Genomic DNA, 144,179 nt, shown 5'->3' on the forward strand with positions numbered 1-144,179 from the left:
GCTATCGAAATGGAAAGTTACCCGTTAACTAAACCAATAAAAACAGCTTTCGCTGAAATTAGCGTTCACTTTCTGCCACAGTTTCTGACATCACATTTTTCTTCTTGGGGCTCTAGTTACTGGTAACTTTTACATCCTGAAGCCGCGGCCGATTTAAATTACATTTTCTTGTAACTGTAATTGATCATGCAGTAAATATTGCCACAACTGCATAATCATTAATGACGCTCAGAAAATAAATTTAGTCCAAAAACTAATTTTATTATTTTGCTAAATTATAACTTACACCTTGTTGTTTACGAAAAATCTATCAAATAAAATTTAATAACATGTATTCTTGAAGAATCATATCAAACTTAGATAATCCATGAGCTTTTATTATAAATTCCAGTTATTAAAACATTACCATGCATTGTATATTGGTGTCGAAGGCTATTAGGCATAATCGACCACTAATAGTACGTTAGGACTAACTTCCAGCATAATATTATATCAGGTACTTTTTATTTCGACTAGGACTCCCAATAGCTCACCCGAATTCGGCTATGTCGTTTGTTGATTATTAAGCTATTCCTTCAAGCAGGTTTTAAATTATTCAGGTATGCTTTACGAATAGTTTAGCAATTTTAATAAAAAAAGCTCGTTTAATGGTCAATTATGAATGACCCCGTACCATTATTTAGTTGTATTTTATATAATATATATTTTCTAAACCCTGTTAATCGTTACTGGTTAATATAAGTTACATCCGATGTTCTTGGAACTAAACTCTTGGCGGATTAATAACCTAATTTATATTTTCGTATTATAAATTAGCCCTTTCACTTGAGACATCTAATTTTGAATGTAATATAAATTAAAGTTGTAGATAGTAAAGTGACTTACCTCGGTTGATGTTTTATTTCGTAGATTAATATGGATAATAGTTTGGTGATGTCCTTCTGACGAGACCACGTTGTCATGAAACTTAAGTTGTCTCGATAAATGGATAATACCGTCGTGATTTTGTTTTAGGCGGGTTTACCTTCGAGTCTCTGAGTTTCATTTTAACTATGAATACAACTTCGAGTGCTTCCAGCATTGATGTATTAGACTTTTACTAATCTTCACTTATTCCGACTACAGCTGCAATGCCAAGCCAAGATGCTGACGCCCGCGCTTGTGAGTAATAAGTTCGTATGCAAAATTCCCATAGAACACTGGAACCACTAGGCCACCCCCATGGTATTATTTTTAGTTCATCATCAATCTATTTGGCAGCAACGTGGCAATACATTATTTTATTTTTCCAACTGGAAGCGGCGTTTTTATGTTTATTTTTTACGATTAAACATATTACTTACTTTACAAATCGAGTATTCATTACTACAACGTTAGCGGTATCCAATATCATGTGTTTCATCTATTCAGTACAATCCTTTATAAATCTTGTTAGAATTCACATTTGCAGTTTTGAAAGCATAATTTATGAACAGAAAACAATTTAATGCTAGAAACATTAACATAAAATACATTTTTCAATTTTATTTTATTCATAAACACACTATGTTCTTATGCTTATGGCAGTAAGATTTCATTTTATTGATGGAATAAACTCACTTGTTATGCAGTAAATCGTCAAACATGAGCAGTAAGGTTCCATTTCGTGGCTCGAACCACTCTGAAACAATACAAAAACATTACAGTTATGTAAAAAGAAGAATTTAATGTTGCTTACATCGGCATGGTGTTTTTAAAGAGGCAGCTTAATTTTAGTTTCAATGTGAAACATTTGAATAATTATATTATGTTTATTTTGTCAGTAATGAGTAATAATATTGATACTCCACTTAAATACTATGTAAAATTATAAAAATATGAATGGAGTCCTGGTTGCTGAGGAGAGGTCAAGGCTGCGATGGTCCCCCCCCCCCCGAACTAAACTCCCACCCACCTCAACCATCCCGGTACACAAAGCATCGGCCTGGCTCACTCCGGCACTCAGCACTCGCGCCGCGACTAGCCGACGTAACGGGTGTATAGTGTCGGGTCCGCGGGTGTACTTGTACTGTACCGGGTCCCTGGATAACACCGCCACTGCACTCATGTAAGTACCGCCATCTTACTGTTTATATTAATCACCAACACATGATTGCAACAAACAATGCGGCGGCCAACAATGCAAATCAATGCCGGCATCGAGTTGAATAATTACGCTCTTGTTCTTTCCTGTTGCGTCAGTGATCACAATCAATTTTAAATTATAAAATATTTAATTTTATACAGATTACATTTTAACTGTTTACATTAGTTTTTTTTTTTTATATTATTTCCAATAAAGAGTACGTAATTGAATGTTAAATCAGAACGATTATAGACGATAATTTTTTAATAACTTACGTAATAATTAAATGTAAAAAAATTAAAATTAGAACATAACAAAATTAATCGGAATTATCTTAATATTCTAGACATTTTTTAACAATCATTATTTTCCTGAAGCTATTCGTCTTTACAGCTTTTGTATCCATTCCAATTTTAAACTTATTCCAAATAGCTTGTATATTTTTTTATTATTAGACTAAAGGCAAAATATTTGGTTCAAAGATTGTTTTCGACCACTTTTTACTGTTTGTGGAATTGGGAAGTAAATGTATGGAATACCCAATAAAGTTGGTTATTACAAAATGGATCTGCGGATTTTAAAGCAGAACCAATCTCACTATCTAAGATGTAGGCCTAACGACGAATTTAAAAATTACGAACCATCTTATATGGATACAGAAATACGAGTGTGTTATTTCTAAAGGTTAGATAAAAACTTCGAGAAATGGTTAAATGAAATAACCTCTGCGTGCGTTGGCACTATACATAATCTACTCGCTTTGTTTAGAATATTTTATCAATCATAATCAACAATTGTTACGTAGACGCAAACAGATTGGAATGGAATTTTATCGCTATGACAAATTACAAATACGTATATTCAACAACCATCACAAATTTGAGTCTTTTTCAGAACACAATTGTATCAATTTCGTTCAGTCCCTTTTTCAAATTATTTAATTTTGTATTGAATCTAATTTATTGTATTCTTCTCATCAATAATAGCTATACAAGGAATATTTAAGGGTTTTAACATTATCTAAAAGCTAACTTTAAAACCTCGTTTACTATCGGTAGAAAACACAACAGTTTGGTAAAACAGTCATTCTATCGTTTGTTTATTTTGTTCCTGCATACACACAATAAATGTCGAGTGGATTGAGCATTTTAAGACAGGTAAATGCTAATCAAATCTGCTGGATGTCGCTTGAAACGAATATTCTAATATTAAGGGCATAAAGGTTCCCTGTAAAGTACACGATATGTCTTTACGAACATTATTTGAAATCAATGATTGTTTGAAGATACAGTGTCTATTATGATAGTATCACTAATATTGTCTACCTATTTCAGAGTGTAAGTACACATCGTCATTGATAATAAATCTGAGATTCCTATACATGCCGAGTTATTCTCAAAAATATTAATATTGAATTAGTTTCGAGTCCTATTTTACTGCATTTAAATAATAGCATGTGGTGTGTTTTTTATCCCCCAATTTCAAATATGTTAGTCTCATGTAACAAGCGATCGCAACAAGACAATGGATATGAATGTCCAACTGAAATAAAATCTAAAAGAATTTACGCAACTGCGTATGTGAAATTCCAGAAAAGAACTTTCATAAACTTCAGAAAGACCTAAAGTGAATTTTGTACTGTTCTGGTTTCATAATGAGATTTGTTTTCATAATAATTTTTAACATTTCTAAAACTGTAATAAAAGATCCAAACAAATGAAATTCGGAAACTGCATAATGTGCTGACACATATAGCCTATGTCTTAGTTTACACATTTCGATATGTAACTCCAGAAAGCATCCAATGTTTTCCAAATTTATATTGTTGTAAGGAAAATGGTGTAATTTATTTTCGACATATTTTACATTTCATACTGTATGCACTCTTCTGTACGAGACAATGCCTAAGTCATCAGATGATTTATCCGACTACTGCTATTGCCACACGTCACTGGTAATAGTTTCCAGTGCAATCAATCTTAACTACGTTTGTTACGCTTACACAATGTCTGGAGACTGTCTTAAATGTAATATTTTAAACTCAGATACCATATTTGTTTTTTTAAGAATTTAAAAATTATAACAAATGTCAAATTGTATATATTTCTTAGTGTTCTCTGCCAGATTCTGTGAAACAGAAGCGTGCAGTAGATACCATCCACACGTCTAGTGTAGACAAACTCGACAGTATAATAGAGAGTGGTCATAAAAGAACGTGACATTGTTCAACGACAAGGATCAAAAGCAAATCAATAAACTAAAATAGATTATAAAACAATAATTATTTCTTTGTTTGTATTGACAACTACTGTTCTATAAAACACTGCATAATAAATAATAAATGTTATCAAAACACAGTAATGGGCCTTGAAACATACACTAATTGAGAAGGGTATGAGGTAACTTGAACACCCAAATGCATTCTTATTACACTTTCTGAACATCTTAGCGTGAGATAAATATGCTGATTGCCAGTTGTTCTGAAGGAAATCCCCCGCCGAATTCCAACAAACGTTTCAGTCTAACTGAACCCTTTTGATAAATGCGGCAAGTATTAACAAAAATTACGGAAGATTGTCTTAAGAAATAGGTGTTGTACAGTGCTGTAATTGCCCCGGTCTTTGTTACCGTATGGCTTCTTCTTGGAGTGAAGCCGATTATATCTAATACGGTATCATTCACCATGATAATTGGCTCATGGTTCTCTATTACAGATAGAACCACAAATTATTAAAAATATTATTTATTCTTTGTATATTGATTATATAATCGGCATAATAAACGTCTTTGAATCAGCCATGATCCAGTATCACCAACGTACTGTTTTAATGGGACCGAGAACTAATCTCTGCTGTTAACCGTACCTCATTTCAATAATTTTTCACAAGTGTTTTGAAATATTGGCGCTTTTGTTATGTTAGGATTATCTAACATTAAGTTTAATCATTTTTTAAATCAAATGTCTTACAGTGCGTATGCTGAAAGAATCTTTTCATTAACCACATTGATTTTATATTTCTTGAATTTATTATAAGTGTTATTTCTCAAATTCTTTAGTATTTATCCCTTCTTTCACCCGACTTAAGTACTGACTGTTCCTCATATCTATGCTGCCGATGTAAGTCACAAGTATTACATTATATCATGTGTTCCTAGTAGAAAATTACCATAACAGAAAGAAGGAAAAGAACGTGAGCTGACAAAAACATAACATAGACTCACGTTTTGTCCAAAAATAGACTTATTACGATTTCCCAATGTCATAACTGAAACGTTGCTATCCATTACTTCTGAAGATCATTAAGTTGAACATAAAGATCTAACTGTAATGGCCGGTGCATATTAATAGAGATGATATCGTAGGTTTATAGCCCTATTGTTTGTTCCCCACAGCCGACTCAGTAACTGCTCTTTATACATTCAGTCTCTGTAAATTTGGTAACGTAGTTAAAATTGATCATCTTAATGTTGACTAAATCTTAAGATGAAGCTTGAATTGTATGCTTTATTTTATTATTTTCTTTAGAGTGTTTTGACAGCACAAATTCTAATGTTATGGGAATTCTAAACATATTTCTTTACAGGTAGGTTCTTCTATTGAACTATTAATCTTACATATTTCCATTACGATATACACTCGTAGTGGTAAAATATTGTTGTGACAAACGGTTTGAAACTCTTGTTTTTTAGAATTGTTATGAATTAGGTTTGATAAGTGCCTTTAGAGATAGTTGTGTTGATTAGTTGGTAAAAGCCCCAGCGTCACGATGGAGAGAAGACAGTACCAATAGTGATGGGTTTGCAGTCTGTGTTTTGGTTTTTTGGGCTTTTAAGTTCACCCAGCCTTTAACACAGTATATTACGTGAGTTTATACGGACCAACCATGTATCAACTTGCCATAGTAAAATTCTTGTAAGTTAGTGGTAGAAATCTTTATTTTTATAAGTACGGAATTTTGTATCAAGTATACAAGGTTAAGATAAAATAGTAAGTCTTAAATGTTATTTTATAACGGTTCTAAATAAGTCAAATATTTCTTATGAATGTTTTTAAGAACTATTTTATATTTTAGTGAACGCCCTCAGATTTTTATAACAGTATTTAATGTTACTACTATTCAGAATAATTTGGTTCAGATTTGATCTAAATCCAAAAAAAGATAACAATTTCGGATTTTAAACAAAGAATGGGGCGTGATATTTCAAAGAAGACTAGTTACGGTAGTAACCAACTTTTTATTTTGAAAATATGATAAATCTTCTGGCACCTAAAACAATTCTTAAAAGAGTCGAATTTTTAAAATGGTATTTTGCAAAGCTAATTGGTGTGTAGGTGTAGTTACTCTGTATACATAAATACGGTTTGACGTTGACCACTATTCGCCTCACTAATACATCGTTCAACGCCATTTTAAAGTAACCCACTACTAGGAGAGAACGAAATGATCTTCTAAATATCGGTGGCCTGGTTAGCTGGCAAGAGTGTGAGATATATGGCAATTAGCCTACAGTAACAGTAACAATAGGTAACAGAGCATGACTGGGTGGGAGTAGACCTGCCTGTAGATGACCAGACAGGCCCCATCAAGATAGCAGTTCTACACTACATGCAGCGAAGCTAGCTACCGGTGGTACCATAATCTGTTCCTACTTACCTAATAGCGACTAGCAGTGGGATTGATGTTACCATTACGTTGATACGCTTCTATTACTAATTTTGCAAAATTAAAAATGGAAGTTCCCAGGTAATTTTTAATTCCAACCTCTATCTGTAACATTGAAATACCGAGAGGGACCCAGTATAAAATAATGGTCTCAAAACAAATAAGTAATATTATGGATAAATAACCCTGCTTTAAAATTATTGTAAAAAAACTGGCCCAGTTACACTATTCAACAGTTTTTCTACAAAAGAAAAACCAGCGTATGTACTTCATTACGTACACCGTAGAATTGGTAAATGGTTGAATTATAAAATAAACCAGGTAACGAGGATTTATTGAACATTCCAAAATTTGTATTCATAAGCTGTAAAAATGTATATTTATTTGTATTGTTTAAGAACTCAAAACTGATTATGGGTTTTAATTAGAGGTTATAAACAACTTTAAAATAACACGTGCAAAAACAAAATAGCAGAAACGTAATTTTAAGGTATTACAGTGTTGCTTGCTGCAATGCTGTATATTTAATTCAATTTGAATTATTTGTTTGAATTTAGGATTAGTGATCTTATCTAACTAGAGCAGTCTGCACTCACTTAGCCCGGTGATATTTGAGGTAGTGTTGCCATATCGTTGCTGACCACCATATGTTCCCGCTATGACGGACTTGGTTGCTGTCTGCATAATTTACTTGTTGTCTGCAAACCAAAAGAATGAAATAAAATGTATATATCATTCGTTCACGTTAACAACCTTATTGCTAAGAGGTATTGAAACGGATCAGTTATTTTCCGTAAACGTAAAACTGGCAACAGTATTAGGCGCGTAGAAGGGTGATTCAAATGCATCAACCATCATTAGACTATTTTAGTACGGGCTCTCCTAATGGCTTGTTCTTTCATTATATGGGTTATAATAGTACTGTATTTTCATAACGTTACAGAACACGTCATCTCGCATCTAACGTGGTAGGTTATTTTCGTCTGCGTACGCCGTGCATGCTTGAAAGAGCCATAGAATACTTGTCAGCCACGGTAGCTAGCTCTGAGTCATCATCGTCATCAGATACTGCTTGTTCCCGTATACGTCGAATTATTTCCTCGTCTGCGAGGATTTGATGGCGTCTTTCTTATTTCTCTTCAAAAGGCACTCCGTTATGGAAAAATCGGTAATGTTGTGATCATAAAGTAAAGTGTCCTAATATGGAATCAAAACTTTCTGACACTGCATATGTAACTGTAACACTCTCATTACTGTTTATAAATAAGTCGCCGTCAGAGCGTTAACTAGCAAAAACTTTAATCTTATTCTGGTCCCTAGAGGGACCAAAAAACGACAGGCTCGTAACTTTTTCAAATTTCAGAATGCTGTAGGTCTACAGATAATTTTTTAGCTCAGATAGTACAAATATATTCTGTTTTTAGGTTGTTCCAAAGAAGTTGTATTTCTTTTAAATACAACTAATAAGAAATAGCTGAGTGTGCGTGGATCTGCTTGTCATCACATATAAATGCATGAACTGAATGTTATACAGGATAGTTATCAAAAATCAAATTTTCTGTTGTAGGAAAATGTACGTTGTGAATCACTTTTTATAACTCGTACATAATTATCAGTTTATATTGTTAAATTGTTTGTAAACTTTTACACACTTCCCTTTCTTCCCTTACTTAAGAATCATTCAACTCCAACTAAAATCGCCATTAAATGGAGTCTTTACCGGCGAAACGCGTCTAAAATATCAGTCAAAACATCTTACTCTCTTAAACAAAAGGCTACTTAAAATAAGTTTCAAATGTGAAAGTTTAGTATTTTTTTCGCCTATATCGCCCTTTTTGATGAAAACTAATAATTTTAGCATACATGAATTGTTATAGTTTAAGTTCATGAAAGTTTTTAACCGTGTTCAATATTCAAGAATATACATAAAAACTGTGTTATATCGGCCAGGAAAATTCTCAACAGGTGACTTCCCAAGTAGCTGTATAAATTACAGAACTATAAACAATGTTTCAGTAAAATTACGTGGCCCTCCCTGATTATTCTCTTGAATTTGTTCCTAATTCATTTCAGGTTTAATAGTCGTTTGGCACTGCTCACGTCATGTGCATCATACTGCAAAGTATACGTATTTTCCAAATAAACAAAAACTAGAATGTGAACAAAATTAATATAATGGTAATTATATTATGTTAAGTTGTCACCCATTCAAACATTCCACACATTTATACTCTTTTGCTGAAATATATAACGGGTTAAATGCCAAAAATAAACAATTATTATGGACGATATCTGAGGTACATCAAATGCAAATGCAGAAATATTAGATCTATTAAAAGTCAATTGTGTTTTAAAATACACATATAAGTACACGGACAAATAGCCCACGATAAAGGTTTATGACATACTTTATATTACACTTTAAATACTTTGTTAATTTCTTGTGGTTCGAGATACATTACCATGTTTTACAATTTTTTCAACTGGTAGTTTTGTGTAGATAATAAATCTGTTTATATATTTAATAACTTTGTTTAACAGCAAAAAATGTTATTTTCCCAAAAGTTTGTTTTTGTCTCTTAGCCAATATACATTTGAAGTCTTTAAATAAATAAACTCTTCTTATGGAATTATAAAAAAATATACCAATAACTATATTTATTGACGTCCATTACGACCGGATATGAACTGTAATTAGGGATAATTCGTGAAATAAGTGTACTCTAGACAGTTGGGCAGCCAATAGCAATCATCTGACAAGCGACAGGCGGAAACACATTGTTAGCTGAGAATTCGTGATACAAGTGTACTCTACAGTTGGGTGGCCAGTAGCAATCATCTGACAAGCGACAGGCGGAAACACATTGTCAGTTGAGAATTCGTGATACAAGTGTACTCTAGACAGTTGGGTGGCCAATAGCAATCATCTGACAATCGACAGGCGGAAACACATTGTCAGCTGAGAATTCGTGATACAAGTGCAGTCTCTGAGAATTCGTGATACAAGTGTACTCTAGACAGTTGGGTGGCCAATAGCAATCATCTGACAATCGACAGGCGGAAACACATGTCAGCTGAGAATTCGTGATACAAGTGTACTCTAGACAGTTGGATGGCCAATAGCAATCATCTGACAATCGACAGGCGGAAACACATTGTCAGCTGAGAATTCGTGAAACAAGTGTACTCTAGACAGTTGGGTGGCCAATAGCAATCATCTGACAAGCGACAGGCGGAAACACATTGTCAGCTGATCGCGAGAGACGCAACATTTGGGCGTTGGCCAACCTCCACATAATCCGATACTCAGTCATTAACAAACCAGCAAACACGGGATGGAACCGGTCGTCTTGGGTGGCATCTGACAACTCGGCCAAGCAGGGCGTTATATATAAATGTCCCTTCGTCGTACCTATCGCGATTTAGGCGACAGTCAAATTAATTATCCGATTACGTACGCTAGAGATGGTTAAGGATGATAAATCGGAATTTGTACCTAATGTACCTCAGGATCTGACCTACTTGGAGTTCACAATCACTACATCTTGCTACACGGTAAAATATTTGAGTAGGGACCATTTCGATTGAAAGTATTGTAATGTTTGACAATTAATTAACAAGATTCGCTGAAAACTTTTACATTTCCATAAATACACTACCATTTACGTAATGTTCTTTAATTGGTTATAGCTAGTCGATTGTATCAACTTTGGAGAAACAGTATTTTTGATATTTATAGAAACTTTTCAATAAATTATAATGCTTCACTTATATTGTGAGCTCATTTATTGCTCTGAGGCACTCTCGTACAAAATTCACAAGTGGATTTTATATGCAGTGACCATGATAGACGATCACTTAATGGAATAATAGTAAATTTCCATATTCTATCAAACAATTTAGCTGCATCAAACCTTAAAGTCTACAAAGAGTCCTTGGAAACCCTTACCGGTGTAACAAGATAAGTTTTGTAGGTACACATAACGTATGTTTAGAAGGGTAAATTTAATGCGAACGTTGAGTACAGCTCCATTTCACCTTCCACCCTTAATTAATAAGAGAACATGATGGTTCCACGTACTTTTCAAACCCATGATACGTGGTGAATGATAGTCAATGTGACACGTCGCACCCCAAATCGCCTACCCGGGAACAGGCTTTAAATGCCCCCAAGAGAGTCATCCCTAAATACCTCATCCTGTTTCGATACGTTGAACTAGGAAAGGGCGATATCGGAATCCCCTTTCTGGACCCCATTTCCAACATTCTCTCGGATCAGTGGTTGGAGAGACTACTGTCTCCTTACCCAATAGTCTTAGCAGCTCTTAGCTAAACTACTAACTAACTGACATGTATACATTATAAGATGATGAGACAAAAGTGTAGAACTATATCATTCCTACCGGTGAAGGCTGTAACAATACTATAACACTGACACTTTTCTATATCAGTATCATTAAACCGTCAAACGAAAATTTAAAAATCAGTTTTAGTAGTTAATATTTTTTTTACTAAATGTTAGTTATATAAATAGTTCATTCTTTCTCAAATGCAGAAACAAAAATGTTGTTCCTTTCAGAAAAGGAATGAACACATGTAGTTAACAGAAAGAAAGGTGAGGCTTATGCAATTACACAATTTCTCTCTGCCAACGTACGGAAGATGTACAACTGGCTGACCATTTCTAATCGGATTACAGGACACAGAGATCGATTACAACGAGTATTCGGTCATAGAAGCCTTACTTCTTTATTAGCATTAGTTGAAAATTGTGTATAACCTTGACACATCATTCGCCATTTCCTAACAAAAGTTAGTACTGAATGTTTTATCCTATATATTATTTTTGATGTGAACCGCTTCTCATAAAAGAGTTGATTTGTTATCCATAAACTACATTATATATATATATATATATATATATATATATATATATATATATATATATAATTAATTTTAACTCGATAAAATTGCTAAAATAACTTTAAAAATACTTATAAAATATAATTAACACAAGACTTTGATTTGTAAGGTTTGTCAAGAAGGGTGATATCTGGAGAGGAGAAGACTGTTTATGAATAACAAAAAACTTCTGTCGCACATTGGAAATTTGTGTTTTACAATGCAGATGAATAATGAAATTGGTTGAATTACTATTGTATGAAAGAAAGAAATTGTGCTATGTTTCATATATAGTTATTACCATGCACTCCCGTGCTCTGTCCGGAGACCATGCAAGGCCACGGCCGCCCATGTGGCAGCATGAGTCACAAAGTGTAGCGGCCGGTGCCAATATTGGCAAGAGAAATAATGGGCGCTAAACACAGCTTTATCACTACAGACCGACCACCTGCAACCGTACCGCCTGTTATCATAGCACCCTCAGCTGACACGCCTTATCATTACAGTCTCGGACCGCTCCTCCTTCCTCAGCGCATGACGCACTCCTTGTCGGGTGTAAAAATATTCTTCTTGGTAATAGACAAGAAAAGTGTCAGGCATTTTCCGACTTCCGGTAGGGTTCTCTTTGGACAATATTTCGTGAGGTCTACCTACTAAAACCTTTGTAACTGCACCTTTGAAAAATGCACTATCGCAAATATACAATTCAGTCCTCCCTTTTATTCAAATCGTAGATGCACCATTGGAGATGACATTTCTGGGGCAGCAGTAAGGTATGACATATATGATATGCCAACCCGTAGCTGTGCTCGTCGAAAGAATAAAATGGATTTGGCTTTAACCACGTTATTAGCTGAGCGTATCAAAACCAAGGAGCCAACATTTGTTTGTTCGGAGGAAACATTTGTTCGCAGTATCTGTCCAAACCTTCATTTCTACATAGGCTAAGTCGAGTTCTGTGATACTGTATTTCATGTCATGGGTATCCCACATACTATCCTTATTGAAGCTTATCACGCGACTTGTGGTTGACTTCTACTACTTTGTGTTCTAAGTATTTATTGATCGTCAGTTTCTTCGTTGTAATAGGCAAGATATTAAACACCCGTAGGGAAAGGATAAAGTAATGGAGGTAGGGTATTACCTCTCTTCTGTTAAGCCTATAATACAAGATATCAATAGTTTTTCCCAAACATTATATCTGGTATTAACGTATTAACAAACTTCTCCTTTCTCGCAGTTCAGTTTTAGGCCTAGTCAGACTTAGGCCTATGTTATGTTATGGCGTGACATTCACAATGTCTGTATGTATAATCCCGTGTAGGATACGTAACAGCATGTTGAATGCTATTATTGCAATATTTCACTGTTGGATAAATATTGTAAAGGCACAAACCCCAAGGTGAGAGGCGTCCAGTCACTGAACCATTGTCCGACTGTGGTGAATCGATGTTCTTAGCTCGCCGTGAAGAATCACACCATTGGCTCACCACTCACCCGCTCTCCGCCTCGCCTCACGGCCGTGCCGCACTGCCGGCGTACGCTGCCTTGCCTTGCTTTGCTTGATTAATCGATATTATACAGTGGAAACATTTTATTGTGTGCAAAACAGATAATACAACACCTGCCACTGGACGGTCGTATGTTGACTCAACTCATGTTCGGTTGTTCATGACGCTAACGTTCGTTACTGTTAGTAATGATTAACAACCGACAATTATTGTTTTGTTGTTCTTGTAAATCTTTATTTGAGATAAAAGAATTACGCTTTGTTTTCTATCTCGATGTTGGTAGATGTCCTCAAATACCAAGATATTGGTCAGATGTTCACAAAGTAAGTTTTATGTAATGTAAATGTATGTGTATTGTTGTTTAGTCCAGAACAATGGACACACATAAACAACAAAGTAATTATAAAAATATGTTAAATCAATTTATCTACACTTATGTGAGATGTAACCTGAGTGCATTGACATAGCGGGAATGTTACAACAATACTACACAACATATTAGGTGTGTAGTAAGATGATGAACGTAACCATGTCAGAGCAAGTTCCCATTCATCCTATGTCATTAAAGGCGTTCGGTCACTGTTTTTCTATTAAATAAAACTAGTGGGTCTGCTGCTCGAATGTGAGAAAACGGGCTTTACACCAAGTAATATTTAGTATTAATCTCATCAGTAAACATTTTAATTTTGTAACTTTAAAAAAACCATTAGAGAAGAAGAAAACTTTGAAATCGATCTATTAGTTTTGTTCAAAATTACCCGCCGCTACGCACGCAATTTTTAAACTAAGCCCGCGACCTATTTAGTAAAAGTACTTATGATGTACGATGATGGAGCCCTATGATGTTTTTCAAACTTAAGCAGGCATACATCAGGAAAATACTATTTCAGTATTCTTGGTTGAGGACCAGAGGTTAAGGGGCTGTGTTTTACATCAGGATTTGCCGTGTAGGAGCATTTCTGGTTCTAATGAATTGTATATCCGACGTCACAGCTTAGTTTGCCTTGATGTACCCCGATGAGGGAAATATAAATATAGGTCTTAGTAACCTAATTCTGTAAAAATTCCTTTTTTTAGCCCTTGTATAAGAATTCCAGTATAAAATAGAAATGTAGAAATATATACGATGTAGAAAATGTACATACATATATAGGACTAAGAAGCTAAATCCTTACTGAGGTAATGAAAAATGTCCAAATAATCGTTTACAATAAGTAGGTTTTGTGCTGTAGAAGTTTGTTCTGGAATAAAAGTTAGATGGTAGCTTTGCCTTTGTTATATGCATTATACTACTCAAGCATTGTGTACTTATGTAAAGAAATGTTTCAGCTTCTTTGACGAACTTCAGCTGAAACGTCACATAAAGTTTGAAAGGGTCAAAAAATGTCTACTGTTTAAATTTGGAATATTAAACATAAATATTATTGTTACAATCAATCTTTTTTATTGTTCTGGGAAACTTCACCCTTTTTCTCCACATAAACCTTCCTTGGACATCAAGAAATTTTTTTTCAGAATTAACCAAATTGATTAAGCCACTTTTGAGATTAGTACTGTTTTGAAACTTTCGGCAGTTCAAATATGATTTTGATGAGTACAGGACAATATTGTACTGCATAAAATGAGATTTTCTATAATAAAGCCATTCTACGGGTTTTCTAACATGTTCTTTCTCATGCGCGCTGCGCTCTCTGTACCAACTAGCCATTATTGGTCGAGTGATGCAATTGACCTCAATCCCATCAGGTGGTTTCCATAACGCAGACAACCGCTGTTAATTAATTAACTCCCCACTGGCCCTCGAGGTGATTAGTGGCCGTACTGTCTTGGCAGCAGCGGGTCCAGGCCGAACAACTCATATCGCTCGCCGACCATTCGGCTGTTTGCTCACCTCGGTTCGCCGATTTCGGGTCAGACTCGTGGCGGTCCCGGTGCGGTTCTGTCGCAGTCACACTGATCCTGACTGGTGGCGACACCGGTTTTTGTCTCCGCCTATTTACTTTTTATGGCAAGCATTCGGTGGAGCGGTTCGACGGTTATGGTTCTTTAACTCCTCGGCAGAAGAAATTAATTTATAAATAATCTTATTAATGGTGCATGAATACAGTTTTAATTGTAAAATACTCAGAACTGTTACATCCGTGTCCAAAGGGTCAATGTTCCTGAACATAGTGAGATATATATATATATATATATATATATATATATATATATATATATATATATATATATATATATATATATATATATATATATATAATTGTTGTTAACGCAGAATTTAAGAGGGAAATGATATGACGGAGTGCAAATATATCCTTTCAGCACATTCGTTTTAGTAACTCGTGGTAATTGCTTCGACAAAAAAATAATCAAATTATATATTTTAATTGTCACAAATGCACATGATTCTGTTCTTCTTTAATGACATGTTTTTATTAGTTTTTTGTCATTATCATGAAAGATTGTGTTTTTTCAACAAGAATACCAATTTTAACCAACGGTGAACTTTTTGTGCGAAGCTAAAGATTTCTTATAGTTTCATTGTGGTTACATGTTTTAAAATTATGTTCATGACATTTTCTGAATTTAAGTATTTTTGTAAACTTTTCTATACATAAGAAATGAGTAATATGACGACTAAAATAACTACCGTACATTTAGTATGTTATCAAATGTCAACCATTGGGAAATTTATTAATAGCAGTTAACTTCCTATGAATACAAGTTATGATGAACAATCGAAAGCAGGTATTTTGGGTAGTTTTGTAGCACCACCAATACCTTTAAATTTGTCGACGTATTTTAAAATTAAAAACACTTTTATACACTGAACACATCAAATTAAAAATATGCAGCGTATGTAAATTTCTTCGGTCCTATTTATTTTTTTCTTTGTTATGATATTTAAGACAAAGTGTTTTAATGTTATATGATGTGGTAGAATAGTATTGTATATTTCATTATGACTTTTAGATTTTAAAAATTTATCACTTTAAAACGGCTTTTGAGAAATAGAAGTTATTTAACAAGACTATATAAAATACATACCTCTGTGAATTTTAACGTAATTTTTGCTCCATAAGACCAATGCAAGGACACGATCATCCCTCCGCCTATTGATGGGTCCACCCTTAACTTCACAATAGGATCTTATGACTTGATAACCTTCTATACTCAACGAACAAAATATTTAAGAATTTTGTCCAGAGATAATGTGCAGTAGAAGATTTGAAGTCTGAAGTTTATTAAATTTGTGCTCTAAGCGACTTGCTAAGACGACCACGAGACTCGTGGATCACGGATTAAACTGATAGTCGAGAGTTAAACTGAGTGAGGGAGAAAGTGGAAAATTGAAATAACGAGAACAAACAACCTTGTAAAACCGACCCCACGAGTCTGGGGGCCTCTCGTCTCTGCGGTGTCGTCTACTTGTAGCTTGTAGTTGAAACTGGCGGGGAATCGGTCCTCCTAAACTACGTTTTATTGTTAGAAAACAGGCTCTCAGAAGACGTTTCACTACAAGTCTAGATTTACGATTATAAAAGATTCCAGTATTCAGAGTTTTCACTGAAGAAATCCAAGGACCTTCTAGAAACTTTCTCATTTATTAGGGTTTATAGGAAATAGATTTAATACTGGTTAAAAGGCTTAACGTTTATCAATCAAAGAATACAAATACTCCTGGATATAGTGGGATAACCGCACTACATTTTGGTTGAACGTAGTAAACCACGTAATTAAATACAATTGTTTTAAGTCAAAATTTCACGCTGTATACGTTTTTTTTAATTATATGTAGGGAATAACAGATAAGTTACGATAACAAACTTTAATTGTAAAAAAATATGCCTTCTGGCTCAGTCGGATATTATAAATTTTCGGATTATGCTGGTTTTGAATTCTAGAGGCCATGATCGAAGAAAATCCAAAATACCACGAGGGCGATTGCAGTAGGTATTATGGTCTTTGATTTTTGTACTGCTTCACAGCATGAACTAATCAGGCCAAACTGATAAAAAAGATTATTACCTTATTAACAATTCTTTGCGTTTATAATAACTAGTATTTAATGTTTACAAGTGAATATAAGTAATGTGGATAAAAACTAAACAAAATTAACTTAATTTCAATAAACATCCTATATGCTTAAAATGATTTATGATTTATTAATTAATTGTTGAGAATCATCATTTGTAATTACTTATTATGTTTAAAGTTAATTTTCAGATCATGGCTTTGTGATATTACTCTTCTGATGTTGTTTGATTGCCCAAATTAACGGCTAAGTTGATAGGTAAAGAGCCAATGAACCGGCAGTTCACACATAAATACGGTCATATTTGTACATTCAATATCATTAATATGGGATCATAATCCAACTGTAAGACTGTGATTTAATCTAAGATACACAGGAATAGGTTCCAACGAGAATTTAAAGACTCAACATTTAAACCTATAGTTGATACTTTTCGCACGAATAGTAAGATTTCTAGAGGAAAACAACCAGTTCACTACTGACAAGTTTAGTTTCTGAAAGGGTAATTCGACAGTTGACGCTGTAGTAAAACTGATCAAGACGCTTGTACTAGATGATCGAAGATCCACCCACCTTTAGAGTGTTTCTCGATGTGTCTAATGAATTTTACTGTATTGTTCACAAAACATTGTTTAACAGGTTGAAGTCTCACCAGGGGAAATCGACCAAGCTACGATTGAGAGTCCCACAGGGATTCATACTGAGGCCAATTTTTTTGAGTCAGTGAAAATGTTTTATATTTATTGGAACTTACCTTGGCAGATTTGAATGATTGTGTACAACAGTTTTGTCAGATTAATGAAAACCAACATGGCAAAAACAAACTTTATAAATTTTTCTGTGCAGTCTATAGACCTTAAATATGGTCCAGCTGTCATGAAACCGTGGTTGAGGAGCTTAATTCAACTAAACTCCTAGGAGTATTCCTTGATCAAGGTTTGACCTGGGATGTTCATATCAATTCTGTGTATTCCAAATTATCCTCAGGTATTTTTATTTTTTGAGAATGTTGGCTAAATACCTTTTACTCAAGTACTGATGACAGCGTATTAAGAACTGACGTATGACGGCGTTTTAAGGAGTGATGTATTATGATTTGTCCTTCGGAGGGACACTGTGGGGTGCTGATGTAGGAACTTCGTTCTTAGAGCGTTTCGGCATAAAAGAATAATCAGTTCGAGCAATTACTAATGTGGTATACAGTGATGTCATACAAACAAACATTCAAAAACCTACATCTGTTCAACTTTACTTTGCCGTTATGTTTTGGAAACAACACTTTTGTGTATCTCTAAATGTGCTTTCACAAAGGGTATGATGTGCAGGGGAACAAAGGGACTAGAGGCAGGAACAACACCACCATACTGGGAGGTACAGGCGGTTTATAAACACCTGCTGTTGCAGGTGGGTTCATTTCCTGAAGAGTTTGCCTAATGTCATCAAACCATCGATCGAAGCGGTCAAAACCTAATTGAAATTATTAGGCATTTTGTAGTGCTGACGAGTTTTTTGCATTTAACTAGGAGACCGCTGAATTGAAAACATCGGGATCACTGGAATGGGATTAATTAGGATTATGAATGAGTTTATATGAATGGTTATCTCTTTGTAGGTTTGATTGTGATAATCTGAATGATCGGCTAAATTCTTACATAACCGGACGGGGTCATTAACAAACGTTTTTGTTTTGTTAATAAATTAAATATATTTAATTTCATGATTCTAAATTACACCCTTATACCCTCTCTTCGTGTACGAAATTGGCCTTAATCCTTCCAACACCGTTTCCAATACAGTCTGCAGTATTGCCCAAACATATATTGGAAAAATTTATGGGTACAGTGGACGGATGAGTGATCTCGTAGAGATTTGGTGGTTCCACTTATTACAAATTTCTTAAGATGCCCAATAAAATCTCATAATTTCCGGCGCGAGGCGCAAACTTTCCTTGAACTCAGTAGTGATATGAGGAGTTGTCATAATGCATGGCCTCAATATTAAAACAGATCTATCCTCAGAACATCCTACATCAAGCCCTTCGATCACACTCAGAGCATAAATGACATTTAGGTCTTTCCACCTCTTTTATTGACGATGTTACAGCTTTGACCAGATCAGATAACCTTCAAAACACACCTTTGTGTGAGCTACACTAATATGGTCTTTAGCCATTCTTCCACACTCTAGAATCGTCGATCGGTCACACTTCTCACACGTCTTCGCTTCGGCGGCTGTTTTTGTCCCTTCGTGTCTGTGCGGCGCGGCGACGATCCCATGTCCTCGGACACTCCTCGGTGATGCCCGGTACCGGTAATCACCTGTCGATTGGTCACACGGCCGTAGGTTGCCCAGCGTAGTAATCCTAGCCGTCACTTCCGATTGGACACGCCGGGCCATCCGCCATCTGCCGAGTATGTAGACCATCCATACCACCACAATACGATCACTTGCCAGTGCTCATGCCCGAGGTTTATTTCGAATCAAGCTATACCATCGTAGATTACTTCAATATAAATACACAGACAGTTTCTTCCACCCACTAATATACTGATGGCGGCAACTGTAAAAGAGTAAACATCAGACCACGTTCGATATGCCCTAAAGTCACGATATTTATGTTTCAGGTAAACAAAGTTAAATACAATTAGGAAATTGCTTGTTTTCTAAGTATACAACCTTGTGGAGTCATTTTCCGCAGGTTGGTAAGAATAAATAAACTCTGTTTTCGAAGAAAGAATGAAATCGTTAGTATCACACAACTCATCTCCACCTAGGAAGTTCTATAATCACCTCTTAAGTCAAGCATCTTTTCGCATAGTCCCCAACGAAACTACTTTACTTCCAATATAACTGGCTATTCCTCATTTTTTATTATAGTTTTATTTGTTTTAAATTCACAAATATGCAAGAACAATACTTAGAAGATATAATTAAAATATGGTCAGAAATGATGATGTATTCTATGAGATAATCAACCACTATGAATGTCTCCTAATTTTAGCTGTGGATATTTATTTACATTTAATAATAAAGGACTACTTGATCTTCACACATTTAGTTTCAGATTTTAATTATAGTTGTACTTGGTCGTTTATAAGATACATTTTTTATTTTTAAATTAACACGTACAGTCATTTATATTTTATCTACACTACCAGCTGTAAAATTCTCGATACTATGCGATTACCGCACCGATTTTAAAAAGTTAACCTGTACAATAGCACATATGATGTAACATGATGGATAATAATTTTGTTTTAATTTTATGTGAGGTGCATTTTATTTTGTTGTTCTTGTAAAATGTCAACGTGGTTGCTCATAAATGTCATGTAATAGTAACAGAAACATCTAAACCATCACATGTATAATACTTACGATTATGTTAGTTCTGAGAGGGAATATCTACCTGCCTGCGAGCTACTTGACTCGTCTTAAGTTCTTGCTTTCCGATTTCTGTTTGCTGTATTATTGCATTTTCTTAGTTTATTCTAGGAATTATATCAACTTTTATATATCTAGCAATTATCCTTGATTATTATCATATATCCTCATTAGATCAAAATGGACTTATTGCTCCCAGGACTGTTTAAAAGGCAGTTTAATACTGCATTGGTAGTTTTTTTCATTGCTTTGTGATTCCATTGCATTGGTCTTAGGTTCGCTGCGCTTGCTTGTTTCCTCAAACCTATTGTGGCCACGGAAGGAATGTCGTTTAATCACGTTAGTGCCCTCTGTTTTATTCCTTCAGCTACTGTAAATATTTTGTGGCAAAATATGAAAGGAACCCAATATCAGATACCTTACGTGCACAGATTCACAACTTAGTTAGTTAAATTAAATTTTTTAGCAATGATACTATCCGGAATATACTAGATGGTTTGAATTCATCACTGGCGGCTTACCGTTTATAGGAACAGTCAGATAATACTATTGTATTGTAGGTGTTTGCAGTAAACTACTACCTTAGGAAAGAATTCCCTTGATTTCTCTTTCAGATCAAATGAAGCCAAATCGAGCTACACGCTCTGGGCTCATCAACAAACAGCATCTAATTTGTAGCCTATTAATATAGATACTGTAAAACGCCTTAGGACAAAAGAATATGTGTGTGTGATTCGCTGAAATCTGTATAGTTGTAGTTATAGTTGTAGTAAATATTCGTAAGGAATAGTATAGTGACTAATATAATAACTAATATCTTGTAATATCATATAGTTTTCTTCATAGGTTGAAAATGCCGTTGGTTAAATATTGTTACTGTTAATTCATTACGTGACAATAGTAATTATATAAATATTCAATAAACAATTAAAATAACAACTAATAAAATTACTGGCTGCATTTTGCAACCTCACTCAATCTGCTAGCCCGGCGGCTTTCTTCTACTGGTGAGTTTACACCCATAGTGGTCTCACAATAAAGCGGCGCGGGTGTCGGCACTACCAGCCGTGAAATCAATCAGTTGTGGATGAGAATGGCGAATCGGCAAACAAAAACAGGTCTGGTCATGACATGACACGACACGTCACGTCACGTCGTTGTGTAACCCCGGGTCGGGAATTGAACCCTCGACCTCACGTTGCGAGTCGTTGGCCTCGTTAACACTATCAGGTGTCGGCTCGCGGCGGCTTGCCGGGGTTCGTCCCGCTCATCCCGTGATATGGCCGTGGGATAATGACGCCTTATGATCTGCTTACTGAGTTCTTGTAGTGACGGGGTGACGCAGGACTCTTACGATACCTTCGCTCCTTCAGAATCGTATTACCTGATTACAGTTGGTAACACTACGATGTTTCGATATTTTCTGACATCTGTTCTGTACTTCAATTAGAGACTTTTGTTCGTGTATAATTAAAACGGGGGCGTGAACTTAAAGTCAGGACCAAACAAGGTTGGTAGAGTGAGTGATACAGTATAACTAATATTTATATACGATAAAAACCCCATTTTCAAATACCAGAAGCTCTTGAAAGACGCTGGGAAAATTAAGATGGCTTGACTATCCTGTTCGTGCTTCTATTCGGCGATAGCTGTGGTTACCCAAGAACTCTTTCCACTCTAGCTGATCATTTCTTTAGCGTTCAACTTCACGGCTTGGAGATTTGGGAAGCATTTATAAATCATCAACATAACATTATTACATCAGTTTCAGTCTCAAATTGTCTGTGAATTGACTTGCATGATTCTAACAGGCTTCACCTGATTTGTGAAGAAGATCTGCTCAATAAGTGCTTGAGAAAGAAATTGTGGGCTAAATCACTTTATATTTTAAACCAAGAAGGATATACCTCAACGATATAGTTGGCCTCTCAAAGCTCGGGAATGAGATCAGGTCATCCACGTTGGTTGATCAGTAACATTCGCTGACCATGTTGGCAAAGGCAAATCAGCTGCCTCCTGGTAAACCACGAGAACAAATGGTTGTAGTCCTAAGCTCTTCAAAAGAGCTGTAATCATCTCATCATATTAGACCTTCAATTTCATAAACAAGCAGGTACAAACGTTATTGAAGACATATGTTATAATGATCGGCGCACTAGCCCTTTCATCCTTGAGTTGTACCGTAGCTTGATCCTGCTCTTGCAAGCTGCAATTTTCCTGTTTATCCTGTGCTGTGTGATTAACGAAGCCATCTTTGAAGTCATTTTTGTCGAGGATGTGTATCAGAAAAACATTTAAGTGGTATCGAGCACTTATTAATGATATACAGTTTCACGCCCAATTAATACCCTGTGCTTCTAATATTAAGTGCAATCGTAACTAACCCTGCTAGAAAGTGACATTTCTTATTTTATTTTTATTTTCTTACATTTTAAAGCAAGTGTCTACATAATGTAAAGAACCGTTTTTTTAATACCTACCTTTGAGGACACACTAGATCGTCGATTGCCACCACAATCAGTCTAGATTCTTGGCATAATTAAACTGCTAGCATTAATCACACGTGTGAACGACTAAATCTAATTTCATGCCCAATCAGCATAATCGACCTCTAGATAAAGTAAGGAACTATTAGCTTATGAATTCTTCTATCCTTGAGGACAGACTAGATCGTCGACTGCCACTACAATCAGTCCTGACTCTTGGCCTAATTAAACTGCTGGCATTAATCATACGTGAAAACGACGAAATCTAATTTCATGCCCAATCAGCATACTTGACTTCTAGATAATGTAAGGAACTATTCGCTTATGAATTCTTCTATCCTTGAGGACAGACTAGATATTCGACTGCCACTACAATCAGTGTAGACTCTTGCCCTAATTAAACTGCTAACTGTAATCACACGTGTAAACGACTAAATCAAGCGGCACGCCCAATCAGCATAGTCGAGCTCTACGCTTGTTCAACCCGGCCACGGCTGTTACATCACCATACGGGAGAGTGTGCAATTTCATTCTAGCGGAGAGCTTTATGACTAGTCGTGTCTTTTAACATCGTGTCTCCCATTAAACCTCCTCTTCTCTCTGCTATTGTTTCATTATTCCAAGTCCATCAAGTTAATTAATGTCAGTGGCATAGTTTGATGTTATTGTGCACAATAGTTATATTTTTTCTAAAAAATGTAACTTATTCTACTATATTTTCTTATTACTAAAATAATGCGCTATCATGCGTGACATTCCACCTACAGTATATTCGGGATTACTTTATTACACATATTTGGTTTTATAAGCTACAATATCGGACACACTAAGACTAGGTGTTTTACAGTAACGCTTCCCCAGCATTACGAAATAAACCATAGTGGGTGCCCATTAAGAAAGAAGACGTAATGCTTTTGTTTACGTGTTCGTTACCAGAATCTGAAATAATAATCGTTAAGCTGTTTGTTATGCTGATTGGGATAATAAGAGATGTTCTGAACGGAATAATGAGTGTGATTACTTTGCTGTTCTTCGTACCAAAACGACCATCATCTTCCACTGTAGCTGCTCTCGGCCTAGTCGTCGCAATTAAACAACCACACCAGGAATCTCATAATACTGAGAGAGTAGTTTGCTTCATTCCACGGTCTGCGAAATGCCACATGTGGCCGGGACAATTAGACCTAATGGCCCGTGACTGCGACAGTATGCAGTCTGCGGTTGTCTGCAACAGGCCGAGTTGTGCAAGGTGCAAGTGCAGGACCTTGAGGGCCGGTCACGACGGAGGAGGGGGAGGGCGGTGCAAGAAAGGGTTCAGGCAGGACAGTCGAGCCTACTACAGTGCGTGGGAATAACATGTGATCTCGCTAACTCAGGACTGTGCTAGGATGTTTCTATTCTGGTAAGTCACTATTCACGGACAATGGGTTTGCTAGTTCTACTGGTATAGTGTTTCGTAGATTTCAATGTCCATAAAGATCAATCAAAGTGCAAGTGCCAATAAAGTCCAGAAAAGGTTAACAGCTGTTGTATGAGCCGATCAACGAGTTCCACAGATAGATAGGGAGTAATAATCCCATGTCCCTGTAATCATCACGATCACCGCCGCAGATCCCCAGCATATCCTGAACTTGAACGTGATCTACTGCAAGCCTGCTTATCCTGTTACCCATCATCGTCACGTTATGCAGCTGGAGCTTACCTTCGTCTTATCTTCCTTCATTTTATTCTCTTTGAAATTCAAGTAACTGGATGCGAATAGTTAACGTAACAAACTGAAAATATGGAGACACCTAAAAAATCTTAAATTCACTGTTTCGAAAATTGTTACAAAGGAAATGTGCCGTGATACACAAAAACACAGCCTGAATGTTGTCGTAGATAAGAAACTCCTTAGTTTTATGTGGTGTTTTAGAACAGGACACGACAATTAATTTACAGAAATCGTTTATGGTTCTCGTGTGCTATCTGTATATTATCCATATATTCCCCGCTCTGTAAGCGTATATACCATATAAATCATTTCCATAACATACAACACTGTAAGCGTAGGACAAGTAGAGTTCGAGTAGAAGTTTCCAGCCATATTTTTTTTAAGATCTCGAGACAATACCAGATATTTAAGGATAATGGAATTTGGATGTTTTTGAAGTATTTGAACGCTTTTAAACGTTTTCTTTCTAGTACCAAACAAATCGTATAGATTTGTAAAATATTTTTTAAATCTAACACAAGAATTTAATTTGGGCTCACAAATAGATTTTCTTCAACAATCCGTTTCACTTTTGTGTTATACAATTACTAATAAAATATTCTTCCAAACGTTCTTTAGTTTACGCAAAATTATTATTTTTATTCAGTTTTGTTTCTGATTAGTTTATATAATATAAATTAACTTGACTTGTTCAGAATCCAAGAGATACAAAATTAAATTAAAAAATTATAATTTTTCAGAATTGTTCAATGTTGCATTATTACTGCTGTATTATATCTTGTGGCCTAATAAGATATCTTATAACTTATAGTCCAGATTTTTACTGACCATCAAGGCAGTGAAAAATTTGCAAATAACGTTGGCAACTAAGATTTTGGCTCATTTTCAAAGTTAATGTAGTGTCGAGTAACTAACAGTGATTATACTGTTTCTAATGTTTTATAGTTATTATATGTGTATATTAATACATAACTTATTAAAATTGATATTTTATCTTTATATTATTTTCTTAGAAAATTCCGGCAAATGCCTTAACAGTAGATATGAAACCTTTATCTAATCTGGCACTCACATTCATACCACTACGCAGCACATGGGAGTTTTATAACTTGAAATTCAAACTTCTCTTACTAATCTTTATTGAAAACGGGAATAAAAAAGTAAGTGATTAAAATCAGCATGCATCCAAAAATTATAAGATTAACAAAATATTGGCCTCTTAAGTAAAATGTGATATTATAATTAGATTAACGCTAACTTCAAACCTCAAGGGTAGTTTATGAAACTGTAGTATCCATAGAGTAAGTAGTACTTGGTATTTTCTTAAGCGTGCTTCTCATAGTAAACCGATGTCTTCTGCATGATATCAACAATAGAAGGTAGATAATGAAAGTGTTCATCTCACTTCTTACAATTACAATCCCACTGCACGGCAACAATTGCAACAACTCCCCACTACATGCATTTGAGACAAAGTCTGCTTGATATTCCGCCCGCTTCATTGTATCGCCAGGCGGCTCAAAGTAGTATATAAGTGCAGTTTGTCAGCCTAAGCTCGCTTCGCTCACCAGGCGTGGGCAGAGCTCCTCCCTCTCCTTATATATCACGGGACACCACCCTCCACCCACTGTTTCCTGTGGGATGACCATCGCCGTACGCCTGGTCAAGGTTGATCGCTCTTTGTATTACGAAGTATATCAACGTTTCTCTACGTTATATTCCACTACAAAATATGTCTGTATTATTATGGCTTCATTATGAATTGAAACTGACTTCTTGACCGACATTGTTCATTATGGGTTTGGAAGAAAATTATCCTTAATCAAAGAACAATCTGATTGTCACAAAAGGTAAGAGGAAAAGTTACTAGGATCTTTTCGATTATGCCAAACTTCTAAACGTGTCACTGCTTCATTATGCCATAGGAATAAGATGGTCGAAGTCACACAGACAGCTCGATCAAAACAGCTTCCAAAACACGTTTTTAATACTCATCTCTCAACCATATTGTGCCCAAGGAACCAAGATGTTCTAGCTTTAGACCACTATCCTGGACCTCGCATTGTAGTTAAGTAATTTATGGTAGAAACACAGTCAATATTATGCATCTACTACACCGTGTGAGATAAAAGTATGGATACCATCTTTATCCATCAAAAACTAGAGTGATCCATACTTTTAACTAACACTTTATACGTCCGGCAAGTGAAAGTCCATGGAAAACACTAATATTTTTAAAAGAGTACGTGGTTAATGCATCATTAGAGTTTCATTAATGCTTATTGTCGCATTAGAAGAACGTGTATAAAACGCTGTCAGAAAAAAGCTGCAGGTGTTGCTAACAAGAAAGTATACTTTCAAAAGATCTGGAAAGTCTTATAGCGTCAACTTTTATTCATAGTAATTTACTTTTATTATAATTATTTGTGCATATATCGTTTAACTAAGATTATCTTTATATTCTTATATGCGTTAATGGCATAATTAGCCATTTCTATTTCTTGTATCTGATGAAACTAATTCAGAATTTATATTAAAAATATTTGTTGTCTAAATTATTGTGATTGACTTGAGATTTATAACTGCTTTAATCCACCGCGACTAACATCTACAGCTTCCCATAAAACGCTAGGATACTGAACTTGAGATGGATTTGACAGTTTTTTTCCGATTTATTGAGTTTTTACTCGCATATTCAATATTCTATGTGTATTAAGTTTGGTTAATTAGTTTTACAAAACTACAAAACAGATTTGGTTTTGATAATCATTACTTACTTTGACATTTGATTAAATATATTACTGTATTCAAATATCTATATTTTAATATGTTTGAACTGTACAGTCATTACCATTATTTATATTGCAAGTTAAATATTAGTTGTTATTCATTGTACATGTCCAATGATATTATTTAAATAATTCAGTGTTTAAGTTTCCGCTATTGGAAAGTAGTGAGCGTGGCTAACTTCCGTGAAGTAACAGCGCCAAGACCAGATGAACACTAACAATGGGGATTGAAGCATTAAGAAGCACTAACGAAGCACTACCTGATGGCAACAAATGAAGATTGTACCTCATCTGGAAGTACAGTGTACGGGGCTAATTTTAACAGAAGTTATCTCCGCCGTCAAAATTTTTCCTGATAGCGCAAAGACCAGATGAGCACTAACAATGGGGATTGAAGCATTAAGAAGCACTAACGAAGCACTACCTGATGGTAACAAATGAAGATTATAGCTCATCTGGAAGTAGTGGACGGGGCTAATTTTAACAGAAGTTATCTCCGCCGTCAGATTTTTCCTGATAGCGCCAAGACCAGATGAGCACTAACTAGATGATTGAAGCACTAACGAAGCACTACCTGATGGTAACAAATGAAGATTATAGCTCATCTGGAAGTAGTGGACGGGGCTATCTTAACAGAAGTTATCTCCGCCGTCAGATTTGTCCTGATGGCGCCAAGACCAGATGAGCACTAACTAGATGATTGAAGCAGTAACGAAGCACTACCTGATGGTAACAAATGAAGATTGTAGCTCATCTGGAAGTAGTGGACGGGGCTATCTTAATAGAAGTTATCTACGCCGTCAGATTTGTCCTGATAGCGCCAAGAGACCAGATGAGCACTAACTAGAGGATTGAAGCAGTAACGAAGCTTTGAGTATTGGCACCAATTTGAAAACTGTAGCTCATCGGGATGTAGTGGGCGAGGCTAATAGACAAGATGAGCACTAACGATGGTAATTGAAGCACTAACGAAACAATAATCGCATACCCTTTTTACAATAGTAGTGCTTTATGGACGGGGTAGTTTATTGATATCAGTTGTTTGTTACATTAATTAATTTGTTCAGTTTTCACTTATGATAATGATTAATCTCAAATTCAAATTTAGTTTTTGCCTTAGATGTATAAACATATTGTGAATTCAATAATGGAACTTTGAAGAGAACGGATATAGATCGTCAGTGGCGGCAGGTGTGGTGAGGGCAAGTGAGAGTTTTCATGGGTTATAATTTTTTAGCTTTACAATCTAATTAACAAACGTCAGACATTTCAATAATATTCACTTCACCGTCAGCCAACTTAATTAAGGGGACTTAAAATATTACTTTCATGTATACCTACCAATACATATCTTATAATAATGTTAAAAAAAGTATCGTTTAAGGTTTTTACCTTTTTGAGACTCTCCCATTTTAACCCATTCCTAAACTCCGTGGTGCATTTTGGTGCGCGACTGTACAATGCAAATTTGCTCTCGAGTCCCAGACTGTACGATTGAGTATATCAGCTGTTGTGGACTGAGACTTTTTCATCTACAACTACAAACTGTCTCAATTTGTCGCAGTCAATTTACCCGACTCGGACTTTTTCATGCGCTCAAAAATTGTTCCTGACTCCTGTCTTGAACCACGAACGAATCTGAGCGCGCATAATACAGCCGCAACAAACTGGCATCAGTACCCTCAAGCAGAATTGCAGCCACGGGAGATCATATTGGAGAAACTACCGAATGCGCCTGGCAACAATAACAGCTGTTGCTGCAGATAATGACGCCACTTCATTGTGTGATTGTATCGCGTGTTGTCACAGTCGTGAGGCTGAGCCGATTGTATCAGGGTAATTTGTTTGGTGATAAACAAGCAGCGACTGGCGAGTAGTCCGCCCCGTAACATAGCATACTCGTAGTTCTTCCTGTCGTGCTGCCATGCAGGATTGTGGTCGTCATCCACCAATGTCTCTGCCTTGCTCGGCAGTGTTAATTTCTTTTAAAGTACGAGAAGAAATTTAAATTATTTCTTATTTGTTTTAGAAATGGAATGTTTAATCGTTACTAACTTTTCAGAAAGGAAAATAATTCGCCGTTGTACGTTAAGGGATATCAGAAATACTGCGATTAGTTTTGTTCAGTTACAACCGTAAATAAAATCACAGTCGAGTATTATTTAAGGCAGGTGTTAATATAGTTAATAATCTGAAAACTACCAACTAAATAATAATATCATACCATGATATGGTACAATTATATTAGATATTAGATTTACAACGTGAAGGACATTAGATTTATTAAGAACTCAGCTTCAGACTTTTCGAAAATAAATTGTTTTTTTTTCTATCAGAGGATCTTTTATTGATCATATTTTAATTCATCTATACAAGCTCCCCTGACTCAAGATTACAAAGTATAAGTCTAAGTAAAGTATTTAGCCTATAAAATTAAATATTCCTTGGTTTCCATCGGTTGATTCAATACCGGCGTAGAATGTGATTAAAATACTGCAATTCGTACTCAAATAAAGATTATATGTGCTCCTTTCCAAAATAATTCTCGATAAAGCCATTAGAAATCCCTATTTCAGGAGAAACAATCTCGAGTTCTAGTATGGTCAGTGGTACTGTTAGCCTCTTTTGCATTTCCTGAAGGTGACCTTGAACTCGTGCAGGTCAGACCTGAGGACTGGTCGTGCCATGCCTGCGGGCGACATTATTTATATCCTGGGATGAATAAATCCAGGACCGGTTGACTCTGTCTGCGGCCCGCTAGGTAAGGTCAGCTGAGATAATAGAGTTCGTGACCTTCAGCCACTTACGGCACCAACGTTATCAGCGTTATCTTTCATCGTCAGCTAATTCGACTTGGACGAGCTTAAAATTTCATCTAACGGCATTGCCTAATTGTTTGCTGGATGTCTGCTTTTTAACCTTCGAAAGATGTGCCGAGTTGTGGGGGTTTTAAATCACCAAAAATTATTTATATAAGCGTGAATATCATTTTTAAGAATAACTTTCATTTATCTAGTGAAAATAGTTTTCATATCTCTTAATATTTGAAATGGTCTCAACAACCTGAAGTTTCAGTATCTACTTCGTATTAAAGAAAATTTAGGCTTTTGGAATATGTAAACATAGTTAAAAGAACAGTAGTTTCCTAAATTGTAAAAGGTTCTAACAAGGCAATTATTGATTTATTCTTCATTTATTTGATGAACCTTCCATTCCTTTCTCTACATTTGACCAAATAATAAATTCATATCTCTTCAATCTTTATAAATCCATCATTAATGATACCGGTTACAAGTTTTTACATATACATCCGGTTAAACCAAAATAATGGACTATTAGTAATGAGCTTAAATGACTATTAATTCACATTACGATGTGAATATATATTAATTCAGTTTTCTACGCTTGCAATGTACGGAATTGTAATTATACAATAACACTGATACACTGACATCGAAATACTATAGTACACCTATAAGTTCTAACATCTTCAGTCATACGATTTAGCTATTGTATGAAAGAAAGTCTTGCAGTCAGATCCAGTCTTCATAACATATTAATTTTCTTGCCTAATCGATGTGAAATTAGTTCGTCATACTTTTTCGGAGAAATCTTGAGTTGCAACCTTTCTCTCCCTCTCTCCCGTTAACTATACGTTGACATGACTAAACTTGTTTTAGAGCAAACTGGTAATGGATTTCCATTGCAAGTAAGTAGGTTCTCCTGTCCCTGTCACCAAACTCAGTAGCCATTGTCATATGGACTTGAGTGATCTCATCACGCAATCCCGGCGTTGTTACGTGAGACAATGTCTTGTCATGACAACCACTACATGTCTGCTGAGCTATAACTGCCAAGAAGATCTCAGGGAGTAACCTGAGACCACAGCTCCCAGTGACTGGTTAATGACGTACAACCATTACCGACGTCAGTACCTCTTTTCAGCTTCGAGTGAGATACTGTGGATCTCACAATCGTGGTGTGGTGTACGTGTGTCAATGTCTTGTCACGACGACCACCACGTCTCTGCTGAGATACAACTGCCAGTGTCAGTGTCTGGCAGTAGGCTGAGACCACGTCTGGTACTACTTACGATACTACTCTCTCAGAAACCACTAGATTTTGTCAGGTGGACGTGAGTTACCGTGGATTTACCCCACAATCGTGGTGTGGTGTACGTGTGTCAATGTCTTGTCACGACGACCACCACGTCTCTGCTGAGATACAACTGCCAGTGTCAGTGTCTGGCAGTAGGCTGAGACCACGACTGGTACTACTTACGGTACTACTCTCTCAGAAACCACTAGATTCTTGTCAGGTGGACGTGAGTTACCGTGGATTTACCCCACAATCGTGGTGTGGTGTACGTGTGTCAATGTCTTGTCACGACGACCACCACGTCTCTGCTGAGATACAACTGCCCAGTGTCAGTGTCTGGCAGTAGGCTGGGAACACGACTGGTTCTACTTACGGTACTACTCTCTCAGAAACCACTAGATCTTGTCAGGTGGACGTGAGTTCCGTGGATTTACCCCACAATCGTGGTGTGGTGTACGTGTGTCAATGTCTTGTCACGACGACCACCACGTCTCTGCTGAGATACAACTGCCCAGTGTCAGTGTCTGGCAGTAGGCTGGGAACACGACTGGTTCTACTTACGGTACTACTCTCTCAGAAACCACTAGATCTTGTCAGGTGGACGTGAGTTCCGTGGATTTACCCCACAATCGTGGTGTGGTGTACGTGTGTCAATGTCTTGTCACGACGACCACCACGTCTCTGCTGAGATACAACTGCCCACAGTGTCTGGCAGTAGGCTGGGAACACGACTGGTTCTACTTACGGTACTACTCTCTCAGAAACCACTAGATCTTGTCAGGTGGACGTGAGTTCCGTGGATTTACCCCACAATCGTGGTGTGGTGTACGTGTGTCAATGTCTTGTCACGACGACCACCACGTCTCTGCTGAGATACAACTGCCCAGTGTCAGAGAGTAGGCTGGGACAACAGCTCCCATCCCACTGTATATAGACATCGCGTCGTTCCAATCACTCACTCACTAGCACCTGGCGTCTGTCCATCTTTCTGTCTAGGCACTCTATCTCAGACCTTCTGTTTGTACCAGTAATTTTAATACCGTGAATTAACCACTTGGACGGTCATTAACCCTAACAATATCCCCGTTCTTCAGGATATGAAATGGTGTTACAGTTCAGAGATTTTTAAGAATTACCTTCGTCATACTGTGATCATACTTTGTCATGCTATGCATTTTTCTCATACATGCCATAAAAAACTCAAACGAGTAGCTTATAACATTTATTTCATCCACTTCTATAATATATCAGATGGGTAAAAAACTTTAACAATATGTAATAATCTAATTAATTAAAATCGCTTAAATAATTTCGTAGGGACTATTGTATTCCTTATATATAAATTCATTTAATTTACAGACCAAGGGACAATTTATTGCAAAGGAAACAATTTTTGATTAATACATTGATTAGGAGAATAAATCATATGTGGTTGGATGGATCTTCGATTTTTACTCTAGAATTGTACGCTTGATTAGCGAGTCACAAACTTGAACCGCACTAAAGATATTGAATTTCTCAGAACCCTTAATAGAATTCGTTGGATTGGCTGTAGTCCCTAGAGTACCAAGTGATTTAGTTGTAGCGTGAGTTCAAATCCTGTTTAAATATGATCATCTATTTTCGATATCTGTTTTCTACGTGTTGTAGCTACTCACCTATCACTGTTAGATAAGATAATTAGACATGGAACGAAAATACATAATTGACTTCCAAGAAAAAAAATCCTATTTCTTAACTAGCATAGCAAAAAAATAAAGCCTCTACTGCCTCGAGATAGCAAGCAAATGCGTGCGCAAGTTCCTATTCTAATTCTGCTGGAATTCACTGGAGTGAATGTGTATCACTTGTCAAGAATTTGTCCGAGAGCCAACAACGTCCCACATTCCCTGGAGACCTGCAGAGTAGTGTTCAACTATACACACTGCCAATGTTATCTTCATCTTACATTCTGCAATGGTATTGAGATTATCTAAGAATATAAATAAACTGATGACGTCCAGTCATAACAATAATAACCATTGTTGCTTACCCGTCGCTTGTAGATACTGCATTGCTTTAGATATGTAGGTTAAACGTCAAATGTCTTTATGGGGTGTGATTAACACTCATGTGAATGAATGGATTTAATTCAATTCAATTGATGACAACTTTGTCCAGCTCTTGTTGCATGTTTCCACATTGTCAAGTATATTTATACCAAATTCAGGCATAATAATTACCCATCTAATGATGATTTTCCATCTTTAATAGGGGGTTTTCTCATGTAGTTTAAGCTTAATACTAAGATTTGTATCAAACTTATTCAAGGGAGAATGTCTGATATTAGTCATAATACAGGTACGTTTCATGACGAGTTTCCAACACTGCAGTATTACCAAAACGGACTGCGAAAGGTGTCGTAAATGTAGAAAGCGACCACGTTATGTAAATGACCCCCCCAAATATGTCCGCGGATCGAGTGGGTTGTTGTTTGGGCCCCCTGACAAATATGTGGACATATATATTTTATGTATCACCCGCTTGCAAACCCACGTCTCCACGTGTCCTTGAGACGTCGGTGTGCATTTGTTCTGCTCTATCAACACTCGATTAAATCCCCGAGCCTAATACAAGTAGTCGCCCACTAATCGTTGTATAACAAGCTCTTTTCATGTGCCGCTCCTCTAGCAATCCCACAACTTGGTTTCGCCATGACAAAAAACTGGTGTTCTCACCTTAGTGTTTATTCTATCCTTTTTGTTTCAGTTTTTTACTCATAGAACACTAAAGTGATTCAGACGTATCGTTATTTGAACGTTGATTTTATTTTTATTTAATAATAGTAAACCTCAAAGACCTTTTTTTGAAGTTCTGAAACAAGTGAGATCAAGCCTATGCTGTTGTAAATTAATGACCTGAGCATTTATGAAATTTAGAACGGGTCGACTTAAAATGCTTCAATGCAAACACAATACGCGAAAAGCTTTTGAAACCGTAACATACTGACTCAAAGAAAAATAATAACACATTAAGTCCAAATTACTAAGTTTCAATTAAAAGAAGCTTGCATTCATGTAAAATGTTTAAGGAAGTTATCCAAATATCTTTAGATCTGACGTTAAATAAAAATGAATTCAACAAAATTCAGTTCCATCTTGTACAGGTTATTTTGAGTACAAAACTGAGAGGTTGCAGTAATTTTGATTACTTGAGAGGCCTAAACATCAATCAAACTAACTAAACTGTACAAAGCCGGGGTTCGATCCGGATATTACATTTAAACTACGGACTGAAAACGTCAAAGGACGTAGAAAGCCAGGAATTTTGGGAGATACGAAAATATTACCCGAAAACTGGAAAGAGTTTTAGTTCCTTTGATACGGAATATATAATCCATTATCCAGCGGTAGGAAATTCAACTACATAAAATGAATGTTTGAGACCTTTTAATTGCTATGGTCTTCTTTGGAATAAACATGAACACAGTCGATTCAAAAGCAGACACATTTACAAAAATATAATTATCTTATACATAGAGCACAGTCCAAAATTAAGAAGTACATCAGTGTTGGACATAACTTATCTTTTAAACTGATTTTAGTTATTGAAATTAAAATTTACAGTGAGTTTTAATATTATTTTGCAATTATAATTTATTGTTAGAAACAACAAATAAGATTTAAAGTATTCTAAAATCTATCTGCATATCTAGAATGTGCACTTGTTTAATATATGGACATCCTTGACACCCGAGACTTTTGACTCGATGGGAAGGGTATTCTTGAGGTTCATTATTGACGTTTTACTGTCATCAAAAGGTCACATTGTATACATTCAATGTTATATACAATTTTAATGTAAAAAGTTTAGCTAATGTAAAAAAGTACAACCATTTTTCCACATAAATAGCTCACATTGTGTCCAAAGAAAAAAGATTATAATGTATCTCGCACACAACAATATTCCCACAGTCTGAAGCCGATGCATACAACGATCATAGTGTTCACAGCGTACAAGGCTGTCCGAATGTCAACAGTCAGGGACTAACGTAATGTATTATAGTCGCCGGGGCATTTTGATACATGTAATCTGTTTGTTTTGTTGTGACCAATTTTCGTTGCGGTGATCTAAAGCATACATTTCCAATATACATGAGATCACCTTCTATTTCAGTGCCGGTCAACCAAGTAGACAAATTGGAGGTCAGCTGGCGGACTCTCTCTAGTAAAAGTAAATCTACATTCGTTGTGGTCGCTCTACTTCTCCATGAGCGAAGCGAATTAGGGCTAGCCATATTAGTATACATGTAGACTTTCTTGTCTTTTAATCTGTGATTCTGTTGAAATTTTCCTGTTAGCACCAAAAAAGTATTGTCCTACTAAAGTACCAGGAGGTGGTTAGGTACAGTCTCTCTACATATTAGTATACATGTAGACTTTCTTGTCTTTTAATCTGTGATTCTGTTGAAATTTTCCTGTTAGCATTAAAAAAGTATTGTCCTACTAAAGTACCAGGAGGTGGTTAGGCACAGTGTCTGCATATCCTCTGTCATTGTAATTAATACTTTTAGGCGCTCTCCTAAAATGACTTCTTACCTTATTTTATTTTAACAAGGTATTTTTCTAACATTAAAACCTATATATTAATGTAGTGTATCACTCATCAAATTAATCGTTCGGCATATTTTCGATCTAAATATGTAATTGAGGCATTTATATTTCCTAATTTTGTAATTACAGATTTACTTAGTCTTTGTAAATTGTACTATACTGTATGCATTTCGAAATGTGAACGCGTCTGATACTTGCTAGAGTAGTGAGTTTAAAATCTGAGTTAAAAGTTTTAGACTCTTAGAAGTTCCGGATTTGTGTCTGAGCCTGAGTGAAGAACACTATTGAGAGTTTTAATATCTGAGAAGGATTAATGAGTAGTCTTGAAACATTTAAAAGTCTAATAATAGAGTCTATAATAGAGTCTAATAATAAGTCTAAAAGTCTAGAAGTGTTGGAGCTTAACAGTACTTCGTTACAAAATCGACCTAATACTTTTGGTTTGAATCTCTTTCTTTTGCTTTAAAAGTATTGTAATAGAAATTTCCTTTCTAAAATCCAAAACATATATTTATGGATTTTAGACGTACTGTATGTAAGATGTTTATTTTATGCATACTTGTAGGTAGTTAGTTTGAAAACTTTTCAAAATTGATATTACCAGAAATTTTTTATTGAGTTAACGCATAACGTAGGGCATATTTTAAATTTTAAACTATAAAAAAAGTATATTCATATTAAATATTGTCACATTATTAGTTGTATTGTTTCATGACGAATTTTGCCTATCCATGAGCAAATAAAAACGTTCGTTACCTAAATATGCTAAATATGTAACCACTCAAATTTAGTTCTGATATTGTTCACGGTTTAAATTTCACAGGTCACATTTGCCAGTTTATTACAGTTTTCAATTTTCTTCTCAGAAATATTCAAAATTTACTAAAAAGTTTTGTGAAATTCCAAATATATCTCATGAACTTAGATAAACGTTTCAACGTTTTCTGAAAGCTTTAATGATATAATTGATACAGTCTTTAATCTAGATGCCTAAAAGAATGCACAAAGTCGACACTTAAATAGCATGCAAAAATTATTGAATTATTTACACTATATTCATAGAATAAGAGGGACAAAAAATACATTTTTATGAAACATAAAAGGCATGTTTAATACATGTAACAATTGTGCAAAGGGAGCAGAAAACAGTTGCTTTTTTCTTGTCAATAAATCACAACAGGAATCTTAGGTAGCTCAGTTCATATTATCTAAACCTATAAGAATTGTAGTAAATAAAAGTATTAAACTAAGAAACACCTCTATTCCTTATCTTGGAAATCTTACCTTAAGGGTTAGCTTCTAGCACTCGTTGATGGGTTTTGGTATAAATTGGATCACTCATTAGTCAGTCCTTGAAGGAGTGACCTCGCTTATTCTCGATTTATATACAATATCGTATATAGTAACTTTTTGTACACTCCAGAAAATTGGACATTTTATCTTGTGGCTGGAAGCAATTAGGTGTTGTATTACTGTATCAATCAGAGATTTAGCTAAATTCTTTGTCAGACATTTCTACATGTGATTAACTAACACTTTAAAACTACTTAACCTGTGAACATTCAAGGAAATAAAAAACTAAAATTTGTATCTTGTACAAATATTAGAGTCCTCCTTTACTAGTAATGTTTAACCTTGTTAGATGTGTTAGTGGCCGTTGAATAGTTATGAATGCGCTTTGTCTCTGCAGGGTAAAACTTTTTGTACACTCCAGAAAATTGGACATTTTATCTTGTGGCTGGAAGCAATTAGGTGTTGTATTACCGTATCAATCAGAGATTTAGCTAAATTCTTTGTTAGACATTTCTACATGTGATTAACTAACACTTTAAAACTACTTAACCTGTGAACATTCAAGGAAATAAAAAACTAAAATTTGTATCTTGTACAAATATTAGAGTCCTCCTTTACTAGTAATGTTTAACCTTGTTAGATGTGTTAGTGGCCGTTGAATAGTTATGAATGCGCTTTGTCTCTGCAGGGTAATCTTACACGCTCTTTGTCCGAATCTATCAACAGTCTGGCGGGAACAAATGACGTAAGGTGTGATGCACCATCTATCAGAACAGCTGTCACATCGTGTACATGGGGGCTGATTATACGTCCTTCCCTCTCCCACACGTGTTGGACGTTGACAACCTCTTTTTCAGTACCTAATCTTGCTCGACAAAGACCCCATCTGTCTCTTACTGTGGACCGTGGCCCTGGAACTCAGTGTGTTCCAGAAATCTGTTTCATATTTCTAAATTAATTGTAGTAATGATTTTGAGTGACAGTAAAATTTCTCGTCCATTGTCATAGATCAAAGTGTTACAGTGACCTCAAGGAGTGGATGCTGGGTAGTGAGTTATAGTTAACTGTAAGTATTATAAACAAGCGCTCACAGTATGTCTCTTACAGTCAAAGCATGCAGCCTTTCAAAATGCCTAATAATGATGAAGTGGCCAGTTTATATTTAAATTAATAAGGCTATTATTTATTATATGTGGCTGAATTAAATTTTATTTAGCCACTGATTAAAGAAACTGATATAACAATGTTAATTGAGAACAAACCAGTGCAACCCTAACCATTGAATCTCTTGTCGGTGTAAACAAAACATTTTATTTGTATCATAACATATTCTTTAAACATTCTATTATTGCAATAGAATTAATTATTCGAAAGGGCCTCTCATAATGTTTTTAAGGGTCCATTTAACATTGTGGTACTGATTTTACTTGTTTTACATTTTGAGTGATCACCGATTTAATTGAAAGACTATCTCCAGCGTATAGTATACAATCGTCAAACAAATTCAATCAGTTTATGAATTACGTTTGTTGGGACGGCAAAAGATAGAATCAAACTCATAAAATCTTTGCTTTATTTGTGAGCTATCCAATGTTTATGTGTATGGTCTACTTTACTATCTTTTCTGTACATTTCAAACTGTTTGTGTTAACTGTTTTACTTTCTCGGTGGTAGTAAAGTGAGTTGTCAAACATTCAGCAACTCACCATCCTCTACCAGAACTTTATCTCTTTAAAGGTTAACATTTTAAAGTGTCTCAAAAGTTGTCTGTCGAGAAGACAAAAGATGGAATCAAACTCACAAGATCTTTGCTTAATTTATGAGCTATCCAACACAGCTGTATGGTTGACTTTTCTACTCAATATAATATGTCCTTTCTATACATTTCAAACGGTCTGTGTAACTGTGTTAACTCTTTCACTTTCTCGATTTGTAGTAGTCTACAATGCGTTGCTCTGACATTCACTAAGTCCCCCTCCCTTCCCAGAACTTTAACTCTCTAAGAGTCAAAATTAAGTGAAAGAGCCTGAAAAAGACGAATGCCACAAAATTTTCGTTAATATTAACGTGACAGTCGGTGTTTTTGGGATTATTTTTTATCTTTTTAAGTCATTTTCCTTAAAATTACTTTTCTCAAGACAGAATAATAGGCACAGTTTCTTGATTACTCCATGATACATTACAAGTATTTCAAGTAGGAAATTCAGACAGCATTGGTATTAATACTAAATAATATTGATTATAGGTACAATTTTGATTCATTTGCAACGGAATTAAATTGGGTAAATTACGTTTTTAATAGAATATTACTTAAAAAAAATAAAATGTAGTCATCTTTCAAACACAGTAGAGCCTCAGTATATCGAAACTGAAGGGGAAATACAAATCTTCAATGTATCGAGAATTTCGATATAATAAGGTTCGATATATGAAGGCTGTTTCGAGCAGACTTCGATGCATAGAGATCAAAACAACTATAGTAATTTTACAGTTAAATATGAATACTTTATCGAGAAATGTGTAGTAATAAATCGTTGAGAGAGTATTTGCTGGTATACCAAACTCCTAAGTCAAGTAGCAAACATTTCTAATGGTGCTTTTTGGAATCCGGATGTTTAATACTACATCATGATTGTCTGTAAGCTCATTTTATTAAACACATACGTCCGTGGTCTACAAGTTTTCCACTTTTTTAAAGGGGATTCTATGTACGCCAGTGACATTTAATAAATTGTAGTAAACGTTTTTAATGGAATATGGTCCAAACCCATTTAAAAATTTATCTCGACCACCTCGGATATCGAACCCGCGAACTCTCAGCAACAGAGCCCCAGATTTACCTCCTGGTGAAGGTCAAAGGTTACTGTTAATGTTAAGTACATATAATAATAATTTCGGAGAAGTCCGTTTCGAACATAATAGCGCGAACCACAAGAAGTAGAGTTGACGTGTTAATGTGACCAAAAGCAGCACTAGCTGGATGGGAAACCCGTGTAGTTTTATCGAAATTATCACAAAAACTATAAAACAGACGTATAACTACCACGTAGAGTGTGTGGGCTCCGAGTGGGAGGCGAGGTTTCCGACGCGTGGTTGCCTCCTATACATATAATAACGTGTTTTTGCAAACTTAATTAAACTCTGATTGAAATCTTACTCTGGAAGTCTCAAGGTTAGGCCGGTGTGGGAGCGGCCGGAAGTCGATCTACTCTGGCACTAAAACGTTTGACGACCGCTTGCATCACGGCACAGTGGAGTAACGGATCTCGATTTAGCATTTATTCTGTATCAGGTCACACGATTGTCCGATTCTTTTGTTTTTTGAACAAATACCATAACTGGTGAAAGTTAAGCCAAACCATAATTTAACAACTTTTTCAGCCATGTTCTTCTTTAATAAATTATTGTAGTAATATTAATACGATATATTGGTCTGCGATATACACGTTCTTTTATTACGTGCGTTCAAAACGTATAAGCGTAATACACTATTTTAGAGTTCCTGTTGGTTTAAACTACACTCCGCACAGAAAGTTTAGAGGTTAATAATAGATATTTTTTGTAGAACTCATTGTCAAGCTGTTTAAATCGTAATTATTTGAGCTAATAAACTGTATTTGTCTGTAATACAGAAGCATTCATATTGTCAGATAAACATGATCTATAATACTAATAATTTCAGTCATTATTTGAAGTTTGTTTCTTACATCGCTTCATATAGTTCTTTTATAATTGGATTTCAGTGAATATGCAGCTTATTGCACTTTTAAATTGTGTATTTTTAAGAGATCTTATTATTAAACGATTATAATTATTCAATGCTTGGAAGTGATACTCTTTTTCATTCTATGTGTAATATTTTATTACAAGTTTCAGTATGTACCTATAACATATCTGCTTCTAGTCAAAAAATCTCCAAAGTCAAAGATACAGCAACTCTATCTTTTAGAAGGGACTCTCCCCTTACAGTTGAATATCACTTCTAAAACTATAAATGTGGAAATTCGAAACTATATATATTCCAAATGAAGAACGATGTAGAGTAGTAAGGAAATATTTCTTGTTAAATTCCTTACTTCTTTACGTTATGGTTAACATTAAGGTAATCCTTATGGTTAACATCTTCACTGCGACAATGAGTGAACTGAAATAATCTAACATCAAAGCACTCGCACTATCGCGTCTGCCGCAGTCACCGTGCTACTATATTACAGATCGTCTTCCTGCTGTTAGTTCTTATAGCCTGTTCATTTTCATTATACTACAGCAAGTTTAAATTTAAATACAACCACAGTAGGATAGCAATCAAAGACCCTCCAGTGTACATCAGACCAACGCGGTGCGTCAAAACCACAGAACCTCCTGGAAGTGATTATGCTCGCCGAACCGCAAAGCCCCGATTAATTCCCGCCAATATCTGATATAATGTGAGGAAGCCACAGCCTCCTGATTGGCATCGATCTCTGGTATTTCCGGTGACTGGCATGTCCGGTAATCAACTGACCGCAAGGCGGCAAGCGCTAGACGGCTCACCTGTTCTGTCTGTGGTGACCGCGAACAGCTGCTTCACGGAAACTATAAAAATGACTTGTGTCTCAGCCCTCACTTACCGTGTTTCTAATTTTCCCTGCAGTCACGAGACCAACGGCTATATTTTGTTTCATTTCCTGTTTCTTTCTATTTCCTTCGTGGTGTGTTAAGCGTTGCTTATAAGACACGTAATGTGTGTTTTTGTATAACAATACTGTTATACTACCCTCTGAAGACCATACGACGATGTCAACACTGAATTGAGATGTATACACTACACACACGCACCTACTAGACAATGTTAGTGATCATTTAAACAACATATCCATTCAGACAAATCTTCAACGAGTGTAAAAAAATTAATTTTCCAGGCCCTCGAGTTTATTCAATTACAAATTATTCATCTTTATGTCACGTTTAAACTTATACAGTTTTAAAGAAAACTAAGAGTGATTTGTATACCTTGAAATGCTTTTTAACTATTGAAGACTTCTTTAACCAATAAATGTGTTTGACGTTTTGTTATATCCTCATACCTTATTATAGACCAAAACCACAATCAAAGTAAATGTCATAGGATCCCAGACTACTTCTCATTGACGATAATAATAATCTTACTCATGGTGACGTTCGCTTTCGCCGTCTGACAGACCCCTCCCTGGCTGGCATTTCCTTGTCCGGGCTACGGGTGAGAACGCTACGCTGATCTGACTTGTCATTGTTGAAGCAACAGTGGCACTAAATGCTATGTAACAAAACCATTAGAAAGCGAAACTACATTGTTGAACGGAATGTTATCTGAACAATAGGCATTGACTGACATCCTCAACAAGGAAACATGGAATGGGTTGTGAGTATATAGGAACATCGTGCAACAAGACAGTTACCCCATCGGTTCAATAGATATGTCAAGAATTGATGTTAGTAAAACATGATACATTATTTTTAAACATAGTTATATTTGTAGAAAGAAATCACGACTATATATTTATACGAATTTAATATTTGAATACAATATAATACATCCATCGTTAAATATAGTATGGTATGTCAAAGTTTGAGATGTGTGTAGGCAACTAAATTAATTCTTGTTATAACAAACAAGGTAAGAGTCAATTACCACCTTAATTTGATATAATATAATTAGCTGAGCTTTAGAGAAGCCTATCACTGAAAGGGCAGGAAAATTCCATTTCTGTGTCCGCACTATACCTTTAAAACAAATTTATGTATAGACTATTTTGCAGGAAACAATTTCTAAGTCACTTGCTCCTCCGGGACTCGAACCCGGATCTCTCAATTGCCGGGTAAATGTGCTACCATTACACCACAGAGGGCTTACTTTTTACGATTCAATTATTTTGTATTTGGCCGTATCTGTCAGATATGCGTTTAAATAACCAAAATAACATATGATTGGAAGACCAAATACCGTCAAACAACTTTTATTTGTTAAAGGTTAATAAACATGTATTATTACATATGTTAAAAAAGCGTTTGATCCATTTCTAATTTTTTTTTAATTTCACTAGTTTTGAGATTTCCTCGCAATAGGAAGTTTCATAGAATGCATCACTCTGGGTTTTCAGAATCTGCAGGAGTGAGTGAGGCAGCCTGGCTCGATAAAGCTGCTGACAAACCGGTTTCACGGAACATGCGGCTCGTTTCATTTGCATCGTGCTGCTGGAACTTGCGTCACTTCGCTTGATTTATCACAAAATGTCCTTACTAGAATCAGTTGTAATTCTCCAAGATGTGTTACGTCTCGAAAGCGGTTTTATTAGTTCTTACAAGTAGTGTATTTTAAATTTTACTCGAGAAATATAAAAACACATTTTATATTATGCCATACAGCTAAATTATCCTTAAGGATATTAATTAAAACACATCCCAGTGACTAAGAAACTACAAGAGATACATAGATTAGCATAAGTACTGAACAAAGGATGTATTACAGGTCCTATTTTGTTTCTATTATATGCAAATTATCTTTTGATCCAGTACGCTGATGATACAAGTGTTGTGCGAGCAAAGTCTACTCAATTACTTGGTATTTCTCTACAGTCAGTGTTACTGAATCTTCGTGTGTGGTTCGAAAGACACAGTGAGTATCTAAACGTAGATAAAACAAACTGAAATTCTAAATTTTGCCACTGGATATAATGGTACAGCAGGTTTTGAATCTAATTCCATTCGTATCTTAGGGATGCACGTAAATCCTGACTTTAACTGGAAAAATCGCATTGATGAGCTATGTAGAAAATTAAACAGCAACATTTTTTCTCATGGATATTTATCTGTATTCTATCATATATATATATATATATATATATATATATATATATATATATATATAAATAAATAATATGGTATACTCTTCTGGGGAACTTCGTCGTCATCCTCTTTCAACCGGGTTTTAAACTGCAGAAAATGTTTATTACGACGATGTGAGGTCTCAGGAGCTAGGAGAGTTTCCGAGAAGTACTCCCTCGTGAAAATATTCTTAACCTTCCATCCTTATTCATTTATTCAATGTGTGTGTTCACATTTAAATACATGTTATCTCTTTTAGTACATATACATCCTTAATCCATATAATTTGTAGAATTATCCTGGTGCCAACGCACCTCCTGTCCTATGGTGCCAATGCACCGTCATTAATTCTTAAAAAAACACACATACTTTAGGCTAAAATATTTTAATGCTCTACCAGACTACCTCAAAACTAGTGAAATCTTTTCAATATATACAAAATACTAGATAATTATCTTACGAACAGAGCCTGTTATACCTTGGAGGAATTCCGGAGAGGCCTGTTTCTGACGGTGAAGGTTTATTAAATTGTATTTCTCAATAACTATGTCATTTTTTAAAGATCTGATTTAAAACGGCATATATAAATAATATTATATTTAGTAGTATCGTTTGTATAAACATTATACGATCATGAGAATGCTCCATGCAATTTTGTATTTTTAATAAACAATATCAAATTTGGTTTGATGTGTTGTAACTATTGGACAATAACTGATTCACATACTAAGCAATCCTCAAATTCTACCTGAAGAGAAGCTCGCACATAAATGATCGCACACAAAATTTAAAGTGACGACCATGAGGATTGAATTACCAAGCCAAATTATCTGCTTATTCGGGAAATTGCAAGTATGAGCCGTAAATGCCCATTCTGCAACACTTTTTTCAAAGTTACAAGAAAGATGTGTTTTGAAAACTTCATTTGGATTTTTTATATATAATGTATGGTGTTTGAACTGTTTTTAACCTCGTAACTTAAATTATGTCTTACTCGTAATAACACGTGGTTTATTAAATTAGTTTAGTACTAGAATATAAAAGCTCAGATTGTGTGGTCACCACTGGCCAGAAGGTGTTTACAAAAATGATGTTTACAAACTTTTTATATTTTGTTCAAGCATTTTTACCATCAAGCTAGAATTTTACGTAAATTCTCTTAAAACCCTACACACCATCTTTAAAAATTAATATTTTAGTTATTGCTCCTTACTTTACTAAATGACGCACTAAACGTTTTTTTTCCCCTTTATGAGCTAGCTTCTATGAGCCTATTATACCAAATTTGATATTTTTACCACTATTTGTGGATACCACGTTCTAGCTTGTAATCTACTACCATTATGAAACTAATGAAAATATGTTTGTACAGTTGTTTTTAAGTAAAATGAGATAAGTATTCGAAGAGTTTTACAATTATGAGAGTAAATAAAAAAACATAAATTAACAAACAAACTGTAGGAATAATAATTTCCAAGACTTAAGTTTATATTATAATACATTTGAGTTAGGAAAACTTCTTTGAAATGTTTTCAAACATTTTTAGAAAATTACAAAACAACCTTTGAAAAGAATATACATATATTCCTTACATGTAGACAGTACCATTGCTTACAAAGGATCAAGTATCTGGATTTTCCGGGAGGGGGAAAGTTCAAAAATAAATTTACGTTTATCAACTGTATTTTTGTACATAATATTACTCACATTAAAACCCCGTGTAATGTTTAGTACCCGTTATATCACAAGGGTTTATGGAAGTGTAAGCACATACTCATCTAAATTATTATCCAGAAATTATTGGAGAATTGTGAGTTTTCTTTAATAAACTAATAGAAAAAAACATACTCATCTAGTTTCATCGCATATCGCAAGCATATTTATATCAATTATTTTCTGGTTGTATTTATGATTAATGCAATCCTCTTTAATATATCGGTGCCACAAGCAATAATAGTTATAATTGTGTCTGCAGTTTGTAAAATATTAATTTCTGTCACAGCAGGAGGGTCGGTAGTAGAAACCGATCTGTAATCTTTAATACCACAAACTATGAACGATGTCACGGTCAGTAGAACCGTAAGGTGTAACGATAATACAACTCGTATAAACCCGATACCCCTGTAACGGTAACTCAGGAAGCTGAAAGCCGTGCAGTTGCAGCCAACTATGTGTACAACGCTGGTGGTCGAGTTACGCTTGGAAGCAAGTGCAGGCTGCAGGGTTCTTGTTGATATTGCTCAAGTGCGTGCGTACACTGCCCATGATTCCATCAAGGAATGGAGCCGTGACATCCTGATGTTCCAGCGAGATTTACTCACTTTTGGAATATTTTTACCTCTATGTTTTAAAACAAATTCAAAGTAAACAGACAATATGAAATGTATATGAAGGAAACTGCTTTCTGTATGTGCTTGGGTAGACTGTACATTTATAAAAGTCATGGTTGTATGTGACGTAGATTACGTGTAAAACAGATGTCAATTCTCAGTGTAGTCGCATTGCACAAGTAAGGTGTAGGGGTCGATTTATCTTAGGTAGAGCTATTAATATTAGCCCACCAGTGGTCAAAAACAACTGTGGACTTGCGGTTCAACGTGGGCACCAAACAATATAGGCGTTGTTCCGATTGTATTGACTGATCTACGACTCCAATTCAAAATCGTCAGGTTCGCTGTGGTTCGGATACGCTGCATACCAAGTTCCTTATCAACAAAACAGCTGGGTGGTCTGGTAGAATTTCAAGTGTATCAGAAGACTACAAATATTTTGCGAATTTTAATGAGGCTTTATTTTATTCGGTGACGTGTTTCTCCTTACATCAGACGAATCGTTGTTCAGAGAACCCGTTAATCCAATTTGGAGATCAATAAATCTTTGCTTGAAAGTGCTGCTATTTCGTGCCCAAGGATAAAACCTAAAATTTATTCAACATTATGTTTGTAAATGTGAGTACTGTTAACTAGACGAAGCGGCCCTTAAGGTGGTGCATTCAAGTTTGAGCTAGAAAAGTATTTTTTATGTTAAATTCGTAGTTCTTATAACGTTTTTGAATACAGAAAAACAATCTGTATTTATCTCTTTAAGTGAAATTACACGTATTTACATAGGACATTTATTCAGTTTTGTAATCAAACTTAAATAAAAAGATTATAAAGGCCAAATGATTATAAAAATGTTTTATTTTTACGGTATGTAGATTAGTTATAATTTCAGTAAGTAACGTGTTCGTATTCATTCAGGATTTAAGGAAAATTGTATTTTTTAGTTATATAACATTTAAGAAAATGCAATGTTTTTACATATATAATTAAATTTAAAAAATTTTATGAATAAACAAAATTCTAGGAAGAGTATTTGTTTGTATACAGTATATTACAATGTACATTTCTTCGGTGTATATAGCATGGTTTTCCAAATTGTTTGATTGTTCTTAATCAGTCTCCGTGTACAAACATCCTGTGTGCGTCCTGATGTTCAAAATGAACAAGCTTTCAAAACGGTCATCCTGGTCACACCTACGTTTACATTTTTCAACCAAACTCTTGAATTCCAACCTTGGAGCACCTGGATAGAAATCCAGATCATATAGAAGTATGACATTCATCCAGCCTCTTACTATGTTATTACACGTAGACACAACCCATGGCGGTTTCCACTCTGTTGGATCATCTGCAACAAAATGACCAGCTCTCATATCGCAAATTGCAATGATAAATGCTCACTGTTCAGTCCATACACTAATTAATACGTCATGATAATACCGTATTTAAATCTTATTATCTCGAACCTCTAAAATAGTGTTTTGCACTCTGTTGGATCATCTGCAATAAAAGGACCAATTCTAATACCACAGATTGTAATGACACATATTAAGCCCATACACTAATTGTTGAGTAATGAGAATGCCATATTTAAATCTCACCATTTCCAACCTCCTAAATGTGTTTTGCACTCTGTTGGATCATCTGCAATAAAAGGACCAATTCTAATACCACAGATTGCAATGAAACATGTTAATCCCATACACTAATTGTTGCGTAATGAGAATGCCATATTTAAATCTCACCATTTCAAACCTACTAAATTTTGCCAAGCCATTTTTGCTGTATTAGAGCATTATAGAACCAGTGCTGGTTAACGGAATATTTAGCCTATGGAAGGAAACAAACTACAGGTTGAAGGACCTAACAAATCTAAGACCTTGCTAAGTATTGTTAAACTAGGAATATATAAATGTATTGTACCTCTAGAAATGAAAAGTGTCATAGAGGACTCGTGGACAAACTTCTGGTGTTTATGAAGTCCTCGCCGGGTAAATATTTACATAGTCGACACGTGGCAGGTGGGGTCTACCCGCTAACCACCTGTTGTCAAGACGCGCTTGATTATCGCGCAGTTGCCGGGTGGCCAGACCTCAATGTTCTCTTCTACAGCGACTCTTCATTGTTAGTACACATTGTTAGTTATCTTAATTTCTGGGATATTCCAAGGGCATTAAAAGAATTTTATTTTATTTCGTAATCCAGTCGTTATTTTAATGAATCCATTTTAAAACAAAAATATGCTCAACTAAAACTTGACTTAATTGTCCAATACATCAGTATTACAGAAGTAAACTAGTAATAACTGGCTGCTGACAGACGTTAAGCTGGGTTGTCAACGATATATCGTGTGCACGTGCGGGAATACTGTCACGTTTTAACAAACAAATTTGTGTTGTTTCAGTATTACAGAAGTAAACAAGTAATAACTGGCTACTGACAGACGTTAAACTGGGTTGTCAACGATATATCGTGTGCACGTGCGGGAATACTGTCACGTTTTAACAAACAAATTTGTGTTGTTTCAGTATTACAGAAGTAAACTAGTAATAACTGGCTACTGACAGACGTTAAACTGGGTTGTCAACGATATATCGTGTGCACGTGCGGGAATACTGTCACGTTTTAACAAACAAATTTGTGTTGTTTCAGTATTACAGAAGTAAACAAGTAATAACTGGCTGCTGACAGACGTTAAAGCTGGGTTGTCAACGATATATCGTGTGCACGTGCGGGAATACTGTCACGTTTTAACAAACAAATTTGTGTTGTTTCAGTATTACAGAAGTAAACTAGTAATAACTGGCTACTGACAGACGTTAAACTGGGTTGTCAACGATATATCGTGTGCACGTGCGGGAATACTGTCACGTTTTAACAAACAAATTTGTGTTGTTTCAGTATTACAGAAGTAAACAAGTAATAACTGGCTACTGACAGACGTTAAACTGGGTTGTCAACGATATATCGTGTGCACGTGCGGGAATACTGTCACGTTTTAACAAACAAATTTGTGTTGTTTCAGTATTACAGAAGTAAACAAGTAATAACTGGCTGCTGACAGACGTTAAGCTGGGTTGTCAACGATATATCGTGTGCACGTGCGGGAATACTGTCACGTTTTAACAAACAAATTTGTGTTGTTTCAGTATTACAGAAGTAAACAAGTAATAACTGGCTGCTGACAGACGTTAAGCTGGGTTGTCAACGATATATCGTGTGCACGTGCGGGAATACTGTCACGTTTTAACAAACAAATTTGTGTTGTTTCAGTATTACAGAAGTAAACTAGTAATAACTGGCTACTGACAGACGTTAAACTGGGTTGTCAACGATATATCGTGTGCACATGCGGGAATACTGTCACGTTTTAACAAACAAATTTGTGTTGTTTTGGAAACTTCCCTTCATAACAAAAGTGAACTTATTGGTGCGTATATTATTATGCTAGTAGCTAGTTTTTCATTAAAAATTGGTTACATTCTAAGGTGAAAGCCGCTCTTTAAATTACATAAATAGCGAATGTCGGTATATGCTATTAATAGCCGCGTACGAATGTTTCTGGTCCGACAAGTTCAAAGTAGGCTTGGTTCTATTAACTTCGGATAATCCGATCTTTAGCGTATTCATTATTCTTTCCCTGTTTTATTTACACCGTTTTGTCGGATTTGTGTTTATGAATGTTTAAAATAAGACTATAATGTCTAGTTCCTTGTAACTTTCATTACATTATCTAATTGACATTTTCAACTCTCCAAGTGCTGCCGATGTTGACACCAACTACTTTATTTCTTGTCCGATGTACCAATCCCTGTATTGGTAACATAAGACCAGTAGACGGGAAGTACCAGATATGCCTCATGTAATCGGTAGCTGGCTGTTAAGGTAATGGGTGGGAGGTCGGATTAATCACAAGGTATGGGGCGATTAGGGCCGCCAGCAGGAAGACCACCGAGCAATGTTCGTGGTCTGTGGGTATCTGGGCTCTTAGCCCTACACTGTCTTCCGTGTTGAGAAGTGGGTCTGGGAGATACGGTAGGCGAATGAATGTTAGTTAACTCATATAATGATTGAAAATATTCAACCGGAACTTTTCACAAAAGTTTCACAAGAAGGTCAATTGAAATGGTAACCGCACAAAACCATTTCTGTAATTGTTCATGTTTTTATTTTTTACAAATTTATATTCAGAATATTTTATTGTGAAGGCTAAAAGTGCCAGTTTACATTCTTTGTATATTTATAAGACGGCTTACTAATTTACTATAAAAAAATACTTATTATTTTAATATATTATTTAATTTGACTGATAACTATTGTAATTAATGCTGGTAGTGATAAAGTATATACAGTTTCGATTTTTTTTTCTGTGAAATAATTTTTTCTTCCAAGCGCCACAGATAGCGATTTTTTTCTAAGTTGACTGGACTCTTGTTTTTTATGTGAATGTTGTTTTTAGTTGTTTTTTAGGTTAGAGTTGGCCACACATACTTGTAATTGTGGTCAACTAATATTCCTGTTTGTTAATTTTTTCTCAATATACTGTATATTTTATTTTAAAGGAATAAATTTCATTATTCATTATTATTTCATTATTTAATTATTTCAAAACGCCACAATTAAACTTACTAGGATCGGAAAGACCTGTTTGTGAAACAGGCCACATAACGCACATAACGTGCTGTGTTATACAACACCCACGTAAATTGTTGTGAATATTGTCTTGTCATTAAAATTCTTTCTTGCATTTATTGACTGCGTGTTATTTTATTTTTCAAATTTTCAGGAGAGACGACTTCAAACTCATACAAACATTGAGTGCCTGAAGTTTTGTGCAGTAAAAGCCCGTTTGGTTTGGGTATTTGTAGATAGCGCTACTACACTAAATCTTTTGCTTAATGTTATAATCTATTTGTCTTCCAATAATGATCTCATTTTATCGAATTGAATTTCAATATTAGGCATCTTTTGTCGTTGCCAGAGTTTACTTAATACGAAATGACTTTTTAATGTTTTTCTGTAATATAATTATTATTATTGTATGTTTCTGGCATCTTTTGTCGTTGCCAGAGTTTACTTAATACGAAATGACTCTTTAATGTTTTTCTGTAATATAATTATTATTATTGTATGTTTCGTTTGCTGCTATATAACGCGAATGTTTCAAACTTTAACAGTTTTATCATTGGATGGCATATCTTCTCATAGACTGTGTCATAATCAAGGCTTATATAGGTGGAGCAATACACCCAATAATTTCAATATCCGGAGAATCTACAAATATTAGACACTGAGAACAGCATAGCAGTTCTCTGAGGGACGTTGTAAAGCTTTGTCAACTATATATGCAAATTGAAACAGTTTAAATATAAAAGGTTGCAAAAGGGCGTACGTAACCCCACTTGTTCACTAAAGAGGGGTCATTTTGGGCTCTAAAGAAGTCAAAAGTAATTCCATAAAGTTTTGTATCGTTTAACAATGCCGTAAACGTTTTAACACTTTTTTAATTGAGTGACAATCAATTACTGTATGAGTTTTTTAAATTTCTTTCGCTAAGATCCTCAGGCTTGGTTTTACAATAGTTTACTCAATACAAAACTATACAACACTTTTACTATTACTGTTTATATCGTTTGCTGCTAGACATTTTAACAAGACTTTTCGAAATCTGTATCAAGCAGCAACTGATTTTAGCTTTGTATGGCGTATTTTCTCATAGGCTGTTACATAATCAAAGGTCAAGCTATGTTCTAATGTACTTTTAAAGCTAATAGTTCAATACCAATAAATTAAATTACAGTTGTAAATACATGTACGTAAATTCGTAGAAATTTTTGTTTGCTCGTTTCATGAGCTAAAGGAGTGTTATCTATAATTTACTTTTGTAAAATACACGTTATTTTTCATGTCTACGTCCATTGGATATGTCAAAATCATCCCATCCAACCCGTACAACATAGATTTATTTCGATTGTTTTCCTTAAAAATCCATTGATGTCAGTTAAGTCTAGATCATGTCTAAAGCGTCACGAGCAGTCATGTGCCATAAACCTCACCGAGGACACAGCTGTCACCAAGATAAGTGTAGTGTTGCCGATATCATTCTCACGACACGACACGCAGAGAGTCCAAGGTGATCTGCTCTGCTGGTTACTATTGTTTTCCCACCAGTCAATCAATGCTATTGTTGATAGTTACATTTCTACTTATTCGACTCGCTTTATGTTAGCTGTTGGCAATCTTCTCTGAAGTCATGTTCATAATATTTGTTCTTCACCCACTCGTCCTCTACGTTTGTAATCCCGTCCAGTTTCTCTCGAGCGCCCGACGATGCCCGGCCAGCCCCGAGCCCGGAGGCAGCTGCTTTCTAAGATCGCTTGGACCATCACTTTCGTTTTGCGGTTCACTAATTCCTGTCCGTCATTTGGGACAGCCTGCTCCGTTTCGTTTAGTGAAACGATTCGCGGACACTTTCGACTTTTAATGGCCTTGTCTTGTTACGGTGAGGTCGGTATGCGTATCTCCTCTCACGTATCCAGAGTGATACTGGGTAGGAATAATGTAGAGTGCTGGTATTTAACTCACTAGCTTTGAAACAAATTAATGCTTCTTTTTACGCCAAAGAAAGTAAAAATGTGTCTTTATAACACGAAATCATCCTCCAAGAAAGTAATGTGAGGTTATCGGACTCCGACCACAGTAGAGTAATTACTTTAACATTAGCCAGCGGCTACCCAACGCTTATGACCATGAAATGACATGACCCCTCGTCATCACTACCGTAACGGGAACCCGCCCACATAACAGTCCATCACGCTTGTTGGTTCTTGTCTACCTATGATGGACGTGACCACGACCAGTCGACCATCGACCACCACAGACTTGCAGCTTTCCCGGGGTCGCTGCGCCTTGGCGACCAGCAGGTACTTGCTCTCGACCCAGTTGCGAAACGTTATTAATGTAACCAGTTACTTTAAGGACTGTACTGTCTTTTAGATTTACAGTCCCAATCACCTTGTGTCTTGCCACTCACTAGAGATTCTGAGAAAGTTGACAGAGCTATCGTGTGATTGGAATATTTGATTTGTTTTCAATCGATCTTTATTTTTCGGACTCTCTTTCAAGGCTTATGTCACGCAAGATTGGTGTGGTGTCCTGGTCGGGTTACACTGTTTTGGATCTAGAATTAATGTAATTTCCAATCTGGGGTTTTCTTCGGCCTGTCTTAGATAGATCTCTAGGTTTGAGGAAGACAATAAAATTCAATAGACGGTACTGTTCTGGTTTAAAGATAACACTCAGTACGTCCGAGATTCCTTTGGTTGGGATCTTTCCCCGGTCTTTGCAACACTTAGCTGGATTCGTGCTTCTTCTGTTATTTGACTGTTATCTTACTAATCAAATCAATCTCGTATTGCCTATTGCACTATCGTTCTGCCTACTTAATAGCGGATACATTTACCAATAGATTACTTTTTCCTGTGGTTGTCCAAACATTCTTATACGTCCAACTACTGCATATCACGGTAGCACAGGCTGCAATTTCGAAATAAGCAATATAAAAATAATGTTAAAAATATTACTTTCAAATTTACTTATATTGGATTATATAACGTTAGTTTTCATATTCTTGTGGGAATGGACTTGTTTTTTAATAACTAGCATTTGCATTCTCCAATAATTATCATAAGAAGGATTGCGATCAGCTGTCTAACTCTGCAGTTAACCTCAAATTGAACAGCATTGGAATTAAAACTGTGTAGTCTCGTCTGCATGAATTATGTAAATCTATAAATTTGCGTTATCCATCACGTGTCTTACGGATTTTAATATATTTTTAAAATTATGCAACAGAATTAGGAGATATATACTTTTTCTATGCGTCTGCACAACTCAGGGATGATTCGGCAATGTGTGCTAAAATGTTCAGGACAAGTCCAGCATTAATTTGAACACCAAAGTTGAAGAAAGACTAACATCGTTGTTATAAATCACGGTTTTTCACCATAAGCTATTGAGTTAAAGCCTAGAATTTGATTGATAGAAATCCAGAATGTGTTAGGTTGTAGCGAAGATTACTTGTTTGCTGATAACAATTAACTAACTTAAAAAATTAACTTTTTTTATAGAATTCTTGAATTCTTAACGTCCATCAATTACCAAAATTTACTAAAAAGCTTCCAAACTATTTCGAAAATAAGGTTCTCTTAAACTTAAAAAAACAGGCTTAACGTTTCCAGTTTCAACTTCGGGAGCATTTGTCTTTTAAACATGCAGTTATTATACAGTATTGTCTAGTTTTGGTGGTTATTGCTATTTAGTTTTACATGTTTACTGCATGGTTTATGTAAAAAATGTATTTTACCAGCTGGAAATAGATTGCTTGTTTTTGTACGTACGATAATGATGCATGTTTTACATGTTTACTGCATGGTTTATGTAAAAAATGTATTTTACCAGCTGGGAAATAGATTGCTTGTTTTTGTACGTACGATAATGATGCATGTTTTACATGTTTACTGCATGGTTTATGTAAAAAATGTATTTTACCAGCTGGAAATAGATTGCTTGTTTTTGTACGTACGATATGGAAATAGATTGCTTGTTTTTGTACGTACGATAATGATGCATGTTTTACATGTTTACTGCATGGTTTATGTAAAAAATGTATTTTACCAGCTGGAAATAGATTGCTTGTTTTTGTACGTACGATAATGATGCATGTTTTAATGTTTGCAATATTGTAATTTAAAAAACCAATTTATTTAGTGAAAACTTACAATTTGGTATGTCACATGATATGTTATTTTATAACGAAGATTTAGGTCAAGAGGCAAAGGCCAAAAATATATTATGCAAAGTGCTTGAAATAAGCAAAAAAGATCCTTGGGTTTCTTCAAAAGATTGCAGAAATGCAAAAAGGAATTTTAAAAAGTTAATAATTTTTTTAAATATAAAATGACAATTCTAAGAATGGTGAGAGACGATTCTAAATTCATTTATTGTGAGAATTTAGTGAAGTAAAATTTAGAATAATAATTATAAGTGTAATTGTTCATACGGAACCCAATTACAGTATATACAAATTATTACTATTGGATTATAAATAATTATGGAATTACATTGTAACCATACTATTTACAATTTAATGGGTATACACTTATCTTATTCTATTTTTTATATCCACTAAAATATAAACATTGATTAGACTAATTTTAATGAATGATATTTCTTTGCTAAATGTAGCTTTAAGCAGTTTGTTATACATTTTCATGAACTTCGTCTTTTAATATAAGAAAGTTGCCATTTTGTAATTTAGGTATAAATGTGATCTATATTTTTCCGATTTAGACTATAAACTCAAAAATCAACGAACATTTTAAATTTGTAATTTAGTTGGTTAAATACCGTATTTAAAATATTTAGTAAATAAGAACATTATGGATAGGTAAACGTTAAGCCAAATTTAATTTATTCGCTACGAACATTTGTTTGCTTTTCCATTTATAATTATTACCATAATTCAGATTATGACAGATAAAATAAATACTATAAAAAAATAAAAACTGAATATAATATAAATTGCTCAGTTGTATTTTCATGTTATATTATTTTGGTAAATGCTTAAGGAACAAAACCTGTGTGATTCAATGAGGTCGAGATGAGACTCGTGTAATTTTACCAGTTGTTTCAACTTAATGTGAAAGAAGAAGAATAAAACTGGACTCAATCAAGATAAACAAAAAACCTTCAGCTATACAACTAAACGCTCCAAAGTATTTAACTGATCTCGAAATGATCAATCGATCCCAATGAGCAGAGAGCGCAAACGGCATTCTTGTCCAATGGCGCGAAACAGTGCAGTAAGTTATTGACCAGTAATAAGCTTATTTATAGCAGAACTCTGCAAAGTGACCGGTCCAGAGTAACAGCATGCCGCGCCTCTGTCCTCTCTTGCAGTTTCATCATTTATAACATAACTCAAGCGCCGAGCTCGCTGCTGCAAGGCGACCGGCACAGGGTGACAGCCTGTCCTCTCGTGCAACGTCATCATTTATGGCAGAATACAAGTCTCAGGGTTCGCTGCTGCAAGGCGACCGGTCCAGAGTAACAGCCTCTGTCCTCTCGTGCAACTTCATCATTTAACTCTTGTGCAACAGGTATTTCGACCACTTTAACCATCACGCCGGTCGCTGGCACTGCGATAAGTACAGAGATCCACTCGCCTGCCGCTTCCATAATCTCCCACGGTGAAAACGTCCCCGTCCCTGGAGATTAATCTGATTTGATCTGGAAGATTGGTCTCTGATGATCGGGGCCGAAATAGCTCCGTGTAGTGGTTTCAGGAAATCACCGGTTTAGGCTCTGACCTTCGATTTCATTACAGGTTGCGTAAGAAGACTTTTCTGTCATAATATGCCGCTGACTGCATCTCGTCACAATGTCTAAAAGCTAACGATTTTAGATCAGTGGCCATCGACAATTTTGTTATGTCTGTTACTTGTGAGCTTACTCCTGTAAGCTCCAGATGTCAATCCGGTTACGCGAAGGCTCCAATTTAGTAATGTTATACAATGTTAAGAATTTCGCTAGTCAACTGCCGAACGCTCATCTGGAACTCCACTTTTAACATGAGACTTAAGTTTAAAACTTCCTTATAAATAAGAACTTATCTTAAATCCATTAATGTTTCACCTTTAAAATTTATATTTTTGTGCCTCAGTGTTAATAAATTATTAAAAAGACGATTATCTAATAATACTATTCAAATAATTCTATTCGGTAGAGATTTTTCTACTAGAAACGTTTTTTTAACTTAAATTATATGTGCTCTGAATACTTTATGGTTAGGCCAATTTCAAGCGAAATTTACCTGTACGTTCTTTTTGATGAATGTTAACCGAGTGTGAATTTTACCTGCTACCTGCTAGAGGTTGACCTCTGCAAGAGACAAAGTAATTTTAAACTTAACTGTCAGAAGCTGGGAGATCCTGTTTATGAGCTTCCAGAGTCTGGAAGCTGCCAGAAGCCAGGAATTACAAGAGTTGAGCTGCCAGATGCCAAGACCTGCCAGAATCCGGGGGTAACGAAGGTTTGGCTCTGCCAGAGGCCAGGAAGTCATAGTTGTTGAGGTTGGTTTTTGGACGTCCAAAGGCTGAGAACTTTCAGAAGCTGGACCTTGCCAGAGGCTAGAACCTGTCAGACACCGAAACTTATCAGATGCCAGGAGGTCTTAGATGATAAATGCTCCCAAAAGCCAGGTCCGTCACAAGTGGGGAGCGTCCTGAGGCCGGAATCTAGAAGACGCCAAGACCTGCAAGAGTGAGATCTTGGACGCTGAGAGCTCTTAAAAGCTAAGGAACAGTCAGATGAGTGGAACAGCCAAAGGGCGGAATCTGCTAGTGGCTGAAAAGCAAGATCTGCCAAAGGCAGGGATCTGATTCAGATAGACGACTGTTAGACCCCGGGAGGTTCAAAAGGCCGAGAAGTCTCAAAGACCGAGGAGAGACTGGAATCTGCTAGATATTAGGAGCATGTAGGGGCTGGCAAAAAAATCAGAGACCTGGCAGAGGCCAAAAGTCTTAGAAAATGGAATCTTAAAAGTTTTTCAGAGTTTCTTTAATATACGTTCTTGTCGATTATACTGAACTAGTGGTTCAATGGTGTAAATTTCAATGTATCAGGCTTACAAACTGCAACAAAAATTTACCTAAATCTTGTGGCCCGTGGGGAAAGGGGGGATACGCCACCGGTCCCTCACACACACACAAACGCCGCGCGCGCGCGCGCGCGCGCACACACACACACACACACACTACTAACGGCTATCAATATTATTGCTAAAATTTACATTTTAACTCTCTAGCTTTACTGATGGGATATATATTCCATTAATATAAACATAAATATATGTATTGTACTCTAAATTCCCAACACCGTCTAGAAATTAGAGTTTCCTTGCTGTAAACCAACACCCAGGTTTTCTTGTGGGTCGCCGAAGGCAGAGTCAACAACCTGCAGGGTTTCTAGAAGCAGCAGTTTGTAATAATTGTGACCGTCCGGCTCGTGTTACCCAAGACAGCGCCAAAAGGCGACCAATCACACCTGCCATTTGCATAATAATTCCCGCGGTGGCGCAACGATTATCGGGCCGCGTGGGATCGCCAGCGCACTCGGTGCTCACCTCTCGATGTTTCGGCACTCGTTCACCTTTACCGCGGCAAGCACTCAGGCACGCCGTGGTGTGATCGTGGACAACGTTTTGAAATCTTAACCTTGACGTTTATTGTTTAGAGGTATTTAACGTTTTCGAAACATGCGTGGTCACTATTTGACCAATCTCTTCACATCCACGATGTTAAACAGATAAGCTACTTCAAGTTACAGTAATAAAAATGCTGACCCGGTCTACCACTTGAAGTGAAAGGCAAACTATGCAAAACCATGAAGAAAAAGCAAAATCCAATATATGCCATAAACGCCCAATCGCCTCCTAACGAAGCAATTTAATTAATGAATTTGAAGTTGAATGTTATGGTTTTAGATTATAAATATTAAAAATGTTGTCTTCAAATTTTCAACGAGAAAGCTAGAAATTGTTCAGAGGCAATCTAGCCTGAAGCGATGTCTTAAATAGAAAAACTCATTTCGAAATGAAACTGAAATGTTACTCTATACTGATACGCTCGCGGCGCACATGATGATGACCTCGGAAAGTACGTCATCACGTGAAGCGTGCTGTGCTGACGTAGCAACTCGGTTTACTCGAGCCTCGTCATCGATGACTCAGGTAATGATCTTCCGAGAGTCACGTGATTACATGTAATTCTGGAACACAAGGGGTTCTTTACTTTATGGTCTGTCATATTCAATTGGCGATTGTGGTGAAGATGCTGACGAGGTGCTCAATTCTGCTGATCCGCTGATTTTGAGAAAGCACTAGCGTCACCTGCGAGACAGCTTCAATGTCACGTGATCAGACATATTATCCGAGAGAGATCAGGCAATCCAGACTAAGCAATGGTTCTCTCTCCAGGAGACTTCACTTGGCTGATCGGGTTAATGATGACCAATCTTCACTATTAGCGAGTGGGCTCCTGGCACGGTTCGCTTCTTGTCTTCATAAATCATTGCAGCTGTAGGAGCTCAACTAACTCTACCACTTCCTACACTACACGCGACGGTGTGGGACGGAGGGTGGGGGTTAAGTTCAAGGACAAAACCTTCAACTTATCTTTCTTATCTGTAAACAGGCTTACGCCTGTTGATCTCTTATCTGATGGTAATTTATACGGAGTTAATTGGAGCCGTGTAATCCAGTAATTGCAACAGACCCGGGTCGCCTCACGTGGGTTGTTTGTTTCCGTTTTTCCTCGCCACTTTCTTGTCAAAGAAAGTTAACCCATTATCAGCCTTCTTAAAATACAAGTGTATCTGTTCGCGATTAATCAGGAGATATTTCAACGACTACAGTATCGATAGTCTATTAAGAACCTGGTTAAATGTTCCAATGCCGCTTTACGTCACTCAGTTCCTCACTGAAGACACTGAGGCGATACTATTGCCGCTAATATATTCTGACTGCGTACAGTGGACTCGAACACAACAAATTACTTAACGCCAGCTATTGACGGGGATTTAATTGACAGCCTATAAATCTCCCGTGCTATTTCCAGCTTCCCACGGACGCACCATTATGATTTACTAATGCGCATGCACTGCCGATGCCGGGCGTTTGTTCGATGACAAAGAGCCGGGCGTGTTTCTGTGTGCCCACATCAGTCGGCTATCCGTCATCATTACACCCTTCACACAACGGTAACACTACATTCCTGGCAATGCCACATCCTTGAGCTTGCTAGAGAGCTTTGATAGATTGTGTAACCGCTTATAATACCGGCCGGCCTTGGTTATGTGCGTGTGTTGTGAGTGTGCGCAGTACGTTGGTATATTAAATTCTCAGTCTTCTACTGCCGCAGTTAACATAACAGGATACAGGCCGTATAGTGTACAACACGGTCGGTAGGCGGGTCCGAACATATGTCTAGGGTTATGGAGGAAGCAACACCCATTGGTCTGCTGCTGTACCCCGATGCTGTATAGTTGGCACTGTATTATCGGTAGTCCTGTACCGGTATTCTTTAATGTCAAAAAAATGGTAAATTTAATACTGCTCGTGGATGTACGGTAAACTGCAACGAAATAAAATGTTCCATAAACTCTGCAAAAAAGAAACATTCCTACCATGCGTGGCTGTAAAAGTAGAGCGAAATAAACCTTTGCCGTTAACAGTTTTATTGCATATAAAATGCCAACTTCCAGTATGAATGTAGTAAACTGTAGTGGTTATAAACACGTAATCTCTTCGTAAGTAACACAATCATTTATCCGATACACAATAAAACTACGATTTTAGCTCTCCGACCACAGGCTCAGCAAGTACGTAATCCAGATGGTCGACGCGAATGCAATTCCTTTAAATTTAAACACTAGAATTCCTTATATAAGTGATCATAATGGAATGATATCCTTATCTTCGGAACTTAACGAAGTTTCAAAACCGGTGGTTTGGATCACTCAAGTCGGGAGTGAACCAATTCCTACAAGGACCTTAGAGATTAACATGAATGTCATTGTAAAATTTAAGTTGAGTAGTTTCTAAGAATCCAGTACTTTCTAACTTTAAAAGCCAAAGAGGTTTGAAATCAGAGAGCACAATAGTTTCTAAGTGATTATAATGACGTAACATAAATTTATGTAAATTTAAAGTTTTCCGTTATATCTAATATTTACAGAAAATCCTACCAAAACTTTAAATGTGAACAGAATGCAGTTAAGTGGTAAGGTAAAATCTAAAATATAATCTGTGAAATATTTATCAATTATGATAATTTTAATCCTTTTGCAACCCCAGCTCCTTTCAATCACCACCATCAGTTTTTTTTTTCTTAAGGTGTAATTCCTCTATCCTTTCACAAAAATAATGTTGTGATTTTAAACTATGCAAATTAGCTCTCCTTCCCCTGACTATCAAAATGTCATCTCCAGAAATTATTATTACAATGTCATATTAACATGCCAATTTTCAGCTTTTAATCTACTATATATGATAGACATAGAACAAACTTCATCAACAAAGAACTTCAAACATCAGCGTTATTCTAAATTTCTTAGATGTAAGTGAAGATATATATATGACTTAATAGTAAAATTTATAGTTTGCACTGTTTACAAAAGTATCCAGTTTGCATCGTTTCCATACACTGTCTTGTTGATTGCATTTCTTAAACAATCCACGTACGATGCGCCGAACCTCTGCACACTGCATACCGGTGTCATGTGTCGTTGCACCGTGTTGAGAAAATTTCTCCGTATAGCACCCAATTAGGAGGTTGTTGAGTCCTGCGCGCTGTGATTAATCATTGACCACACCATGTTTGTGTCTGCTCTATTTCACTCTGTTTATGGGCTTCCTGCACGTCGATGCTCTCTATGGATGTGTTATACAACAACCGCGCCGTATAACAGGTTCGTCAGTGGAACGACAAATGTCTAATTAATTATCATTGTCGGTGAAAACTGATTATTAACAATTCCCGTTATCACCAAATTTCGTTTGCCTTTCTAATTTCTGCGGAAATACCCATGTGTACTTCCTGCGCTACTTCCTTTATTGTGCAGGTAGATTAATTCAACAGTTTAACACGTGGTGTTATCGAAACATAGCGGGTAGAACTAAAACTTTTAAATATTGCAAGAATGGCATTCTTAACACAAGGAAAACATAAATGACAGATGTCTTTTGACTGTCTCGACAAGCAAAAGGCTGCAGAGTTTAGATCCGTTCTTTCAGTGGAGTTCCATGAAAACTATATGAGAATACGCTTACATTGGTTAAATGCGGAGTATCTACTCTTTTGAACAAAGTTATGAATAGTATATTTTTTTTATACTTGACAACTACCGCAGTGTGAAAATTTTTCGGAACAGACATTTCACTTACCACCTAAGTGCTACGACTTCCTCAGTGTGCCCCTGTACCACTGTGCTGCCAGCATCATAAAAGGCCGCAACTACTGTGTCTCATTCAGCATCATGATGACATTTGATGCACCCATCACTAGTAGCCTAATACTTTTGTGCGTATCTGTATTAAGTGAGCTGCAGCCTCCGGTTCGTTGCACTCGACTCGGAGTGCACTAACAGTAACAGTACACTAACAAACTCTCCTGACTTCCAAGGAAAGAAAATCTCACTAAACAATTGAGGTATTAATACTCGACCTCATCCTAAGTTCAAAACATTCAAACGAACTGTGAAATGTTCTGTGTACTGTTTTCCGTAATTACTTCGTAAATAGCTGTTTTCCGTTGGAACGAGAAAAGGCATTTCAAAACCCACACGGAATAGACATAACATTAGGCATAAAGTAAAGTATGTTTTGCTGATTTTTGGGGGCGAAATTAAGGCGACTGAGAATCTAATAAGTGAAGCAATCTGTAATCTTGATGGTATGAACTTGAAGCTTCCAACTCTGATCCGATGTACCGTTCTCTTATCTTTGACTGTAAATACTGAATTTTAAAACAGGTTGAATTTGATGGGATCAGGTTTATTTCGGACAGGCGAAATTTTGGATGAGGTGAACTGCCATTAAACACTTACTACCGGTTGGTCTATCTAAAAACAGCAGTGGCATCACACGCTTACAGCGAGGGTTAAGAGCCCTCGTTAGTTATAGCCTTAAAACTTTATCAGTTTATAGCGAAAAGGAAGATAATACCATAATTGTATATACAGCACTATGTCTAAGTTACATAAGAATGTTTACAAAATAGTATAGATATTTTTTTAATAACAATATTCCGGCTACACGGAAACAATGCTACATCAAAACGTATCTGGTGTCTAGCAGCAGTCTCTTATGACTTATTCACAGCTGTGACACTCATGAAAGGCAATGTGTATTGAGATAATATGGTTGTAATGCCGTAGTAATGTAAAGCCTGATACAATTCATTAAAAGCTTTAGTTGAGTAACTTCCTGCTTTGTAATGAATTTATACCAATTACGACTGAATTTAAAAATAATAATTTTTAGAATTTACTTCGGATAATAGCATACCGGATAATCGCGCCCCAAATATACTTTACTGTACTCGTATATGATATACTTACTATATATATAGACTGTTATGTGGCCACGTGTGTTTTATACGAAGTCAAGTATAATGTGTGGGACTGTGTACGTGGGAAGTTTGAATTTCTTCATCACAGCTTAGTACAAGAACGGAACACTATCGACCCATTTTCACATTGTCACCGTTTTGGAAAACAATAGGCTACCCCGGATAGGAAGTCCTATAACATGTTGTCGTAGGTGGTGCAGTGGCAAGGTTGACGGGTATCTGCCTATTAATAAGTTGCCTGAGATAAACGTTAATGAAGGTAGGGCAGGGGCAGGCAGTGGCTGTTGGGCGCGGGCACGACGTGGGCCTCACGTGGGCCAGAGATCGGTTCCGGACCGCTCAGATGGCGCTACACTCGCAGACATGTAAGCACTTCATTACACTTACTAACACTTCATTTGTTCTGCTGTCAATCGCCGTTCATTGCAATATTTCATACTTGCACTTAATATACTCGCTCGGAAAACCTCTCTCAATCATGTACTATTGATAATTCAATTATATCCCATATAACAAACAAATCTCTATTGTCTTATCACTAAGGAGGACGCTGTTACAGGGTCACGGTTTACACGCTTTCCATTTTATATAGTACATTTTTTATACTGGCTGAAACTATGCAATGCCAAAAATGCATTGCAAGTATTGTATTACAATTACTAGGATGAAAACAATAAGGAAAACTCTTATTTTAATTATTGGAACACAATTATGTCACATTTCCTTGTATTTTTAAATTTTAATTTAATCACTGTAATCTACTATAAACATTTGAGTCTGTTCGCGCATTTTACATACGGTATCAGTTTTTTTAATTATTATGAAATTTAAATAGGTTACTATTGCAGTTTTCTAATTATACTAAGGCTTTACTGGAATTTATTTCCGATTGAAATACTTTTATACCGTGTGTAAATTTTGTAATAATAGAGATTTTCATCATGACTCAGAAATGAGTGATCGTGCTGCAAGAAATACCCATTGACTCTGCGTTAATGATTGTACCTGTATCTCTCAAACAAAACACACAATACACGGAATAATCACGCCGCTCAAGCTTGCAAGAACGATTGTACTAAAAACAAACGCAGTCCGTTTTGTACACAATGTTTAGTTATTGCTTTAAACGGCTTCTTATTATATACGTTAGTAACATTGTTTTGAGGTGTGTCTTAAAATTGTATTACAAAAAATATTTTAATTAAAATGAGAATTAAATTAAATATTGGTTTATTTCCGGAAAGTAATAAAACTGCATTTATAATTTCATTTTTCATTTTTAATACTGTTTCTTTCTGTTATTACTGCTTATTAATTTAATTGATTTCAATGAAGACTTCTGTGTGAAAACATATTCTTGTTACATTCTTTCAGAAAGATTCTTTGTTTCTCTGTTTCTTTTAAACTCATGATTCACTTTTAATACAACTCCCAACTCCAACTCCAGTGAACTCCCTGAACTTGAGATTGGAGCATTTCCTTGTATACTATCAACTATTTAATGTAATATAAATATATATCATGGTTTCACCCCACATATCCCTCTAAAGTTCCATTACACTCATGGCTTGTACCTTCAAACTTTGTATATTTTAAGAAAGAAGAATATAAGAGTAATAAAGAAATAATTGATTGTCTATATAAAAAAGTCAATTTGGATTTTTTAATTTTGTGTAAAAGGGAATTATTGATGTAAAAAAACTTTTTATGATGGATTATATGAACTCAACTTTGTGAAATTTTAAATTTTTATGTTATGTAAAGCGTATTATGTATAATTTATAATGCCTATTATTGTAACTTAGTAATAAACAAGAAAAATCACACTGACATTTAATTAAGGGGCATTGCCTCAGATTTTGTTATAAAAATGCCACATACACAGTTAAACCACAAGATAATAATAACTTATATGTAAACAATTATTATTTCATATCAGTAAGCATTATAGCATTGTGTAAAAATGTGTTCACTATATCTAGCATGTTCACTCTTGATGGATTTTTCATGTTAGGAGATCAAATAAAAAATCTGAAACATTTTTATATTTATCTGAGTAATAAATTGCAAAATTTTCTTTGGCATCTGTATAGACTCATTAAGTGTTTTCAAATATTTAACAAAGAAATGACTGTTTCAGGATGCGGCTGTTCAAGCGGCGATGCTCGGATCCCAGCCCGCAGCTCGTCAGCCTGTCGCCTCTCAGTCAGGAAGAGGAGGCAGAGGGTAGCAAGCCACGACAGACCAGATCCGGCCAAGCCTCTCCTGCCAGGACACCAGTGTCCGGCTCCCCCAAAGCCCACAGAAAAGGTATATAAGGACACGAAGCAGCATGATAACTTTAGGTGATTTAGAGGAGGATTACAAGTTGTAAAATGACGACTAGGACTTTATTATGTCACATAAAGCAATTTATACTGAAGGAATGTGCCCTATAAGTAATCTCATAAAGCGAGAATATTGTGAATAAAACTCTCCCATTTGTTGTGGGAAACTTCAGAGACTGGAATATTAGTATGTACACTGGAAACAATTACTGCATTAAGAATTACTCCTCCATGATTTTCCTTGCATGACAGGTGAATAATATTCTCCGTTCAAGTATACTATCCAACTATTTGTCAGTATCACTTGCAAGGAGTTCTCTCAGCTCAGCCATATTATCTGTACAAGAAGTTTTCAAAGTCACCCTTGTTTGTCTTTGTTATCTTGTGATAACCACTGTACTACATTAGATTATAACCAATACATTGCTTAAATGTTCTTAAATTAAACTGTTGTTCTTTTAAAATTAACCTTAAACTATTAATATCATTTTATAATGCTGTAGGCTTGTTGATACTTATAATTAACATGTGAATAATAACTTATTAATACAGTCTAATATACAAAATATAAAGTATTTGACAACAGTAAATCTATTTGAAGTATTTAAATTACAAGTGAGATTCCCTTTTTAGAAAGAGATCAATGATTGTGGTTGTTTTATTGTAGGTCTCTCCACATGGGGTAAGAAAGTGGGCCGAAAGTGGGATCAGCTGAAGCGGAGTGACTCCTCTGAGTTGTTAGCTGCTTCACCAGGAAGGAGACGTCATTGGTCCCCTAACAGTGCTGCTGCCGCCCCTCCTGTCTTGTCGTCTGGTCCTCCCCGGTCCCGCAGGATCTCTAGGGTGGAGTCTCTCAGAAACTTGTTCGTCAGAGGGGGAGTCAGTACCCCAGTCTCCGCACAGGGCAAGGAAAAGACCATCAACAACAACATCATCAAGAACGCCCAGGAAAACGGAACTGACTGGGTAAAACAAGAGTGTCAGAAAGGCATTTCAGACTTGTATCAACTAAATGATCTCTTATTGACCGAGTGCAAAAAGCAAGGAAAAGAGAGTGATAAGCCAACAAAATGTAGAAAGCGAGCTCTAACCGAACCTGTACCTGAAAATCCTCTTGAGGAACACTGCCTCTTAGAATATATCCTTGCTCATCAATCAACTTTAGGTATTGCTGGAAAGGAAACAGAAAACTCATTGAAATCACTCAGCTACGATGATCTCTTAGCGACTTTTAAAGATCTCACAAGAAATGAACAAATAAACTTTTTGAAGAAATCAACTGTATCTTTGGATGATTGGAGTTCAGGGAGTTTAGAAAATCAAAGATCTCAATTATCAGTGTTGCCTGAGGAGAGTTCATCTGTCTCCCCAGTCCCAGGTAGGAGTATAGGCAAAAGAAGACTGGTGGATAACAAAGAATGTAGAAGCAGTTATGAAGATTTGCCAAGAAGAGGAAGAAGAAATATAATTCTGAAACCAAGACCGGACTCAACCCCTGTACTACCTGGCTCACAGATGGACACATTGTGTTCCTTGCTGAGTAACCTCTTAGTAGTCAAAGCTGACGAGAGTGGATACGAGAGTGATTCGACCAGAGCAGGTTCTGACTCACCAAGGGGTTCAATCAAGTCTTCTGTATCAGACGTTCAAACACCAAGAAAGATAGTAACAAGAACCAACTCAAATACTTCCTTTATAACAGAACAAGAAACACCGACCACTGAAACAAAATCTGAAAATGTTCATAGTGATTCTACATCAAAGTTAAGTCTTTGTTGTGAAGAAGTAAACGAAACTAAATGTGATGATGCAAAATTAATTTCTGGAAAGCTTTCCAATGAACAAGAAAACAATGATGATGTCTTTTATCCCAAAGAAGCTCAACCAAACAGCAGTAAGGCAAGAGACTTAAGTCCTGCTAATGAGACTGATGAAGAAAAACTCTCCTTTTCGAGAAAGAGAAATGCGAAAATAAACATTGGTATACGAAGAGGAGACGTGAAATCCGTAGGACTCTCATTAGGCTATCGCAAGCACTCTCCCAGCTCTCAGCCTGAAGAGAGCAAAAGTGAGAGAGTTGTAGATAGCAAGGAGATTTCATTACAGTCGCTTTTGTGCAACAGGTGCAAGTCACCGACAGAAACTGAGACAAGACCTCAGCCAGCTACACAACTCAACTTGTATCAAAGGTTCCTGAACAATAAAGCACAGCATGCCCCGACCATAACACCAGCTCCTCTGTCAGTATTGCCGACCTACTCAGAGGATAAGGAGTTCAAGAGCATGAGATTCAATAAGGACCATACCGGAGAGCTGGGAGTCTACATTGAGAGAAAGGATCCTACTGTACGGTCAGCATGTTATGTTATCTCCTACATCGAACCAGGAGGGGTCATGCATAGGTAAGCAGTATACCTTCCATACTATTTAAAATGCAATTACATTTGTGCATATTTGTACTCTGCATGGGTATACCTGTAAGTGAACCCTGTGATCAGAACCCAAAAACTTCATGAACCTTGTGATGTTTTAATATTTTGAAAATGTATTCCAGTATTATCTCTCATTTGGGCTAAGGTCTCTTGAATAAAATATGCTGCTATATGTCTGAAGTAATCTACAAACTGTCTTGATATTGACCACTTGAACAAAAACAGCATTAACTTAACTGATTAACCGTTACAAATTATTAATGATCAAGACATACCTTTACTGCATCCACCATTTTTAAATATATACATTTTCTTTTTAAATGTTCAGCTACACACGCTCTAAGATACAGTGTATAAATATCCCTGTTCAACTGAGGTTTTTTTTCAAATGAATGTTGTCCATTGGTGAACATTTTCCTTGATTGGAACATTAAAACTATAGAGAATTGTAAAATTAAGATAGAGTAAACTTTCTCATCCTCTGACAAATATATTAGTTTTGTTGTTGCAGTCACATCTCTGTGTTATATTATTAACTAATGACGAGTACTTTATGACAGTCACAAGTAAAACTTGAACATATTATCCTCTGGTGTAAATCCTTATGCTCAAGTATGAATTATCTTATATAATAAAAGTGTAATCAAAATAAATTTTCCAACTTTCATGTTTTAAAGTTCTCTTCACTACTCATATGTAGATTTAAGAATATTGATACCAATAATCTAAATGTACTAATTTTATGAACAACACTTTATTAATGGTGAACATTTTGTTTGATTTTAAATTTTCTGTAGAAAGACATTAAATGTATTGATTATATTAACACTGTGATTTCAGAGATGGAAGATTCCGCATTGGAGATGAGATAGTGAGGGTGAACGGTTGTAGAATGAGGGGCCTCACAATCCAAGAGGCTCGCACCACTCTACGCAACACTCCTGTGGAAGTGGAGATTGTCATCTGCCGAGACCCAGACCCTAAACCTACAGAACCCTCTAGTTTTCCCCCTTCCATACAGCCAGACAAGACCTTCAAGCGACCTCTAGTTCCACTCAGCAGTGCACCTTCTGTTCCTAAGGGCCTCAAAATAGAAAAATCCCAATACCTTAGACAGGTATCAATGCCAGAAATAAAAATTGATATGCTGAAGAAAGACTCAAAAGCAACAGAAGGAGCAAAAAGGCCACCAACCTCCAAGCCAGTCGGTAGGCCCCCGATCCCACCTGAGGAACCTGCCAAAGCTGTGACTGGTATGAGAAAGTTCTCATGTCAGTTTGATGGAATATCACCCAGGAAGAGAACAGAAGCTCCAAGGCGTCAGAGTCAGACACCAAGACCCAAGTCCCTCACTCTGTCAATGTTTACTGTGACCCTACACAAGGGTCCTGGCTACAAGTCTTTGGGCTTCAGTATAGTTGGAGGCCAAGATTCTCCGAAGGGCTCTTTGGGAATTTTTGTGAAAACCGTGTTCCAGTCCGGACAGGCTGCTGAAAACGGGAACTTAAGAGAAGGTGAGTACTGGAATTTATTTTTTTTCTAGCTTTAGTATTGCATATAAAATAGCAATATTACAAGAAAAGACATGTAAATCAGTAATATTAACTTAGTATTACATTTTTTATTATTGTTAATCTCTGTAAATTTAAGATTTGAAGATATTTTACCTTTGATTGAACAAATATTTACATAATCTGTAAAAAATATTTATGACAAGTAATTTTTCATCTAATAAAAAAAAATTAAACAGTAGATAATCTTTTTTATAGTGTTTTAAGTTCTGTATGTGATAGTCCAGCATGTGGTATTCTGAAATATTACTATCATCAGTTTTATTAGTAAATAGTATAATCATTTTTATATATTAAGCCTGAATTAATATATTTATTTTGAATTGAAATCACTTGTTAAATGATTGAGACAGCATGTAAAGGAAAATAGTCACAATATGGAACCTTGTAGAACAGATAATTTTGATTTCTTTAGAGATGACTGAACATTAAAAATGTATTTGGAATTAGAATGGTTTCGCAATGGTTATTAGATTGTATTATGCCTCTGAATGCTTGCATATAAAACTTTTCTAGCCCGTTCTGGAGATAGCAATAAGACCTTTTTTATGATAGTTTTATATACTTCTTCCTTCAGAGTTACGGACAATGAATACAAAGCTTTGTATTTATTGATGTTCAATGTTAGTTGAACATTAGTATACAACAATATTTATACTGCATACTGCTCTATAGTAAGTACCATTCTCTGAGGGATTTTTAACTTAAAAAAATTACTAAAGAATATTAGTACATTTCATAAACACTAAATTACCGATTCTTTATCTTAGTCTTCTTGTTTTTACACCATATAGTTATATTTTTACATAAAAAATAGATTTATTCGATGAAAATATCAGTTTCTTATTTTTAAATTCAACAGTAATTCTTAAAACCACTTTTTATTTTTAAGAAACATTGTAAATCTTTCATAGACAAAATGTAAGCTTGTACATAAATATATCCTGTGATGACACATTATGTAGCATTTAATTACTGGTACAGATTTTAATTAAAATAACTGATAATTAACCTTGCAGCTCTAAATTTAATACATTTGTAGACCTGTATACTCAAGATACAAAACATCATTGTGTCCTGGAATACAATACCACTGTAATTTTTCTTAAATTCAGAAGGACGTAAATGTAACTGTACATATAAACAAAACAAGGTAGGTGTACACTTCACCAACTGTCACGTATCAGGCTTCTCTGAGATTATATGCAAAATTTAAAACCTATATCTCATTTCATCCTTGAGATATCGTGGAACAGATAGACAGACAATCATCCATCCAAGAAATGTTTACATCCTCCCTGTAGACAAAAGAGAATTTTTGTCAGGTGCTTAGTGATAGGCTTTAATGATGATCAGCCAAATTACATGACTGGACTTGCACCATCATAGAACTCTTTCTTGCCGGTGTGTAAATAGTGTCATACAAAATTTAATTGATATATTTCTCGAGATATCCCACCACATGATATATTTACATCTTTTTCAATAAATTAGTTAGTAGTAAAATATGTTCTGGTACTGGTGTGATAGGGAAGGTACTATAATGCAAGAGCAGGCTATAAAAAAAATATTTTAACCGACTTTATAACATTGACTTTCCACTCTATTTATTTTCTTTGCCACAATTTAAAATCTCATATAATTGTATTAATTTTGTTTAAAAATGCATTTATTTTTCTATTTTCTTGTTCTCATCATGGTTACCATTATGACCAATAAAAGTATATACTGTAGAACGTCGATAATTCGGACGTCAAAACTCCGGACTGTCAATAATCCAGATTGGCGGAGACACTGATGTCATAGCTAGAGAAACAAAACGAGAGCTCACCCACTCAGCTGATTCTTTTAAAACGAATTAAGGACTTACTTAAGGAAATTTTTTTAGACCTCAGTGTTTGATGTTTTTACTCTACACATGTTGCTACTAATAAATTGAACATAAAAGATGTTTTTGATTAATTTCATCTCTAAACCCTTTACTGTATAAGAGAAAATATAAAATTTTAAAATGTTTGTGTACTTAAATAGTGTATACTGGCCTTTTTTTAAGGTAATTTCGATAATCTGGACAATTTAATAATCCAATGGAGTACAGTCCCAATTAATCCGGATTATTGACGTTCTACTGTATGCTAATTCTCAGCCAAATCCCATAGAATGAAATGCACGATCATTGAACTCAGTATTGCCTATATATAAATAAAGCTCCTTGCAAAATTTCAGTTCTGTAGGTCAGTTCTTTTTCTAAATATAATGCGAATAAACAGACAGATAGAAATAAAAGGTTCAAGGCCAGAGTGATAGGTTAAGAAAATCTGTCAGACATTACGAGAGAGAGTCCAAAGAAAAGCAAAAGCGTTACATTAAGCCTTTGACATTAATTGCCAAGTAGCAAATCAATATATGAACTGATTTATTGCTAAATTCTTGACAAATTCATTTAATTTAATTTCCTTTTCCTCACCTGTTTGAAAGTTTAAAAGAAATAAATTATCCTGTATGAGTTATTCATTGAAGAACTGTGTTCCAGGTGATGAAATAATTGCAGTAAACGGAACCACACTGCAAGGCCTGACTCACTCAGAGGCCATTGCAGTTTTCAAAGAGATCAAGAGTGGACCTGTCATGCTGCATGTCGGCCGTAGAGACCAGTTACAGAAACGGTGAGAGAGGACTGGGCTTACATCATTAGCTAGCACAAGAAAGAGATGTACAGGTGTTCCGAAACCCTCTGAAATAGGTATACTACGTTATTTCTCAGGTCAAGGGAAACGTGGTATATCTTTGTCCAGAGAGTTACAGGACACTCTGTATAATACTATAGTTTGCATTTATCACAATATCAATGAAGTAATACAAACCTGTACCCGTGATGCTGAGAGATTTCTATAGAAAAAATTATGATTTGAGATACAGAATCTCTTACACAAAACACAAAAAATACTAGGATTATTATTTTGCAATCATAAAACTATGGCTTGTGCAAGTATTAATATGAAAAAAATTAATTTGAGATTAAAATAAGTGTTTTATTTTTAACTACACAGTTTTCACTCAATATTTTATAATATTTCATCTTTATTGGACATTTTTAATTGTAACTATCATAAATAATTCAAATACCATTTAGTGCTAATCATAATACTGTTGTGAAAAATAGGTTTCACTAGTATCTAAATTAAAAAGTAATCAATTCAGTATTTTACAGGCTTTCTTCCTTTTTGATAAGTACTCTGTTTTCCTTACTTTTTTTAAAGGGTAGATTATATTTCAAATCCCGAAAGGAGATAATGAATGAGATAATCTGTTCCAGTGCTGGTACAATTGGTAGGCATTATGCTTAACTGAATAAGCTTTAATTAATTCAAATAAAGTGTCCCATGCTCACAAACTGATGTGAAGTTTTGAAAATTACTACCAGATACCGGTACTTCCCAGGTTTCAATTCCTGCCAATCTAACAGTATGTGTTATCAGAAAATTGATCAGTGACATTGCAGTGGAAATTAAGATTCTTCGAACAAAAGGAATAATTCTGGAAATTTGTATTTCCTCCTCTCTCCTGGTGAAATAAGACGTTCTTTACTTTTCTGTACTCACCACTCTATTTCCATCCCAGCTATCCATAGATACTGTTATTAAATGCTTAGTTGAAGGAGCTGTAATTTATCCAAACAAAATTTCCTACAATAACCTATACAAACAAATTTTTACTGAGGGTGGTTTCATACTTAAGAGGTCATGAAACATATTTTTTTAGAAATCTTTATCTAATTTGTTACTGATACTAAAATTCTCATAAGACACAATCTCACTAATTGTAATACTAGTGGACCATATTCAATTATATGGAGGGTATGTATAATACAACTTTATTAAATCATTCAGTTTGAGGAAGATTACTTGACTTCAGGCTGTAATCCAGTGAGAAATATCATGGTCCTCATTGTTCTCAATTAATCTATGTCACAGACAGTTATTATATGAAAACACTGAGTCCTTCTCAGGTAATGTAATCCTTGCACTCTTAAGTGCAATTAAGGCACTTGTAGTTATTATACAATGATTACAGAAATTATACATAACAAACTGAGACAAAAATCCAGATAAGTCTTTCAAGAGCTTACTTATGATGAGCTTGTAGGAAATTCATCCTTTACTATGGACTTTTGGTTGTTATCAATTGATTCATCTTTAAATTTTCCTATAAAAGTGCTGAAATCAATAAACTATACTGATATAGAAAACTGCATGGACCCTGGAAGGTTTCTTACTTTTATCCAGTATTAGGTCATACATATGATGTAAGTCAGATCCACTGCAAAATGCCTATAAACAGCCTTATAAAACTGAGGAAATTTACTTTAAATAAAATTCAGTTTCACTTAAAAACAAAAACAAAAAATTTAAAATCAAATTAAAACATGCAAAAAAAGATTACAAGCTTGAATTGATCCAATCTAAATCATGCTACTTTCAAAAGCAAACCAACAAATCAGCTAATATCCAAAAAACCGTATGGAAATTAATAAACTCAGAAGTAGGGGTGAAAGAGAGGGAAACTCTTGACACATTAAATTAAGGGAGGGAACTCAAATTGTATCTGATCCCAAATTGATAGCAATCGTTTTCAATGACTATTTTGTTAACTTAGTGAAAGATTTAGGTACAAATAGTGACAATCAACTTGTGAATTTTGATATTGAATGTAATTATAATGATGCTCACATTACGAAACCAACTTTTAGATTAAGACCATTATATAAAAGAGAGGTGGAACAAATAATAGACTCTTTCAAAAACAAAACGTCTAGTGGACACGATGAAATACCTGTCACAGTAATTAAGGCTGTAAAAACAAACATAAGTGCAGTTTTGGCACATCTAATTAATTCCTCTTTTGTTTCTGGTATTTTTCCAATTAAATTAAAACAAGCAAAAATAATACCAATACATAAAAAAGATGATAAATAGGACGTTTGTAATTATCGACCGATATCTGTCCTACCAACAATATCTAAAATATATGAAAAAGCAGTATATTTACAATTAACAGAATTTTTAGAAACATTTAATTTATTTGATAAAGGCCAACATGGATTTAGATCCGGTAGGTCAGTTGTGAGTACTGCTGTGTCATTTATCGAAACAATTATAGAGTCAGTTGATAAAGGAAAACATACGATTGGGGTCTTCATGGATATCTCAAAAGCTTTTGATAGTGTTAAACACTCTAAGCTCATAGAAAAATTAAAAATCTTAGGAGTAGCAAACAGCGCTCTTAAATGGTTTCGGTCTTAACTCTCTGACAGATCTCAATATGTAGAGATAACACACTTATCAAAACAGAACAAAATTATTAAAGCCTCTTCTCATTGTAATGCTCTAAGGTTTGGTGTACCCCAAGGGTCTATTTTAGGACCACTACTGTTCCTGTGTTACCTGGGGGGCATAGATAAGGTTTTGGCACATGAGCCAAATAGTGAACTGTGCCTATATGCTGATGATGCAAATCTAGCTATGTCATCAAGATCTCTAGAAGAATTAGAAATTCATGCTTTTATTGAATTAGAAAATATTGGCAATTATTTTTAAAAACCACAATTTAATATTAAATTCAAAAAAGACAAACTTTGTAAAGTTCAAAACACCGCAAAATAGAACGTTAAAGGGACCTACTTTAGTCTGTGATTCATTCGAAATTGAAAAGAAAAACAGCTCAATTTGTTTAGGTTTAACAATAGAGCATCATCTGAATTGGGATGAACACATTCATAAGCTTTTAATTAAAATAAATTCTGGTGTCTATGCATTACGGAGAATGAGTTACTACAGTGACCTAAAAACTTTGAAAAATTTATATTTTGCTTATGTTCATTCTCATATCTCTTTTTGCATAGCCCTTTATGGTTCAACTAAACAAATAAATATGGAAAATATATTAAAACAACAAAAAAAGGCAATACGGATAATGCTGAAGCTGAAATATAATGATTCAGCTAAAGAACATTTTAAACATTTAAAAATTTTTACTGTTTATGGACAATATATTTTTGAATCAATCCTTCTAGTAAAAAATCAACAATTAAATTTAAATTCTAAGACACCCAGTCACCATTACAACACTAGAGCAAAAAACGAGATTATTCCGAACCATAAGTTGAAGTTTTTTGAAAAAAAACTACGTACATGGGGAACAAATTTTTAAAATACATCCCACAAAACGTAAAAACTGAAAGTGGCCCTAAGTTCAAAAAAAAATCTAAAAGAGTACCTGATCAACAAAGCCCTCTATTCCATTGAGGAACTATCCACCTCTCTTTATAGTTTCCAAGATGCTTGCAATTAAGTACTAGCTGTACTTAACATTGTAAATATTATTTAGGTAGTATCTAGAACTTTAACACTATTCATTGTATCACATGTGCATAAAAATGAATAAAGAATTTTGAATTGAATTGAATTGAACTTAATGTGTTGAATGACAAATGTTAGTATAAAAACTGTTGATTCTGTAATGTTCTCTAAAGCTTAAACATGTTTTCTTAGTGTATTCAAAATGAGGGTAAATACCTATCATTACCTAACATTACCATTGTTCAACGTTTATAAAATATTTTGCACATTTGGAAATTTACTTTTTGAATGTAACAAACAAGACTGTTATAGACAGTTTGTGATTATTAGTGTGAAACACATAGAAAACACTGCTTTGAGACTCGCCATATGAATTTTTTTTCCATTAAGATTTCAAAAAATAATGTTTTCATTTAATGTAACACTTAATGATGGGAAATTACATAACATAGTTTCACATTGAAATTCTTCACTGAATACATAACTTTAGATTAAGATAGTTTTTTATACATGAAAATATGTTTCTAACTACTGTCTATTATTTATATCAGTTGTATATTTTGTTACAGAACTAACAAGTCAAAATCGTGCGATGATCTAGATAAATTCAACTCCTAACAAGAAAACAACACCAACATAACAAGAAGGCTGTGACATCTGACAAATGTGTATCATTCACTTCCACGTATATCTGTAGATTAACAACTAATGTAACATTACTGTACATAGCAACTTTGTTCCTAAACTGTATAATATTGTACCATATGTACAGTTGTGTGAGGGTAGCTTGTTCATGCAGAGGCAGAATGGTGCTCCTAGGAACATTATCCATGCAGCCTAGAATAGCATTTTATATTGTACTTAACTAAGTTTTAATGTTTTATATTCTTAAATCTATTTTATGTTAGCCTCTTAAATAACTTGTAATATAAATTGTTAAATTTTTATTGGAACAGCATTTTTGGTTTATTTTCCACCTTTGTTGTTAGAAATCTGAAAATTTTCATTTTATTTTAAAACATATTTATACAGTAATAAAAGTATTTTATACAGATTTACATACAGTATCAAGTTACCAACAAGGCTTGAGACAATAGAACAAAGTTAATAGTTGATTTAAGCTAAGGACAGAATTGACTCACGAGTCTACCTGGAACTTTTAAAAAACTCAATATTAAATACACAGTAAAAATGTACGTTCTTGAATATACATTTTTTCCGTTGTTAATGACAGTACATAAGTATTTTAAATAATAAACCAACTAATCTAATTTATAGCAAAAATTAATATTTTGCTTGAAATAGGAAAAACCTTAGTGTGAAGGTCTATAGAGTAGATCTATGTGTCCCTTACTTTTCTAGTATTTCTATCAACTAAAAAAAGTGTAATGTTATTGCTCTTATATTACATACAGTATGATTGCCAATTATAAGTAATATGAAACAAACAAGTACCAAAACTTGGACTCAGTAGTAAGTCTGAACTAATAATAAATGATAAATTGTGTCTAGTAAAGACACCTTTATTTTTTAGTACATTTATAACAACTTTTTTAAATATTTTATGATTTTTGTACAAAATAGAAAACGTAATAAATTAATCATAAAATTTGGTGGTATCAGTTGGTTTTAGGGTATTTTCTATGCAATTACACCAAATTTGTTGATTCTTTTAATAAGCACTGTTTCTTTTCCTAAATTTCCTTATTTTCCTAACTCCAAGACCAACAGTCCACATAGGTTGATAAAGTGTTTACATTTCAACTCTACCTGGATTCCAGACTGTCCTTCAAACTGAAAAATGCTCTGGCCTGCACAGGTATAAGTTAAATAAATGTCTTCAGTGGTTATAATATGGCAGTCATGCAGATCCAGCTTCTTCAAGTGCAGAAACAAGTGATAATCCTCTGATGTATCAAAATTTATGTAACTTAACTCAGAGTAGTATGTATAGTATAAAATCACCTTAATTATAAAAGATGAACATGGACTAAAATAAAATAAATAACAAAATTAAGTAAGCCAGTGATCTATTATGCAAAATATATTATAACATACCTGAATATTGGAGGGATTGAAGTAAATTTTCCAATCCATAACCCAAATATTGTCATATCCCGATTGTACGTTTTCTTAGCAAGAATGATCCTTTTTAAAAAGTGAATAGTAAAATTCAAATATCATTGTCTTGAAGGACTTAAGCTAACTTAGGTTAAAATATTTCTGGTCCTACGTAGTGCATTTGTATTAATTAATATAATTCATCCAGAGTTATTTTGCTTGAGCATCATAATTAATTAAGTTTCAAAAATAGTGAAGAGAAGGAAAATACAAATTTAAAATGTACCATTTGACTCTCTACAATAAATATAACATCTGAAGCCACTCATCAATTCCACACTGATAACTGAAAAGAAAGTTTAAATTGAGGTAGTAAAAATAAAGAATCTTCTTGTATGGTACACCAAACTTGTGCTTGCTAAAATTCCAAATTTTACTATTTTAATTTTTATGAGTCAAAGCTTTATTTACAGTTTGTTTTTAAAGGTACGGTAACAAGATTTACCATAGTAACTTATTTTCCATTGTTCACTGATACTAAAAAATATCATTACTGCATTTTGAGATCAATATTCTGATCTTTTCCTTAGGTTGATAACTAACTGAATAAATAACTAAAACCTAGATTAAAATGGACAAATTGTACCAAAGTTTTGCGATACTTAAGTTAAGAATCACCAAAACGTGTGTCTACTCCATGCTTACAGAGCCGCAGCTACATATTTTCCAGAGGGGGCAAATCCTAAAATTACCCCCCTTCCCATTAATCAACTCCAGTTGTTATCTTGACAAGTGCTGAACTTTAAAAGATATTTTTCTTGCCTTATTTTTACTGTCCAGGAGGGTGTTGCCTCAGTAGTTTGGTAGTTTGTACGTTTAAACAAGCAGACACCGGCCGTATTACGTTAACAAAACCTTGTTCATTTAAATTGTTGCTAAAAATTCATCGTTTTAAATATCAGTTTACAAAATTACGCACCTAAGGTAATAAACGACTTTCCCTACTCCCCTCTAGCTGCGGTTCTGCATGCTCTTAATAAAACTAACACTAACACTTTACTGTCATTGAGTATGGACATATCTCATTCCATTTATTTTTATAAAGGATCTGTTTTAGACTTACTAATTATTCAGTAATATTTCAGTTTACTTTTTCTTGACACACTTCTAAATAAACTATGTAGTACAGTTATTGTAGATTATCTTTCTACGTATCACATCGATTGCCATGTGATGGCAAGTTACTGAACACCACATCCATATCATGCCTATTCACATTTCCAGGAATATAAGGAACAAGCCTGTAAGTTCGTGGGGTCTTAAATGGTTTAGGGAATGGCTTGTCCCATCCATTCTGATTTTGTGAATGAATTTTGCACGTATTCTTTTGAAAATTTCTTAATTAGTTTACAAGGTTGGTCTGCCCTGCCCTGATTTATTTAATCCAATATCCACCAACTGGTTGCATCTCCCTATCCATCCCCGGAGAAGGCAACTGACGTAAGACTGGTAAATTATACTCCTCCACAGCATTTAGTGTAGTAGCACCTCAATTTTCATAAGTTTATAGTGAAACATTTAAAGCTATTGGAGCAAAGTCCTAAAGCTGATCACTGTATTTTTTATGTGCTTCTGCATATAATATGGTCATACAGTCTATGTATAATTGGAGGTAACATTACATTGCAAAGAAGACTGAGTTGGATTGGCCGATATCTGAAACACCCACCAAAACTCTCTTATGTTAGTTCCCTCTGGTACTATTATGCTAAATATAAAGGTGCCTTTTCAGAGAAATCAGTTAATTCTATAGAACTATAATATGATCAGTAAATACATACTATTTGAGTACAACATATAATAATGTACATCACATACTGTAATCTAATAATAATTATAATGCTTCATATTTAGGTCTCATTTAGTTCACAGGTTGTAAAGAGTACAAATGGGAACCTTCACATATTGTGGGCTAGCTTCCCACATTGTGCAATAAATATCTGTAGGCCATCGTTAGAGAACAGGTATGTACAAAACATCTGCAGGACATCAGTGGGCTTGAACACTCCCCGATTTGATGAAAATATTTTAATTAAGAATACTAATATGTCACATGCCAAATAATATGGCATTGGTGGATTCAAGAACCACCACACAACAACAAGAACATGGGTGCTGAACATGTATAGTTTGTTCATGCTCCAACAATAATAGACACAAGAAGAAGACCAACTTTGGGATGAGTAGAGTAACGCAATAGTTGTAGCTTAATTTGATGTGTTTGGGTTTGGCAGAGGAATTGTTCCAAACTTATAATGATAATTTGACCCTGATATTGTCAATGAAAAAGGTGATGCCTATGTGGCATGACAATGAGTTTGTATTGAGTTAATTATTTCAGAAGTCATCACATATTGAAATAACTTAAAAGGCTGACTCTTGTCTGAATTTTGAAACGAGCAATGCCATATTATCATACACAATATGCTTGAAATAGGATCAAATAACAAAGCTTTTGTTCAGTTTGGATTTTACAACTCGTCTGCTGAATTGGATAATGTTTATTCTTTGATGAAAACAAATGAACTTCATTAAATGTGTGGAATAAGATGATCCACTAGATTTGTCATGTTTGTGTATATACTCGTACACATGATAGCCCTTCCTTTTTATCTTCCCTTACTTGTTTAAATTCTTTTCATCTTCTTAGTACTACTGCTTCAAATAATTTAAAATAAAAGTGATTATCAGCATTGTCCTCGGCTTCCAGAGGGTCGTTTAAAAAAGATCAAAAGTATATTAATACATTACACATTTTAAAACACAAAGCCACAACAACACTGTACAATATAATGTAATAGTATTTTATTAGGTAGCTGAAAAACAAATTTTAAAAGTGCCTTCAAGTTATTAAATATATATGATTGCTAAAATATCAGAAAATGCAGAACCAATTACCATGAATTAATTACAATTTATGTTACGTACTTGAAAATGGCTGTGGTTGTGCTTTCTAATTTCAGACTTCTGTCAATCTAGTAATTAGAAACAACTGAAATACTATTAAATAAATTAAAACCCTTGATAAAATGTTTACAGATATAATACCTCTCTAACACTTGTAAAATGTATAGATTTATACACTTTTATATGTGACACATTGTTGAAAACTTTCTATCAGTTGAAACAAATTTATTTTGTTAAGAAAACCAAAAGTTATATTTGTATCTTATACTTAACAACATTGTTTATAGGAAATTCATAGCCATGACAAAGGCAGTTACTGAAATGAAAGACCATGCAATTGGAGAATATTCAAAAATTATATGGCTTTAAAGGAACAAAAATTACAAAAACCAAGATAAATATATAAACTTAATTCATAGACTTATGTGATATGTGCCATGACTATCATAAAGGTTCTATAGTTTAAATTCTGTTAACAAAACTGCTAATACATAAATTTAAAAATTCACATGTACCACTTATTACTCTTATTAATATTTTCATTGTTATTTGATTGTTGTGATTATTTTGTTTATTATTATTCCTGTTATCATGTATACAGGGTGGCTGGTCATCAGTGTTACAAAAGTTTTTGGGTGAAATTACAAAGTAAATGAAGTGTAATGATGCATGTAAGAGGTTCCAAGTAAAAAAAAATTGGCTTCAAAAAGAATTCTAAAATAACCATGTTTTTAAACATATTACAGCAATTTCTCAACTACCTGTAAACGGATTTGAGTAAATGACGTAATTTTTGTATTCTACATTAAATTTTGAATAGGAATAAGTGAAAATTTTAAAGGATCAATAATAAAAAGTCCATTGTTAATAGTTCCAAAGTTTAAAATTTAAGTATCTGCTAAAAATAAAAAAACATTGGTCTATTGTATTTTTCTACACCCTGTATACAAGAAGGTAGCTAAATATTTTAAAAACTGTGCCATTTTATAAGCTTTCCAACCATACACTACACTATTGAGGTTTAGATCTGCATATGTTCGTTTTAGTGTTTTGAAATCTCCAAAACACGGGGTGCAGAAAAACGGTTAAAAGGCAATTTATAACAAAAAAGGGGTAATCTAAACGTACAAAGTAGTATTAATTTACTAGTGTCATAATAATCTATTTTGATTATCAAAAACTAATTTTCTATTCATTTCATGGCCATAAATTGTTATCTAACTATCAAAACAACACTGGTATTTTGAATTATTCTTATGTATTAGATAATGATAAGATAAAATGGATTATTCCTGTTTTCTTCTTCATGTTATTTTTTATCTTCTGATCAAGCAAATACCTGCTTAAATAAAACATTGTGGTCAGTCAGTTCTTCTTTGTCAGTGATGCTAGAACCATGTCTTTCTCAAGTCGCGAATACGCTGACATGCACTTCATCTAAGGGCTGTGCGACGGTAATGCGCAAGCGGCACGGAGTACAGGGCTCGCTATCCTGACCGTGTTACTCCTAGTTCACAGGTGTTCTCCAGACTCCACCAGCGCTTAACAGAAACAGGATCTTTCCATAAGTTGAAAAGAGAGGTAGGTCCTAATATTGATGTTTATGCAGATGATGATATTTTAGCGAGGGTTGAGGATGATCACGAACTAAGTACTAGACAGCTAGCTACAGCTACTGGCCTTCCTCGTTGGAAAGTTTCTAATGTTTTGAAGTCTGATACGTTTCACCCGTACCATTTCACCCTGGTTCAATCACTTGAACCAAATGACTTTGAATCGAGATGAACATTCTGTCAATGGCTCCTAAACAAAGACATTGAATAGTATCACTTTTTGAAAGAAATATTGTGGACAGATGAAGCCAGTTTTACAAGAGAGGGTGTTTTCAACTCCCATAACATGCATGTTTGGGCTACAGAAAATCCTAGAACTATGAGTATGAAAATCATCTTTTCAGCATCGGTTCACAATAAACTTGTGGGCGGGAGTAGTTGGTGATATTTTCTTGGGACCCTATGTCATTGATGGAAGCTTAACAGGAGAAAAGTATCTTTAATTTTTACAACATAACTTGCCTCAACTTCTAGATCAACTCACTCGACAACAAAGAGAAGAGTTAATTTTTCAACACGACGGCGCACCTCCTCACTTTTCCAACAATGTAAGGCAGTGGTTGAATGAAAACTATCCAACTTGGATTGGGCAAGGAGGGACTGTTGCTTGGCCACCCAGATCTCTGGATCTCAACCCCATGGACTTTTATGTTTGGGGGTACATGAAGAGCCTGGTGTACAAGACAGTCGTTCCCAACGAAGTGGATCTGCACGACCGTATATTTGACACTATAAACAAAGTGAGGGATGAGTTGTCTCACAAGGTTACTGTGCGTGCCATTCGGAAAAGAGCAAGAGCCTGTGTTCGGGAAAATGGAGGGCAATTTGAACATAAAATAAAGTAGAGAGTGTTCTCAAATCGATAAGATTGTAATCATACTGTGTTTTTACTGCTTGCTTGTCTTTTATAATGACAACTTTTATACAATGTGTGTATACTTAGTTTTTTAACCAGTTATTACATTTTTTTTTAATATAAGCCCATTTGGTAAATTTTCATGCATAATCAAGTATTTTTTGAAAAACATTTGGCCCAATCTAATTAAAAGTGAACTATTCGATTTTTTGAATCATGTGCAATTATAATAACAATTGTATGAATACAAAATAATTAATGTTTAAATTTTTTTGTTTTCTTTTCTTTATCTTAACATGTTAAAGAATTTCAAAAAAATTTTTGTTAAGATTTTAAACAAATAGTAAGCATTTATTCAGCGTAACTTTTTTTAGTTATAGTTTGAACAGTTTTTAAGTTCCCTGTGTTTTCTTTTATTCAAACCACTGAAACAAACATATTCCAATTCAAACTTCAATAGTGTAGTGTTTGGTTGGAAAGCTTATAAAATGGTGCAGTTTTTAAAATGTTTAGCTGCTTTCTTGTATACAGGGTGTAGAAAAATACAACAGACCAATGTTTTTTTATTTTTAGCAGATACTTAAATTTTAAACTTTGGAACTATTAACAATGGAGTTTTTATTGTTGATCCTTTAAAATTTTCACTTATTCCTATTCAAAATTTAATGTAGAATACAAAAATTACGTCATTTACTCAAATCCGTTTACAGGTAGTTGAGAAATTGCTGTAATATGTTTAAAAACATGGTTATTTTAGAAAAAATTAAAATAATTCTCTTTGAAGCCAATTTTTTTAATTGGAACCTCTTATATGCATCATTACACTTCATTTACTTTGTAATTTCACCCAAAAATTTTTCTTTTCTGAATTTTGAATTTCAATAGGTGGCTATTTAGGGCAGTTAAAATGTCACCTTATCGAATTAATCATATCATTATTAACTCACAGATTCATTAAAAAGCAATGACAATCTAACACCAGGAGAAAGATAGCTGTCACATCTCTTAGGAATAATAAAAACATAATGATTTTACCATCAGATAAGGGTAAGCAATAGTATTTCGAAGTCTCGATGATTATGTTTTTGAAATTAAGAAGCAATTAAATGATACAACATTTTACAAACAAATCAATTATGACCCAACTGAATGTTTTAATAAAGACATTGAGCTTTTTTGACATCTGAGGGACCTAAAGAAGATATCAGTCATGAAACTTTAGCTCTCCTAACTCTTGATGTACCAAGAACCTCTGTTTTCTACATTTTACCTAAAATTCATAAAGGAACAAAGCCAGGGAGATGGATAGTTTTGGGTTATGGTTCTCTAACAGAAAGAATCTCCAGCTTTATCGATGACATTTTGCAGCCAATGGTAAAAAATCTGAAGTCACACATCAAGAACACTGATTACTTCATCGCAAGACTGAATGACGTGCATGTAGCAACCCATCCTGGGTTGCTACATGATACTATTATGTTCCATTTCTATTATTATCCATTGTTGCTATTATGGTCACCATTGATGTCCAGTCTCTGTACACAAACATTCCTCATGATTTGGGTGCAGAAGCCATTCATAGTTTTTCAACCACTAGACCTAAGCAAGCAAGTCCTAGCGCAAAATTTATAATGAATTAGTATTTATTATGAATAACCAATGACCTTACTTGATTTTATTTTGACTATGAGCAACTTTAATTTCAAGACAAAAATTACCTACAAATTATTGGAACAGCTATGGGCTCAAGGATGGCACCTGCATATGATAATCTATTTATGTAAAAGTTAGAAGAATTGTTGAATTCGCAATCCTACAGACTTCTTGTATGGTTGAGATTCATTGACGAAATCTTTACAATTTTAAATAATAGTTTTTAACTTTCAGAAGCCTTTTTGGAAAATCTAAACAAATGGTCAATTTTCAAATTTACATGGAAATTGTCTAAAGAAATCATAACATTCTTGGATGTAAATATTTTCACTAAGTCTGGATTTCTCAAAACAAAAATTTAAATTAAAGATACTAACACGATGGATTATCTACATTTTAACAGCTGCCATCCTGTACATGTCAAAAAATCAGAACCGAAGGGTTTGTTAGTCAGGGCGAAAAAATGATGAACTGATAGTGCAGACTTTCAAAAATGTCTAGAAAAACTCGGAAATGCCTTTGTCTAAAGAAAATATTCCTTGAAGTTCATAAATAATCAAACTAAATACTCTTATGTTCATAAAATCCCAAAAAAAGATTATGTAAAATTTATAACAAAATATTTCCCTGGCTAATATAAAAAATAACATTCTAAGAACGGCACACACATTTCTTGAATCTTCGCCACTTATTTTCAAAATCACCCAGGCTAGTGTTTAGTAGAAATACTAACCTGAACAATCTTCTGGTACAACCCAAATTGCCACCTATTGAAATTCAAAATTCAGAAAAGAAAAATTTTAAGTGTCAAACCTGTGAGGAAAAACGAAGTAATACTTGCAAAATTATAAAATGCAAGTCCAGTTCTTAGTTCTAGCCTCCTGAGATGTTTTCAAAGACGTCCAAGGCCTTTTAAACATCCTCTTTAGAAGTTTCAGGTTTTGGTAAAGACAAAGCCCACCATTTTCTCCAAGAGAGTTTATGAACATAGAGTCAAGTTATTTATGGACTCTGAGGAAAATAGCCTGTCAAATGAAAAAAATCTAGCGATCTGATGGAATTTTTACAGGCTAGAACCTCTGTAAAATACTCAGTGGTCTGTTCATTTGCCATGCCAATGAAAAGGAAGACAGTGGAATATAATTCTGTCTGGACTGGCAGTCATCTCAAGAGTGGAAAGGAAAAGCGTACTCTAAGTCCATGGATGTGAGTTATGGATACCTTAGAAAGTTAACAGGTTTGCTATAGTCTGCTACTTAATACCTTCACTGAGACATGAGACATATACACACTTTAGGACACACAGAATGGTAGTAATCTGCATCCATCACAGTCAATTTGTTAATGGGCACTCATGGTTAGAGAAGTACAGAATATCCCAACTTTTAATAAAATGAGATGCAATCTATAGCATCCTCAAGAATGAAAAATGTCATGGAAATGTAATGAACATTCATGATATCTCAGATGCTCTCTAAAAACTGTATCACTCCCGAACTTTAGGATTCCTACTACTAGCCAATAAATTCTAAGATTCAGAATTTTTCTAAACACAATAATATTTTCCGATGACCATCACTAAACTTTGGAATGTTTAAAACATCCTTAAAAATAGAATGACTTTGACGTTTTTATCACACAATGAAATAAATAATCCAATCTTCATTTTTCATAAATGCTTTAGAACTATTCAGTTTTAGTATAATATTGTAACAACCATTTAAATTTTGATTTAATTTAATACAAGGTAAAAGTACATCATACTACGTGTCGTAACAGTCTTCACTGACGTTGCATGCAGAATTTCAAATCTATAGCTCATTTCATTCTTGATATTCTATGGACAAATAGATAGACAGACAATTCCACAAAAATAAATGAACATAAATATTATTTTGTATAACAGAATTCATTCTTGTAGAAATGAAGTTTCAAGGAAAATTCGCTAACCCTCAGCCAAATCCATGGAGTGACATGTGTCATCATCTAACTCAGAGTATCAAATTATATAAATGAAGCTTCATTCAGAATTTCAAGTCTATAGTTCAGTTTGTTTTCAAGATATTGTGAGGTCACACAGACATGCAGAAATTAAATTTTTCTAGCTCCAAGAGTGACAGACTTTGGTAAAGCTCAGCCAATAAAATTACTATGTGCTATAGAAGTTTAAACATCATTTAATTGGACCATAGAACCTACAATTAAGATGTTTAACCATTTTCATCCCATACTCAAGTAAAACTCTATGTGCTACATATATCCACATAAGACACTGTGTACCGTGTACCCACAAAGTGATTGATGTAGCAGTGGAAGGAATATAACAAAACTTCACTACTTACAGCATACAATATGAACCCTGTAAGTGCTAGAGTGTTAGGTTACTGACCTTCTACCTCAGTTTATTATGTATTTACTACTCAATGAGTAGTTATAGGGTTTAACAAGTGCCGTACATATCTTATTTTTCATCATTGTACTTAAAGTGCCACCTTTATTTTTTGTAATGAAAAGTTTAAACTCTAAAATACTATTGGAATTTTCCAGTCAACGAATTTTTTACTGCAGGAAGTGAATACCTGACTTTCCACTTGTTTTTGCCAATTCATTATTGAAAGTCATTGACAGCCCTCCCCTAATGGCTTCTAATGTCCTTAGACAGGAAATATAAAATGGCTGTTGTAAACAAAAATATGTTAGTACTGAGCCATGGATCGTGCAATAATTGTAAGTAGATAATATTATTTTAAAGTAGGAGATATTTTTTATAAAAAATGAGCTGTAACAATATTAAATATTTTTAAGTACTCTGTGAACTCATATTGTATGTTTCATAAAGTATAACCATTCTTCATACATGAATTAATTGTTGGTTCTGAAATATTTCATAGTGGTAATTGTGTATATTTTTATACTAACTATACTTTTTATTTTAATGATGTAACCACTATTATCCAATTATTGCCCATATGAATTTAACCTTTTTTATTGATCAGAAAATAATAAAAATTTGATCTATAGAGGAATGAGTTAATGACTCACCCATAAATACAGAAAAAACTCTGTTTTAGAATTTTTTTAAATATTATACTCCCAGACTTTTGCTAGATTGTTTCTTCACTGACTAACATAAGCGTTTTTATATATTTTTCATGACATCCTGCTTGACAAAATCTGTGCTTTTGACAAAATAATAAAATAAGAAATGTTGTATTATAGCTCATTGAACACTAATGTATAGAACACCTAAGCTAGTTGTGGATTGGTTTATTTGTTAGGATCATCAAAAAAGTTATAGTCATTAGATGTTTCTGTTAGTCAGAATTTTTTTTTAATACTCCATGAGAAATTATATGCATTGAAAATAGGAAATTTAGGACATTTTCCTAGATTTAGGCATAAATAAAAAGGCTGAATATAACAATGTGTATTTTAAAATATGTATTTGAATTATAACATCAGATAGCAACATTATTTTAGTAATTTGTGACAGAAAATATTTTTTTTAGAATTGAAAAGTAATTTATGAAAACATTGTGTTTTTTAAACATTTTTACTAAAGATATTATTTTTATTACAAATACAAGTACGTGTCATTCCCTCTAGTCAGTCATCTTTTACATGCATAACGTAACAACTTATATTCCCATCTTCAACCGTTTTTCTTTGGGCCTGATTATAGAACCCCCTAAATTCTTCTTCAAATGCCTGTCATTTTTCATGGAATAAGAAACATTTCCTGTCTTATCGAAAAAAAACAAATTTGTTTCATATTTTTACCTTTGTAGTTATTTTTAAATAAGCAAGAATTCCTTTTTTTATACTTTGCAATGTGGAAATAAGATAAGTAGAGGCCAGTTCTTGCCAGTTGTTGCAGTTATGACAAATACCTATCAACATACAATGTTTAATGAAAAATAAATGCTAGAAGCATGCTGTAATACTAGACAATTGACACTTCAAATGTTCAATTTTGAGAACAATTATCTATAGCAGCTTACTAATCTGTAATCAGACCGTACTCAGACTGGTTTTTTTCCAACAATTTTTCCAACAAGTATGTGTACATTTTACTGTAGGACCCTTATAAACCTGTGTTGTGTTGTGTTGACAGTGATACACTGTCAACTTAAGCAATGGATAGGTCCCGTAACAACAGCTTTAGTCCTGTAATCTTTTGTTATTGTTGTGTTTAGCATATCATGTTACAATGAACATTACCAGATAGATCAGATCAAGGTATTACTTGTGATATGCTGACCCAAAAGAAGGTAGACTCTATCTCAGTGTTTTAAATTCATTTAAAAATATTAGGCTTTGTGTATTTTAGAGAGTTTCCATTCTCCTCAATTATATAAGTCACTGCATTTTTATGTAGACTCCATCTCAACAATATTTTTTCCAATCTTCATTAGCTTTAAAGTTATCATTGGTATATTTTAGACACTTGGTTATTTTATAAACTCAAACACAGAAGTATATTATTATATTTCTCTAGTATATGGAAAGTGAATTCCCTATTTCTCTTCATAACATTTATTTCATGCCTGCACGTCTATATTTAAACCATATCATGTGACCACAAGGTGCTGGCAGTTCTATTTTTGGGGCTGGGGCTGGTGGCGTCTGCAGCAGTTGGTGTACAAAAAGAGGTGAAGAGTGATTTAGACACCTCTGAATTCTTCTGGGGCTTTCCATTCGGTCTGTGGGGGAGAGGCCTCTGGGGGCCCTGGGGGTCCTGGGGCTATGGATATGCAGGCTACGGCCCTTATGGGTTCGGTAGGTTTGGTAAGTCTGATATTTCTACATGTGGTTAATTGTTCTGTTTATCATGCAAACAAAACTTAACGGGAAGAAAATTTTTAAACCTATACCATGGTTTGGTTTTAATTTGTGTAAATTTTATTTAATGTATGGATGTACTGAAAAATAACTGATGACTTGCAAATTTGTTATGGGGGATAAAGGCAGCTACCCATGAATAGCAAATTTGTTAATATGTTCATATGCAACAATATAAGACTTTTAAAAGCTAATATTTTTATTACATTTCTAACTCTTGTGGATAAATGATGGATAAACATCAATAAGTAAAAATTTTAAATATAGACATTAGTAAAGTTATACTAGCATCTAAAATTAGACATTTTAATGGAAAGAGAATGGAGATGAAAAATGTTTAAATGGATAACTGTTGAACTAATAGGATGAATGTTTTAAAATAATGGCTTAGTGTTTCTGGATGTTGATTACAACGCAAATCATATAAATTGTATAGTTCACCAAGTTTGATATTCAAAAACGAATCTATTGTGGTCAAAAGAACTCATTTCACTAAATGGGTTCGCCTGAAGAAGTTTCATGAAAGGTTAGTAGAATTGCATCAAATTTAATAAATAAATTACAGGCCTTCTCAATAAATGTATATGTTCAAGTCTAAAAATCTACTCTGTTCAGAATACATTCTTTTCTATCAGTATATTCTATTTAAAATTAGAACCTATAATACAATATAATTAGCTGCTTTATTCTTTCATTTCTGTTTCAGGTCCACCCTCCAATGGATGGTTATACTGATCACTTTCTCAGCAATGCAAATTAAATTACTGTACACTCAGCATTGTCTGATAAAGATAATTTACAAATCAATCTGTTGTATATGTATATATGCCTTTGGTTGTTCTGGGTAATTACATGTTATTTTAACATTCAAAATAGGGTATCTGATTGAAAAATATATACCGAATATATAATTTAAACAATTAATTAGTATTAACACATGATTGTATTTTTACAGTTCATTAGTAATGAGACACTAAAATCTAGGTTTCTAAAGTGAAACATTCATATTCATAGATTTGAGTTCCTATTTATAATGCTGTTTTAAACTTTAGCCCCGTGTTAAAATCTGAGCCTCAGATACATGGCTTACAGGTGACTAGCAATTCCTCTTAACTTAAGGAGAGGTTATTGAAGTCACATAATTTTATTACATTTAGGGGAGGTTACTGCTTGCAAAGTTCACTATTTAAAAATAACAAAATGCTAGAGCCATAGTAATTTGACCTCCTTTAATTGAAATAAAATCTCCACAAAAGTATCAAAAATTGGTTACAATATTTAAATACATTTTTGAAAGTTTGTTTATTGATGATTTAAAATTAGGTACCTATTCAAAATGTGTTGAAGTAACTAATAAACTTATATTTGGACTATTATAGCTTTACTACCATGTCTGGTACATCCCTTTATTTTAGGAACATGCTACAGGCTAGATTATACAACGTTGCACACAACAGGATAACATGCTAGAGGTACCCAAGGATAGACTTGAGGTGGGGAGAAATGCTTTTCTTATTTTGCTGCCCAGATTTACAATGGAATCCTACAGCAGTTCAAAGCACTCGGCTATGTATCTTTTAAAAATAAACAGGCTACATTTGGAACATGATTGTTTTAAAGTGTAAGTTGTGTAGGAAATATATTTTGTGTGGTATTAGCCTAAGTAGCCTACTTGGAATATAAAGGTACATTTTGTATGACGAGTTAAAAAAAAAAATAATCGACTGTATGTTGAAGAACACATCAAAATAAAGACGTTATTTATTTATTTTAAGAACTTAAAGTTTTTATGCTTGGCTTGAATGGTTGTACAACTGAAGCTATATCATATTGTTAATGGAAGGGGAAGAATTAACTACCTACATCTCACAGCTGTTGAAGATATTGTTAACTCTTTCTGCTGCATTATGAATTTTATGTTGGGTTGAAAGGTTCTACAACTAAAACTATTTTATTGATAGGGAAGGTTAACACTCAATACCTAATACCTAATTGTACTTCATGTTAACCTTTATTCTATTGGTCTGCAAGAATTAAATAAATTAAGGATTACTTGAATAAATCATTCATAATTAAGTTTAAATTCAAATTTGTATTTACATATAATAAACAGATAACAATAAATTATAATAAACAATCATGTAGGTTGCGAAATTCAGGCAAACATTTTCAGATCGGCTTTTGCTATGGCGGTTATTATCTATATGGCCATGGTCCATAACCTCCTGAAAAACAGAATAATAATAATTAGAATTTTTAATTTTAAATGTATCAATTGCTTAACATTATATAAAACATTTTAATGTCTCAGTAAAATGATAATAATTCATAATTGTGGTTGAAAATCTTAAATATTATTTTGGCTTAAATAAATACTAATAATAATAAAAAAATAATAATAAAAAGAAATTGGAGACACTGTACCAGTCAGCACTAATGCAAGGAACATTTCTAGCTCTGATGTGCTTGTTTGAGGGTGTAGACTGTCGACCATCATTTAAATATGAACCATTGCGTACAGTACAAGTGGTCCATCAATGAGATGTGTTACAGCAGCAAACAATTTTTTTGATCTGGTTGGAAAATAATGAAAAGTTTATAAGGAACTTGAAAAGTTACATGTAAGCTATGTCTCTGTAGTTGCATATGCAAATCAGCTGTGTTTACCTACAGTGTTAAACCCAGTCACAATTCAGAGCTCATAATTTGTTTTGAGTGTTTATTTTTGGTGGGCCTCAGGACAATTTAGAATTTTTTTAGAATTGAGGTGTTTTGTTCTAAAAAATCTCTGTTTCTGGTCGAAAATTGTTACTACTTCTGTTTGAACATTTAAAAAATATACACTTTAAAAGAAACCCTAAGAAGCCTACAGTATTTACCATTTCTTTAAAATAATATTTCTTTAATGTGCAATCAAAAATAAGGGTTTAAGAGTGTTTTAAATTGTTCATAAGGGGTAAATCTGGTTATTCAAAACTGGCTATCAATTGTAAAAGTCTAAAAACTATTTTTTAAATCAGTAATTTATTACCACTATTATGAATATATACCTATGACAATATGACTTTTTAAACAAAGAAATTAGTGATATGTTAATCTAGATAATGTTCTTTAAAGTATAATAACAAATGAACATACAAAGTTTTAACAAATTCAAAGTTTAACCTGTGCATTATTACTCTAAATTACATTATTACTACATTATTACTTACCATAACCCAATCCTCCTGGTCCTCCAAAACCACCTCCTAGACCACCTCCTAATCCGCCCCAGCCTCCCCATCCTCCCCAACCCCACCAGGGAAACTTGAAGCCTTTATAGAACCACTCTGAGGTCTCTAGGTCCTGTGTTGTCTCCCGGTTGACCTCGGTATGTGGTGGAGCTCCAAGTACAGCAGCTACCATTACCAGAACCATGGCAAACACCTGCAAACATGTGAAAAGTTTGACAAAAATGTTATTTTTGTTTGCTTCATTCTTATTGTAATGTAATGTTTTTATTGTTAAGTGATTCAATATAAGCGTTACTACTAACACAATTAATTAGAGGACTTCAAGTTGAGTTGACATATAAACATCACGCAACAAAACCAATTAGTAAATATTTCAACTATTCAACTATTTTATTACAACCTCCCACAGTACCTATTGACTGAATATTTCAAGTTTATCAATATTTATTTTCTATATTTAACTATACAACACATATGACGGTAAAAATTACATCTATACAACATAAATATGAAAAATGTAAAAATAATAATGTCAATAGAATAAGAAGATTTTTTTCATATTCAATTTTAATTGTTTACTAATGTACTTTTGCACAAATTGTATGCTTTCATTTCTATGTCATAGGCTGTACGGTTCCTAAATTAGATTACAATTTCATTGTAGATTTCCTTACTTATAGAATAAAACTGTCTATAGCCAACATCTTTAAAATTTTTAAATATTTATAATGTCATTGTACTTGCAGTTCTCATTTTTACAGTGAATTCCTTAGTTCAATAATCATTAAATAATTTATGTATGTACATTACATAAAGCATTTTATGTAAAGCATTTTACTCTTATGTAAAACCTCTCAACAACTAATACATTATTATTAATTTTTGTAAAATTTTGCTAGTTATGTGATATTGTATTTTAAAACCCACACAACATATAGCTATTGAATTAACTCTTTAACTATGAAGGGGCACTGTAACTAATGTCTGAATATTTGTAATAGTCTGCTAATATAATTGTATTTAACTAACTGTTTTAAACATCAATACTTCTATAATAGCTATTATAATATGATGTTAAAACTTTGACGTAAAGCGACACATTAGTGAAATAGTTGGTGAAGGCCTAATACATCAACACTTCTATAGCTACTATATATATCTTTAAAAATTATTATGAAGGGGCAAACTGACAAATATCCGAATGATTACATTAGCCTGCGAAGTACTTTTATGACAACACTTCAATAGCTTATATATATTTTGTTAACAATGATTATGAACGCACAAACTAACAAATATCCGAATAATTACAATAGCCTACAAGGTGTAGTAGTGGCACAAATATTTTTATATCAACACTTCTTTAGCTACTATATATTTTGTTGACAATAACTATGAAGGGTCACACTAACTAGTATCCGAACGATACTATAGTCTGCCGAGGTGTCTGCACACATTTCTTATGTCAACAATTATAAAGCCATTGTATATCCCGAAAACACTTTAACTAGTAAACATCAAATTAGATGATGTGTGTGATTGATTGCAATAGTCTGCTAATGTAAGGCATGGTAGGGTATGTTTTATATGTCGACACTTCTACAGTTACAGTATCCAATATTAACACTGACTATAAAACAAACAACACATCGGCTGGCTGGTGTTTGAATGATTGTAATAGTCTACTAATGTAATGTGTGGCAGTGAATGTTTTATATCCATCAACACTTAGCAGTATTACCTTTACTCCTAAGGATCATAATTAAAAAATAATGATAGTTCTATAGCTACTGTATATAATGTTAATATTGATTATGTACTTACACATTAGCTGATGTTCAAATGGTTGTATTGGTTTTATAGTGTAACTAGCGGGCCCGGCGCGCTTTGCTGCGCATTTCAATAATTTTTTGCAAAAGTTGCCCGCGGCTTCGCACGCAATTTCCCGTTGAAAACAGTACACTATATTCACTTATTCTTTTTCTATCACATTCTAAACATTGCTGAGATAATTGATAGTCGTTCCATCGTGAGCCTCTTGGGCGTATTATGAAGGTATGTACCATATTCCTGCCTCTATCTAGCTGTTACCCACGGCTTCGCACGCAAATCTTAAGAACCGAAGTCCTTATATTACTTAGTAAATTTTTTTTTTTTACTATAATAAATTTTAGATTAAATTAGTTATATCTCCGATGCCACGATTGAGCTTGCTTTGTTGTCTCGATCGAGAGAATATGTACACACGGAGTTTTGAGAACCATACTTCTGTCAAAAAAAACAACTAAGGTTGATTTTATAACATTCTTTATATTTGTAGCCAACGTAAGATAGTAATTATGATATCTGCATTGCTCTTCTGATCAAGCATGAGCATGGTTTATATTAAATAAATATTGCAGTTAAAGGTGAATTTTTACGTCAAATTTGAATTGTATTATCTGGATAGTAAAGTCTATGTTTAACAGTGATTGCAGAAACAGTTTAAACAAAATTTGTCGTTTCTCTTAAGCTTACTCTATGCTTTAAAACTATAAGTGTAATATATGTTTACAAAGAACAGCTGATTAAAAATTTGAAAAGACGTTAACATATGTTTGCTGCAATGCATTTCTTATGGGTATTTCTGTAACCAGTGGGGCGGAATCCTGAATCGAGAAAGGGATGGGCATAGCTTATAAACCTTCTCCGTGGAAAAATACATATACGTACAAATTTTCATCATGATCGGTCCAATAGTTCACGATTCCATAAAGGACAAACATACAAACATTCATTTTTATATATATAGATTTGTGGCATGAAATATTTGTTATTCGTCACTATGGCTACTGTGTATGATGAGCTAGTTTTAGAACATGGTTTTTATAGTTCGTTGTTATTTTGGTTTTAATCATTTTTAACTGTTAATAGCTATTATTATGGTCATGATGTAATAAAAAATACCAAACAAAACACGCAATTAAACCAATCAAGTGGATTTTTTTTTCAATAGTATTAACAAAATTGCTAAATAGATGTTTTGAGTCTGATATATTTATACAAGAATACATTGATTCCATCATTTCCACCCCAGTCTACCACAATTAATTTAATTTGGACCCTCCCGCCAACTTACCACAGACCAGTGACTCTCATATAAGAGTACACCAGACCACAAAAATCCCTAACGCCAAGCACAGAAATTAAATATATAACTCCAAGGCCAACTCCTGACTTGATGCCTTAGATACACAGATAGTTCAGTTACGGTACGGTTTTCTTTATACCTTCCTTTGTGTTTTTGTCATTATAATATTACATTGTCGTTATATTTTCATTACTACAAAAAACTACTTTGTTTTAAGGTTTTTGCTTTATCACATTCCATGGTAGGACCAATACTTTGCAAATTTGGATCAGTTGAATAGATTAACTCAGACCAGCAGCTAGTGTGGGGCAAAGAATAGAGGTATTCATCGGAACACTGTTAAACCTTTACTTGTAGACAGACCTTGTAAACTATGCAGAATAGTCCTTGGAAATTGCTATCTTTTCGTGATAAAGATTTTACTGTTCTTTTAGTAAAATGTGCTTCAAGGATTTTCTGCAGTATAATATATTGCAAAAACTACAACAACACTAGAAAAGTCTACTAAAAAATCCTTTAACATTTTTGCTATACAAAAAATTAAATTCTGTACAAACTGTTTGTCACACTTAGTACAACACTAGATAAAATAGAGCACTAGCTAGGAATGGGTTTTAAAAATTATTTACAAAAGAAATAATCTTAAAAATACACAAAAGAAGTTTATTTCAGACAACCTCTGTATGTATAATATAGAAGTCTTTCATGTCATTCAAATTTAGCCCTCTATCAAGAATGTAAATTAATGTAATTTTTTTACAAAACCACTAATCCCTTACTATTTAGTAAATGTATTATAAAATTATAAAAGTATTTTAGCCAGATCTAAAATTGGCATAACAAGCAAATTACTGAATATAATATAATGGCAATATAATACTTACAATACATAAACGAGTCATGTCGAAGGGTGAAAGCGTTTGACTGTAGGTGTAGACTGAGCTAGAGAGCTTTTATAGTAGGGAGCTAACTGGAGGGTGGTTAATGACAGAGAGGTGAAATCAACACAGCCAGAGGCAATGTTTGGTGTTTAAGTATGGAAAAGAAACTGATTTTACTTTAATTATATTTATATTAGTATAATTAGGGTTGTGAAATTAATATCGGAAATTCTAGAACGTTTTAGGTTAATAATTTAATTTTCAGATTTTTTAAAACTTCTTAAACAGTAAACAATTTAGAAATTTACAAAATATTTTAAAGTAGGATGTGTCAACTTTGTTTCATAAATATACTGCATGTTTATGTATAAGTCTACACGTGTTGCTCAGCGAGATGATGCTTGCAAGACATTGAATGAAAATTGGAAGAAAGTAATACAAGCACTCAAAATTATTTCCAATTACGAAAAAGAAAAAACAACCACACGAATTGAAGCCAGTAGCTATCTTTGTAAGCATCTGGAAACTGCATTTTCGTCAATTCTGAAGATCTACTCATCTTATTTAATATTACTAGTATAAAGCTGCAATCACCTGAAACTGACTTGTCAACAGTAGTACTAATGTATGGATCAGAGTATATTAGTACCATTAGAAAAAAGATCAATATTTATGAGAATGGAACTCTGCTAAAGTCGGAAACATGTACATATGAAGATGATGTCAAAAGAAAGAGGTCACATAAGCTTCAACCTGATGAGACTGGAGAAGGTGAAATAAATCTTCTTGGCAGAGAGAACTTTAAAATAAACACATTTTACTTGTATATAATATTGGACACCCTATCTAATGAAATAGAAGAGAGAATATCTGTGTAAGTACAATGAGCTAAGCTTGATTTTTGGATTTCTCATCTTTGGCAAAAAAGAAAAACCGGACAAAGAGACATTAACTAATAACTGTAAAAAATTATGCAGTTTTTATAACAAAGATCTCCCTTTACCAGAAGAATGTCTAACAAGTATTTTAAATCTCTACAAACTGTTACATATCTACAGAGTTCAAGACAAATACCCCTACGTTAATATAACATTAAATTTGTTTAACAATCACTGCATAAAACTGTTTAGCAGAGAGATCATTTTCAATTCTCAAACGGATCAAAACCAACATGAGATCAACAATTACTGTAGTACGTTTGGGGGATGCAGCAGGTTTAACCATTGAATCTGGCATTACCAGGAAATTAACTTTCGATGATGTTATCAATTCATTCTCAGTCTCTAAGCCAAGAAGAAAGTTGATTTAATCACCATAAAGATGTAAATGATACAAAGTACTGTTTTACTTTTTCCTGAATTAACATGTACATTTTACTTGCATACTTACCAACTTGCTTACTTAGAGCTCAAATATATTGGTTGGTTTGTTATTGTAAAATGCTATTATTTCTTTCAAACTAGTCATATTACTGTGTTGGTAAACTAAAATATATTACTACCATTGATAAATGATAACAAGATTAAATTGGTTTCAACTTATAATGTTGTTTGCATCTACTATGTTTTAAGACTATGGCTATGAAATGGGGCTGCAAAACTTTAAATACGCCACTGCCCACTGCTCAAAGTTTTGAAATTGTAATTCCCACTTTGTAACCTATTAGATAATTAATATAAAACTAAAAGTCCAATCTGACAGTGCTTTAAAAAGGTTTAGTTATAATACCTCAATTTATGTATTATTAAGACATGTTGTATAATTTATTTTTGGATTTAATAAACACTCCTTTCTGAGAAATGTAAAAAATTAAGAGGTATAATGCTCATTTTCATAAATATTTAATTCCAGTCCCCATTGTTATGGTTTCTAAAGGAGACATTTTGCTATTTGAACAAAATATGACATCCAAACTTTAAATTACTGCCATTTTGCATGTATAAAGACAGGCTTGTGCCGATAGCCAAGACAAGAGACCAAGTAAATTTATACAAATTTTAAAGAGAAATAGTCTAACAAATACAATACATCCTAAAGCTTTTCATTATATTTCACAATTAAAAAGTCAAGAAGAGGGGCAAGTTTATTTACAAATTTCATATTCCAATGGCATAATTGGAAGTTTTTCACCTCAAAATTTACCTGAAGGTTTTCTTTACAAAAGTCTTGTCAAATTTATATGTATTTCTCAAGGACCAAAAGAAATTAATCTATAGTACCTACTTTAGATTAACTGGAATTGTGATATTACATGCCACAGTTAATATTTTTATTCATTCAATTAATAAATGTTTACTACAGATGCATATCCACTCAATTGTGTTCTCTAAACTAATTTACATTATCATACAGTCATATTTTTAATTTTTTGTAATAATACAAAATTAAATGTTACTGTACCTAAAGTCAAATTTTAATGCCTACACACGTCCAAATCTTCCTCCCTATCTTCCAAAACCATCAAGACCTCTAACAAAATCTCCAATTACTCCTCCATAGCCGCCAAAACCATGTACTCTCCTGTTAAGAATGAACAAGGGACTCATGACAGAAAAGACATCAAAATTAAGGTAATCTGAAAACAAAATTCAGTACATTATATTAAATATCTATATGTACTCTTCCTTAGAGATTTATAAATACAGGTATGATTAAAATTCCCTTAGACTTGTTTAATTTTAATCATATTAATATTATACATTTGAAAGTTTAAGAAGAGTTATGTTTGTATATTTGTATATTTTGGTACCAGTATCTAGATGATTGATACTCAATGAAACAAAGTATAATGGAGATATTTGGATGATATTTGGAATTTATATTGCTTAGAAACTTATTCTAGAAACTTGCATTTGCATAAACAAAACATCATCTGTTATAGTGTGCTACAAATAGTTATGATAATAGTACCTACTATATAACTTTTACAAACTCTGCAAACTACGAACAAATTTCACACTACAGTCACAATTTGTAATAGAATTATTGAAAATAAACATAGCACCTACTAAAGTAAACAAGCAAAAAACAAAGGGTTTTGTCTGGGTTTATAGACAGACAAAACCCTTAATTGGAACATTCGTGTAGAAAAATTACTTTCCAAAATTCATCACGTTTATATCCATTAATTAGACTGAAAAACCTGTGCGAAAAAGAAACCTTAAAGGTTATTTATTTTTTGTATATATTTTCTCAATAATATCTTTTTTAATCTCACTTTACTGTGCTATTGCTGTAAATAATCTAAATTCTGTTGTAAAAATGCAGAAAAAGCCATTAGAATCATTTTAAATCTTTATAACAGAACATAATGAAGAATAATTAAGGAACAAGGAATAATTATTAATAACATAACGTTAAGGAACAGTTTAAAGGAGGAAAATATTATGACGGTTTATGGGGTATATATTTTTGAAACTACTTTATCAATTAAAAGCAAACTTCAGGAACAAGAACTGGCAGGAGATAATCACAACCATTTCACAAGAAATCGTAATAATATAGAAATTGTTATAACAATCTTCCTATTGAAATTAAGTCAGAGTCTACATTCAATAAATTTAAAATAAATTCCCATCAACAAGGCTATATATTCCTTTGATGAATTCCTGTGATGATTCTGGAGGTAGGCACTCATAGCTAATAGTTTTGTGCCCAAAGCTGTTTTAATTGTAACTGTTTAAACTTTAACTGTTTTAATTGTAACCTTTTAACTGTGATAATTGTATTTTAAACTTTCTCTATTTCCTGTGATATATCTCGTATTTTCTTTATGTATTTTTATCTAGTAAGGGCATGACTTGAAATCCTGACACTATTCTTGTATATATGAGTATGTGCTAAATGAATGAAGCTGTTTCGAATTGAATTGAATTACTATAGGTAACAACAGTGGTGGATTCAAATCATTTAGTTTATTTATCACATAATTATTTGATATATGTAATTTGAAAAAATACCAATCATGCCCCAGTTGTTCAGTCAAAATAATATGCATAACCGCGAGTACTTCTAGTGAATTTATAAAGTTAAGTTAAATGATCCAATATATGTTCTTCTAATTGTACTGATATTGTTAGTAATGCGATACATACACTGTGACACCAAATTTTATAAATTTGAAAAGGAAAAAGTAAAAATGAACTAATAACCTTTGTGTTTTAAAAAGGTATTTTGTAATTACTATCAACGGTGTTTAAAATTTTCATGATCAACCATCTGACTAAATATTCTTTCTTTTATTTTTCAAAAGATCGCTAGGAACTTTACAACATTTTTCTTTTAAATAAAGTAGATTAATAATATACTTTATTCTGTTTATAAATAAAATCTATATAAATAATAAGAGCTTTAAATATACTTACAAACATAAAACTTCCATTTAAGCTAAAGGCGATGTGAACTTGAAGAACTAAACAAATGTTTATTTGCTTATCAGTATCACTTTTCAGGCCCATTAGTGTCATATTAGCTCTCCTTCCAGTTAGATGAAAATAACAAATGGCAGACTAATCGTTGACAAGATATTGCATTCCTTTATGCTTTAAAAAACATAAAACTATTTGGCATTAAATAAAATCTACACTATTTATGGTTAAATGAAAAATTTGCTGGTGAATAAGAATATTCTTTTGAAAAATTTTATACCTTTGAAATCTTAGTGAATTTTATTTGACAAAATTTTAAAAATATATATTATTTGGAATTACTAAATACTTTTTAACACAAATTGAAATGTCACTGAATAGTTAACCTCCTCCCTGAATAATTCACAATTATTAAAGTTCACAATTAACAAAATCTATCTGTAGAGGACATGGTCTAGGGTGGTTATATTTTAACTTCAATTTTGGAGAGCTTTATTACTCCTTGAGAAGCCTAATGATGAGCACGGCATCAATGCCTTAATTATACTTTACATATATAATTTTCAGAGCTAGTATTTTTTTTAGTATATTAATCAGACAAAACCACAAATCTCAAGAGTTCATTGTTTTAACCTGAAATGAAAATTATAAATTCTCTTCAGTGAATATTTCAAGTGCAAAATTTCAGCCTGATATTTTGAAACTTATTTCTATTTTAAGTGTACACCGCATGTCTCAAAATATAAACTGTTTAGTCCATTTCAGTTAAGCTATTTTCTTATAATTTGGGTTTTCATAATACTTATGCTTATAAAATTGTAGAAGTATTATTGTAAATTGCATTTATATTTCTTATCAAGTTGCTGGATTAAACAATATTCATTGAAGTAAGCATAATATTTATCATACCATACTACTGTTTACATCATGTCGCAACATGTGATGTAAACAGGATACTTACATCCAGAAATAAGTTTCACTTGTTGATTGAAAGAGAAACTTGAGCTGTTAATTAATGCCTAATTAGAAATGGCTGTGGGCCAGACAACAATGTTATTCACCATTCATAACCAAGCAGTTTAAAGTTCAAACAATGAAATTTAGTAATTTTGACAGTAAAAATTGTAATAATAATATAATTTATTATTAGTATTATTTATTATAAGTACTCCATGTCGTCACTGCAGGTGAAACAGGATTGACCTATATAATAATGATCCACCAAGCCAAGATTGCTATCAAGCATTTATTCAGCTAGAGTATATTAGCTGTAGGAATAATAGCATAGAATTCTTTATGAAATCGGACAGAGCGCTTTCTGGACCTGGGCTCTTATGTATTTTATCTTCTGGTTTACCTTTACTAGTTCATCTCTTGTAGCTTGATTACTTCAAAGGTCTATTGCAAAACTAAATATTAATTTCATTCAATATAATAATTTACACAACATTATGAATTCCCAAAACTAAATTGCATAATTTATTAATAAATATGTGACTATGAATTGTTTTAATGATATTTTGTTGATTACTACAAAGTATTTAACAAACATCAGATTTTTACAGGGAAGAAGCTGCTAAATATTTTTCATCACTACCACATCAAGTACTTCTTCCAGAACAATCAAGTAGAAAGAAAACTAGATTTCATGTGTGGCTGAGGTCTCAAAACTCCAAATTAAATTAGTTGTGAAATTTAATTTGAACAATTCTGATTGTACAATGCTGTGTTTATAATTGGCATATTAATATTATACTTTCAAAAATCTAAATAAACTTCATATTAATACCTTTTAAGATTAGAATAGTTATATTCACAGGTATATAAACTTTCAACTTGGTTTAGTAGAATCAGTGTCAGAAATTCTGTTATTGTTACCGTAAAGCTATGTTAACATATATATGTTGTATAACATATTGCAAATGTATTACTATAATATTTATCTGAAATTACTCAAACTGTTAAACAAGCTTTATTTTTGGTGTTCCTTGTGGAATAGAGCTAATACAAATTTAGCAAAAATGTGAATGCCCCAATTTTTAAACCTTTTATTTTAGACAATAGCTAACAAATTTATCCAAGGCAAATATAAATTACTATCTGTGTTGGCTACCAATTTTAGTTTTAACCAATAAGAAATCATGACATTTATCATTGTAAAGAAATATTTTAAAAGGAGCATGCTTTTGTCTAAGGTATTGTGGTCACAACCCACATTATAACTCATTTGCCCCTGCCATACACGTACATATATTTTTGGATGTTTTTGAGATCTGTAGGTTGTGATTGGTGAAGATTCAAAATTTTCCTGAAAATTCCATCTTGAGACTGATGAGCAGTAGGCATAATTCTATATAAAGTACCAAAAAGTATAAATTACAAGGATCCTGTATTGAATGGTTCCGTTTGAAAGATTGTAAAAATTAACCTGTTTCATATTTAGGTCATTGTATTTAACTATGTTATTACAATTGTTTAAATTTGTTATTAACATTCTATGATGTTTAAAAGTTAGGTTAAGGAAATAGTTATATAACTCCTAGAATTGCACATCCATGTTCATCCACTAAAAATAATATGAAATATTTTTTGCTATAACTTGTTGCTATAACTATGTTGTTAATAGTGATACAAATAATGAAACAATGATATATTTTTAAGAACCACTTATACTGACAACTATTTATTCCAGTTATTCTTGATTTTAGTCCCAAAGAGCAATATTAAACCTAAAACATTTAAAAGTGTATATTAAAGTTAATATCAGCTTCATTCATTTACAGATTTGAGTTCATTATAGCTGAATTTAATATCTATTTTTAAAGTAAAACTGTTTATACTCTGGAGTTTTTTGTGTATCTCAGAGTGTTTACCAGTTTTTATTTATAAATAGTTCTCACTTATAAACCTAAATTATTTATCAACTTTTATGTATACAAGTACTAACCCTTTACCTACCAAAAATGTTGGTCCAGAATAAAAATCTGTAGATACCGTGGATAAATTGAAAAGACATTGTTGAACTTACCCTATGTAAGCTTGTTTCCTGTCAAATCAGTACTGATACCAAGACTGGTATTCCACATGTAAATATTCACAACTCTGTTATTAATGAACCTAGAGAGGAAACAAAATGTTTTCTGGATTGCACATTAGATTTACTAAAAATTCTGTAATAAACAATTATTTAGTGAACGGTTTTTTAGTTATTAATAACATATAAATTCTACAAGAACTGTTCTATCACTAAGAACTACGGTAATGTAAAGAATTCTAAAAGAACTTGGTACAGAAATCTTATATTTTATCTTGACTATTTGTTGGCTAGCTTGACATATCAATCATTTCAATATGACAGCCATTTTAAGCTTTTCAAAATTCACAACTCTGTTTATTTATAAACCTAGAGAAAAAAAAAACAAAAGTGTTCTGGAATGCTTATAATATTTCCTGTTTAACACATTTGCTTTGTTGTATCTCTTTCGGCATATTAAGTATATGTAAATCCCGTTGGAATAAATTAATTTCAGTTTTTACAAAATTTACCTACTTCTTCTAAATGAGCCAGAAAGATATTTGAATACTAAAACAAAAGATATTAAATGAACTTGGTCCAACCATGTACTTCTCTTGGTCACAGGAAAAACTTTATTGATTTTTTGTTAAAGGTACTCGTAAAAAACAAAAACAAGATTGTTATCTTGGTTTTACCACTGTCTTAATAAAGTCCATTACAACCATACTGTACATCACTGTCTACTGTCCACCAAAATAATGAAGTAATCACTGTATAAACAGATTTTTTACACAAACTGAGTACAGTTATATGACAGTTTATCATATGACATAGTTATATATATAATGATGAAGTTTCATTGTTGGATAGAAACTGGCTGGTAAGAATTTTGATATGTTTTGTTTGGTCCTTCTACTATGAATTCGTTTCGATTCAGTTGTTTATATAATTATTTAATATTTATTACATCTTAATTGAGCAATATTTAATTTCTTTTTAATTAGAATAACATTGTTGAAATTTATATTTTTAATTAGAAATATTACATATTATTTTAAAATTAAAATAAATAATAATAAGGTAATGGTGAAATTATTTTTCAATTTCTCGGTTGAAATTCTTTATTCTTGATTTTGAATTAATTAATTTTAATACACACATCAATACAACAATCCCTTGTATGGTTTTCCAAGTTGTGCAGAATTTGAGTAAGCTGAAACAACAAAAATCTTTATTAAATGTATCATATTTCTTAGTCTGATCATTAAAAATATATTATAAGTATTATGACAAAACCATATTATTTGTAAGTATGAAAATTGAGTTAAAGTTCTTATACTTTCTTAGTCAACGAATGACCAAATGAGAGAGGTCTGAAAGGAAAGTCAGTAAGCGGAAAAACCAACCATGGGAAATTCTTTGTTTGAAGGTTATTTTTGACGATGGAAGGATTGTGAAGGAAACAAGATTTTTCCGGACATTTGCCATCGTTCAGTGAAACAAGACTCTCTTGTTTCACTGAACGATGGCAAATGTCCGGAAAAAAACCATGGGAAATTGTTCTGGATACCTGATAGTATAAACATTCTAAAAGTTCACACCAGAGATGCTGTGTTGTCTGTCCTGATTTAGCACACATTTAGCACAAACTTTCCTCTTGTAAATACAGAACTTGGATCGTTGTACAGTTCATTTGGAACCAAGTGGGCAGATTCCCTCGATAACACACATTCAGCAATATAATGAGGCTTATTATATTGTGTTCTGAGAAGTATGTTATATATTTACTCTGTTACAACTCTATATACTTATAAATCTTGACACAATAATGTTATAGGTTCACTCCAGGGCTAAGTCATGATTTGAAACTAAATATGACATATTGTAGCTTATCTAACTAAATTTCTACCTTGAAGAGTTTACAATTCAAACCGCATTGAAAAATTCTAACAACAATTCAAGATTTGATCATGATGACAACAACCGCTAACCTAAGAAATAAGATTAATTACATTAAATTTGCTATATTTCTAAACTGACATAAGTCTTTTTGGTTAATAAAATTAGAAGACGTGTTACACTACAGAGTAGGGAAGAAAAGAGGTTGCATAAAACATATATATTAATTGAATGTTGAGTTTGGCTCCATTTCATCTTTCGCTCAGTGTAGCATCTGAAATCTGACACTGCCACAGACTTGAGTCTTAGATAATATAGATTAGACTTTAAAAATATAAGATTGTTGATACGCAACAGAAAAATCAATACACTCTAAGTTTTAATTGTTTAAGATGTGTTATCAACCTGTGAAATGCAAGTGGAAATATATTGTCGACGACTTACGAAAAGCGGCAGCGTACGCTCCTGCAGTAGCAGCGGCAGCAACAGATGCAGCGGCGTTCACATTGGCAGCTATGTTGGTAGCGATGTTAGCAGCAAGATTAGTATTATACTGATTATACTGAGCTATCAGAGCAGGCAGAAGGGCTTCAGGATATCCAGGGGGCAGTGGGTACGTGGGAGGAGGATACGGTAACCCAGAGGGGTACAGATGAGGGAATGTGTGGGGTAGCCAGGGCTGGGTAGGTTGCGTGGCGAACAGGGGAGACACCATCAACCCCAGCAGACAAACCATCTGGAACAGATCGTTTTGAAAATAGTATCAGAAGAAGTTTGTTAAGAAATTATCATTAAGTTAAATCTCGCAGCTCAGTAGCACTCACGTGACTGAATCAAATTCTTTACTCGTACACAGGACCAGCTGTCAGGAATATCGTGCATTGAGTGATCCACTTATACAGCTGTCCGGAATATCGTACATTGAATGATCCACTTCTATAGCTGTCCGGAATATTGTACATTGAATGATCCACTTGTATAGCTGTCCGGAATATCGTACATTGAATGATCCACTTCTATAGCAATCTTCTGTGACATATTTAGTCGAATACCATCAAGAACCCTTAATCGACTTCAATGTCCTGCAGATTAGGCATTGCTATAAACCATGCATGTATGTAAATTATACTTATTTTTTAAATCCAAAACTGCTTTTTCAAAAAGAATCACCAATTTTTAGAAGAAAACGTATTGAAGGATTCTATTTGTTACTTTTTCATCTGACAGTGTCTTGCTGGCTGAGTATTAGCGAAGCATATCAATCGAGGAGCTATAAAAATTTCATTTCTCACTGTCCGCACGATAGACTTGGAGTTTTACATGAATCTTTATTTCTGTATAAGTAACATTGATTTTAATGATGGTGCAAATCACTCTATGGGATATGGATGAGTGTTGGTATACAGTTTACATTGGTCTTATAGACGATCATATTGATAACGAGAAAACATAGTAACAAAATGCAGTTAAGTTACTTTGTTCGATTGATTTATAAGATTGTCATTACTTTTTGTAGGGTCCTTCAATACTCTGCTGTATTAGTTTATTTTTACGATATAAAGGTCGAATGTAGAAAAGATAGAGTTAAATGATCGTGCATGTCCCTCCATGGGATTTGGCTGAGCGTTGGCAAAACCTTTACAAATTCTGGTAAAATACCTCTTCTGAGTATATGTCTGTGTACCTTCCTCCGTACCTGCCTTGCACTGATAATCTCAAGAAGGAAGAATTTAGCTATTGACTTGAAATTCTGCATGTAACCTTTTTTACATAGAAAACGCAATGTTTGATGATGGGCATGCCCCTCGATGAGATGTGGCTGAGCATTTACTTAGCCTAGCTATCCACAAGATATCTTGTGAACAATTTCATCTATAGACTTTAAAATTTTCATTTTAACTTCATTTCTGCCTGACAAGAATGAATTCGATGATGATGCATGTCTATCTTATATGGTATCCTCTGTTATTATAAAAAAGGCCTTGAGAATATTGAGTGATGCCCTTTCTTGTGACCACTGCCATTTTTTGTAAGGCGTGAATTTTTACTGTTGTGCATATTTATTATTGCCTGTTAGCTACTAAGGGTAGGTAGTATTAATAATTCTGTAACTAATGATACTCATTCACGTTTTTCAAGGTATGGTTCCGACCCTTTTATACCTAAATATAGGCTATCCAAAGATGTACAGTTGTACAGTGTACAGTTTGACATTGGTCTTATGGACCATATTGGTAACTTGAAAATTGTAAAATAATATATTTATAAGCAAACTACATACAGTAAATTGATATTTTAGCATGTGACATCTTAACAAATACAACTAAGTTACTTTGTTCGATTGATCTATAAGACTTTCGTTACGTTTTGTAGGGTCCTTCGATAATCTGTTGTATTCGTTTATTTGTGCAAGGTAGGTGTCATATATAGACAAGATAGTAGTTTAATGATCGTGCATGTCTTTCCATGGGATTTGGCTGAACATTAACAACACCTTTACAACTTCTGGTAAAATACCTCTTCTGAGTAATTTCTTGTCGTATGTCTGAGAGTGTTCAATTTATAATTGAGACGTAAGATCATTGCCAAATTCTAAATTTTGATTGGTAATTATAATTGGCTTGTAAATATAGTCCTTGCTATGTTTAGCATGAGTTTCTTAATGCTAACATTAGAGGTATGTCATTGATTTCATGCTAGATTGCAGATTTGGTTATTTGCTTGTTTAGTTTTAACCATAACGTTGTCATTTGCATTCATGTGTGTGTAATAACGTTTTAGATAACATGGTGGTTTGACTTATCCTATTGCTTGTTTCTTTAGTGGCCAAATAAATATTTGAACTATACTCATGGGGTTTGGCTGAGTGTCATTGAAGCCTATCGCTTGTTAGACTAGCAAAATTTCTCTTGTGAATGCCTGAGGGATGTTTGCGTTTCTGTCCACAGGACATCTTAAGAATGGAATGGGCTTGTCATGTCATTTAACTACAACGAACAACGAAGCTTATTACAGACACGTGTTCTGTTTGCAAAAATCCCAGTTGTTTAATGTATTACATAAATGTAATGCTATGAGTTAGAAAGGAGTAAAAATGCTAAACCATCTCTTCTAAAATCGTATTAATAGTTGATTACTGATTAGTTACTTAATAATTTTTCCTTTTTGACTGTAAATTTGGCAGAGGAAGGTTATATTATAACGAGTTAAACCGTTATCAAGCAGTAAAAACGCTAGTTCATCGTTTTCAAGAAGTCGCGTCGTTAAAATAAATTTAAAGTTTTTTGTTTAAGGTTTGTTATTGACGGAAGTAACAGGATTTCGGACATTTGCCACATGTATGTATTAATACCCCCCCCCCCCTAACGAAGATGACAAATTCCAATTCTCGAAATGTGCTATACCTTTTATAACCTTTAACGATGGCAAATATCCGAAATCCTGTTATGCTTCAATTTGAAGTTGTTGAAACAAAAATGTAATCATTTATACACACACAATAATTACACACACACACACACACACATTCGGCTCAACTAAAACTAGCGAACCGCGCACACAACGTTTGTTGGTGTGAGATCAAAAGATCGAGAAAACGATGAACGGAGTTTTTTATGGCTTGTCAACAGTTCTACTAACCTAAACCGCGATCGCCTTACTGAGGTTATTATTATTATTAGCTTTACAAGGCAGTAATCTATTACTTTTACGTAGATAAGTAATAAGAAAACTGAATACTATGAGGATAATAATCTTTCTATAATAACCACAAAATATAGGCAAGAATAAGTTACGGTATATCCAGTAAAGAGTAAATGTGAGTATTACATTTGAAGTGCTGTATAACAGAATAGAATAAACAACAAAGAATGTCCTCGTTTACACGCCCAGAAAATACTTATGCTTGTTTAGTAAGAATTGATATGTAAATGGCTCATATATGTTTAAAGATTTAAATATCAAACAATACCTAATCTTTTTCTAGGTTTCATTTTCTTGTCGTGATGCACTGAAAAAAATACTCTGGCAGCTAGCAGATAAAATACCAAGATTCAATCACATTCAGCCTACTACTTAAAAAAACTGACTTTTTACTGAAAATGAATACTTTACCCTCCTTATCTCATAATTTGCTATAATAAGCATTGTCAAAGAAAGAAAGAATTTTTGTAAGAAGATGTGATCAAAGAAAAAAATTGTTTATATGGTTAACCCTTTCGATACGTACCCATTTCAACCCCCCTCCCCGCAAATTGACGCGTCTAACGATCAATTAGTGCCTTACGATAAATCCTGGTACCGTACCGATTTCACAAGGAACTAGGTTGTGAACTTATACAGTACAAATTGGATCTGTGCTCCTAGACTACTAACTAGTGGTTGACCTAGATTGGTAACGGGGCTATACTAGGTGATAGGCAGCCCTTAATTAAATTAACTCTAATTAATCGCCAAGCTCAGAAGTAACCTATAAATTACTTAGAGTTCAGATTACATTTGCCGTCTTTAATTCTATTTTATAGCGCACTGGGGTTTAATATTTACGTAATTTACTTATAAGTAACGCTGTAAAATATCAGTGTTAAATTCCCAGTTTTATATAAACATTATTGTCGTTATCTAGAATTATATTTTATAAACATTGGACTTTAAGACATAAGTCAAGTCAACACAGTAGAAGGCTATGCAAAAGCTGAAATAAACCCATATGTTATACGGTTAACATCCTTGCAATACTTCCAGTTCCAAAATAGTTTGCGTGTTTTGGACCGCTACCGAAGTGGCAAATAAGCATAATTTAGCTGAATAAAATAAAAATCGGTTTAACAAAAATAGAGGCTATCTCAAAACATACGTGCTAGCGATCTCGTAGTACGTATCTATTAAAAATTGAGAAGCAACCCTACTAGAGTCACTTGCCAATGTAAGGTAGTAGCAGTACATGACTGTACGCCGTAAAATAAGTAAATATAACATGACCCTAAATATTTACAAACCCTATTAGGCCTTGTTAGATAACAATATGTGTGACAGTATTAATTGTTTGTAACTAAAAAATAAAAGTTATTTATACTTGACTAAGATATACATCAACACACTGTTAATAAATGTCTCAAAGAAAAAAACAATGACCTACCCGGGAGAAACATAAAATATATGAGGATGAGGAGATAGCACATGTGGCCATTTTTTGCACTACCTACAAGACATAATACACAAATATTCCTCAGATGAAAAATATATACAAAGTGTGACAAACTTTTTAATTGCAGAGCACAAGAAAGTTAGGCTACGTGTTGTTGGTTCCACGAATTCTCTTAAACTAAATGCCGTAGGAAAGTTTTGATTTTCTAATTTCGAACTACAAGGTAAAAGGCTATTGTATAATTTTTTTAGTTCATAAGTGAGGGAAAATGCTTTAGATTTAAATGTTCTGTTCCGTACAAGAAGATTATAGTGTTCACGATCAAAAACAATTACGAACTAGTTTTATTTTAGAAATCACTAAAATTAGTGAGTATGCCTTTGAGGTCCCCTTCCCACGCAATATATAATTCTGAAAATATAATTTCAATAATCGAGTCTTATCAATTCATACACATGCACTTAGTTAAATTAATTTATAATATTATTAATTATAATGTTTGTAGTTTTAGTATATGAGATTAAATCTTTCTTAAAACCTGATCTTCTAAAATGTACACAGATATGTTATTTTTGTTTATGCTTTATTTGAATATTGCTTTTTTGTTGAATATTGTATGAATTCCTTCAAATTTATTTTATAATAAGAGGAGAAGCTTACCTTGAGTTGAGTAGCCATGTTGTTGGAGCTATGATGAGTTCCTGATCTGTTATGAACTCCGGGGTTCGTGATATAATATCAGTCTACATTAATGGCCTATTAGCATCCGCAACTTAACTCGCGAGATCCCGGATCTGGCGTTAATTCTGGAGTAGGTAACTTCTTCAGTCAATGTAACTAATATAACTAACGAATGACCTATTAGCATCCGCAACTTAACTCGCGAGATCCCGGATCTGGCGTTAATTCTGGAGTAGGTAACTTCTTCAGTCAATGTAACTAATATAACTAACGAATGACCTATTAGCATCCGCAACTTAACTCGCGAGATCCCGGATCTGGCGTTAATTCTGGAGTAGGTAACTTCTTCAGTCAGTGTAACTAATATAACTAACGAATGGCCTATTAGCATCCGCAACTTAACTCGCGAGATGCCGGATCTGGCGTTAATTCTGGAGTAGGTAACTTCTTCAGTCAGTGTAACTAATATAACTAACGAATGGCCTATTAGCATCCACAACTTAACTCGCGAGATGCCGGATCTGGCGTTAATTCTGGAGTAGGTAACTTCTTCAGTCAGTGTAACTAATGTAACTAACAAAATGTGTTCAACACAACTTTCAACTTAGTTAATTGTTTTAACAACTGTTGTACCACCTAGGTCGTATCCATCCTGACAATGCAGTAGGTTTAGTTAAATCAGTAATCATTTCTGTTCAATAAGTTGACTTATACGGAAACCTAAAAAAAAAAAAATCCTCTCCCTTCATACACTTTCAAAACCCAAGATTTGTTATTAATTTTAAAATATGTAGGACCTTACATAACCATTCAAAAAAGCGTTTTGCTACAGATTTCATTATAAATATTTAACGTAAGTATTTGTCTATTCTAATACAAATAGTAGTATTGCTGTAAAGATTCTGTTAATGTACAGTATATCAGCAATGATACATAGTTTATTTCCATCAAAAGAAACCTAGAACTGTTAGTTTTACTTTTTATGTTTTTGGCATTGTAGCATTGATGAATGATGTATCAATTCCGTTAATTTTTAAAGATCTGTGTTGAAGGATTTCTAGCGCGGTGTGTCAAAAACAATCTGGTAACACAAATCATTGATCGTTTAACTTCTTGAGATAATTTCTTGACTTCCATTGACAATTATTGATTTCAAAATCATTTTTAATTTTAATTTTATAAATCTTACGCATGGATTTTGATTAGAACGAAAAAATACATTTATTGTGGTGATTTCTCACGTAGTTAGTTTTACATAAGGGGTTTCAAGAAAAAGTAGGTAAGTATTCAATCTGCACTACAAAGTCCCAACAAAGAAACATCATGTCTCCAAATAATCGAATGTCCATATGGTGGATAAAGAAGAGTTACAGGTGCCTATTCGTTCTCCAGAACCACACACTATGTTACTCCAGTGATGTATGAAATTGTTCGAAGGTATCATATTCTGCAGCATATTCGTATAACATGATAACATTAGCGATACTATAATACTATACCAATTTACATTTTTAAATAGGTTTTGTTTAAGCGAGCTTTTCTTACTGCACCTTCACAAATATTCATTTTTATTAATTAAAAACTAATTAATAAGTTCTCATGATCCTTTTACTACCTTAAATATTATAAACATTTCTTCTGTAAAGATAGTATTGTTGGAAAACTTAGTTCAATCAAAGATTGTCTTTTATTTTATGAACATATGCCCCAATAATACAGGAAAAGGGCTAATTAATATACTCGTACACATTTTTATATAGTACAAAATGTGAGTATCTTAATTGATTTATTTTTTTATTACATTATAAATATAATAATTCTTATAATACCATAATGTCACAGCCAGATATCGTCCGAGTGTAGACCTCCGTAATGACCTCCTGAAAAAACGCTGCTTGTATAAGTTCAGAAGGATTTCCTTAGATATCAATATTAGCTAGAGGATATATTCATGGAGTATTTCAAAACTATAAACTAAACACATTATACAATAATTTCTATAATACATTCTATAAATATAATAAAGGAAAGCAACATTACTATGATAAGCTAATAGAAAATCTGCTAAGAATAAAGAAAAATCTTGTATAATGTTAATCACGAAAATTTACTCTTCAAGTTCTCGACACTGATGTAGAATAAGAATTTAGTGTTTATCAACCACAGTATAGTTTCCACATGCCTTTATTTCCTGTTCTTGATCAGTAATACGTTGCATCAATTCATAATAAAATTACAGCTATGTATTTTACTGAAACCTTCATAACTATATGACAACAATGACATTGATATGGGTTTCCACTGCTTCATATGTTACTGATGAGTCTTCCGTGCACTGGGGTAGTTATCAGTCTATAGTTAATGCACTATTTTTCAAGATTCCGTCAAAAGGATTGTATTAACTTATTGAAGTACAAATATAATTACTAATCACATAGTCAACTCTTGATGCTAAATTTAATGACTAAGGAAGAAAATTATTTTAAAGTTTTGTATAGTTGTTTAGTTGTAAAAACGTTTACAAAATCAAACTTACCCAAGCCATAGCCGTCTACTACCCCCCAAGAGTTGCCCCACAATCCGAGCTCTGGGACTGAACCCCCGTGGCTCCAAGAGAAGTCGTGCAGCCCATATCCCCCGTTGTAGTTACCGCCACCGTAGTATCCGCCGGTTACAGGTGGCGCCGGAGCGTAGTTCGCTGCACATAATTTAGATCAATTTTAAATATCCATTTATTACAAGATGAGAGGTAAATAGAAAAAAAGTTGACGTAGAAATAAGCACCAAGTAGGAAACAATTAATAGGTATATGCGGTGTTGTCCCTCTTATGCGCTTTTGTTTAAGCTTTTAGTTGAGCAAACATTATCTACTCTAAAACATCCAGTTTATTCCTCCACCTGTGTGAAGTGGTTGTAGACAGCAACGTTGGAATTATCAAAATGTTACCAGTTAGTTATAACAATTTTCTGCTAAAAAAACCTATATTCGTTTGAAATTAAGTTTGTAGGAACTTTCTTTTTTAGTTTAATTTTTAAATCTCCTAGTAGCTTTTTGTTGCTAGAGGGAACTTACTTCCATAATAACTTCCATTACACGAGTTTCTTATTTCTGTAGTTAAATCATCACCTTTACTGAATTACTATTTAATGTATTAATCTATTGGTTTTATCTAAATATTAAAATTAATAAATCTATTTCATTGTATAATTTTTTATGTACAACATCGATGTTTTACTTATTTCATTCTTTCTCCATAATGGAAAGATTCTTTAATTGTTTAATTTTTTTCTTCGTTTTTCTATGAGTAGTATGTGCTATGTACTAATCATTAATCCCACATACAAGTGCAATATATTTTAATTTATATATATATATATATATATATATACATATATTATATTTATATATAATATCTCCTTTGAAAATTTGAGTATAACAGTACAATAATTGCACCTTCTTAACGTAGTTTTCGTTACAACATAACACATGCTGAAATGAACTTTGTAACATTCTAACAAAATAGGTTTCCTTTTGTAGATACTTGCCTACACCATGCCCGTTGTTATCAGCGACCGGATAACCATATCCTCCTCCCCCATAACCACCTGGAGCCTTCACCCCTTGGTATCCGTAGTTGTGGCCATGGCTGTGGCCGTGACTGTGACCGTGATGGTGACCCTGGAAATGTCCACTCCCCGACAGCAGGTCCAGACCGTATCCTCCTAGACCGTACAGCTGCTTCAACAGGGTTCTCCAGATCCGCTTACGCCGGAAGTGGCCGGACTCGGCGGTATCCAAGGGATCGTCATCTGGTGCTGCCCCCGCAGCTATAGTCGAGGTAGGAGAGGGGTTGCTGGGGGCGGTGGTCACTGATGCGGCGAACAATGCAACCATCAACTAGAGAAAGGAAATCAAAATATAACTGTAGTATATAAATTCAACTAGACTAACAGAAAAGTTCCCTATACAACAAGAAATGTAAAAGGTAAACCGACACCCTTTAAAAATCTTAGCTTTGTTTGTCATGTACATATTTTTGTTTATCACTTTGTTATAACAACAGAAACAACCGGAAGCATTAACTTTAAATTCTCAAACATCTAAAGATCCGGATTTCATAGTTTGCCGCCCCCAGGCTTAGAGATATTAGCCTTCTCTCACCATGACGTGATTTACCTGGTTTGACGAGGTCGGCCTGGGGGTGTAAGATTCTTCCTAGAATTTGTTTTTCCGTAACAAACAAATAATGCGCATGAATCACGTAACAAATTTAGTAATAAAATACTAATTACCTTCAGATAAATTATTTCAAAACCATGTTCTTAATGTATTTTAGATCATTATCCCTGTTTATCTTTTATTTTAATTTAGGGGCTCTTTTCTCTTAATAGACTAAAGTCTAGACTTTAATAAGGCCTGCGCAGCGTAGGGATGTTTATTGGGAGGCTGTTTGTGGACAGCTACTGTTTAATACACAAGCTATTATATTACAAAATTATTTTCTCATGTTCTTGTGTTTTTATAAGAGCTATATTCCAAATATAAACATAACATGACAGCAATGAAGTCATAATTCGAACTCTAAATGTTTTTTTTTTTTTTTTAATTCAAAGCTAAAGCAAAAAGTGTTGTGACGTAACTTGTAATTAAATTTCAGCTTAAAACAACTTAAACGAGAGATGAAGGGATCAAAAGAAGAGAAGCAACCAGAAATGTCCTTTGTGTAAAAAGCATTTTAATTTAGTAACTGCTTTTTCTAAATAAAACTATAGAGTGGTGTAAAGTGTTTTTAAACCGTTACTTGTTTTCCAAAAACTCGGTAACAGCTTCTGTTTATTTTGGATTTACCTGATATATTTATATATCTTTTAAGTAAATGTCATTTACCAATTGTCATGTCTGAAAGACTGTCCGAAGGACTACATTGGTCAGACCATAACTCCATTGTACATTAGAATGAACAAAAATCGTAACGATACAAACCTTAAAATTAAATCCAATCCTATTTCGGCCCGTGCAATGGAGCATAACAAAAAAATCGATGAATGCTTTTCTTTAAAAAGTATTAACAAAATTCAGAACCCCCATAAACTCAAAATTAATTATTTAGAAATAGCTCATGAGAGAATGCTACAAACTAACCATCCGGATGGTCTAAATTTAAGATATGGATAGCAGTATGTATAAATTACACTTTACAATTTTAATTTATTTGAATTTATAACATTACATATTTAACTACAAATTTAATTTATAACTTTATATTCCTTGTATTAAGCAAAATTATTTACTCTTTGAACGTAATTCAAAATTAGTTTTATTAACATATGATGTTTCTTTGGTTTATTTTTTTATATATATTTACTTATTTACCTATATCTCTTGAAAATGTCTTAAGACGAAATATAGAGCATTTTCATGTTCCTTTTTTCTATTTTTTTTTTGTTTATTCTTATTGAAGATATATATATATATATATATATATATATATATATATATATATGAGAGTTACTAACAATGAACTAAAAATTATTAACTGACTTATCAGCACAGCAAATAACATGAAAGAAAGAGATGAAATTTGGTACATATGCTTAAAGTGGCATCCAGAAGCGCACTAAGGAATGATTTTTCTCTCCGACATAAAGGCTTCGCCGCACTGGCCAATACAGTTAAGAACATTTGCATAAGAAATGCATTGTAACAAACATTATTTAATTTGAAAAGGCCTGTTAAATGTACTCAAGATTTAAAAACTGTTATAAGAAACTCACTTGAGATTAGTTTTTTGACACACACGCGCACGCACGCACTGGCCTATATATATATATATATATATATATATATATAATTTCAATAAACATTGAATCACAAAAAGTATATATATATATATATATATATATATATATATATATATATATATATATACATGTACATATACATACATATTTAAAAGGAGCTTAATATATTTATCTGTTGACAATCTTAAGCCTTATGCTCTTTTGGGAAGGCCGTTCGTATTATTAAAAATTTTACAATTTTGTGGATTGACAAATATTTTTTGGAAAGTGAATAGTTTAGTAGTTATGTACAATCATTACTTATGAAATATACGTAACAGTATTTTGTAAATGTTATATGAATATTTTATAATTTGTGACATAACAATAATTTCCGTTCATAGCAACAAATTAGTTAGTCTGAAGTCGCATATTTAATTTTTTTAATTTGTACAGTTTTGATTCTTAGTTGTATAATATTCTCTAGGTTAGTGAATTATTTTGCCTATTTTTTCTAATTTACCATTTATTCCTCTTTCATATAATATATAATAATATGTATCACAAAGATTATTAGGCCAAAACAAATATATAGTGCTAGTTCATTTGTAAATAATGATTGTTCATTTGTATTCCCTTCGTTATATATTCTCTAAACTTTAAATGTAAGCTTTCTTATAAACATTAAGATATTTGTTAGTTCGTCTGATACAAAATACGTACAGTGATATTAGTGTCTCACTTTCAAATACAATTAAAACCTTGACGAATGTGACGTAAAATAAAATTGATGTTTAAAATGACTATTTAAACCGTTTTGAAAAAGGAATGCATCTATGAATGCGTACATCTTGGTTACAATCTTGCCTCAAAAATAAATTATGTTTAATAGGGAGTCGGAATCCCCTTAATAGACCTTTAACCTCGAATTAAAAATCAAATTAACTTGTATCAATTAGAAACACCAAGACCTACCACGGAACCCAGCTGCATGTTGATACGATGTACCACGAGACTGACAATACGAAAGACACTGACCGAATGTTATGTAGCGGTGCACAGAACTGTAGGGGTAACCAGGGCAATACACATATCATTAGATGCGCCATCTGCCATGTCATGTCACAGGGAAAGCATAGTTGCTACATATCGTCCACGTTTTATTATATACATTACTACCTTCTCATAGCTGGACGCAATCACGGTTGCTTAAGATATTTTACATCATTATCACAGTACGAAATATTTAATTATCAATTTTTCAAATTAATCAATTGACACGATATATGTATATTATGACAAGTCTTTGAATACAAAGTAAACTAGAAAGCACTGTATGTTTCGACCCTGATCGGCTCCCGCAGTTTCACAAAACTAGTACAATATGAACCATTTTACAATCATTTGATTCATTGAAGTTCGTAACAAAGAATAAATGTACTTTAAATTATCTAACGATTACATTGATGCCAATAACAGGATTTTACGACCACAAAAAACCCAAAAAATACGAACAGCCAGACAATGAAAAAAAATGTTTCATAAAGAAATTAAAGTCTGAAATTTCTACCATCCTAATAAAATACCTTTTTTAACCTTGTGTTTAATTTAGAATTTAATCGATTATACGTTTAAGAGGAATAAAAGTTTAAATTTTATACACGATAAGAACAAGATAAGTTAAGAATATCTTTACTTTTTCCATTATATCTCTATAAAAACTAATAACAAAAAAAAAAATCTTCTGACAGTATTTTTTTACACTATGATTTGTTTGGACAAAAACATCATTCGTATTCGAGTATACACAGTTTCTGCTCCGATAGTAATATTAAATAGAATACGAATAAGTTTATACTGTATAACTAATTATAACCCATATCATTCAATTAGTTTTCATAACGGCTCCGAATTATTGAAAATGCATAAAAAGAGTACTGGTAGGTACAAAAATTGCAGGAATTTCTCAACCTAATATTGCAATTATTTGAAAGACATACACTAAAAACCAAATGACAAATCTGTCCTTAGTTAGTTTAATTGCATTTTATTATTAATACATTGACAAAGCTCATCAATATTTTATATTCTTTCTTAGTAATTAAATAAATAAAACATATTGTAAATTTTGGTATTCATAACCTGACATTGTTTTTTTACACATACAAAAATATTGTCTAGTATTATACTATTGTCTCATGTTGCTCTGAAAAGGTTGCTTTCTCTCTTAGCGGATCCCCACTGGACTAAAGTAATGTACGTAGTAACAACTAATGAAATTGCAGGAAGTAAGTAGTCAAATTCCATACAGAAATCCGTAAACATTTATATTATTGGCTGAGGGTTGGCGAAGCCTATCACTCGGTGGGCTGGTAAAATTACTCTTCTTTCTGACTCCACGACGTCTGGTAAAGGATTTGAGCGATAGCTTAAAATTATTCAATACGCTTAATTTCTTATTTGGAAATATCGAGTTTGATTATGGAGCTTGCCTCTCAGTAATTTGGCTCAGAATTAACGAGATTCAGTTCATTCTAGTGATGTCGTGTGAATAGTTACATTTTATAAAAATTCATTCATCAGAGAGACATACGAGTACATGATATATGTTGTCCGCAGGATAACTCGAGATCAAATTGAGCTGTAGACTTGAAATTTATGTTAAAACACCAGCGAAACCTTTGCGCAACATGTGATTAGCATACTTCTTCCTTGTACAATACGGGCTTAGGTAACAATGGTTCTGTTGCCTATCGGTCTATAACCTTCGACATTAAAAAATGGAGAGTCGTTTCTTAAAATAAGTAAGATTGCTTAAATCATTAATTAACTGTGAATTGTGGCTACATTATTGAGGTAATTTCTAATAATATACATTTCTATTCAGTCCGTAAGAGAAGTGAACAATTGAAACCTTCAAGCACTTGACCTCTGAGCCACTGAAAGAATCTGATAACCACCTCTGGGGCAACATAATGTTTAGAGACTTCCATTAAACACGTCTTACTTTCTAGGCTCATCCTATGATTCCGACCTCTATCTACTATTGTCCTTTGGAAGCATTAAGCCTCTATATTTTAGAATTACATAGTCTTTAAAGGACCCGTGTGTCTTGTGCGTTAACAGCATGTGAGGTGAACTCCTGAACTTTGGGTATTACAGCCTTTAGAAGCTCCCAATTTATAGGAATTTCTGACCTCTGGAATCTGCGGTTCCTGGAAGATAGCTTTCGACCTTTGGAACTCCTAGTTCCTATAAGTTATTAGTCTGATAAACAACCAGATGCTTGAACTCCCGATCACTAGACACTTTGAACTCTTCCGATAAGAACCCTTCCTTCTGAGGATTCATAATCAAGGACCCTGCTCTCTGGAGCTCACAGGTCATCTATCAAGAAATTTCCGATTTTTGCATTCAGTAGACATCTATGTTACTCATTCATTATACTGAGTAACATTTAATTCTTGTCATGTTTATACTGATGTTAGGTAAAATCCAAATAATCATTATGACGTTTTTCAAGATTCATTAAGAATTGGGGGTGTAAGGCTAATTGAGTTGTAGATTTTTTACATGATCAAAACGCAATTTGTAGACACAATATAGCAATATCGGTTGTCTATTCGCCCCCGTACACTGTACGAAATCGCGTGCAAAGTTAATATTTACATAAGAAATACTTCATTATGTCCTTACTATATTTATCTTCGATACACTTCATTAATAATCCATTATCTTGTATTGTTTTTATTATTTCCTCAAGATATTGAGAATGTAGACTTCTGCTAGATACACCTGAGAACAGTCACGTTGAAAAAGATATGAATTGTGAAGATTATGAATTCCTGTTGTATACAATGTTAATATATTCTCTAAAATAAATCGTATTTATAAATTTAAAAAACACAATACAAAAATCCTAGCATCACCTAAAATTAATTGTGGGAAATTTACCTAGTTAGTTGGTATAATTAACAATACAGCTGTATTTTTAACTCAGTATTAAGTCTACTCTGATTAATGGTTAAAATAAAAATTAGTTTCTATATACAATTTGAGATTTGCTTTTTAAAGGCTTTAACTCTAATACAAAAATACTTTTATAACAGAATAACATAATAAATCGTAAACTGAAAAAATGTTGTGTTTTACAATTTTAGGGCATAAACAATCAGATTGTTTTAAAGGCAATTATATATTTTCACTAAGTGTAGTTTTTTCTATAATTGTATTTATTAAAATTTGGCAACAGGATTGTACTACTATCTCTGCAATAATATTTACATTATTTTGTGTTATAGCCATGTTTTTCCTATAAATTAACATCATTTTAATGTTAATTGACTTTATATTACTTTTTTTATTTTTCCAAGTTATCGTGTCTAGGACGCAAACGTAACAGAAATGGTGTTAGACCGTGATTTAGTATGTTTGACGAATGTTGATAAACTATTTCACAGCGCCTTCAACAAAAAAACGCACACAAGTGTGTATTTTGTCGACAAGCTTTGCAGGCGCTCACTTAAAACTCAATCTTACAACAGAACATTGATTCAATTTTATCTAAACTAAAAGAACTTTGTTTTAATATTTATAAATCGGAATATTTATGTTATTAAATTAAAGTGAGAATATGGATTTGTCTTCTCTTATTAAAACATGGATTTGAACAAACGGTGATTAGGAAAAGGAATAGATTTATTTATTTATAGTGAGAGAGTGGTTGAAGCTTCCGTTGGTTACTATATTTATTATAGCTGACATGGTCAATAAAGAGATTTTAAAGAAAATTACCATTCTCCTTCTTTGGAACAAAGTTTTTCGTCGGCCCAGAGTTCTATGGATAAAGAATTCCAATAGGTTGGACATTTTCAGAGCCGTAGCAACGATAGCATGATAACTTCTCTAGGCCATAACCTTCCAAGTTTGGTATTTCTCATAGACCAATACTTTTATGAGCAAGGAAATCCAATAGGTTGGACAATTTCAGAGCCGTAGCAACGAGAGCATGGGAACTTCTCTAGGCCATGACCTTCCAAGTTTGGTATTTCTCATAAACCAATACTTCTATGATCAAGGAAATCCGATAGGTTGGCAATTTTTAGAGCCGTTGCAACCAGAACCTAAGAACGGCTTAAAAGAACCCATATCGAAAACAAATATCAAAATAAATGTGTTCTTGTCATAAGACACCATAGACCGAATATGCAAAATTGAGAACCTGATAACCCATATCACCTTAAAAGTTCTCGATTTCTCATAAGCCAAGAGTTCTGTGAGCAAGAAATTAAGGTAGGTTCGACATTTTTAGAGCCTGGGAACTTCCACACACCGCTAGCTTCCATAATTTTGCAGCTCCCATAGGCTGAATTCTTCAGAAACTGGTACTTTCCAAGCTCGTGATTTATTACTAGTTGGGAACTCCAATAGGAATAAAGCTTTAATATGGCGAAAACCTGCTGGCCCTCAGAACCAGCCAGCACTCAGAAGCTGGAAGCTCCTAAAAGCTGAGAAAATAAGGCTTTTCGTTGGTCCCGAAAACAGGAAGAACCTGAGGCCAGGTTCTAAAGATCAGGCGGAATATTCTAGAAGCATGATTGTACAAAGGTTTTTTCAAGTTGCTAATTCGAAAAGTTGTTGCCCTATAAAAACTGAATGTTTGACAGAAGGCGCGTCAGGACAAACAATGGTGGAGGCAATGTTTTAAGACAATTTGGATTCAGTGGATGGAATCTTCTTATGTATCCTAGGAGACGTTTATGATCAGAGATCAGCGGGTTACAGTTGCTGGAGTTTCATGCAGCTAGATGTGCTTGTAAACATCAGGTAGTCGCAGAGGCTAAGGTTCCAAGAAACCAGAACTAGCGTTGCCTGATACTTCTAGATGTTAGAATTAGGCATTATCTAGGTCCAGAGGTTAGGAGATGCTAGAGGAATAAATAGAGGTCGTTCTAATCTAATACATTTTAAGAGATCAGCAAGTGTGAAAGATCCGATTAATTCAAACATCAGTGGATCTGCAGGATGGAAGCGTTTGGAGGCTATGTATCTATGACAGGCTATACAAGGCTATGGGAAGCCATGGCATTAAAGAACTTCTAGCAGTCTTCGAAATTTTGCACACTTTCTATTCTCCCATAAACATAAATTACCATTTACGACAGGTAATAATTCAAATAGTTTGTAGGAAGTAAGTTAATTTATCTTCACATGTTTTTTACTAGTACTTGAAGTTATAGAATTTTTGAGTGGTTCGAAGACATTGGGACAATAAAATGTAGAACATAGTAACCGACAACAGTAACTAGACTTGTACATTTTTGTGACGAGTAGAACATTAAAATTATAATAAAAGGCTGGTATGGACCAAGAAAAATCTCATGAAATAAGGTAAATGCCATAATACTAATCCACCTTATACACAATCTTGGATATATATATATATATATATATATATATATATATATATATATATATATATATATGACTGACTTGTACATCAAGATGGTTATATATACGTATTGTTCATTGTTTAAGGAGAAGTAAGTAACGAATAGTAGTTTATTTGTATTGAACTGATTAAAATATTTCATTTGAATGCAATTGATCAATTATTAGGCATAAATGTATATACTGTTAGCCCAGTTCACAGTACTTCATAACATTTCAGACTGCTACTACTATAATTTTTAAATTTCTTATAATTAATATTATTAATACAATTTAATACGGTTAATAAGGATTTTTTTATTACGTTTTAATGATTAAATAAGTTACAAATATCAAAATAAATGTTTTTCCCGTAAGATACCATAGACCGAATGTGCACACTGACGTCTAAATAAAAATTGGAATGTTTTTCCAAAAAATTATACAAAGCATATAATATATTAACCGGCCTACTTCAAGAAAATACTAGCAGTATTTTAAAGAAACTGTTGGTTTAAGAACCAGTCCGTAAGCCATGCAGCTTTGTTCAGAGCTTACCAACTGAATCTTTTGCGACTAGCTGTAGTCTGCAAAAAGAAAGAAGATCGCAGCGGAAAGAGGTCAGGGCCCGATCGTCAGGTAACCGATACTGAGGGAAGATATCACCGAGAATGTCTCCGGTCAATGTCAGGATCACCGACCAGTCTAGAGAAACTGACCACTGAGACCGACCATCGCCCTGTATCGCTTTCCTCTGTTTACAGCGACCCAAATGACACTGCTGAAACCCTGATTGTATGATACAAATTTATATTGATCATTTATAGTACCAACGTAAGATAAAAACAACATTAATCTTACATGTTGTCGAAGCAAATCTGTTTCTCTCCACGCTGAAGTTTTAGAACGAAAATCTACAAACGAAAAATTAGTATTCAAATTACCTATTTTAGATGTTTATCTCCATTTCTTTTTAGATTCTAGTATGCGCTAGAAGACGGCGGAAACGGCACGGCGCGATCAAACCGGCCTCAGTTTGTTGTGATACTGCTCCAGGAATGCTGGAGGCCTGGCTCCAGTGAGTTCACAGCTAGTGCTGGAGCTGGAGGATAACAGATATCTCCGCCACGGTGTTTACGCATATCTACGCTATCACGTCTGAATTCCCTCTGATTTCAATCTTTGTTTGAAACACATGTTTGAGTTAATTTGGAAGGCATTTGGAAAAGCAGAGGCAAAAGCTTTCAACATATTATTTCAACTTCAGTAGAATCATAATAATATTGATGGATCACACAGCATTGTTTCAATTTCACAATAGAATTGACTACGTTGTTCTCTAACATTTTAATCTAAAATTAATGGTTTTTAAGGTTTCTCGTCAAATGGTTTTGAAAAATTGTTAAGAGAATGAGAAAAGAATGCAATTTGCTCATGATTTTACAATGATATATGTTTGTTCATTGTTTTAAAGACGTATGCTACATATTTAGTCAGCATTGCTTCAACTTTTAGGTAGATTTCATAAAAATTCCATTTAGACATTATAGAAATTGGATTTCATGAATATTTCTTTTATCAACAGAATAAAATGGTCAGTGTTTTATTTCATCTAGAAGATATTTCCCGGGAGGTTAAGGTTACCGGGGCTTGAAATAGCAGGCGCTCCTTTCCTTGAGTGAATTATGGGAATTAGTATACCAGGCGGATTGATTCATCATAGGTTGAGTTTACCGGATGTTTAACTCAACCAATGGTATAATTCCACAGGAATAAATCTGCTAGAGGTAAGATTATGTCAAAAGTTGACTAAATATTTTGTAGGATATAAGTTAGTTAAGATTAGCTACCAATATCTCATCCGTTACTTTTTTACCACAGGGTTAAGTTCATAAACTAATAATGCATCTTCAAGTTACTACCTCATGTTATCTACCTATCTTCCGTCTGAGCCGGAAGAGATGTTTTCTATGAAATTTTTTACGTTTACAGCCACTAAACAATTTTCCTGATATTTATTTTCTAGGTGTGTACAGACAACCCTGACTCCGTGACCGGTTTCTACCTGAGAGATTAATATTTTTGTATAATTCCGGAAGACATAATTAGAAAATATCCGTGGATTTGTAGATACAAGTAGGGTTTCTTTGTTTTGGCGCCTATTTAAAAATAAACACTATTTTTAATTTTCATAAAACGTGTTTTTGTTATCTATTTTGTTCAATCAAACTCTACTGCTAATTTCTCGAGTAGTATTTTTAAAACTCATTTGCCATATCTGTTACATTCTCAATAAAATATCTTAAGATGCCGTCACAAGAGGATTTATGCCAAGCTCTATACAGTAGAGAGCTTATTTTATAGAAATGTTTCATGGCTGTTGTCCGCGGCTTTCCTTACAGAATGTTGCACCACCCTCCTAGCTCCGCCACTCTGTACGCGATAGGGTCAAGTCCACTGAAAAGTTGTTGACTAACGTTCTGCCTGATCCCGAAGGAATGTAACGTATCACTCCATGGTTTTAGTTTGACAGCGGATGTTGCTGGAGCTAACTAACCAACCCGCATGTATCCATTTTTATTTGAAACAGTAAAATCCAGAGATTTATTACTCTCCTAATATAGGCCAAATTACCGCTTCGACCTTCATTCCTCTCTGTACTCAAGTCATTCGTGTACTTTCCGTGGGCAGATTAAGCATTTGTTTTAGCTTGCATTTACATAAACACGGCTTTACACTGCCTCCGCCACATAAATACGGAGACGACTTGCATTACCACTTGTATTACGTGGGCCCGCACGTCTCTCTCAGCCTTATTAGTGCACCAGTATCACTTTCCATGGGTAATTGTCGATAACTTATCGTAAATTCACTACTCGGGTAGGTGTCACTTTCGTTTTAGAACGTACATTGTATCACTCGACAAATTTTAAGTTTGATCGTAATCCAGCTAATAAACCCAATAGTTGGTTGGAGTGCTCTATTAAATTCTTACAAAAGGAGCAAACAGTCCTTGTCCCCCCCCCCTATTGATAGCGTAGTTCATAGTCTTTTTATCTTTAGATTCAACAGTCCGACAACTCAGCTGAGCTACAGTAAAAGCTAAATATAGCAAGAGTGCATAAACGGCTCCGTCAAAAGTCTCTACATTCATCTTTCTTAGATACAGAAAATCTGGTTTAGTTGTCGTGGGATAGTAAGATCCTAAGAGATGGACTGTATGTGACGCCGACCTGCTTGTCGACTGGTGGGTGTATTGGGGTGGGTGGGAGATCTGACATCTCTTGTATTGACATGCCCTCGACACGTGCATCAAGTGTCCTGACCCTGAGGCTTTACTCTTGTGGGTGTTACACTTGCCCTTCGTGTGCTTTCAGTATGAATGCCTCTGGCGGGTACTAATCACTGCTTACATAACTACTAGAACACCATCACTTGGAATTGAATTTTGATCGAAATATTCTAAATGTGAAATGATAAATGTAAGGAGATAAATGTATCCCAAGACTTGTATGTCTTAAATTGTAATTGAATCTTTACAGCATCAACATTCATAAGTGACTTTGCAGTTTACATTTCATCACATAGCATGATTGAGTTACTAAACAGCGTCTGGGGATATAATATTTTACAGTGTGTAACTATAAAAAGTGAACTACAGTATGGCTTTTATACGAGTAAATAAATAAATCAAATACAATGGAATAAAATCTGCAGACCGATGCTGGATCAAATCCAGACACACGGGATGAAGATTTAAATCCGTGTTGATCAAACTTGTCGATTATTACGTCACGTATATCGTTTATCTGGACATCATACAGCATGGAGCCTAGAAATGTACAACCCGCGATCAACGATGGCAGGTCATAATACAATGGCTATCCAACTGTCAGAGATTGCTACGATTGGCTACAGGTTTCACCACGACCTGTAATGGTCAGTTCAGCTCCACAATAATGCTCACCTTTACGTAACAACCCAGACAATCACTGAAAACAGGGTTATAACAGAGCTATTGCTAGCTAATGGAGTTTGGTATACGGTCTAGCAATAAGCAATCATGATATTTGCTGATGGTCCTTTTTCATGAGATCATCCAAAATGGCACATCGATTTGGGATGACCTCCTCACTGTATTACCGGAACATTAAATTTGTAAAAGTTCTAGATGTAGCTCATTTCACATTAGATGCAATGAACATAGTCTGCACAGATAGATCTACGGCACGGATTCTGACAGTGTCATATTTAAACTTTATCCCAGCAAAGTTACTGTGTTTAACTGCAACTACGCAAAATTTTGGAAAATACAAAACGAAATGCTATTTCCAAACGCTACGCGAACTGTCAGGGGACGGTTAACCTTTTTCTCTGCCCAAGATCCAAATAAACTATTGCTCACGTACCAAAATCATGTTTATGGAAACGGGATTATTGTTTTACCTTTTCCTCGTTATTGTACATTGACCACCATACTGAGCAATTCTTGAAGACTTGTTTCCATAGGAAATTACGTAAATTACTATGTAAGTCCTTTCGAAACAATTTGATTTTAAAACAAAAAGTAATCGTTTTACATTTTGAAGCTTGCAAGGTTATATTCTAAGAAAATTATACAGTTTCGACATTATTAGGAATTTTCCTTGTGTATGCCCCTGTTCTTTCAATAATAATAATTTACAAAACTTTAAATAAATTTACAAATTCTATTTACGGATTTATTTTGCTCAGCTTCTGTAAGTATTTATTGATTGATACAAAATACAAAAAACTTTGTACTGCATAGAAATGAAGTGTACTCAAAAAGTGCATTTTAAGTAAACTGTTAATCATAATAATGTCAACTCTTCTTGGACATTGCAAGAACCTAATGTTGTAGGTAAAGGCAGTGCCAAGCTGATTTCTCCAATAATAGGCGTTATACATTTTCTTCCTTTTTGATTGATACGTTTATCTTCAGTATCAGTACAGTGTTCTGATTCTATAAATATTCTAATTGCAAAATTGAGGAGATTTACCACTCACACATGAATATTTGAGTACTTACGTGTTTTGAGTACGTGCCAAAAATATGAAAAAGTTACTCAAAAGTGAACACTTTATTTGAAACTTATTTGAAGATTACAGCACAACACTCACTGATTCAGTCATACCTTTACACGATTACAACATACCGCTTGCAGGCACAGCACAGTAAGGGATACTTCGATTTCAACATTCTGTCTCCAGCAACGTTAATGGCTCAGCAGAGAACAACCGATTACTGAGCAATGACAGTATTTAGCCACAAATGTCCACAACAGTTTTCTGTACCTCTGAGAGCCCGCGAGTTCTCCCGTAAAAAGTCACAAATTGATCTATAATTACCAGCTGTGGCGGTCACGCTACGCGAACTGTCAGGGGACGGTTTTTGCAAGCCATGAGTCGAGCCTCAGCCACGCCAGAGTGATATGTGAAAGCAATGAGGGCGCACGCCCAGGAATGCTAGGGTCCACAGTAGGCCGGTGGAGTCATGGAAGTCCGGGACAGTGTGCACGGACAGGGAGCTGAGACAACATGAGCGTGGGACAGCATCAGGTGAGACAACCAACAGCTTAATGGTCTTTGCTTTTATTTGACACTTTTAGCAATGCTTATATCCATTTAGAAGAACGTAGGCAAAATCTCCGTTTACAATGTATATGAATATTGTAGACGTTATATTTTCAACGATTTTGTTGTAAGTTAATGTTACTTTTCAGGAAAGGTTATTTTTTTGTAATTAATTTGTAGATTTAAACATAATTTCCTAAAGGTGGGAAAACTACGCGATAAAATTGGAGACACTTAATTGCACCCAAGTCACAACAAGCTTTTGCTTCGCATAAATTCACGTAAAGTGGCCGAAAACTAATACGAATCAAGCTCGATCCCCGCTTCTGGTACTTCGGTGTACGTGGGGATTACCTGTGGGTGTACGAGTATGAGAGTAACTGTTCAGGCTAAAACTGGCTGGAAATCCCTCAGTAATTTAGCAGTTGATGGGCTTTAGGTAAATGTGGGATCTGTGGATTCTTGTAGTGAACTTTGCATTGTCTTCATTTGTTTAGGAAAATAGTAATAAAATCACTGTATTTATACTTGATTGTATCTTTAGAGGTTATATCTTACTCGACAAAAACCATGGTAATCATTTATTCCACACAAACGTATTACCATGAATACTAAATGTAGCAAAAACATATCTCTGGCGCTTGCTCTATTGCCACATGTTCTAAAGAGGGCTGATAACAACTTAAACTTTGTTATTCTGATGCATCCGTAAAATGATTTCATCTTTATGAATTAATAAAAAAATGTTTGAATTAAGTTTATTATTTTGTTATTTTTTACGGAAGCAATATCCACCCGTTCCAATGCATTTGTACTCCGTGAGAATGTTATCAGTATTTTCTACAGACACTTTCCTGATGGTTGTAGTAAAACAGACCAAACTTCCAAAGCAATTTCAATGGTATTGGTATAGGTATTAAGTGGTAAATTAGATTTCACGCTACGCACATGGAAATATTTTGACACTTCCCATTGAAAAAGTGGGGATTAGTAATATTTTAACTGATTAATACAGTACAAAACAATGTAACCAATTTATATTGTTTTCCAAACGATTTAGACAATTGCATGATTGTATTTATTATTTGTTCCTGCCTCATTTAGAGGCTTTATCCCCATACAAATAACCTATTTTGATTTTATTAGCGTTCACTTTTGCTGGATCTCATCCTTGAACTCTCGATTTCCATGAGCCGTAAGGCCACGGAGTGAAGTCCATAAAATTAGTAGACGGGAAAAAGAAACAACATAGACTCTCACAAGTAAATACAATTATATTTCAGAGCCTGTGCTTTTGCTTGTCTATTTCATCGAATACTAGGATTACATGCCTCATTATGCTTAATTTAAGTGTATTTACTACTAATAATTTATGCAGTTTATACTAATAGTTACATTCTATAAAACTCAAAGACTACGAAAAGATGGTTTCCAACTCCTCATTTTAAATAGGCGGGAATGTGCGGGTGAAAGATTATGTTAATTTTAATTCTCGGGAAAAGTTGTCCGTCGGTCAAAACAGCTGTACTGGTTTGATATTCAGTCCCATAATTTACCGATTTTACATATTTGGTAAGAATCTGACGTGTGCTGCAAAATAGTTGTCTTAGTCCTGGTAACTTGTTACCATAATAAATAATCTGAGTTTCCTACATAGACGAAAAAGGCTACTAAATAAACCAACATTTATATACACCAAGAGGGGACTATGTCATTTATAAGGGTTCGTCTGTTAGTATTAATCACACAAAAGTCAGTAGCTTACATTTTATCTGCATAATGCATAGTTTGTTTTCAATGTAAGCAAATGTTTCTACGATAATGCGCGTTACATCCGTTATGGTCGTTGAACTTTACAAGATTTTATTTCGTTTTAGAACTTTTTGTAACCAATACTGCACTTCTAAATCAAATTTACATATTTTTTAATGCTTACTTCGTACAAAGTACATTTATATTTGTACAATTAAACATTATTTCGTCTGAATGCTACAAGCAAACAATAGAACACGATTAATATCAGATAACAGTCTTAATTTGACTGCAAAAAAGATAGTTTATTACTATTGTTTAAATACATTTTTGTAGAAACCTGATGATTCGTGTCTTTTACAATGTTATTTAACACTGTAGGAAACACGACAAGGTATTTCGTCAGACAAGACTTAACCTATCACACAATGTAATCAAAGAGTAATCCATAAACTGAGTGAGTTTATTCTTCACGTGAAAAATACATTAAGTTAATTTGAATAAGTATCTGGTTACGTTTATTAGTTACTTATAGGTTTTAAAATAATTTATCGGGATTATAGCTCCTCTCAAGGTAGCAGTAAATTCTTGAGGATAGTATCAAAGAGCAACCAATAGTGGTTAATCAATCTGACAAATTGACAAAAGTATAAATATAAGTAACTTTTTAGAAAACCATCCGTTATCGGTATAAACTATCCGTGACAAAACAAAACTTTTTTATATTTTCTCTGTGATAACTAGTTACTTCTAGAATAAACAAATGTTTAGATGAAACATGTGGAAGATGTACACAAAGAAAAATAGTAAAATAATGTATAGGGGAGGTGAATACATTTTGAATTGAATAAGGTTTAAATAACATCTTAAAGAAATATTTATCTTAAAATGTAAAAATATTGTATTACTAAAATATCATAAATAAAATTTTAACAATTTAAACAAATTATCTTACAGTTTCAATAATGTTTATACGTTTACACATTGCTAGTGTTATGTTTCTTATCAAAGCAAGGCCGTTCTTAAACTGCACAAACGCATCATTGATTAAGGTAAGTAACTCATCAAGCAAGTCTACGCTTATCCTGTAAACAATAACATTTGTTGCATCTATTACCATAATCTGAGATCTTATCTGAGATACCAGCAAGCATACGGTGAATCCATTTATTTAGAGAATTTTGCGATCTCAATAGATGTACACAACGGTAAACAAATCATATGGTACCACAATGTTGAGAATGCGTCTAAATTTTTGTTGAGAAACATTGTAAGTAATGCGATTCTATTATGAGTAGTAATCGGTATTATAGTACTCTCAGGGTGGATTGTAGGTGCTACGAAACAAATTTAAGTTGTTAATGCTGTGGTATTAAGTGTTATAGAATCCCAGGAGTCGATTTATTTCACATTTGGAACATATTTTCAAATATAAAGCATTTTAATTTATTTTCTCTGTTCCAATCATATTTTTCAAATTTTAATTTTCTAAATTAAATTGTTTACAATTTTCGTAAGAGTCCAGTTGTTCGTAAACTAACAAACCTATTGTAGGCCAAATATAATATTTATGCGTTCTTTTTACTCGTACTATTATACTTTAATTCTGTTTTCATTAAAATATTATAAATATGCGCTACTACAATCCATTTTAATACCATAATAATAATGATAATACGGTACGTTACACATTTTTGTGCTTAGTTATTTTATGATAATGCTGTCTGCTCTACTATAACAAAATTGAAATATTTTTTATTAAAAACTATACAAAACTTAAATAAAATTGTTCGCCGACGCTTTGACGATTTTGTAAGGTTTAATGCAGTTGGGTAACGCGTAAAAAGAGGGAACCAAAAAGCGGTGTTTTAAATAGTGGTTTACAAAATTACACGCCTAAGATAATGAATGACCATAACAAGACCAATGTCTAGTTTTTTGAACCGATAGGTCAAGAATAAAAGTTAAGACAGTAATTTAATTACAACCTTGTTCATAAAATTATAAACTAATAAACAATGTGGTCTCACTAGGATCAAAATTTGTTGTCATGAATTTTCAGTTACAGTTTAGTTGAAACCGGTACCCTTTTTCGTTGTTATTGACATAAAAAATGGAAGTTATTGTTTAAAAACGATTTGCTTTATATGTCTAAACGAAGAAACAAACAAAATTAAATGTACATCCCGTTATTGTCGCTTTACTGTTTTTAGTTAATTTTCAAATTCGGGTATCCAAACATTTTTATCCAAGACCTCCGAGCAACAAGAACGAGTTACGAAATTAACTTCTGAGACAGAATCACTCTTAATGATTTGCGTACTTTGATACTTGGCTACTTTCGCATCGTACATTTAACTTAACACCACCGTACCGCGTACCTCCTGACGTATATTATCCTAGACGCAAGATCGTCGCCTTTTATATACTACATCGTACTTAAGGCGTCTTTCTTTATTGTCAGCCATTCCTTCACTATCAACTATTAAGTTGGCATAGAAATTAATAACCAGCTTGTTGTAACCATATGCGGCTTGTAACTAACTTTCCTTAAAAACGCACAAATTTTAATTCTAGGTAAAATATTTCAAAAGTAGAACTGATGACCTCTACACAAGACAGTCAGAGCCACTGCGAACATCTGAGAAATGTCCCATTGTTGTACGGCAAACTATCTCGCAGAGTAGCCAACTTATTTATGATAAAGTTTATTAGTCATAATCAATAAATAATTTTTGAGAACATCGCTTTTGAAGATGAAGTTCTCTACTCAAAAGATCGGCAGTAGGCTGAAAGGTAGGACGATTTTTTGGACTTTTAGATGTTTAAATTTCCTAAAGAAAATATTTGCACGCAATCGTTCTTAGAAATAAAAATCCTCCTTCGTACCTCCAATATGCACTGGTTATCTTCATAAACATAATTGTTTCATTGTTCTATGAGGCTCAGGTACAAAGTTTTGACGTGAAAAAAAGTAACGTATTATATTAATTAAAGTTACTTTAAACAATATCTCCAACCCTAACAAAAGTCTAAGACTAATAATAAATACTAAGTGATTAAATTTTAAAAAATGAAATAAAGGGGTGATTATTTTCAAAACCAAATCTATCATTTAATTTGAACTAAATGTCTGCAACTTTGACTACTTGCATTAGTATATTGGCTGATGAAATGGTGTAAGTGAAACGAAAGACCGCAAACACATCATGATACCAACTACTGGAGGGCATCATGTATCTAGGACGATCTCAAGTATTCAGTGATAGCCGCAGTGAATAGGAGGTAACGGTAGCTAACTGCCGAGGCCAGTGCTACTATGCCATGCCAACTAGAAGTGCCTTAGATCTTGTCTGTCCTGAGACCTGTAGACCTACTCTTCGTCTTTAACATATATTCCTTACTGTTAAAACTATCTACAAGAATAGACCACAAGAGGTATTTCATCATGTATATATAGATCTGAAAATCAAGGACAGTAAAATTAATACACCATTTCAAATTCATCACGCATTTAAATATCTTTTCTACTTTCAAAACATACTTTTGACGTCTTGATGAGTTAATTACATTGCATGCTTACAGGGCATTTCGAAAATTTACTCGTATGAAATGTATTCTTAAGCAACAAATTATTTTAGGTGATGATTTTAATCTGTTAGACCGTCATAAATCGGACACGCTCTAATTTATCGAAACGTGTAACAATCAAGTTTTTTACTACGTATCGGATTTAGCCAACGAGAATGAAGGATATCAACATATGTATTATGTATATCGTCCATGGTGAGAAATGCATGTATTTATATTTTTATACATTAAACTTGTGATCCCCGATGCTATGTAAGAGTCCATTGACCGACTGTTTGCCTTCCTGCTACAAATGGCTCAAGACTAACCCCAGCAATTAAGATAAAACTAAATCTGAGGCAACAGTGAACGTTATCTGAGACGAGTACGGGGTCGGTGTTTGCACACGGCTTGCAGTAACAGCTCGGCTCCGGCTTTAGTTGCAGGGCGAATTGCAAAATTTTACGAGCTCCCAAAAACTCTTCTTCCGTCTTCACTTCTATATAATCTTTCGCAGAGAGGGTATTTTCATACGTAGATTTGTGGGTAATTTATTTAGCATGTACGTTTAGCACATTATTCAAGTACAATAGCATATCCGGCCGTTTTAAGTTTTGGTTCATTATTGAATACAGAGGTTACTTGTTATCTATTGTTATGTATTGAGTACATCTTATTGTTGTTCCTCTCGTTCTTGGGTCCTAATTTATTCCAAAATCTAACCTGAAATAGATTTACAGAATTGTTACGTTTGTGTCAAGTGAAATACTTCACGAAACGAACACCACTATCGGGTTCCAGGTTAGGTTGTTTTTAGGTATTAGGAGCACCTTGTATGGAAGACAAGAAAAGATAAAACACAGAAGTTTCACTGTTCGCAACGCTGTCCGCTGGCCAGGCTACAATTATTAAGACAGCACATTACTAGAGAATCCTGTTGACTGATCCAAGTTCGTAACTTCAATGAATTGAATTTCAGAACTTTGATTGTTTTTGGAGTCATCGTTTAGTTACTGGCGGCTACATGGTTATTTAGAGTTTTTTATTGCCACCGAATATGATACTAACGACTGTTGCGTGACTCGTTCCATTCACTGAAATCTTAGGACTACCTGTTTCGCGATAAAGACCTGATAAAATGGTACTAGAACGAGGTCTTTTTTAAACGTTATAACTCTTATTTATATTTAAATAAAAGACTCGTTGTCAGGGGTGGGGGATGAGGGACAAATATTTTGCTGCGGAGCTCGGGATTCATAGGCTAGAGGTACCGGACTGGAGCTCTAGCTTCACATATTATGAGCAGCTCTAGAAAATTTGTTTTAATAATTTGTTTATAACTTAATCACATTCAGGTTTCGATTATAACACCAAATTTGAAATTAATCGCTTTAGACAGATTCCGGAATTACTTTATTTTATCTCTACTAGTGCACGGTAACAATTTTAAACATGCCTGAGCGTGTCCAGAATGTGAATATTAGATATGAATTATACCTGTTTTCTTTCTTTTTTTATGGGTTAAGGAATGACAACTGTTTTGTATTGTGAGTTGATTTTATTGCCATGCTGTATTGCCATGCTTGAATATTTTAAAGTACTTAATTAGTTATTTATTGTACGATATTTATGATTAGCTCGAAATCATAATAATGGGTATTTAGGGGAAACATGGCCTAGGGAACCAACAATCTCAATACAGCTCTGAAATATAGATACAAATGTAAACTTTTTTGTTGGTGTAGCTTGCTTCGCTTGACTTGATACAGCATGTAAAATATAAATAAGTTAACTACAACTAACACACGATTCACCTTCTTTAGGAGTTAATTATTGTTTGGACTGCAAAATTCAAAAATAAGAATGTAACGTATCAACGGCCTAATGTTGGATTTGGGATAAAAATCTACAAACATATCTGATTTGTTGTTCAGTTGCATAGTATAAACAAAATTGCGTGATACAGGTTTGGTTAAAATCTTTATCTTCTCTGAGCACCGATGAATGTAACAGATTTCGAACGAGTAACAGAAAGCATTTTAACATTTCAATTGGTCTGATTTATATTTTATGATGTTGGGTGTATTATCTGAACGTGGTTAGATGTCGTTATCTCATTCAGTTTTCAACCGCCCACATGTGCAGGCTTTTTATCGGTCAAGGTATTAAGTGACTTGCTCCCGGTGTGATAACACCGCCGTGATTTGATTGATAGCCCGATGTGTGGAAATATTCGATACTCGGGAGAAATACCGGTTTATACACACAATACAGTGAGGACGGTGACAAACCGTGTTTACCTTGGCCGGCCAGTTGGTGGTCCACTACGCGGGACCGAAATAGCGGTGACGAGTGACGACCTGGTGACCAGTGATTCGTAAAACGGCACTTAATGATTCGTGACCATATCTTGGAGCCGAGAGGTCAATAAAGCTACAACGTTTACATCTTTTGCAGTAAAGCAGTAGGATGGATGTCTCGCCTTGAAGTTTTAAGACTGCGATCATCTTTCGGTCCATTATCTCCTTGACCAATATTTGAATCTGTGGATAGAATTCTTTTTCAACTGAAGATAAAAATATTGTTTTCAGAAAAGCACAATATTCGTCAGTTAAAATTAAACACAATTAAAAAGTTACTAGTACACAAATTATTACACACTATTCATTAAGTTGATCAAATACAGTATGTTCTAAAATAATGAAAATCTATTCTAGGATATATATTTGTTACATGTTCACAATATATAAATTGAAATCATGTGTAAAATTGCTATGTTTAATATTATTGAGTAACTAATGGCCTAATGCCACATGTTTTTAAATCTTTAACCCTTTAAAGGGCACCATTATTGGTTAAACTTGCTATCACTATTATTGGTAAACCCTTTACTTATCATGTATCCGTTTAGGTATGCCATCTAGACTGTGTTTACAATAATTCATGTGCATCCCTCACTATATACCGCCAAGTGAACAGTTAAAGTCCACCTCATCTGCGTGAACAATTTAGTTGATTTTACACATCCATACTATTTTATTCCGTAATGCTATTAAGCGACTTAACATGCCACAACTAATCGTATTCAATAAATATACTGAAGAGAATATACGGAACACAATTTATGACCTTGATACCCTACAATTCCAAATGAGTATAGTCTATGTAATAATTGGTGAGTACATGCTAAGATTTGCTGGTTAACCAAGTAAGCATTGTTGGTGTTGGTAAAATCCGAACCGCGGATATTAAGGTCTTTCATTGGTTAGAATCTGCTGAAAATCCAATTTCAACATCAAATTTAGTCGTCTCGTCGCCAAAGGTGACCCTTAACTCCATAACTTCCAATGAATGATCTGGAATTCATTGAATTGTTGGTTATGTGACAATCATTGTCCGATCTTTACCTAATGTTGGTTTTAACATGTTGATTACGTTGGACACACCTTATTACTTACCACTCCTGTTGTCCGTCCTAAAGTTGGTCCTCCCCCCCCCCCCCCCACCCCCCCCCCCCCCCACCCCCCCCCCCCCCCACCCCCCCCCCCCCCCACCCCCCCCCCCCCCCACCCCCCCCCCCCCCCACCCCAAACTCTTTTTTGTTACATTTTAATTTTTAAATGTAAGGTTCCAAAGGTCACATTAATTTGCTGTATAGATTAATTTATAATTTATAAAGTGTAAAGTATGTTATCCAATGTTTTGAATATTCTAGTCAAAGAGAGATATGAGACAAACAATAAGTAGGATTTGTGTGGAATCCCTGTGAAGTTACAATCTAGGGTCAGAAGATTCATAGAAAGTGTTGTTCTAAGTAATTAATAGAAAATCATTTATTTCTATTGTCCAGTGGTTAGAGAATATAAGGGAAATGTGTAATGTATTGGACTGATTGTATTGATTGGTGAGACCAAGCAAGCATAAAATATGTGGACAAGAAATCTAATTTTGTTTCTGCAATTTTCTAAATACTTCATAATTATTTTTGTTATGTTCATAATAAAAAGAAACTGGGGTGTTACCAATAACTGAATGTGTCAGTATTAATTACATCTACTTTGATACTGCTTCACAATCTGATGGACGCTTCCTTCCATTATTGAAACGATTGCAACAATTGCCTGTCTTTGGATTAGATAGAGGTTAACCAATGTAAATTTATCAATCCTAAGTCAATAATTTTTAGTTTTTTTATAGGATGAAATGTATAATTTTATTTAATACTAAAATTATTAGTAAAAGTATGCTTTTGCCAAAGATTTGTCAAATATTTGAGAGGAGAACCTCATGTCTCTATACAACTTTAAGCCTGGTATAGTCTAATTGGAATGGTTTTATCTCAAACTACTGATGAATTTTATAATACAATTCTTGCATCTTCATTAAAATAAGATTAATAAAATTGTTTTATTTAAATCACCAAAATAGTAATTTAATCAAATAATATAATATTAGATAGCAAAAGAAAGATATTCAATATAGTGGAATATTCATTGGATTAAAGTTTTATATTTCATAATATAAATGTTTGCTAATGTAGAAAACAGTATCTATACATACAGATAATGTTCATCAAGAAGTTCACAAATTTTTAAACAGAAATTCATTAAATTTTGTGATAAACTGTAAATTAAAAACCATCAATTAAAATGTGTACTTTTATATTTGAGAACTCTTTTTCATATACATTTTAGGCAGTTCATGAACTAAGAATAGTTCTCAACATTGACTGTATAACAAGTACTAGTTTGAACTATGATGTGAGTAAAACAGGAAACACTGTAACCTTGAAATCAGGGGTTTTCCTCCTACACCATCAAATAAATAAATTGTCGTTGTCCATTACTTCACCATATATTGAAATATTGCATTGTAGTCATGAGTTGTATTAATTTTCCTTTACATCCACAAAACTGTAATGACCAAAAATACTTGTACTAATAAACGTTGAATATATAAGTATTTTCATGTTTTATTACAAATAAATTGATATGATATACATAAATAAGTGAAAAAAAGCAAGTACCTACCATTCTTTTCATATGTTTCACTCTATATTCTCTAGAAAATATATTCTTCTGTAGTGCTTACATCTAAGAAAAATTTTCATCATGAAATAATATTTATTAATTGAACTTCATTACCAAATGACATTTTTTAGTTTACTAATAAATACTATATAAGCTTGTGAAGTAACAAACTTCTCCTAACAAGTGCAGTGTTCCTAATGTCATTAACATAATTAATTGTTCTGACTATTATTCTGGATCTCATAACTACTCATATCACTTTTGTTAAAAGGAATAAAACTATCAAGCTTTATGTTTATTTAAATTTGAAGTCCTAATTAAAATGCAAAATTTAGTTGCATATTCTATATTCTAACCTTACCGAGTTTTGTTGCTGATTTGCATGATTTATTATACAAGCATATTTTTATGATGATCGCTACAGATAGTTATAACATTTCTTTTTCCTATTTCAGGGAGGGCACTCTCATGATAAATGATGAGATAGTCAACGTGAATGGCCGACGACTTCGAGGTCTGACAATGTCAGGAGCAAGGGAGGTGTTGCTGAGCGGACCGAGTGAGGTGGACATTGTCATCTCCCGTGGTAGTGACCCCACCACTCCCATTCCCCACCGCTCCTCCATGCCTGAGAGCTCTGTGGACTATGAGAATGTGGTGATCCTCCCCCAGGAGCGAACCAACATCAAGCGGTCGGTATTCCTGAGTCAGCTGCTGGCGGAGGAGGACTCCTCCCCACCCAGGGATGTAGGGGATAATACACCCATGTCAGAGAAGATCATAAGGAAACGCCATTACCAGAAGAATAGCAACAGTATAAACAACAAACTGCTGAGGAAAGCTATTGCCAGCTACTCCGGAAGTAAGGTGAACGTTAAGGACGCTAAGAGTGAGAGTGTCTCTGATGACAGTTCTGCGGAACAGTTCGACATCGACACGACTGCCAATTTCTGCACTCTGCCAAGAAGGCCGAGGTCTACTATGTGCTCATTCCACACATTCATATATGAGAAAGGTTTGTGACAACTACAATTATTTGAATCTACAAAATTTAATACTTAACCTAATTTCGTTTAATTTTATCTACATCTTAATAACCTTTAGTTCAATCATATTTATTTTATAGATTCTATATAGAATGAACTAATACTGTGGTTGAAATAAGATTTTGAACATCAATTTTAGATCTGGCTTTGAAAAATGTCTAAATATTGTATTCTCATTTTTGCTGCTTTTTATGTTATGATACATACTCACCCTATCACATTGCATATTGTTTTCTTGATTAATTAGTTAATTATTGGTAATCTTGCACCAATAAAAATTGTATATATAAAATTGTATACAATATAGTAAATGTAAATATGTTATACAGTTCGTTATCCACCATCATAAGCAAAATATTGTTTAGAAGTGTTAAAAATAACTTTGTACTGTATAATAAGTGTAAAATTAAAAAATCATAATAAAGTTGCTTTTGAGTTATTTTATTTAAAAACACCACAAAATATAGTTGAGTAATATAGTTAGTTTGTCAACAAGAATAAATTCAATTTACTCCAACAAAGTTTTAAAACTATAATTTGAAAATTATATCAGAATTATTTCTTAGCATACTGTTTTATAAATGCTATTCTTTATATTTTAAAGTCACATAATCACATAGAAAACTACAAGAATTACACCCAAAGTACAGTAATATAATTATAAAACATATGTATAATATTTCTTAAAAATATATTCTAATATTCAATTCTACAATGAGTAATTGTGAATTATTGAGAAAATATATAGTTTAATTATGCCGTTTTGTAGAATTAAAATGGTTTATTTACAAACATTTAGCAAATCTTTCTGCTTTTATTGATATATAATAAAGTTATGTAATTTATGTAAATTTATGACATTTTGGGCCAGATAATGGGAAACAAAAGTCCCATTTTGAGAATTCATTACATAAAGTTAATAACAATTTTAATTTTTTTCTTAATAAAAGTATCAGATCTAATGATTATTTTTTATGAATCGCAGCTAAAGCTATAAAAGATTCTAGCTAAATAAAACCGTAGACATAAATAATTTGTTTATTTCACACGCTTAAATCAGAAATTGATTACAATATTTGAAGGATAAACATTACCACTGACTTTGTTATGTAATTTTCAGGTCCTGGAAAGAAAAGTTTAGGGTTTACAATAGTTGGGGGCAAGGATTCCCCAAGAGGACCTTTGGGGATCTTCATCAAGAGTGTTTTAGATAATGGCCAAGCAGCTGAGGATGGCCGCTTGAGAGAAGGTAACAATTTTTGTGTGATTCACATTTTCATTTAATAGTAGTCCAAACATGTTTTTCTATAAAATAACATTCATATAATTCTTTTACATGCAAATCAACTGTTACTCATTCTGTTTTTCTCCTTTATCATGTGCACTGATTTTAATGTTTTTAATTAGTGTAATAAATTCACTACCAGCTCCGTTTTATTAGACAATGGGGTTGACATGTCTACAAAATATTCATTTGATCATTCAACTATTAGGAAAAATATTTCAGTTAGGGTTGCTGAGACATTTTTGTTATATTGGTAGAGAAAGATGTTGGTACATTTACTAGCTACAATTTCTAATAATTTCACTCTACATATGATTTACCTAGTAGTGATATCTAAAACAATGTAACAGTTTTAATTATTTATGAAAGTTTAGATAATTTAGTGTAAAAATGCTAGTAAATTCTTGAGATAATTTATCTATGACACTTTTAACCAAATGTTAGTAGCTTTATGTCTAAAACATTACTTGTCACACACTATTTTGAAGACCAGGCTTGAATAAACCCTGAAAAAAACTAAACTGGACACATGTAATGTATTATAAAACTGTAACAGGCAAGTGATCCATCAACACAAGCTTCAGTTGTAGATGTTTCAAAATCATACACTACACTGCTTGGTAGCCTTAGTGATGGTGTAATGCAACAATATTTTTAATATAAAATATGAATTAAAATTACAAATTTGGCAATATGAAATTACATTGAATTAAACTAAACTAAATAAACAT

The 144,179-nt window shown here is 33.8% G+C and overlaps 3 protein-coding genes across 5 annotated transcripts in view; 2 read left to right on the plus strand and 1 right to left on the minus strand.

Moving 5' to 3' along the window:
• The first annotated feature begins 1,949 nt into the window (after positions 1-1,949).
• Positions 1,950-77,568, plus strand: LOC124354949. 3 transcript variants are annotated; one of them, XM_046805777.1, is made up of 6 exons: positions 1,950-2,086; positions 66,067-66,236; positions 66,921-68,655; positions 69,526-70,199; positions 72,790-72,922; positions 77,185-77,568. In XM_046805777.1, coding segments are annotated over exons 1-6 (2,763 nt in total). In that variant the 5' UTR covers positions 1,950-2,084; the 3' UTR covers positions 77,234-77,568. The 3 variants fall into 3 exon arrangements, with proteins under 3 accessions (XP_046661733.1, XP_046661732.1, XP_046661734.1); XM_046805776.1 differs by lacking the exon at positions 1,950-2,086 and adding an exon at positions 24,374-24,486; XM_046805778.1 differs by lacking the exon at positions 1,950-2,086 and adding an exon at positions 64,275-64,291.
• Positions 77,569-114,712: 37,144 nt separating this feature from the next.
• LOC124355880 (prisilkin-39-like) lies at positions 114,713-116,855 on the minus strand. Its single transcript, XM_046807035.1, has 3 exons — positions 116,507-116,855; positions 115,497-115,658; positions 114,713-114,840 (listed from the first exon to the last, which is right to left on the minus strand). The coding sequence occupies exons 1-3, from the start codon at positions 116,853-116,855 to the stop codon at positions 114,797-114,799; spliced, it is 555 nt and encodes a 184-aa protein (XP_046662991.1). The 3' UTR covers positions 114,713-114,796.
• Positions 116,856-141,513: 24,658 nt separating this feature from the next.
• The window catches only part of LOC124354951 (PDZ domain-containing protein 2-like), a 7,390-nt gene continuing 4,724 nt past the window's right edge, over positions 141,514-144,179 (plus strand). Inside the window, exons 1-2 of the mRNA XM_046805780.1 lie at positions 141,514-142,132; positions 143,284-143,412. Coding sequence (XP_046661736.1) covers positions 141,526-142,132; positions 143,284-143,412 — 736 coding nt within the window. The 5' untranslated portion in view covers positions 141,514-141,525. The remainder of the gene's footprint in view (positions 142,133-143,283; positions 143,413-144,179) is intronic.

Source organism: Homalodisca vitripennis, chromosome 2 (genome assembly GCF_021130785.1).
Source record: "Homalodisca vitripennis isolate AUS2020 chromosome 2, UT_GWSS_2.1, whole genome shotgun sequence".
Taxonomy (NCBI): Eukaryota; Metazoa; Arthropoda; class Insecta; order Hemiptera; family Cicadellidae; genus Homalodisca; species Homalodisca vitripennis.

Coding starts and splice junctions, on each gene's coding strand:
- LOC124355880 (XM_046807035.1), bottom strand. CDS start 116,855: ATGGTTGCATTGTTCGCCGCATCAGTGACCACCGCCCCCAGCAACCCC. Junction 115,659..116,506: donor TAACAACGGGCATGGTGTAG/GCAAGTATCTAC, acceptor AATTATGTGCAG/CGAACTACGCTCCGGCGCCA. Junction 114,841..115,496: donor AGTAGACGGCTATGGCTTGG/GTAAGTTTGATT, acceptor GCGTTTTTTCAG/GAGGTCATTACGGAGGTCTA.
- LOC124354949 (XM_046805776.1), top strand. Junction 66,237..66,920: donor CCCCAAAGCCCACAGAAAAG/GTATATAAGGAC, acceptor GTTTTATTGTAG/GTCTCTCCACATGGGGTAAG. Junction 68,656..69,525: donor CCAGGAGGGGTCATGCATAG/GTAAGCAGTATA, acceptor CTGTGATTTCAG/AGATGGAAGATTCCGCATTG.